Below are 144179 nucleotides of genomic sequence, written 5' to 3' on the forward strand. Positions count from 1 at the left end.
ATCTGCTGTGGGTCTGGCTGGGCGCTGGGATGGGGCAGTGTCCACTGGAGGGCACTGTAGCACCACCTTGGGCCGTTTCAGGCCCTGCAGCCTGGAGCTGAGCCTGCACACCTCCTCGAAAGCAGGGTAGCTCTAGAGGGAGACAGAGATCAGCCAGGTGCTGCCTGCCTTCAGGGCTATCACCTGCGCATCCAGCCGTGTGCTTACACTGCCTCCCTCTCTCACCCCCCCACCTTATTCCCGTGGATACACATGGACCCACATGTTCACCGTCACTCACATTCATAGTGCACATATCGTACATCCACACACACGTGTTCCTAGCCACACACGTACCCTCACACACACACCCTCATACACACTTGATCAGTCACGCGGACTCTCACACCCATCCGCACACACCCCACTTGGTGACACACACGCGCGCACACGCACACTCCCCCTTGCCAGTTTCAGCCATGTGCCTCACATGTGCGGGCGGCCTGGAGCAGCTGTTTGTGTGGTGGGGCTGATGTAATGTCAAGAAATTTCGTGTTATATTTAAAATGACACCTGTAAAAATAATCTTCAATTTGTAATTTAAATACTGTAATACTCAATTATGTGGACTGACAGGAAGTGTCCCCGTGGCTCTGGAGAACAACATTCTTGGGCCCCGGCGCCTGTGCACTGGGGACAAGGTGCGGGGGTGGCAGGTACCAGCCCAGGCCTCCTTCCTGCGCGGCCCGCCCGCTCGCTGTGCCCAGAGCCTGGTGGCTTGCACACCACCGTGGGAGCTTACTGCTGCCTGGGCCCGCTGTCCACCTGTCCCTCCGTTCTCACGCCCGGACTGCCCCCAGAGAGAGCACCTCCTCTGGGCTTACCCAGGAGACCAAAGGACACACTTTGTTCCCTGGGGAAAAAAGGGAGGCTCTTCATGTCCATGGTCCCAGAACCACGATCCCGTGACCCTTTCCCCGCCGCGCTGCTTCAGCCCCACATGGCAGGGCTCCCCTGCTCCCCACCCCAACGACCTTGAGCATCGCTGCTCCGAGTACTACAATCTCACTTGACGTGGCTCCACACCTTGTTCTCCTCCCAGCCCCCAGCCCTGTGGCCACCCAGCGTGGACAGCACTTCAGCCCCTAGCCCCACTGCTGTGGGCCACAGGCCACTGCCTTTGGACATTGGCTCATGGCTCTCACTGTGCATGCCCCAACCCGAGCACGTCGCTTTTCTCCCAGACCCGTGCCTTCTTCCCGTTTCTTCTGTCCCTGCCTGTGACTGCTGCCCCCACTCTCCCCCCTGCACCCAGAGGACCATGACAGAAAATAAGCCACTGCTCGTGACTTCTCCAGATGTGTTCCTGCCCCATTCTTCCAGCCATTTGGTTACCAAGCCCTGTCCCATTTCCCCTGAAAAGTCTCCCCAGTCTGACTCTACCCGGATACCTACGTCAGCCCCAGGCTGGGATCCTCTGCTTCTCTTAGGGGCCTCCTTGCCTCCAAATCATTTTGTTTACCATGGAGATGAGAGACTGTTCTGCAGCAGTATTCTCCAATAGAACTTTCCAGAATGATGGAAATGTTCTAGATCTATACAGACAGAAAGTGTAGCCACTAGCTACAGGTGGCTGTTGGGTGCTTGACATGTGACTAGTGCCACAGAGGCACTGCCTTTTAAATTCTATTTATTTTGAATTGATTGAAATAGTCATGGGTGGCCAGTGGTTGCCACACGGGACAGTGCTGCCCTAGGGCCTGGATCGGACCGGCCGTGTCCCCACCTGCTTGACCTCCCACTGCCCTGAGAAGCAAACTTAAACTTCATCTCCGTGGCCCTGCCCACATGTCCAGGCTCATGTGGCACAGCTTGCCCTCCACTCTGTATGAGCCAGCCGACTGGACTCCCCAGATTTTCCTGAGCCCGAGCACTGTTCTTTCTCACCCTATTTGAACTCACAACATTTTCTCTACCTGGAAAACTTCCCTCGAATTCATCCTCAGGGCGCAGGGCAGGCCCCGCCCACTTGGGACAAGTGTGCACTCAGTCGGTCCTGCACACGTGTGTGGCTTCTGCCACTCTGACTGTGTGGTCTAGGGCGAGGGTACAGTGCCCAGCTCTGCAAATGGGAGTTGCCATCCCCCTGCCTTGTTCGGTTCCCATGAGTGTGACAATGCAGGTCACAGCTCTCAGCACAGGGCCTGGCCCTGGCGAGGGGCTCGGCACATGGCAGTGGCTTAGCGCAGGACACCTAAGAAACTCTCTCAGAGACCTGAGCCTGCAGGTGCGGTTTTATCTGGCCATCCTGCAAGGTCTGCCACTTTCCCCTTGCAAGTCTCCAGGAGGCCGGAGAGAGCGAGCCCCTCTCTGCAGTCAACTCCCAGGGACCGCATGCTGGCTCTGGGCCAGAGGGTCTCCCAAAGGCTCCACAGGCATTTTTCTAGTCTTCAAGGCAAATGTCAAGGGAGACATTAACATCCTCATTCTAAGAATGTGGCAGGTGGCAGAGAGAAATAGAACCACTCTCCCAATTCACAGTTAGAAGGTGTTAGAGCTGGAAGCGTAAATGAGGCTCTTCTCTCTATAAAACGCAGACACCCAGAGACCATGGGACAGGATCCCCGCTGACCGCTGACCCTCGGGGCTGGGGCACGGGGCACCTCAGAGTCCACAAAGTGCCCTCACATTCCTGTCCCTGTGAAGCCCGTGTCACCCCAGGCGGGGCCGGCAGGATGGGGCTGTTGTTCCCATTACTCAGATGAGGAATCAAAGTGCAGAAGTAAGAGGTTCTCTCAAGTAGAGTTTAACATTTTGAAAGTAATCGGGCACCTATTAATGAACATCAGGCTCTGTCCAGGAAATTTAGCAGTGGCTGGAGGTCAGCACCCTCGTTGGCTGTGGGTGGCTTGGGGTTCCTTCCCGTCCCCCTCCTCGTCCCTTTCTTTTCATAGCACACTCAGCAGGAGAAATGTTTTTGGACCTTGTCTTTTGGAACTCTGCATTTTTTCCTTATTCACACCAGACCCGGCATCTCTAGAACTTGGTTTTTCTTGGAAGGACTGCCTGTGAGAATGGACTCTGTTTGGATTTCTCTGTCCCTGGAGGGGTAGGTGGGGGGCTGGGAGCCAGCAGGTCAAGGGCTCCCCTCCTCTCCTTCTGGCCTCTGTGGCTCCACAGTCGAGGCCCAGGGAGAAGAGCTGGTGCCTTCCCTGGAGGAGGACAGGAGGTGGGGGCTGCTTGCTTGAGGACTCTGGGCGTTATGCTGGCATCAGGTCCTTCCTGACCTAGAACACTGATTCTGGAAGCTTCTTGTCCTGGCCACTTTGGGCAGGTAGTACCGTTCTGGTGGGTTCCTTGGGATCCAAATATTCATGCACAGCCACGTACCAGAGATCCGGGCAGCAGGGGAGGAGCCCATGTGTGTGTTCACGCCCCCAAGAGCACCGAGGAAGGGCGATCGACAAGGCCCAGAGGCGGCTGCAGTCACTGGGAAGCTAGGCATGTGGGAAATAGTAGAGGGGTGCTTGTTCCATACATTGTTTCCTGAGGGAAGAAATACATTCTATTTAGGGTACACCCCCCAGCCTGAGGTCTGGTACCTAGAAGGCATTTTTATAAACAATTATTAACTTAACAAATTCCCTCAAAAATTGAGGTATAATTACATACTACAAAATATACAGAACATAAGTATATAGTTCAATGAGTTTTAACAAATGTCTGTGCCCATGTAGCCAATACCTCCATCAAGATAATCACTTTAATCCCATGGGAAAGTTTCCTATGCCCTTTTCCTGTTTAACCTCCTCCCCCTTGGAAAAAAAACCCACTGCTCTGAATACTGTCCTTATAGGTTTGCTTTGCCTCTTCTTGGACTTCGTAGAAACATTGGATTAGACACATGAGCTCTTGTTTTTCTCCTGGTTCCTTTAGCCGAGCAAAATGTTTCTGAGATTTATTCATTTTGTCCTGTGTATCAGTGGGCCATTCCTTTATATTGTTGCGTACTATTCCATCCTATGAATCGACCTCAGCTTGCTTATCCATTTCCCTTTTGATGGACCTTTGGGTTGTCTCCAGTTTGGAGATTTTATAAATAATGCTGCTGGGAGTATTTGCATATAAGTCTTTTTGTGGACATATGTTTTCATTACATTTGAGTGATTACATAGGAGTGAAATGGTTAGATCATAAGGTAGGTATAACTTTATAAGAAATTGTCAACCATTTTTCCAAAGTGGTTGTTTCATTTTCCAACAGCAAAGTATGGGAGAGCCAGTTGTTCTGTATCCTTTGTATCTTCTTTTATCGAGAGTCTTGGTGGTTTTAGCTATTCCTGTTCATGTGCAGTTGTAAGTCACTGTAGTTTTAATTTACATTTCCTTGATCACTAACGATGCAGAGCATCTTTTTATGTTTTTTGGCCACATAGATTTCTTTTGTGTAAAGCATCTATTTTTTCCTCCATTTTATAGTCTTTCACAAATAGATTTATGGGAATTTTAAAATATAATCTGGACTCTAGTTCTTTGTTAGATATATGGCACTTTGACTATTTTCTTATGATTTTTCATTTTTATGTGTCTCAACGAATAGAACCCAATTTCTTATTTTTCCATGGTTTGTGCTTCTTGTGTTCTGTCTAGGAAAAATTTGCCTATTTTTTGGTTCTAAATATATTTTCTTATGTTTTCTGTTTTTCTTTATGGCTTTAGTGGGACATTTAGGTCTGTAAACAAGTCTTGGGTTAATTCGGGTGTGTGATCTGAGGTGTGGATCCAAGATCACTTTGGAGGAAGCCTGCAGATGAGAATCTTTCTGAAACAGGAAGCAGGCTGGTCACCAGCACCCTCCGGGGCTGGGGGCGGGGCGGGGAGCAGCCAAAGGCCCGGATGCCCTTGGCCACCTCTGCACGTGGAAAATAATTTCTACCTGTAGGGCCACTTTCAGAAGTGATAGTTCAATATTTAGTCACTATTCTGGGGTCATGGGTGGCAACCTGTAGGGAGTTAGAGGAGGGAGAGCTTCTCTTGCAGGTCAAGGAAGTCTCCTTGGAGGAGGTTCTTGAGATGGGCTTTGAGATGAGGATTTTTGTGTGCTGAAGGCGGGAAATGAACTCAGGGAAATGAACTGTTTTTGGGAAAAGTTATGGGAAAGTGCTTGGTGGGACACACACACGTGTGCATGTGTATGTCTATACACACATATCTACATCTAAATTTAATCTATTCTAGGAAGGACCCCTAAAAACCCAGAATTTATTTATAAAAAAGTGTATTTATTCTAACACATTTAAACTTCAGTCACTTTCAAAGCACTCTCCATTTGATGCAATACACCTATTGAGTTGCTTTTTCCACCACACAAAACAGTTTTTGAATGCATCGATTTTGATGCCTTTTAGCGCTTCTGCCATTTTTTGTTTTGTCTGTTCCATATTGACAAAACATTTCCCTTTGAGGACTGTTTTCATCTGGGGAAACGAAAAAGTCACTCAGGGTGAGATTGGGTGAATAGGGAGGGTGGGGCACGGGGGCCATGCTGCGTTTGGTCAAAAACTGCTGAGCACTCAGCCTGGTGAGGGTAGGTGCACTTGTAAACCATCCATCATGAAATGGGCAAACATATTGAAAGAGACTTCAAAAAAACTCATTGGAGGTGAATGCAGCCTCTCACAACAACGCCAGCTGGTACACTCATGCAGATGGATTCCTAGAACACTCACCTTGTGGAGGGAGCCTGTCCTACAGGGAGACTACCCTCCAGAAGGTAATTCTGTTTTATTGGGGGGGCCCCCATTTGTATTTAAATCTCTCCCTACTGCGTATCTAAATCAAAATCTGTATCTATTTCTACCTCTGAATCTATATATGTGTCTAAGTCTCTCTCTGTTTCTCTTTTGATCTCTAACTCCATGTCTAACCTCTACATGTGTCTCTAGAAACCTCTGGGTTTAGGAGAACTTAACAAACAAACATTCAAGGAGCCTGATGGCACAATCTGAGCCCTTGGGGGGGCCGGGCACAGGTCAGTTCTTCCAACCTGCTGGCAGATTCGTTGATGCTCTTTCCCTATAAGTTGCAGACCTAGGATCAGCACTGAGCAGGCTCTCAGATACCCCCCTGGCCAAGCCTATCACCATACAGACACAGGCAACAGATCCACAGAGGGCAAGGGGCTTGTCCCCAAATTGTTAAGCCTGTCTCTTTTCTCCTTCTGATAACTCCTGAGCTGTTGAGGACAAGAGAATGACCTTGGCATCCCTGCACTTAATGAATTGACAACTCGACCACCCTCTGCAGGCTGCAGGACAACCAGGATGTTGAAATTCTGCCTCAGTAGGGAAACTCTGAGGCCAACACATCGTTCCGAACCCAGCCAACAGCTGTGCCAAACAAGACCCTCAAGTTAAGCAGCTTCTGTTCTTCTGGTGGCCTCAATGCTTTCTGTATTCCTGTTTTCTTTCTAAGAACCTATCCAGCCCTGCCCCCCACTAGCATCCGTGCTTTATGACTGATGTATATGGCATATAAAACCCTGCTTGAGCCCCGACTTGGTTCAATCCTGATAGAATACTGGGGTTCCTGTTGACAATGGAGACCCCGCCACAACACAGTAAATGGCAGCTGGCTTGTTCATGAAGAGCACAGATGTTTTACAGGTAGGGCAGTTGGTGTTAAGGTGTCAGTTGACTCAGAAGAGGCCGATGGAGCGGGGCCTAGGTTTAGGAGAGACAGAGGACAGTGTTTGCTGGCTTGAGCTCTTGGCTTAAGGAAAGACTGGAGTCCTTTGGCTTCTCTTGTGGGTTTCCGTGGACACACCCCTGAGCCCCAAGTGCTGGAGTGTCCCCAGAGAGCCCCGAGCGTGACTCTGTGGCTCCATCATTGGCAGCAAGTGCTCCTAAATCTGCTGGCACAAAGGCTGTGAGATTTCCCCAGCTCAGCGTGCCCTGCGGGGAAAGGACCCATCGGAGCACGCTGTTCTCCTTCTTGGAGCCCGAGTGTCTCTTGAAATTAGATTCCCTTTGTTTATTTTCTCATAGCCTTCATGATGTGTTCCTGCTGACTTAGGGAGAAGCTATGTATCCTGTGGAGGAGACAGTGAATAGCTGTTTTTTTAATCCAAATTTGGGGAAGTCTCCATGACCCCCGAGCTCTTCTGGGGGCCTGGGCAGAGCTCAGCTGCCGTCTATTGCTGGAGCTACTGGCCACTGGGAGGGTTCAGGACAGGAGGGTGGGCCCTAAAGCACTGGCTGAGGTAGCCCAGGCCTGGGGGTCTAGAGCTCAGCCTGGATATCAATCATGGCTCCCAGCCTGCCCTCTGGAAGCCAGTTTGCATTGTCTGCTGGGCAGCTCCACAGGCTGACATTCAGCTTCAGCTCTGTTGGCATGTTCCTCCCGCAGTGCTCTCTCTCAGCTCCTATGAAACCTCAGCATGGAGGCCTAGCCTGTGTCACCTCTTCTAGAAAATTTTCCCTGACTCCTCTGCCCAATTAGTTCAATTCTGCAATCAAACTGTGACCTCGTTATTGTATGCCGGACTTCCAGCTTGTCCCTACTTTGACCTACAGCAATATTTGTTCTTTGCCTTGGTTGATCTCTTACTTTTCTTTGTCGTGTGTGTTGTTTTACCAGTGGAGTGGAGTCTGTGGGAACAGAGGCTGTGCCTTAGTCAGCCCCTATTGCTCTGGGCAGTTAGCACTTCACAGATTGCTGATCACTCTGTCCTTTGAGTCTCCAGCATCATCTGTGTAGCTGGCTCTCTCAGCACTGCGTATATTGGGACATTTGTATACAGGTTTCTTTCCTTCTAATAACTTACGAGCCATGTGAAGGGGGAGGCTACATTTTCAATCATTTTAGCATCCTTGTATTTAATGAACTGACAGATCAAACCATGCCCCACAGGCCTGGGGGCCACCAGGCTGCTGAAGTTCTGTTTCAATAGCAGAACTCTCGGGCCAGCACATCGTTCTGTGCCCAGACAGTTGTGCCACCAAATAGACTCCAATGGATGGAATAGCACCTGGGCTAAAGCTTGCTCTCCTGCCTCTTAGGGTCTGGCTGAGCTCTGCTCCTTTTGGAAAGCATGAGGGAGCTCTCCCAGGTGAGGCAGGAGCAAGCGTTCCTGCCGAAACAGCCTTGTGAGTCTACCAAGGTGTCCATGTCCCACCTCACTGCCTGGATTGTTGGGAACACTGAAGTAGAAAACAGATGTGAAGGTGCCCATTCTGTTGCGTAACACATAGTAGGTGCCTAGTGAATGCTCCTTTCCTTTGTCTCCGTCCTGAGGAAATCAAATGAGAACTTATGGTCATTGCCCTTATGGGCTCTGGTTTGGAGTTGAGGCAAGCAATCTCTAGCTTAGAAATGGATCTACTCATAGAGTTGGGGGAGGTGCAGTCTGGAGTTTGTCTCCTTTCCTTTGTAGCCCTCCATCATGTCTTACTTGATCCCTGGGCATGTATGGTCTGGGTGAGCCCCTGAAGGCTGAGACCTTGACCCATTTGTCCTGGGTCCCAGGCACAGTGACTGGCCCAGGATAGTGTCTTTGACAAGTGTGGTCTGAAGGTTTCACAATGGAGCTATCTAGTGATCTATCTGGAGTTCCCCATGAGTCCCTCCCCAAGTTCCCCTCAGTCAGGAGCTCTCAACATAGCACAGATGAGAGATTGAGCTCAAGGAGGTGGGGAGGCAGGGGTGTGTGGGGATGAAGGTGCCATGGCTGTACCTCCGCAGGGCAATGGCACCTTCAGGTCAGCCTGATGAGCGTTCTGGTCAGTGCCTGCATGCAGAGCAGGGGCCTAGAGCACCTTGCCCACGTGGCTGACAAGGAGCTGCCTGCCTTCTAAAGACCTGTTGACCTCTGGCCAGTGCAGGCTGCTCCCCAGGTCCTTGGCAGGGCTGAGCTTGTTCTGGGCTTTCCAGAATGTGCTTCCCATCAGCCTTCCTGCAGCTTGCCCGAGCGTTTGAAGTGGGGAGCGAGGTAAGCTGATACCCGCTGTAGCTCAGGGCCCAGTCGAGCCAAGTAGCCCAGCCCTGATTGCACAGGCCCGCTTTGTGACCGGCCACATGGCTGTCAGGCAGGGGGACCGGAGCAGCTTAAGATTCCCAGGAGGGAGAGCTCAGGTCCAGGGCCTGGGCCCTGACGGGCGATTGTTATTTCAATGTGTGTGCACTTGAATGACATCATGCTATGGAGTGCATGAGTTTTTTTTTTGTCAGTCTTTTAACACAAGTTTATGTTTTTCAGACCTTCAAGCTGCAGGTCATTTTTTACATTTGCTATTGAGAGCAGATGTGACTGATCCCTATCGGGTTCTACTGAAAAACGGTGGGGTTGCGGAAGGTCAAATGCAGAATGCCTTTCAATCTCCATTATTATTTCCTCCACTCAGTGGCCTCAGCAGGAAGCCTGTGCTTGGTAATGGTGGCCTTCCGAAGAGTCTCAGCCTCCCCACCCCGGCCCCGACTGATGGCGCTCTCCACACTGTACGGCATGTTCAGGCTCAGCAATCAGCGAGGGGCAGAGAGCTGGGATGAGAGGCAAGGACTTAGTGCTCTCCAGGTCTCAGTTTCCCCATCTGTCCAAAGGGAGTGTGGAATGGGAGGCACTGACAGATTTGCGAGATACTCATGACACTACTATTCTTTGGTTTTGTAACTTTTGGATTTGGAGAGGCCTGGACTGGGAACTGTGTCTTTGGCATTGCCATGCCTTGCACCTGGGATCTGGGGAAGTTTTGGGAGATGCCTCTAGTGGAGATGAATGTCCCCATCTTCTCTGCTGGGCAGGTGGGGCTGGCAGGAGGGAAATGTTTGGTGTCCCTTAGAAGAGAATTGTGAGGGGCGTCTTCTATGTTGACATCCATCACTGGGGTCATGCAGCAACCCTTGAGGGCAGCTCTGTTATGGAAAAATTTCCATCTGAGGCTTGGGAATATGCACTACTTCCAAAATCAAATTCTCTTCTTCTTGGAAGTGTTGGGGTGAGGGTGGGTTGGTTAGGGACAGACCAAGGGGAGGGTGCCCGTTTCTTGTCCACAGCTGTGGTAAGCACTGATCTCCTGGGAGAAACAGCCCAGGAGCCTGGGGCAGAGAACATGGGAGAGGTCCCAAGTTTCAGAAGAGGACCCCTGAGGAGACTGCAGCCGCAATGCAGAGAGCCCACATTTGCTTCTGAGAGGACAGTCAGGCCCATTCCAAGCTGGTGTGACAGAAGGAGCACTAGCTGTTCCCTTCTCTGAGCTGCTACCAGGGAAAAGTAATGGGGACATTTGTGACAACCTGGGGAAGGCCTTTTGATTCAGACAGGATGTATGACTCTAAATGAGCCCTAGGGGGTCAACTTTCTGACCATGAGGACTTCAGTGCTGCCATGGGAATTCATTTTGCATTCATTCATTGACTCCTGAGTTGATCGTTCCACCCATCCACCTACTACCCATCTGCCCATCCATCCATCCGCCCCCCCCACCCATCCACCCTTCCATCTATCCATCCATCCATTTAGCGAGCATGTATGTAGCATCTTCTGTGTTACCCTCTCATTGGAGATGTAGAGATGGACAAGGCAGTCTTCTGCCCTTGAGCTCAGAGGGTCAATGGAAGAATGCAATCGGACGTAATGCAGGCAGTAAGGGCTATGGGAGTGGAGTGATGCTCCATGCTTAACACTGAAGGGAGAGCGTTCAGAATGCCACAGGTATGGAAGGAGAGAGAGCATGGGGAAGAGCGGGATCGAAAGGAGGCCTTTGAAAGACAGTGCTAACAGGATGCTGCTAGGTTCAAGGAAACTATTGACTTTGGGCACCTGGGGCCTCTTCTACCTCACATCCAGTGGCATCCACCGTGTAAGATATGGGCCATCTTTGTGTTGTGTCCTACTGAAAGGGACAGGTGCTCAGGTGTGTGTGCAAAGCAGGTGGCAAGGCTTGACGTCCCAAGGCAGCATTTCAGAACTTGGGCATTATAGGAGCTTCTCTATTACTTTGTTTTCTTACTTCAAAAAAAAAAAAAATTACATATTCTTTTAAAGACAGTTCTCCTCTTTGACTTGGGAGCATCCTTTTGTCCACAGTGCATGTTCTTGGGAAATTGGTGCCCAGTGGCTGCCCAGAAAGATTTGCTGACCAGGTGAGGCCCATTGCGTTATCCCACGTGCTGGGATGTCAGCATGGAACGGTGAACAGAAGTCCCAGAACTCGACGGAGCTTTGTCAGCAGCAGCAGGACAGGCAGCGCGTTCACCTTTTCCCTGACTCTGTCGTGTCCACATAGGGTGAGAGCTACCTCACAGCTGAAGCCGGAGCTGCCTGTCTTCCTTCTCGCTCATGCCAAGGAATATAGTTCTTCTCGCTGTTTCTATAGACATCTCAATGGCAGTGATTCATGGCTCAGGTGCCACAGCTGTCAAACCATCCCTGACCTATCTTCCTTTTCCCTGCCTCATGGGGACAGCGTGGCGACCAGATGTACCCATGGGAAGCTCTCTGAGACGTCATGAGGTCCAGCCTGCCTGCTCAGCCTGGCATGTGGCGTGGAAGCAACAAAGAGTTAAATGTTTTGGCAGAACACAGGCTCTTCATTTTCCAAGGAGAACCTTTTTCAGACACCTCAGGTTGGCCTTACTTTAAAGAGGAGGCGGCAGTTTTTAGCATGGGGCTCTAAGCGGAGGGAAGCTAACGTGAGTCCTTCGTCAGGACTCATGGGAAATTTGGCAGGCAGCATTAATAAAGGCATCTTTCCCACCCCCTCTTTCTTTCTTCAGTGTAAAATGCCAGGTTACGGTTGGCTAAAGCGTTGTAGCATCGGAGCCAGCTAATCTTCTGAGTCCATATTTTTTATGGGCACTGCGGGAGCTGTCCTGGGTTTTTGTTTCCAGCAGTGGGATATCAGGATTTGTATCCTATGGAATATCCAAAGAATAATTCTCCTTTCCTTTGATGTTTTTTGGACATCTTGAGGCACTTAGGGGTGCATTCTCAGGGAAGGTTGGAGGACGGGGTTGCAGGGCCCTCATTATGTTATTAAAATAGATCCAGAGAAGGGAGACTGAATTTCTTGGGCAGAAAGCTGCATGGTTAAGTGGAAGTCTGGTTCCGAAGTCAGTCTTAGCCCTGACTTCTTGAACCAAGAACTGAATTTTATTGCAGCTTGGGCAGAAGCAAGATGCCTTGCTGCCTGTATAATTGTGTCACAGTTGGAGGTTAACGTGGATTGTTTTTCCTGATGTTTGGAAAATCACACCTTAACAAAATGCAGTTTATATTCAAAATACATCAAAAAATTGTCCATACCCTTGAAATTTGTTCAGCAAATCTGCTGCTTCTTTGGGATGGCTGCACAACCTCCTTAAGTAGCGTTTCTTCCCCTCATCCTTGCTCACCAACTCAGCCTGTCCCGCCCAGCCTCGGTGATTTTCCTGTGGGGCTACTTCCATCACACAGTTCTGCTCAAAAGCCTTCAATGGCTCCCTGCTGTGTCCAAAAGAAAGCACAATTAGCCAAATCAGTTAGACCCTGCTGATCAGCCCTTCCAACTCCATCTACCAGGCAGGGAGCCTCCTACAACCCCGGGGGCCTTCCTACTGTCCCCCCAGCACACCAGGACCTCCTCATCTGTCTTTCCTGGATGGCAGCAAGGCCCTCGGAGTCCGCATGGGACCCAGAGTAGGGAAGAGGTTGGCTCCAATGCACGGCCTAGCCCTGGGTGTTCAGGAAACACGTTAATAGAGCACCTACCTAGTAACGTCTTAACCAGCTCATCTAATAGCCTTGCCCGAGTCCCCCAACGAAACCGTCAAAGAACGCCAGGGTTGCATGAGGTATTTTAACTATTTGCAATGGTGGGAGGCTAGGAGGAGGATCTGGAGAGGTGGGGGAGAATGAAACCGATGACAAGGAGGGCATATGGCCAGGGCAGCCCCCAGGGTGTGTGGCCAGGCTGAGGCCCTGGAGGGCAGACGGTGGGGAAAAGGACTGGGGGTTGGAGTGGCTTTGTGGACAGTGCGGGGAGAGGGCAGGTGCAGGCCGGCATCAGTGACAGTATCCCGTCCTCTACTCTCTTGTTCTGACAATATAGGTGGCCCTCCCGAGGGTGCCACACGCTGCTGTAAGGTGCTGTTCAAATCCTTCCTACTCTGCGAAGCCTTCCCGGGCCCTTCACACAGGAATCTGCCTCATGTCGCGCTGCCCTCCCCAAACCTTTCCTTATGTTAATGTGGTGCTTGCACATGCCCCCCACCCTCACCGGCTTGCCAGCATCAGGGGCAGGTGCCCTGCGCCATGCGGGCCTGCCTTTATCATCCTTCCACCTAACAATGTTGATGGGGAAGGCACTGTGTCCCAGGGACTAAGGCCCTGGCCTGGTTTATCTCCTTTATTTCTCATAACAAAAACACGAGGTAGAGCGGGTTTTCTGCCCTGTTTCATAAAGAACTCTGAGGCTGCGAGGCTGATCGATTTGCCTCAGGTCGTGCGGTCTAACATGAAAAAGGGTCAGGATCGAAGCTCAGCCTGGCTCTGGGATTTGCACCCCTACCCACTCCACTCTCCTGCCTCACGTCTTGCTACAGGCACTTCAGAGACAGGAGCCATTTTACGGTTACTGCAGTTACTGTGATGATTTCCGCATTGACGCTGACCGCACGCCTCTGCTTACTGCCACAGCAGCCCAACTGCCACGGCCACGGCCACAGCATGGGCTCGAGGGCCACATCTTCCGTGCACATCCTGGCTCTGTTGCTGACTAGCCCTGCACCGCTGAGCAGGTGACTTAATCTTTCTTGCCTCAGTTTCCTCCCTGCAAGCGCTGGTAACAATCACATGCCTAGTCACAGGGTTGTTGTGAAGCTTGGGCGAGTTGTACATTAAGCACTTTGAACAATGGCTGGCACGCAGCAGGAACAGCCCATGACAGCCACCGTGATTGTCCTTTCCTGGCTGTAGCACCTGTCTGAGCAGCTTGCCGAAGCGCGTAATGGGGGAGAAGGGTCCAGAGTGGTGAGGCATGGGCCCGAGGGGCTTGTTTGGGGACCTGGAGACACGGATGTGAGGACAGCTGCACTTCCAGAAACCGCCACTGAGAAGCAAGCGTATGCTTGGGGCGGCAGCATGGAGCTTGCCCACGATGGGGAACCAGAAACCAGGTAGTCTCCTGGAGACTCCTTGGGATCCGATGGGAGGAGTGACCTCTGGAACAGGTGGAGCTGGGAGGAGGTGGGAAGGCTCCGGTGTAAATGGCCTGAGGGCAGGAGAGGACAGGCAACAGAGCAAAGAGGGCAGATGACGGGAGGATGGGACCTGTCTCTGGGCAGGGGAGTCAGAGGGAAGACTGAGAGGTGTCTCCTGAAGGATCCAGGGCTGCAGCATCCCACACACAGATGCTAAAGCGGGCCAGGCTCAGCCGTGGGCAAGAGGCACCCAGATGCCGCAACACGGTGCGGGTGTACAAGGGGCAGTCTCCCGGTGCCCTAGCTTCCCTAGGGAGAGATGAGCTCACCCACGCCAAACCCTTACAACATTTTGAACCTCTCTTGGAGCTGGGGCAGGCAGGACCAAGGGTTTTGACAGCAGACAGACCTGGGTTCTAAACCACTGCCCTTCCACACCAGCTGTGTGGTCATAGGGTCTTAGGCAAGTACTTACCTTTCTTTGATCTCAGCTTCCTTTCCTGTAAAACGGAGACAACAACCCATACTACTTAGGGTTTTCATGAGAATTAAATTGCATGGTATTTGCAAAGGGTATTGGACAGGAAAGACAACAAATAGAAGTATTTTTATCCTCTGGTTGAGAATGCTGGTTCTCCAAGTGTGGTCCTCAAGCTGGCAGTATCAGCCTCACGTGGGAATGTGTCAGACATGCAAATACTTGGGCTTTATCCCAGACTTACTGAATCAAAAATCCAGGTGGGGCCCAGCGCTTTGCACTTTGAACAGCCCTGCAGATGATTCGAGGCTGAGACCCGCGGATCTGATGCAGGCCCAGAGAGGAATGAGAGAACACGCAGCGAGATGCTCAGCCCGGGGCTGGGACGCAGTAGGTGCTCAGTACCTGTCAGCTCCCCCTCTTCCCTCCTACCTGGGCAAGCGTTTTCCCCGAAGAGGTTAATGCTACTGCAGACCTCCGAGAGGTGAAAGGGCCTTGTTCCCCTGGAGGATAGACACATTATGACGGCTTCATTTGATTAAAAGGGGATGTTGATCATTAGTTATGACCCAAATTTCTTCTCTCCCCAGCAATCACTCAAAGTGTTCCCAGATGCGTGGAGGGGGTAGTGGTGGTGGAGGGGGAGCTGTTGGTTACCTGTGAATACAACATCCCTTTATAACAAGGACGCTCATGCTCGGGGAGACTTTCAGAGAAGTCGAGCGGCCTCCGCCCCTCGGGCCTGCCCTGCGTTTGATGGAGGGAATGATTGAAGGGAAACATATGCATTCCAGATTGGGCCTGTGGAGCTGGGCTCGGAGAGGCGGCCTGCTTCCAGCGGCAGCCAAGGGGAGGTGGGGGAGCTCTGCAAGTATTTGTGGTTCCCGTGGGGCTAATTATTGACTTTTAGAGGCAAGTAGCCGCCCCAATTTCGGTTAGCACAGTTGTTCGTTACTGCATAATTAAGAGGAAGGGGGAACAGCCTTGGTGGGGAGCGAGGCAAAGGGAAGGCCAAATGCAAATAGCTGGGATGCCTTTGTCTCAGGAACACTGGGCAGCAGTCGCCAAGGTCAAATGTTCAGCTCTTGGACACAAAGGGCCCAGGCACGGAGGCCAATGGGGCAGGCGGGTGGGAGCTGGCTCCTGTTCCCAGTTCCAAGGGCAGGGCAAGGAGATGGAGGCAGCAGCCCTGCCTTAGGGCTTCCAGTGGTTTTAAAGGATTACTACTCCCCTTGCCCTGAGGTGGGTTTCCTTTTGGAAAAGAACGAGCCTTGCTCCTGAGCTCAGGCTGCAGACGGAAACCTTCCCTCTGCAGGGGCCTGAGGCCTCTGATGATGTGATGATATTAGGAGGGAATTCACAGATGGGGGAGAGGGACAGAGCTCCGCTGGGTTAGCACGGCCCTGACCAGGACCCTGAAGGTGGTCAGGGCAGGGGGCGTGGAAGGAAGGTTAAGGGCTCCTCTTGACCCAGCTGCGTGGTAGGAGAGAGGAGGCGGAGGACCTGAGCTCTTGCTGAAGGCTGTGGTTGCAACAGTTCTTTCTTGTGAGGAGCAAATGTGTCCTAAGCCGGTTGTGCTGCCTGGCTGAGCCACGGCAGCGCCAGGCCCCTGAACTGCTGGGTTGGGGGGGCGGGGAGGTGGGCGGCGCTGAGAGCCTGACAGACCCTGCATGGAGGGAGCCCTGCGGGAAGGGTGAGCAGGAGGTGAAGGCTCCAATGCCCAGGACAAGACAAATGCTACCTTCATGAGCAGCTCCTTTATATTGGGGGGAGGGTGGGGCTCAGGGGATTCCAGAAATCTCTGGTATGAAGAAAACTGGGAAACAGAGCAGGGGAACATGAAGCCCTGTCCTGGGATTCAGGGGCTCTGCATTCTCACCTGGCCCTGCCCTTAACTAGCCGTGTGACCTGGAAGACGTTCTTGCCCTTTCTGGGCCTTACAGCCTCACCTGTAGAACAAAGGAGGGGACGGATGTTCTGAAGAACTTGTTGGAAAAGGTGTGGCATGGAACTGAATGGTCAGGGCTGGGACTACACGGGTTGTGGCAACTGGCTTCTAGGAAAAGACTCCAGGGGGAGGGAGAGGAGGAGAGGAGAAATCTTTAAAAATAAATATACTCAGCATCGAACCAAGCCTCCGAACAGGTTTTGCTTCTTGCAGAGACGTGTCCTTATCTTCTGTAATCTGCTCCTGGAAGAAGGTGGGAATTTGGGGTGTCCGAGGAAGGAAAGGTGTATTAGTTTCCTATTGCTGCTCTGGTAGGTTACCACATACTTGGTGGTTAAAAACCACACTAATTTGTTATCTTATAATTCTGGAGGGTAGAAGTCCAAAATGGGTCTCCCTGGGCTAACGGCAAGGAATTGGCAGGGCTGTGTTCCTTCGGGAGGCTCTAGGGAAGAATCTGTGTCCTGGCCTCTTCCAGTTTCTAGAGGCTGCTCCAATTTCCTTGGCACATGGCCCTGTTCTCCTTCTCCAAAGCCTGCAGTGGCGGGAGGGGTCTTCCTTACACGGCATTGCTCTGACGCTGCCTCTTCTGCCTCCCTTTGCCACGTGTAAGGACTCTTGTAGTCACACTGGGCCCACCTGGATACTCCAGGCTGCTGTCCCCATTTTAAAGTCAGTTAATTAAGTCACCTTAACCCCATCTGCTACCTTGAGTCCGAGTCCCCTTTGCCACGCAATGCCATCTAGGGACAGGGTCCGGGAATTAGAACATGGGTTATCTTTGGGAAGCCATTGTTCTGCCTACCACAGATGTTTATTTGCAAAGAGCCGTGCCAAACCTGGACTGCTACCAGGCCCCAGCGAGAGTAGCCCTGTTCCCAAAATTGGTTCCCAGGCAGCCTCCTGGGGAGTCGGGGGCACGAGCTTCACCCTGACTCGGGCCAGGTGCCGTCCCCAGGACCTCTCTTTCACACAGGAGGAGCTGTCACTGTACCATTGGACACCCCAGGCCTCTGTGTGTGCTCAGGGCTGTTGACACCTGGAAAGCGAACTTCCCAAGGCTGAAGGAGAGCTTTCATTCAGACATTACCTTTTCTTGGGGTGGGGCTTGGGGGGGTTGGGGTGGGAGAGTGGAGGTGGGGAGGTCCAAGTGGCAGGCCAATTTAGTTCATTCATTCTGCAAAGAGAGACTCATAATAGACCCATTGAAGTCCGTTAACTCTTTCCCTGCTGCGTGAGGCTTAACTCCCTTTAAAATGTCAACAACTCAAAAACAAGGGGCCTTTCCGTCAGCAAAATTTATTGTCCGAGAGATGCCATAAAAGGTTTTCCAGACTCTGGACCCCTCTTGCCTCTCAAGCCTCTTTACTAGTCTTTTCCGTAGAATTTCACTTTCAGGTTTTGTTTATTTTTTCTTCTGTGTGGCTAATTTTTTTTCAGAGCTTCATTGGACAATAGGAGCTTCGGTAAGTTTGTACAGTAACTTGGCTTTCTCTTCACCTAATAAAAGTATCAGACATACCTGATGGGTTGGTGGCTGGGAGGAATGTCACCCATTAGTTGCTGCTGGGGAGGACCTGGTCACCCAGTCTCCCCACTGAGGGCTGGGTCTTGTGGCTCAAAAGGTTGGGGTCTTTTTCCACTGGTTTTAGATGGTGCTTTGGGGGAAAATGTCCAGCTTCCTCTGTAGACCTCTTGGCTCTAGGCGGAAGCCCATTTCTATACAGCTAGGTTAATTTGAGAGTTCCTTTTATATAAAAAAAATACAGTAGGTTGTATTGCAGTTGGGGTAGACTATTTCTTTTTAGGAGAAGAAATGACAGGGTCTGAGTGTAGGAGCCAGTGGGACCTGATTTTGATGGACTTTGAGCTTGAACTTTAATTTTCTGGTTTGTTGGCATGGGCTACTCCTGGTGTGGTTCTAGGGCCAAGGACTTCCCACTGCCCTTGGCGCCCCTGGCTTTCTCCCCAATATCCTGGGGACAAAACATAAATGAAGGGCCTTCTCTCTAACATTCTACAGTTTTGCTCTCACTAAAACTCAAATGGGGCCATTTTTTAAGTCAGAAGTCCTTTCTATTGGACAGAAATCCTAGCCAATAGAAATATAATGTGAGCCACATATGTAATTTAAAATTTTCTAGTAGCCCCATTGAAAAAGGAAAAAAAACCCCAGGTGAAATTAATTTTAATAATATATTTTATTTAACCCAATATATCCAAAATAGTCATGTCGACATGTAATCCGAACAAAAACATTAACAAGATATTTTACATTCCCTTTTTTTGTACTCAGTCTTCAAAACCCAGTGTGTATTTTATACTTAGAGCACATTTTAATTCAGATGCTAAATTTTCCTTGGCAATACTTGATCTGGATTTAGAGTTCATAAAATTGAGTGTTGAAAAGGTAGATTCACATACCCCAAATTGTTCCCAACATACTTAAAAGTTTTCCGATAACTGATTCAAGGATCAGTTTTTATTTCTGAATTAATTAAAAGGAACTAAAATTGGAAGTCCAGCCCCTCCGGGGCCGTAGCCATGATTCAAGTGCTCGCTAGCGCCTGTGGCTGGTGACTGGACTGGAGCGCTTGGTGCTAGGGTGTCTCCGACAAACCCCAAAGCAAACAAGATTCGGAGCTCGGAGGCTGTGGGCAGCGGTACAAAGAGCCCTCCCCTCCCCACCTGCAGTGGCTGCTGCAGCGATTCTGAGCTTGAGCCTTACTAGGGAGGCCAGAGCCCTGCTCCTGAGGCGTTCATTCTCTTGTGCACAATCATTAATTCACACATTCGATGAAGTTAATTGAGCCAGGATATTGCAGTGCGTTAAGCAGAAGTGTCCTAATTTACTGAAATGTAGGAGGGGCAGGCAATACGGAGGCAAATAAGCGGGATCATTTCATATAGTGATAAGTGCAATGAAGAAAATGGGTTGGCAGACGGAGCGGAAACTTCTAGGGGATTATCTTGGGTCCCTGGAACTGAAACCGAGGCTACGTGCAGGTCTGAGGGCATGAGTATGCCAGTCAGAGAGAGGAGGCAGTGCATCTGGGGTTTTGGAAAGACAGGAGGCCCAGTTACTGCGGCCCTGTGAGCCTCTCACAGGAAGCCAATGTTTTCAGCCACCTATGAGCCAGCTGTCCCTCACCCTCCAGCTCCAAGAAGTGGCATGTGTAGGTGCCTGCACCCTCAGTCTCCAGATTTGGGCTGCTTAAGTTCAAATCCCAGTCTATCCACTAGCTATGAACCTGTGGGCTGTTACTTCACCCCTTGTGGCTCTGTTTCCACTTCTGTAAAGTGGGGATAATAACCCGGCCTATAGGGTTGCTGTGCAGATTAAATATGTTACTACATGTAAACATCTGGCAAATTTCAAGTGCATGGAAAAGTTAGCTGTCATTCTAGCTCATTCATCAAAAGTGTTCTGCGTGCTGGCTGAGCCAGCCAGGTACCGAGCACTCATGCTTCTGGGATGGAGATGGATCCATAAGACAGTTCGTGGAGATCAAGGTTTTGGTACCTGTACTGACCACCAGCTCTGGCAGCACCCTGTCCCCAGTGACAGCTGCCACAGTATAAGCGGAGAGGGCACCGCAGGGGGATACGGACGGAGAATCCAGGTAGGAAGGTGCTGCCTAAGTGTGTCACTCAGGTGGCCCAGGAACAGGTGCGGGCGTGATGGAGGGCTGGTGGGGCCGGAGGACCAGCTCCTTCTGGCCTGAAGTCCCAGCCTTGGCCCGAAGGCCCTGCATAGGCCCCTGAGCCCATCCAGTTTCTCCCAGTCACTTGTTTGTTGACAGGCTATCATGGCAACAGAGGAGGCACAGAAAAAGTTAATTATTAGTACAGAATGAAATGGAACAATTTGGACTTTGGTTTACAATTAATTAAAATTCTGTCTCTGGTGATTCTCTCAGGTCCTGGCTAGTTTCTTCAGCCTTGGGGTGTCTCTGTCTTCTGCTTCAGAAAATGAGGTGACTTAAAAGTAAACTCACTCCAAGATTTAGAAAAACAGTGGTCTCTCTTTCCCACACAGAATGCATGTTGAGGGAAGACCAGTCTCCTGAGAATTGGGGGGTTAAAGGGCTTGCACTTCAGATGCTTCTCAGGCAGAGCTGGGTGGGGGAGGGCTGTGAAGATCACATATTGTCATCATCACTTTGTTTTGAAAACCCCATCGAGGCCCTTCAGGGTTCACCACTGCCAGCTGAGTGGTCAGAATGTCCCAGAGATTAGGAAGAAGGCCCGGTGAAGAGATTTTTCCAAGATGTTAATTACCAGTGCATGGGACACTCGGAACTTTGATCAGGCGCACAGCCAGGCATGAGACTTGGAAGGGAAGGCTCCATCCAGCCCTGGCGCTGGCCCTGGCTCCGTGGCTTGGGAGAAAGGTCAATGTGGCCCACAGGGGATCAGAAACAGAAATGCTGGTCTGAGAATTAGAAGCAAAGAGACCCCGCCTCACATGTACTGGGATGTAGCTGGTTCATTTGCTCATTTCTTTGTCTATTAAACAAATGTCTACTGATGCCTACGACCTGCTGGGCACTGCTTAGGCCTTGAAGATGGAGTCCTGAGGAACAGGGGCAGAGTTTTCTGTCCCCCGTGGGTGCTGTGTTTTAGTTGGTGGAATAACATGATACACAAGCAACACGTAAAGTCTGTTAACTATTGACATGGGCTCCAGTGGAAAATAAAACACGGCAATGACTGGGGAGTGTTGGGTGTGTGTCTGCATTCAGTTTTAGATTGGATGGCCAGAGACAACGTCACTGAGAAGTTGGCCTTTGAGTAAAGTCCCAAAGGAAGAGAGTGAGTGAACCACAGATGTCTCTGAGGAAAGAGCATCCAGAAAGAGAGAGCAGTGGGTGCAAAGAGCTAGGACATGCCTAGTGTGTTCAAGAAATAGCAAAGACGCAGATGTAGCTAGAGAGGTAACGGGGTACGGCGGGGTGGGAGGCAGATAGTCTAGGGCTCCTCGAGGGTGTTAGCATTGTATGAATGAAGTGAAATTCTTCTGAGCAGAGGAATGACGTGATCTGTCTTGGGTTTGTAAAGGATGAATTTGGCAGAAACAGGGAGTCCAATCAGCAACTGTGTTAATTCAGGTGGGAGATGACCGTGGCCCACACTGGTGGATGTGGTGGGATGCATTCAGGCTGCACGTTATTTGAAGGTTGAGCTGATACCATTGGCTGTTGGTGTTGGGTGACTCCAGGACTTTGGGCTTATGTATTAGTCAGGGTTCTATTGAGAAGCAGAACCAGTAAGAGGTGAGGATGTAGTGGAGGTGGGCGAGTCCAAAATCTGCAGGGCAGATCATCAGGCTGGAGGCGCAGGGAAGAGATAAAGTGGCCATTCAAATCTGGAGGCCATCTGCTGGCAGAATTCCCTCTTGTTTGGGACTGGTCAGTCTTTTTTCTGTCAGGCCTTCGACTGATTGAATAAGGCCCACCCGCATTAGGTTGGGCAATATGCTTTATTTTGATTTCAATCTTAATCTCATCCAAAGCACACCTGCACAGAAAAATTCAGAATAATGGCGACTGTTTATTTGGTCACCGTGGTCTGGCCAAGGTGACACAGAAGTAACCCTTACAGCTTGGTGGGTAGAAGAGTGGTGTTACCATTTATTGGGAAGGAGAAGGCTTTGGGAGAGTTTCTGCACTGGGTAGGCAGGAGGTTGGCTAGGGGTGCTTTAAGTTTGAGATGCTTATTAGCCTTCCAGAGTCTAAGGAGGCAGCTGGATATTTGGGTTTGAATTTTTGCCAAGAGGACCAGGTAGGGCATAGATATTTGCAAGCCATCAGCTCTCCCAGATGACATTTCAAGCTACGCAGGAGAAAGCATAGATGAGACTGCTCTTGTGGCGTGCTTTCTTGTGGGAAGGTCACTGCTCAGGTCCACCTGCCCGGCCCGCGGAGGCCGTGCTGCTTCAGCCTCCAGGCTCCCTGTGTTGGTTGGGCTCTGCCAGCGAGAGGGAGCTGGAGGGGACAAGTACCCTTGCAGTTACTGGTGGGGTTTGGGGTTGTGGGGAGCTTTAAGCACCTGTGTTTCAGTTTGATATGCTCAGGCCTCAGCTCTGAGTGGTGGCTGGTGGTTCTCAGTGTCCTTTATTCTTTCGCTCAGTACCCTCCTACTGAGTACAGGCTCCGCCTCGCGTTTGCTGTCTCCCAGGGACACACACACCCATCAGGCATTGTCTGGTGGGGCAGACATAGGAGTGTGAGTGAAACAAGGTTGGCAGGGGGCAAATGCATGGTGAGTAGGGAAAGCAAGGGGCTGGGTCCTAGAGGGAGCTCAGCTTGCTTAGCTGTCCTTTGTCTCAGAACCTAGCTCCTTCCTTGCAGCTGCCCTCTGCCTCCATCCACTCCTCATCACTGCCTCTCTTTCTGAATGTTCACCTATCTTTTGGCTTGGGGAGCTGTACCAGGTACCTGGGCTTTCCTGCCTGCCTCTTCTCCTGGCCCTTGGACCACGTACCTCTAATTGGCCTGCCAGGATTGCCATGTGTCAGGCCCAGGCCCATTCCAGTGAGCCTACAGCAGATCTCCTTCTGCCCAGAGAGTATGCTTTCCCTTCTTTTGCACAGAGATTGAACATGTGCAACCAACCCCACAGTCAGCAATAGAGAAAAACTTAGAGGTAGCCCTGGTCTGAAGCAACATCTTTTGGAGGCAATTGCAAAGTTATATTATGCTTTGCTTCAAATTTCTTATGAGCTGAAATGTGGGCAGAGCTTGGAGCAGAGGCCACAGCCTCAGTGACAGAGACTTTAAGATGCTCTGACCCCATCTCAAGCGCCGCCCCTCCCAAGTAATCCTGCCTCCACCTCTCCAGTCCAAAGCCCAGAGTTAACTCTCCAAACCTGGCCGAACTGGGAGCTTTGTCATCGCACTGAAATGTTCTCTCCCATGGCTGTGCCCGGTACTACGCAGCTTAGGCATTTTTACCCCTGAATGCCTGTGCCCACCCTCCTGGCCCGGACTATGATCTTGCTCACATTTCAAGGGTAATTTCATCCATCTGGCCCTGATGTCTGTATCTCACATGTGCCTGATGTGAGCCTCAGTTACCAAGATTTTCTCTGGAACTGGTTCCTAGCAGACCCCGAAGGGGTCCCAAACCAGAGGGCCCTCTGAATTTTCTATGCTAGACGCTTCCTCCCTGCCTGCTCATGCAGTGGCTTCACAGAGACATCACAGCAGGCTCTAATTGCTGGGGACACTGCAGCCCAGAAGAGGTTCCCAGACGGAGAGAGTAGGACTCAGGCCTACACAGGAGCCTGTGAGTCATAGAGCAGAACAGGCAACAGGACACTGAGGAGATGGGGCTGGGAGAGCTTGCTGGGGCTGCTGCCACCTATGTAAGCTTCATTCTTGGTGTGATCTTTCTTCTTCTGGCCCTCTCTCGCCTCTCTCCAGCATGTTGTCCCTTGCGCTGGTACCCTGGGGTAAAAACATGGTGGCAGGGGACAGCGAAGGACCCAGCACTGTGGGTCCAGCCCAGACTCCTGAGTTTGCCTGTTGCCGGAGAAGCAGCTGTCAGCGCCTGCATGGGGTGGGTACCTGCTGCACATGGTAGACATTTCCCTCCTCTGTCCTTGCAGGGGAGAGACCATCACCCTGCTCCTAGGTCCATCTGCTTTAAACTCTTTTAAAGGGCCCAACAAGTCAAAATGCATTTTTAAAACTTTTAAGAACCAATGGGATTCAGTGCAAAGAAGCTCTTCCAAGTGTGGTGAGAGGCGGTCTGACTTGCAGAATGGATGTTTACATCTTGTGGTGTGAGCAACAAATTTGATCATAAGTGCCCAAACCGCTTCCTTAGCTGGCAGGCACCTAAATTTGCTGCCACCCAGGCTCCTTTGACCCGATCTTGTGTTCGACCTCGGAATCCCCCTTCTCCCCCCTCAGGCTCTCCCCAAAGCCCGAACCTGACCACATATTCCTCCTGGGAAGTCCGGCTGAGCTCACTGGAACAGAATGGGATTCAGAGGCACATGGGTGTGACCTGGCCAAGGCCATGGGGTGCGGATGGCATCTGGAGCTTGAGCTCTGCCTCCAGGGTGCCTCATCCCAGGCATGGCACACAGCGGGTGTTCAGAATGCGAGTCGAGTGGGTGGACAGCTAGGACATAGGAAGTCCTTTTCTGCTCACCTGGTTCCTCAGGGACACTCTGCAGTAAGGCAGGTAATGCCCACTTATCACAAAGATGACTTAAGATGCTGGGCAGTGAGTGCACAAAAGAGACAGAGGGCAGCAGCAGAAGGAGACATGGAGCAGAAAGAAGACAGACCAGGGTCACTTGAATGACCACGTGGGAGAATCTGAGAATGGTACTTGAAACAAAGAAAGGGGTATAAGAGGGCTTATTAAGTCAACAATGTCTGGAGTATAGACAGGATGGGGTATAAGGGTGACCTCCACTTCTTACCCACTGTGGACCTGGTTGCTTAACCTCTCCACGTCTTGAATTTGCCATCTACACTGTGGGACTAACAATCACGACCCTTCTTACCCCCAAAGTTGGATGCAGAGCTCAACGTGAGCTAATGAATATTTGTGAACTCTTAAGTGCTGTGCCAGTTGAGGGAGAATAGAGATATTCTCTTGATTACTGTCGATGTGACTAAATGGTTGGACTCCTAAGCTTGGGGCCTCACTCCTGAGTTTTCTGGGCACCAGTTTTTTGTTTTTTTATCCTCAGCTGAAGATGTGATTATTGATTTTAGAGAGAGGGAAAGGGAGGGAGCAAGAGAGGGAGAGAAACATTGATGTGAGAGAGAAACATTGATCTGTTGCCTCTCATATACAATCTGACTGGGGACCTAACTGAAACCTAGGCATGTGCTCTGTCCAGGAATTAATTGAACGTGTGATCTTTCAGTTTACAGGACAACACACAGTCAATTGAGCCATATTGGCTAGGGCTTCTGGGCACCAATTTTTTCCTCCTCCATAGCCTCCTTCTTTCTCATCCTTGACCTTTCCTCTTCTGTTTCTCTCCCAAGAGCTCAAATTCTACTTATTCACTAACAAGTCCCCAAGCCCTTCCAGGCTGTCCCTGTGGGAGCAGTGCTTTCACCATAGGGCAAGGCGGGAAAGCAGAGGCAGTGGCTGGATCGAATATCGGTCTCTCCTGCACGGAGAGAGATGTCATGGGCTGCCGGTGGGCAGTGATGCTGGTGTTTTGACACGTGTCAGGTGGTTTTGATTCCGGAAGGTGCACGTCATGGCAGTGGCACATGTTTGCATAAATCAGAACCAGCCTGAATCTGAACTCCTTCTCACAGCAAACAATGGAGCTTCTCTTCTTCTGCCTCATCCTGAGTTTCCCGTCTGCCTGCTCACCCGGGCTGAGTCTCCGAGCTGGAGCCAAGCCACCCTCGTTGTCCTTCTCTGGGACACAGGCCTTCTCAGAGGGTGTACTGGGGTGGGAGAGGCCTTGTGTGGGTGCCAGGCCGAAGCAGTTCCCTCCTGTGGGTGCTAAGCACAAACACAGTCATTTCCGAGACCTCAGAGCAGAGGTCATTTAGAAAGTTGGGAATTCTCCGTATCTTCCTCCCTCCCTCCTCCTCCTCCAGGACAGCTGCTTAAAAGGCTCCTACCAGCCAATGTTTGCAGAGATCTGCAAGGGCATTGGAGATGCTGATGGGCTTAAAAACCAGCAGCCGAAGGGTCTGACTTGGATTTGTGCCTGTAGTGCTAATGGGGCCAATGAGTGCCAAGTGGAACAAAGGCTCAGGTCACTTTTGCCAAATACAGGACTCCAGACATGACCCACTCCTGAATCTTTTAGCTGCAGGGTTATTTCTGGAAAGCACTTTCTCATAGATGGTGGCAGCCCTTATCAGATTTGCCCATTTCTCACACAAACATTAATGGAGCTCCTGCGCCATGTCCCGTCCCAGGACCACAGTGGTGACTGAGTCTTGGTCCCAACATGCAGAAATTCTTCCTTTGGCAAGAGAACGTCTACAAGGTCATTTTGACATGGGTGATTTTTTAGGATGAAGACAGGCCCAGGAAGGTGGCAGGACAGAGGAAATACCCTTCTCTGGGTGCAGGGTGGTCTTGGAAGTGTTCCTGGAGGGGGCAGACAAAGAACTCATGTGTGGAAGATGGAGCGGCATTTACGGGAGAAGGCAGCAGGGTGGGTTTGTGGCAGGGCAGTCAGCTCTTCTGTTTGCTGGGGAATGAGGGGTTTCTGAGCACATAGGACTTTCATACTCTCGACGGAAGGACAGTAGTGACCAGATGTTTCATCATTAAAAGGGATTTATTCTGGAACAAGGAAGAGGTGCAACCCAGTGGGTGCAGACATGGCAAGCCCTGTGCACATTCTGTCTGGGGTGCCAGAATGGGGAGGGGGGGTATTTATAGAAGGGAAGAGGAAGTTAGGGGGAAAGGGAATTTAGAACCATAGAGCTTTATTATAAACACAGAGCTCTTCCTGTAGAGTTTTTGTGTACTCTCATGATTATATAGGAGAATTCTGTAAGTCCTAGCTCCTCCTGTAGGCCCTCCTGATTGATTGTTCAAGTTCCAGTTAGTCTTTATCAATACTAAAGCAGAGACAGCTCTGAGCAAACCGGAATGATTGACCACCCTTGGTAGTGAAAGGACCAGGACTTTTGGAGCTGGAAAGAGCTGGGTTTGAATCCCAGCTCTGCTACTTAACAGCTGTGTGACCCTGGGTAAATTGTTTAATGACTCTGAACCCTGATTTCCTTACCTGAAATATTAGGATACATATGTATAGCTGCCTGGCAGAGTGGTACTAGTAACAGCCAGCTATTTCGATGGAAAAATCAGCATTATCAAATGCCAGGCAGCACATGTTTGGGGCAGAGCGTGGAGAAGGGCGTGGTGGGAGGAAGAGGTTGGCTGGAGATAGAAGAAGGAGCCAGATTATAAAGGGTCTGAATAGCATCCTAAGGAATTTAGATTTCCCCCATTAGGTCAATGGTTAATCACTGAAATAATTTTAGAAGATGAGTAAAGCAATGAGACTCTTGCCTTAGAGTGGCTATCCTGGAAGCAGAGGGGAGAGCAGATTAGGAATTGAATCTGGACGGGGCTAGGAGGGTAAGAATGATGTAGTGAAACGCTGGGGATGAGGGAGTTATATTCTGAGAAAAATAGAGCTAAGCTGGGAATTCCAGAGGAGACCATCAGCCAGCCCCAAGCCAGGCCGGGAGCCCGAGAGGTTAAAAGCGACAGGAACGTCATCTTCTGCGGGTGCTGCCTGTGGCTTGTGGCTGCGTGCTGGGCGGGGCTGGAAGGTCGTATGCTTTCTAAACAGATTCAACACCTAGGAAACTGTGTGCCTGAGCATGACCTCATGAGCTCCTTGGGATATGCTTTGGGTCCTCTGGCGAGGCGGAAGGTTCTTCCTCTCTTTGTTCCCTCTTCTTCGCTGGCTCCATCCCGCATGGGAGGCTTCTTGCCAGTGCTTTGAGGGCTCATCATCGCCATGGTGATAGAAGATGGTGTCCCAAATACATGACCTCACCCTGTGGTTATGCAAAAAAGTGCGCTGGAGCGGGGAGCTTTGGGGGGTTGATGAGTCTGGTTGGGATAGGAAACCCTCTGGATCCCGTGCCTGTGAGCAGGCCTCCCGGCCCTGGAGAGGGAGCCCTAGCCCTCCATGAAATGACTTGGATCAGGCTACTGAGGGTGGTCTCACTTGCCTCAATGATTTGGAACTGGGAAGGACTTTCTGTAGATAATAACAATGGAAAGAAGTTATAAAAAAGAGTTGACTGAATTGGCTGGCCTTATATAAATAAGTTGCATGTTTTTTGGTATGTAAACAATTCAATATGTGAAAAGGCAAAGGACAAATTGGGGTAATTATTTACAATAAATATACAATAAATGTAACATACGGAGTTGTCCTTAAGATATAAGAAGATATAACATATCTCCTTATTTGGGAAAGAGTTGCAACCCTGTGCGTGCAGATACGGCAAGCCATGTGCACACTCCTCCTTATCCTTAAGATGTTAGAAGAAAATTTAAAATGATAGTAATTAAGGAACGAAGAAAACCTTAGTAGAAAATGTAACAAAGGATAGAATCAGAATATTTATAGAGGAAAAAAGTTTCATTCATTCATTCATTCATTCATTCATCCTCTCACTCATTTCTTGAGCACTTACTATGTGGCAAGCCAGAGTCTAGTGTTGGAGACAAAGCAATGAACAAAACAGACACCCATCCCTGCTCTCATAGAGTTCAATGTTCTCTGTGATTGCTCTATGTCATCTTTTAATTAGTGTTTTTCATATTAATTTCAGATAAACTCTTTACTCATCTGGAATTATTTCCTCTTAAATTGTATTGAGAATATATCCTCCCCCTCAAAAGTAAAACAATTGCCCCAACCATTAATTAATCAATTTTTCCCCTCTTCACTGGTAGATGATGCCCCCTTTATCAAATAATAAGTGGATAAATTCTCATGTTTGGGACCACATATTCCATCCGGGTGAGTTATCTGACAGTTCTGATTGCAGTTCTGTACTATCGTTTTTATCGCTGTGGCTTGATGCCACGTCAGACACCACAGGCTGTCCACCGTGGGAGGCCAGGGACAAAGACGGCTTGGTTGCTTTCCCCATGAGATGGCACTCACAGTCTTGTTTAACTTCTTACCTTCATGTAAATCATTAGTGAGTTTTGAACAGTCACAGAACAAAGAGAACGCATGTTTCACAATTTCCAAAGCTGATTTCAAGAATTATCCTCATGTTTCATGTCCTATCGTGTTTCTAAAGCTGACACATTTTCCTCTCCGAGAGTAGATCTTTACACGTGGACGTGGCTGGCGGGGACTCTCGTCCCCTGTCCCTGACACTGCCGTGGTGAGGGCGCGCCGCCCTGTGACAGCGGGTCCTGTGCGCCCTGCTTTCCCCCCCCGACTGGGCATAACACTTCTTTTAAAAAGATGTTTGGAAAGGAATTTGAAAAAAATATTCAGTTTCCCCCAGGAACATGGTATTTCTTCAATTCTGCTTTTACATCTTGCTCAAGTGTTGAAAATATTTTTAATACACCTTACATGGTTTCTCATTAAGATTATTTTAGATTTATTATTATTCTTATTTCATTGCTTATTTAAACAGACTCATGTTTTCCCCTTGTATTTTCTATTAACTATTAACTATTTCTTTTATGTAGTTAACCTATAGATTTGTATATTTTTAACTTGGAGTTGCTCACCTTACTAAACTGTTGTTAGTTTTGGCAGTGTTTTCCTTGGGATTTGTTGTTGTTGTTGTTTATGGTAGAATATAATATCTCCTGCAAATCGTGACCATTTGACCTCCTGAATTTTTTAAAAATACTGTGTTCCTATTTCATGTTATTGGCTAGAAGAAAATGTACAATCCTGATAGGGATAAGAAGTCAAATTTACTTTTTTTTTAGTTTTAACAAAACTGCCCCTATTATTTCACCATGAACAGGATGTCAATTACAGGTATAAATTCACACATTTTAGGTTGCTAAGGGTTTTTTTAATTAAAAAAAACTATTACATTAAAAAATATATCCTTAGAATCTCTTATGGCTTTTTTCCCCCTGTGGCATAGTGATGTAGACTAGAATATGCTTCCAAATCTTAAATCATCATTACATTCCAGGGATAAGCATAGCATTAGTCATCTTAAATTATTCTTTTAATAGCCCCTGGATTTGATTTTTTTTAAAAAAATTTGGGATTTTTGCATCCATACTCATAAGATTGTATGTATGGGTTTATATGTGTAAATACCTATATAGTATTACATATATATTATATAAAATTAGGTATGTATTTGTATATTACATTTGCCAAGTTTTTCATAAAATTATGTTAGCCTTTAAAAGGAATTGGGGCATTTTCTATTTTTTTCTCTGCTCCAGGACAATCTGAAGGAGCTCATCCATAAAACTGAGCTCCATAGCCTTTTACAGAGATAATTCTTCCACATTTTTGTTCAATTTATTTCACGGTTAATGATCTATTCAGGGAATATTTTCTTGAGCCAATTTTGCTAACCTTTATCCTTCTAGAAAATTGTCTATTTCATCAAGACATACATAGTAATAAAGATAACTCTTCCTTCTTAGCACTCTGGCCATGGGATGCACCTTAATTAAGTTGACCCTGATTTTCCTTGGAGCATCTGAGGCAGGCCGGACATTTTGAAAGACAGTAACTGCTTCCTGAAGGAGAACAACAGGAGAAAATGGCACAAAGACTTCCAGAAGCATGTTCTTCAAGTCTGCAGTTTCAGATCTCTACCAACTACCTTCTAGTCCTAAAAGGCTGGCAGTTTCTCAGACACCTTGCCTGTGGTTTACAGTTTCTAGTTCTGGACAGACTCCGACCAGAAGATTACATTTTAATGCTGGAATCCGCTCGTAGAGATCTGGACATTGCTGCGGCCAAGGCCATGTGCCAGCGCCACTCTGAGCCTCTCTCCTTGGCCCTCCTTCCTTCGTCTCTGGGCTTCAGTGGGAGGGCAGCCCTCTCCCCATAGGTGAGAAGAGCCCCATGCACCCAGGGGACGTTTGTCCCAGCACAGACCCAATGCCGTCACCTGTCGCTTAGCCACCTAGTGAACACAGTGGCAGGAATGCTTCTTTCATAGCAAAGGAAAATGGCATCTTATTTATAATCAACCATTGTTCATTCCTAAGAAGACAAATCTTAGTCGAGAATTCTAATACTATTTCAGTTCATTGTAAAGTTTATATACAAAGGAGGCAAGTGTTTCAGATTATTAGGGCAGACCAGCAGTGTTTGGAAAACAAACAGTTCCAGTTTATGGTCAACTACCCCAAAATAGATCATTATTCAAATGCCAGTTCATACCTCTTCAACTTGGAGAGATGGGAGGGGAAGGTGTTCTCGAGCTAGACAGGTTTCAGACACCAGCTGAAATGGAAATTTTGCTCAGAAACTGCCTGTGGGTCTGGGGATCTGACACTTACATGGGAAGCCCTCGTTGCTAGGAACTCCCAGACCAAGAAGGCCAAGTTCAGGCAACTGACTAGTGTTACTGTGGTATCACAGAAGTCTCATTAGGAGGGGTCTCCTTGTGGTTTCAAATGGTGAGCCTTGGGGAATTTATCCCCATATTCATTCATAAGTGCTGGCCATAAATATTCAGGGATCCTGGAAGACAGAGAGGAATTTCAAACTGTCCAGTAATCAGGGTCAGACTCTGAGCAACTGCAGAGAAGAGCTGGCCGTGGCCAGTGAGCTTGACCTCCAAAAGTAAGCTTTACCTTCCCATTCGCACGAGGAGCTCCTTGTAGCAAGGACTGTGTCTTTACTTTCTACCTTCTCCCCTCTAGATGGACATTTGTCAGTGTTCAATACTGAGGACAAAGTCCCAAACCAGGCTAGACCTGGACAATAAACTGAACTCAGAAACCTGAAATAAAGTGCCCATGGACAGCAAGCAGTCTCTGGTGTGACTGCTCTTGTCCATGCCCCTCCTGGCCTTCAGTGGCTAGCTCAAGTTCTGGCCTCTTCAGGAAGCTGCCCCTGATCAGCCAGTCCAAAGGGACCTCTTCTTTCCTTAAACGCCCCAGGCATCGGCTTCATATGGATCCCTGGGTCTCACTCACTCCACCAGCACACTTAGTGAGTGTCCAGATAGCGATGAAAAATCGAATCAAGGTGTGCCCCCTCGGAGGCGGCCTGGCCTTCAGTAAGCAGCCTGGTGGTTCAGGGCAGGCCTGGACCACAGTATCGCTCTTCTTGAGATTATCTTCTTCCACATGGCTCTAGATTTTGTCCAGCTGACTTTGGATGCCAGCCCAGGAAGAACCCCATTCTGCCTTCTCAGCGGCTTCTGTGGGCCCACCCAGCGTTTCCTGAGACAACTATCTCTGGACAGAGCCCTGCAGCCAGGGCCTGTGTGTCTGCCACTTACAGTCAGCTGGGGGTGGGTAGGGCAGTGTACATGGGGGAATTGTCTTTTGTGTGTGCTCAGCTCAGGCAGGCCAGTGCAGCCAAAAGCCAGCAAGTCTGTTTTTCTAGGGCTCAGTGTTTATAACCAAAACAGCCCTGGATGGAAGCTCAGCCCAGTACCTCCTATGTGACGTTGGTCCATCCCTTTGTTTCACTGCATCTCTGTGGACCCATCTGGAGAATAGGCGTATTGGACTCAACACTTGGAGGTTCTTTCCACTCTGATATTCTATGACTCACATTTGGACTGATTGGGTAGAGAGACAAAATATTAGATATGTTTATGTGCTAGAACTGCAATAATAAAGTACCATAGGCTGGGTGGATTAAACAACAGAAATTTATTTACTCACAATACCAGGGGCTAGAAGTCCAAGGTCAAGGTGCTGGTAGGGTTTGGTGTCATGCTGAAGATTTTCTCTGTAGCTTGCAGAGGGCCACCTTCTTGCTGGGTTCTCACGTGGTCTTTCCTCTCTGCGCATGCACATCTGTGTCTAAATCTCCTCTTCTTATAAATCAGATTAGATTAGGAGGTCCATCCCTATGACCTTATTTTAACTTGGTTACTTCTTTAAAAATATAGTCATGTTCTTGGGTCCTGGGGGTTAGGGCTTCAACATACGAAGTTGGGGGACATAGTTCAGCCCGTAAGACTAGGAAAGGAACAGCTAGTGCCACCTAGGGAAGACCAGTTTGAAGAAATGTTTTTTTTTAATTCACTTCAAAAGTTAGAAGCAAGAGAAGCTTAAAATAGGCTTTGACATGCCACGTGGGGAGTGCTTAGGGACCTTCTTTAATGAATGGATAGGTTGATCTCTACAGGGCACACCGATATTCTCTGGGTGAAGAGATAAGTTGGGATGGTGGAAGGTAAGCTCAGGGAAGAGTCAGTCTGCCACGGAGTCTGGGGCTGAAGCTGCCTGTAGGGCAGATGGGGAATAAGGATACAAAGTAAAAGGAGGCCAGACATTGTAGGTAAAAGAGCATAGCCTTCTCTAGTAAGAGGTGAAGGGATACCTGAGTGCCTAGAAGTTGCCCAGCTGGTTCTCTCTCTGGTGGAGGAAGGTATCTTTAGAGGTAGTGTCTGGGTAAGTGCCTTGCCCTGGACCTTGTTTGTTCCAGTGGAATTTCTAGGACTCTGGTGGGGTAGGGCAACAGTGAAGGCCAGAGATGTCCATGGCATTCCTGAGACCCCCCATTCCCTCTTGTGTTCTCTCTCTGCCTGTCTGTAAAATGTGGCCTTTGAAGTAAGTTTTTCCAGGGAAGTATCTGTGTGGGAGCCAGGAGCCTGCAGATGCCCGGTCCCAGCATCTCATCCTAGAGAGGGGAAAAGTCCTGTTTGGGTGCCTCAACACACAGTTCTACCTTTCGGTTGTGCAGATGTGAAGGAAGTAGACCCCAGCCTCCTTTCCCTGAGGCATGGCTGCTGCGTTTTTGTAACGGGGTCCTGGTGTAACAGCAGAGGGGTCCTGGCTAAGGCAGGACATGGGGACCATGGCAGGGCCTTGCTGCAGGCTGAATTCACCACCCACTGCTCTGCCCAGATTGTGCAAGGCCCTTGCACTGCTCAATGGGGAGCCCGAAGCGGCAGACTCAGAGTCCCCTCTGCAGAGCTCCTGCATTCCCCCAGCCCCCATTCCTCCACAGTAAATGCAGGTAGAGCTATTTGGTCCCAGCTGTCCCGGCGGCTGGTGGGGAGTACACCTCTGAGGACAGGTAGAGTTGCCTTAGGGCTAGGGACTTCTTAAGGACCCCTTCCTGCCCCCAGGCCTTGCTCATCCCACTCAAAGTTTAAGCAAGTCTCACTTCACCGCTGCTGGGGTCACGTGGCTGTCACCCACAGGGGAGTAGAGCAGGTGTGTGGGGTGGTGTGGTGGGCTTGGCCTGGCATTTTGCTTTCCCTGGAAGACGGTAACCACCTGGAGCTGCATGTGGAGAGAGGCCCAGAAATGGCAGCCTGAGAACAGGCATGTACTGCCCTCACGAGACTGCAAGGCTGAGTTGGCCCGTGACAGGCGGTGGCCTGGACACGGCCCTTCGTGGAACGTGGTTCCACAATCACGGGCACGGGCTCGATTATATCCAAGTCATCAAGCCTGTCAGACTCTATTTAGGCCATTGAGAGAAGAGGCATAATTAAACGCAGGCAGGGGATCAGCTCCAGGAACCAGGGCCAACGTGGCCATTGCTGACGTGAGTGTGTGTGCATGAGAGAGGCGGGGGCGGGGGGGGGAGAGCGAGAGAGAGGGGCGGGATGGTTCACACACTGAGGTTTTCCTGGGTGTCAGTGTCCTGGGACTTTTCAGGATTGACCCCCCCCCGAGGGGACTGACGAGGACTGGGCCAAGGGCCAACGCAGGTCAGAGCTCAGCACTTCTCTCTCTGGGTCTTACATTTGTCTTTGGTAACAGTGAAGAAGGTCAGGGTGAACGGAGACCCAAGTGCTAATTTTATGGGTTTTGCTTCAGTGACACACTCTTTCCGCCACGGGGAAGGGGGGCTGCAGGCAGGCTCAGGCACGTGTACACAACTTGTCAAAGGCACCTGACAGCTGGGACCCAGGCTGTGGGAGGCAGATGTGGGGCAGGGGCGCCCTGAGCTGGCCGGCGAGAGGGCACATCTCGGGCTGGCTGGCCCAGCTGGAGCCTCCGTTGGCAGGAAAGGGGTTTTAATGGGGCCAAAGTATGCGTGTCCTTGGGCTGCCAACTGAGTCAGAGGAATGAAAGATCTGAAGTTTCATCTGACATTTATTTTGTTATTTTTTTGGTATCTGTTCATCTACTTGATAATATCATAACTGCTTCATTGATTACAAATAGAATTTTATGTTTTCTTTATATAAGATGTTCCAGTCACCCAGAGGACTAATAGAATCCCTGCCTTTTACAATGTTAGAGATGAGAGGTCTCCCAGAGCTTGTCTGGTCCTGTTTCTTTCATTTGATGCATCAGAGACTGGGGCCTAGAAGGGAGAGATGACTAACCCAGCATCACCCAGGGAGGCTGCAGATGGGACTGATGCCTCTCACCTCTTCCTGCCATGCAGTGTGGGAGAGTGCCGGGTACAGCCAGTGTAGACCTGAGGTGGTCCCCTTAGCAAGCCACGATTCCATCCCATGTGCATGGAGCTTCACAGCTTGTGACGTGCTGACCTGCATGCATTACCGCTTTTCTACCACGCTGCGCTGTAAGGATGTGGAAACTCGTGTAGCTGGAGGTCAGTTCTTCGGGGCTCCTAAACTTCTGTGTTTCTTCCAGATCGATCATCTTGCCATTAGTTTTCTCTCTTCCCCCTCCATCCCTACTACCAGGATCTTTCTAGAGACACCTCTCTAGTCCTGCGCTCTCCACCCCACCCCTCACCTGCACCTGCCAGTTTCAGCTCAGCACCCTTGAGCCTCACTCAGCTCCTATAGTGAGTGTGCAGCACAGAATGAAAGCACCCGAGGGCAGATCTGGTTCCTCGCTCCTCATGCTCCCCAACCAGACAGAGAAATAATGAGCTTGGGCACATCAGGCCGTCATTCGGATTACCCTTCCATTTCTTCACTGGCTTCTCTGAGGAATAAAAGCTTAAGCCTTTCCCCCACCTTGCTGGCCCGCATGCTGTCCCACTTCTTTTCTGACAGTCCCCCAAAATATTTAAAATGGACATCCACATCTTCTGCCTTCGAGGCTTCATTCCTAAATGCCCTGCTGTCTGGTTCTTGCCCCCACAACCCAAGCTCCAGGGTTGCCAGTACCCACTTGTTTGCCAGACTCAGTGAGTTTCCCCGCCCCCACCTTCCCGCTCCAGTCAGCGCTGCCGGCCACCGTCTTCCTTCTAGAAACTCTTGCACCGGTGTGCCAGGTCATTTGTAACCACGGGGCCTTGCTATGGTTCCACATGACCACGGTGGCTTGAAACAGCAGAGGTTGACCGCTTACTCCTGATGTGCTCTGGTTCTGCTCACGCCTGCTGCTCCGGCACCCGCAGACCAGAGAGAGCCCTCCAGCATCTTCCAGCAGCTCCTAGTGTCTGGCTGAAAGTGACATATTGCTGTCACTTACAACTCAATGGCCAGAAAAGGCCACCAGCTACCAAGGGAAGACAGGGATTCCAAAGCGCCCTGATTCTGGGAGGGGAGGCAGATCTAGCTGACGCACAGCCCTTGTGACTGCCCTCCGCCTTGCCGCCTGCCTCTTCCTACCCTTCTGAATGCCCCTTCTTCGCTCCCTTTCCCAGCCACTTGGCTTCTCTCAGGTCTGAAGTCTTAAATGCAACATTCTCCGATATGCTCCACCGTACCCCCCACTTTTTATTCTCTGTCACCTCCTCCAATCCCTTTTCTCTATCTGTCTGTGCCAACATCTCCCCAATACGCAGCCCTGCCCCGACCTCTTTCTTGACTTCTTGTCTAACCTTCAGACATGTGCAAAACCAGACTCTTCATCCCTCTATCCAATGTCAGTCTCTTCTGCCTGTGTTCCTAGGTCAGAGTTGCTGGAGGCCCAAACTGGTCTCTCGACCGTAGCTGCCTTTCCATTGTCTTTCTTCCACCAGGAGTGGACCCCTTGACTTTTTCCTCTGTACCCACAGCTATGCCCCTGGGGTTCCTGATGATCCCAGTTCTAAGTCCTCCACTTTGCTGAAGTCAACTGCAGTGTGTGGGGTGCTGCTGCATTTCTGGACCTACTATGAGACCTTTATTTCAGTCCCATATTTTGCATGCATTGGGAGCCAAAGGATGATTCTGGAGAGGGCCTCTCTCGGCTCCTTGTCTCTTGCAGCAAGCCCTGAGCAATCTGACCCAGGTCGTTTAAAGGCCTTCTTTGCTCTCAAAGCAGAGCCCTAAGCTGTCTCTGGAATCTCATAGTTGTAATGGCCCTTATGATGATGACTTTTGGGCCCTAACATTTTGCAAGAAGGGGAAACGAGGTCCAGCGAGTGCCAGCAACTCTGCCATTATCCCAGTGACTCATCTGAGTGCCTTGCCCCGTCCTCTTGCTGCAGAAGATGGTTTCCGGGTTCTGATTTGCCTGTGGCACAGAGATGTTCTGTAAGAGGAGGGAAAGCGGGGCTCCTGAGCCATGGCAGCAAGCTCCGAGCCTGCAGACTGAGTGTGGCCACTTGTCACTGCTGGTTTAGGTCAGCCACCACTGCACCCTGCCAACTGAAAGTCTTGGATGGCAGTAAATAGAGCCCATTTAGCTCTAACAGGCTGAGTCCAAGGAGAGGGTGAGGCATGGGAGGAAGAGAGGATCCAAGGGGCTCTTGGCACACCCAGGGCTGGTAATGCGCTCTTTTCTCTGATTTAGGCCTGATTTAGTTACGCCTGAGCAGCTGGGCAACATTGCCTCAGATGCCTCCTGCAGCCTGATGCCCTGGCAGCCCTGGTGTCAGCCTGCCTGCTGCCTAATTGGCCATGCGGAGCCTGGCCAGATGGCTGCTGAGCCCTGGCTGCATGGGAGCTGAGAACTCCGTGTCCCAGGCCTGGCTGGCCCCTGCCTCGTGGGCGCCAGCTTTTGATTGGGAGATCCCAGGAGCTTGGATCTGTAATCTGGGGTTTCTGGGCCTGGGCTGAAAGCAAGGAAAGGCTCTCTGATTGCTGGTGCATTTTGCAACTCAGTGCTTCACAGTGCTGAGCCTTTCTGCTTGTGGGGCAGGGGCAGGGCTGAGGTGGGACAGCTTTCTCCCAGACCAGAAAGAGCAGCTGGTTGTGCTGTGGGGTGGCTAGGTCCTGGGTCTGCTGGCCGAGTGGAAGGGACTGAAGGCAGGAGAAGGTCTGCTGGCAGCAAAGGAAATGACTGCAGGGGCGGTCCCAGGGTCTCTGAAGGAGGGGCCTGTGATCAGTCTGACTTATGTGGGTGTCCTGCCTCTCTGGCTTTAGGGGGCGCTCGTTCCCTCTGATTGCAACTGATTTTTTTCCCTCTCCAGCTTCCTCTCTACCTGTCTCCCTCTTGGTCGCTCTGTCCCAGGCCCAGGGGACCCTACTACTCCTTGCAGATGCCATACATGTTTTGTCTCAGGGCCTTTATTCTGACTGTTCCCTTTGTCTGGAATGCTGTTCCTGCTCTGTCCACTTAGCTATCTCTTCTCTTGAGAGTTTATTCAATTCTTACCTTTTCAGTGAGTCCACTTTGTTTTGTTCTGCAATCTTCCCCCTCTTACCTTGCCATTTTTCCTCTTTTGTCCCATAATACTATGACCTTATAATGTACTCTATAAGTTATACTAATATTTGTTAGGCTTATTTAAAAATATATTTCTCCCTCTGCCAGAATGTATGCTCTCTGAGGACAAGGTTTTTCTCTTCACTCCTAGAAGAGGGTCTGGTACACAGTAGGTGCTCAAAAAGTAAATGAATCTATCTAAAGAGGATCAGCGTTGGACCAGATCCCACCTCCCGGGAGAACCCACTGGGTCCTGCCCGGAAACAGGCTTTCCAGCACATGAGGGTCCCCTGCTTTTCAACTTGACTCTCCAAGGCTGAAGCCCGACCACCAGGGCTGTGATGGTAGACAAGGCTGAGCTAGAGGCCTCGCTGGCACAGGCCTGTCCCATCGGCCGGTTGAGCCTGCAGCTCTAATGGTGACGTCTGCCCTAACTGGTGTCGGGATCCACGTGAGCTGAGCCAACGTGGCTTGTCAAGAGTGGGAGTCAATGAACTGAAGGGCACATCAGCTCTCTTAGGTAGCAGGGGAGGGCCGGGGTGACAGTGCCACAGCAAAATGTCCATGGGAATGGATGACATGTGTCAGGCGCTAAAAGAAGGTTAAAAATGTCATGCTGCTCCCTGGGGCACACCTGGTAGGTAGGCTGCTCCGGACTCAAAGTGAGAATGGGACAGCCATGGAGCTTGGCAGGGGTCAGAGAGCATGTCCCCAGATTGCTTGCTTGTAGATGGAAGCCACTTACCGTGCAGCCTTTTCTGCTGCGTCCTGCCTCTTTGACCTTCCTTTCCCCCAGCCCTGTCATGCCCAGAGTCTTCCTTCCTCAGATCCCTGTTATCCACAGCCCTGGGTTCTACACAGGCCCAGGATGTGCGTGATCAGATGAAACCGAGTGTGAGTGGACGCTCAGGGTTGCTAATCGCTCCCACACGCAATCCCAGTTATCTTGGACGAGGAGGCCTGCAGCCAGAGGTTGAGATAATCTTCACGATCAGGAGGGACTTTTCAGTGATTAAAGAGCCATTTCCTGCTGACATGTTGATACAAGCAGCCTCCAAGTCATATAAAGGAGGAGCTGACCAGCAGATCCCTGGGAGAGTGGCTGGTCCTGGCCAGGGCCGTGTCCAGGGCAGTCTGCATGGAGCAGGCAGCTATCTGGTGAGACCATCCTGGCACTTCCCTCTGCAGGAAAAAGGCTGCACACTTGGGGCATTGTTTATTGTCATGGTCAATGTGGCGGGGGGTAGGCTTGAGTTTGGGTAGAGACAGTTGCCGTGTATGAGCTGTGGTTACTTTATAATTGTTTCCAGAGTTTGGAAGGACTGGTGGACCCAGGACAGAGAGAACAGCCTTCCCTCTCCATGTGGGAATGTTCCAGGACAAGGGGATGGACTTATGTATTCAGGAACCGCCTTCTTATAGAAGACAAGAGAGGGTCCACGAGAGGCCAGACTTGAGATGAAAACAGTGCTTGGGGAAAAAAAATGGAATGAATTAAGATACTTTCCAATACAAGTGATAAAAAAAAATTCAACCCAACTAGCTTAAGCAAAGTAGGGATTTTTTATTGGCTTAGGGTTCTAGGGTGGAGGTCTGGCTCAGGTGGCACCTTCAGGGCTCAGTTCACGTAAGTCTTTGGCTCTGGGCACCCTGCTGTTGGCTTAGTTCTCTACATGGCTCTCTCCTCAGGCTGGAGAAGATGCTACTGCCAGCCTTAAACTCATGTGCTCTCCTCTGGGCACCAGCACTGGGTCAGAACAGGTCCCCCTGTCCCAGCTTATGTAGAGAAGATATAAGACTGGTCCTGTGATGTCATGTGCCATCACCAGGCCAATTGCCTTTGCTAGTGGGCTGGGCCAGGTGGGCATGGTGGGGAGGACACCAAACTGATGGAGCTTCATGACCACGGAGCTTCATGATCACGTGGAGCACCGTGCCCACAGGGCAGCCACAAGAATACTCCATTTGCTCCCTCACCCCACTGCACCCCACCCCGCCTGAGGACTCCTCTCTCTTCCACTTACCACTCCCCAGGGCCAAGGTTTATTTGCTTCGGGTTAGAATGAGAGGTGAAAATGTATAAGAATAAATGCTTTTTTTTTTTTTTTTTTTTTTTTTTGCATTTCAGATTGTACATGTAAGGAAACTACTGAGAAGTTGCTCCAGTCCCGTTGCTGCCTGCTGCCCCCTGCTCTCTGTTGTTGGAATAAAAGTGTGTAGAGCAATTATCTCGTGCCTGCTCCACCATTGTGTATGGTGTCTAGGGAGCAGATAGTGTGTCATGCTGGTTTACAGGTCTTTAGATTGAGGCCCTGTGGAGGAGGAACCATCCCTGTGGGGCCTCCTTGGCATCTGGGTCCGATGTAGATGAAAAGATCCTGGATGTCAAGGGGATGCCATAATGGGGTGTGACCTGGGGATCCTTGGGAGGGGCTGAGGGTATTTCTGTGTTGGAGGGGCGTGAAGTGTTATGGAGTGTTGTTGTGGCAGAATTGTTGCTGCTGTGGCAGAGTGTGCTTTTGACAGATGCCCATGACGATATGTGCTGTTCTACTTGTTCTGGTTGTGTTATGACCTGACAGTCCACCACGAAGAGGTGGAATCCTTGTCCCCTCTCCTCGAACCTGGGCAAGTACTTGTAGCTGCATCAGCCCATGGAGGGGGTAGGTGGTGCTAGGGGCTCCGAGGCCAGGCCGTCAAAGTTGGTAAAGCAGCTTCTGACCGGCTCGACTTCTCTTAGGGGAGGCGAGGCCATGTGCTGTGGGGAAACCTGGGCCATGTGGAGAGGACACATGTAGGTGTTTCGGCCAATAGACCAGCATCAATCATTAGACATTTGGGTGAGGAAGACTTTGATCTCCAGCTCCAGCTGCTTGAGAGATCCTCAAAGAGAACCACCTAGCGGGGCCATCAACCCCCAAAACTGAAAGCGATGATGATGATAAAATAAATGGTGGTTGTTTTGTGTCACAAAGTTTGGAGTGGTGTTTTACATAGCAGTAAATAATGAGGTTGATTGATACGGAGATTTGAGGGGAATGTTAACTGTCTACAACGTTGAGATGAGCTAGGGTCGTGGCTACTCGAAACCGAAAACACATTTTAAGAACTCCAATTTGGTTGGAAGGAGGCTGCTTTGTGAGTGGGGTATGTTAGGGAATTCAAAGTAGACATTAAACAGTTGATTGCATTTCTGAGGTGGAAGAACAGAGGCAGTGGGGCATTCTGGCTAACAGCATTATTAACAACATTCCTCAGAAACCTCCCTTTGGGTTTGGGGGCCGGAGTACTACACTCTCCAGTTCTCAGTTTCTCACGGCTCCCTCTGAGCACGATGAGGTCTTGTTCTGGAGGAGCAGATCCACGTGACTCACACAGGGACTCCATCAGTCCTCGTGGCTGAGTCTTTCATGCTAATAGCTGATATTCTGTCAAGCCTTCCTAACTTCTCAAAGTGTTCCTAACTACCCCGGCCTCACTGGTCACTCTCACTGTGGTTAGCATCTGTCCCATGTGCCTTAGCTCTTCACTGCAGGATTTCCTTCTGCTGCCCGCAGGACAGATGCCTTAGTGGGCAGGCAAACCTGCTTGCCATCTGGCCTCGTTGCTATCCTGGCTGCCTTCCTCACCTGCAACCTTCCAGAGAGCTGGTGGCTCCATGAACATACTATGCCTGCTCTTGGCCCTGCCCTTGCTGATGCTGTTTCTTCCATCAGAAATGCTATCTCTTCTGCTCTTTTCTCTGCTCCTCACCCCCCAAAACTTCCAATGGGAATTACACACACACACACACACACACACACACACTCCTCTTCCACATCTACCCATCTTCATTTAGACAATCCTTTAAGAAGCCCCTTCCTCCAGGAAGCCTTCCATAATGCTGCCAGGTCTGGGCTAGTGTTCTCCCTTCCTTGTGCATCCCTTTATCACAGATTACTTTACTCTCTTACAATTGTCCTGTGGCTGGTTCCATCTAGAAGGTGACATTTCTGAAAGCAGGGACTGTGTTTAACTCACCTCAACACCCGGTTTTGTCAGTCTTGTGTCCCATACAAGCCTAGGACCCCCTTTAGGCAGGGGCCAGCTTTCTCTGTTTACCTCGTGGGCATGAGCACATGTGAGGGCTCTGTAAAACTTGGCAACTGACTGACAGTTTGCAGAGAGCCTCCAGAGACCTAACCGTCTAGGAGTGTGTCGGTCTAGCATAGCAGACCAGAGTGTGGGTTTGAACTGCCATGTTTCCTTGGGGTGGCAGCCATGGAAGTGGGCCGCTTGGACCTCCTGCTGAGGAAGAACTTGTTGAAGAGCTAGGAGGAGGGCGGTTAACAGACGGCCTCCAGCCGCGGCACCTTTCGCAGTGAGCCAAGGCTGCTCTCATCCTGGGCCTCTCCCAGCCAGTGGTGCAGTGCAGCGGGCATGCTGGGGCCGGGACCTTTCTGCTCAGTGTGGGACCCTCTGCGGCAGTCTTTGCACCGGAGCTGCCCGTTGGGCTGCTGGGGTTTTCTCAGATATGCACTGTGGTCTGATGTGCTTCTGCCCAATCTTCCTGTCTCTCTCCCCTCCTTCTACAGGAGTTAGGCCTGCATTGCAGCCTGAAGGCGCCCCTGATCCTCCCTCCCCATCCCCTCTGTCTTTTGCAGGTGTTACCTACACACTTACTTCTAACTTGTCTTGGCATCTGCTTCCCAGAGCACCAACTGGCACACTCTGTGACCTTAGACAATCTTTGTAACTGGTCTGTACCTCAGTTTCCCCATCTGTAAAATGGGACTATAATAGCAATAATTTCATAGTTTAATAGTAAGGATTAATTGCATGTCAATTATATACATGTTCTGTGTTTACTGTAGTTTCTGGCACACAGTAAGTACTCAAAAAAAATGTCAGCGTCAGCTGCCTAATACCCAGAATCCACTCAGCTTGTGCTTCCCTAGAGCGTGTGTTTCCTATCTGTCTGCCTCCAACACCCGGCACCCAATACCTAGCACCCAGCATCAGCACCCAGCCCAAGTTCTGGCATGTAATCAGTACTCAGTAGAAGTGTGGTGGATGGATGGAGGCTAAACAAGGTTTCTCAGTTGGAGCAGCAAATGTAGCCCTCGATTTAGTCTCCGCAAGTGGACCTGCTTCAATAGAAGAAGCCACCCGAGTGAGGATGCCCACCAGCAAGGCCAGGATAAAGGGAATCCTGGGGTCACCTGCAGGGCTCCTTTGTCCTGGTCAGTTCTGCCAGCAGGTTGATTTCCAGACCCTAGAGCTACCCCATCATCGGCAGGGAAAAGGGGAAACTGGGGGGAAACCTTAGTCCCTTTGTGTGGAAAAATGTCCCTCATGTCCCTCCTGGAGAAGTCCAGGGCCTGGATGATCCTGCAGGTGCACGGGCCTGAGGATGCCACCTGAGCCTGACTCAGAGTCCTTCCATGGCCAAGAAGTGACTGTTCTCAGGGCTTGGCTTTCCAGGGAGCTAAGAGGAAGTGACGGAGGAGGGTGGAGTCCAAGAAGCACCTCCTGTTTGTAAAGTCACAGGTGGCATGCTCAGTCACCTGTTTGGGGGTCCAGGACAACTGAGTCCCCACATCTGCCCTGCAGGAGGTCTGTGCCCACTGGAGGTCAGCCTGCATCTAGTCAGCCTGTCCCACTGGCAGAAAAAGCTGTCAACCTAAGTGGCTTTGGACAGTTCGTTTATGAGGTGACTATTTGGAAATAATCTGTATGGCAGTTTTCACCTGGGAATATTTCTGGCACAAGGGACTGACCGTGTGCCCATGACGACCTCTGTGACACAGAGCAAAAACTGTTTCTCTCTGTTTTTCTTGAAACTTCGGGCAGGGCTCAGAGAGTCAAGCTCTCTGTGACAAGGCACCCTTGCTTACTGGAAACTTCCTATGTGCAGGTGCTATGCTAAGTGCTTCCTAGATGTTGCCTGGAAGGAATATGCCATGTGGGGAACATCAAGATCCCCAGGTTAGAGATGAGGGACTAACTGAGGCCCCGAGACTAAAAGTCTTCAGAGGCCACCTAGCTGGAGGGAGGGGCAGGGTTTCAGTCCCTCTGCCTGGGGTCTCAGTGCCAAGTGTCTTATCTCTGCCTGAGGAAAAGGTAGCCAGGGGGCAGAAGAGCATCATTTATTTAGTATAACAAAGAAACACAGGTGCTCACTGGAAAGAGCTCCCAATGGCCAAAGCTGGAACAATTTGAGCAAGAAAATAAAATGGTATTGGATCATAGCCCAAAGTATAAAATAAATATCCATGAGTTTGTGCTGATATAGATAAATGATTGAACATAAAAATAAATGATGACCAACAGACAAATCTCCTGTGGAGAAGAATGTTGGATAATTTACAAAGAGACTGTGCCCTCAAGGAGTAGAACAGAACCCCACACTGCTTAGTGTGGGCTGTGCACAGTGACTCCTTTCCAGAAAGTGCAGGAGGAGGGGGGGATGGAGTGATGTCACAGTGGAGACACCTGGCAAACCAGCCTCAGCCAGGTGCTCATGGTCAGCATCAACAGTGGTAAGTCATGTTTAGACCACGTACCTTTCAGATGAGGTGGTGAAAATGACACTTGACCTCTGTGATCTTCTTCTCAATGGTCCATAACCTCCATCTCCTCATGAGAAAAACATCCAACACATCACAATAGAGAACATTCTGCCAAATATCTGGCCAGCATGTCTCAAGACTCTCAGGAAAGTCTGAGAAACTGCCACAGCAAGAGTAGCCTAAGGAGACACGATGACTAAATATAAAGTGGAGTCATGGATGGGATCCTGGCACAGAAGAAAGCCATTTGGTAAAAACTAAGGATATCTGAAGAGGGTATGGACTCTAGTTAATTGTAATGTATCAATATTGGTTCATTACTTCCAACAGATGCCCCATACTAATGAAAGATGTTAATAATAGGCAAAACTGAGTGTGGAGTTTATGGGAACTCTGTACAATCCTCACAGTTTATTCTGTAAATCAAAGACTGTTCTAAGAAAATAATTTAAAAAAATCCAGTCAGACACTGTAACAGATCAAGAAAGGCTGCGGAAGAAAGTAAAGAGCAGTATATTTTCATAGCACGTTGTTCTTGCTTTTTGAACAGGAATCTCTGTTTTCATTTTTTATTGGCTTTGTTCTCTACTTATCCATGGCCTCAGTAGAAAAGTCAGAAGACATCTTTGTAGGCAAAGATGGCCTACGACTGATGTGTGGGCCAGGAGAAGTAGCATAGCTCAGTGGTTGTCAAGGAACCACACACTCCCATGGTGGGAGGTGAGGTCAAGGTTAGGAAAGCTTCCAGGATGAGGGGAAGAGAGGTTGCTGCTAAGCCTTGACGAATGGGCAGAATTCCGTAGTTGGGATCAGGCTCAGGCAATGGTTCATTCAAACATATCTATAGGGGGTTAGAGTAGGGGGAGAGGTGAGGGACAAAGCTGAATTAATAGATTTGAAAGAGATGGAGAGTCTCGAAAGTCCAACTAAGCAGTTGGGACCAGAAGACATTGAGCCTTTTGAGCAGGGTTGTTGCATAGTCAGCTATGAGGTTTGGAGAGCTTACCAGAGCTGCAACATGGAGGGTTTCATTGGAGGAAGGGGCAGGAGAGAACTGAAGTCCCATTCCCAAGCCTGCTGGGACAGAGGGTGAAACACGATTCAGGGTCATTTGATCGTGGGCAGCATGCCATGGTTGGGGTGGTGGTGGGAGCCGTCTGTCCTGGCAGGAAGACATGTCTATCAATGATATTGTTGAGAGCAAAGTGGTAAGGAGAAGAGGGTCCATGGAGTAGGTTTTATTGTTTTTATTGTCCACAGATAATGCATCTCCTGGAGAAGCTAATTTGTAAAGAAAGTTACTAATCTGCTTGGCTCGCTTTGGCTCAGCCTACACTGATTTCTAGAGGCTTCTTTCTCTATGACTAGCCCTGGGAGCATTGCAGTGGACTTGACTGCAGCCAGGCCAGGCCAACCTAATTCACACTTCACCACGGCGCCATAAGCAGCTGGGTCAGGAAATGAGACCAGTGACACGAAGCTCCGAAGAAGGAAGTGCAGCCATTCACAGGATGTTCTCAGAGGAGCCACTGGTGGGCACAGCTCCAACCTTGACAGGCTCCCAGCGTTTAAGCGGTTCCAGGACCCAGTCCTTCCGCACCGGCTGCCAGCTTAGCCACTGCAGTCCTTCCAGGCTTCTCAGGGCCCCTCCAGCTCCCTCCTCTCAGCACCACTGCTCTTCTCCACCCGCTGCTTGGTTCTCCACCCTGCCTGCAAGCCTTGCCCTTTAATCGAGATCCAGACCTCGGCCCTTGGTCTCGGGAGCCTCCCTGGGCACCAGACCCACAGGGCTGCCTGGGTCCCTACGTGCTGTCTGTTTTTCACCATCACGCCTGTAGTTCAGGCTCATATGGAGATGAGAGTGAGCGCTCCCTCCCTGCGGGGAGGCAGAGCAGGATGAAGTTGTCCCTTCTCCCTGTTTCCTGTCTCCCAGGGCTGTGGGTCCAGGCTGGGGGCATGACAGATGCTCATAAGCTTTGTTGACCAGGATTCACTTGTGCTCCTGGGAGCTTTATGCAGGTGGAGGTTGGGGTGAGGGTGCTGACATATTTGACTGCGGAAAAGTTTTGGCTTTGGGGCTTCCCTGTCCCCCTGGGCTTATCTGGTCTTACCTCCCTCCTTCCATCCTTTATTGGGCCCCACTTCACCCTCTTCCATCAGCTGCCTGCTCCCTGCTGACTTATCCCTGCCAGGCAGGAGACCCCAAACCTTCTCAGCTCTCTCTCCTGTGCTCATGCCAGGGCATGATCTGGATTCATGGATAGATTCCTATTCCTCTCATGCATCAGGCTCTTCCAGAACTTTCCTGAAGCCTTGTGGAGTGAGTGCCCTGAGGTAGGACTTCACACAGATAGGATTTAAGCTCTGATGGAGAAGTCTTCAGTACCCCTCAAATTCTTCTTCTCTGTCTTCATTCATGCTGGACATTAGGAACAGAGTAGCAAAAGGATAGTTCCTACCCTTAAGTTGCTTGAATATAAGTAGAGCAGGAGAGCAAGTAAACAAATAATTCTAAGACAATGCCATAAGTACCATCTCAGGTGCTTGAGAAGGACAGAGCACTAGCTTTTAACCAACCTTGGCAGCTCGAGAAATGCTTCTGGGCAGAAGTTACAGCTGAGCCCTGTAGTGAAGCCCTTCTGACTGGGTGCCAGCACAGACCCGGACTCTTTCCTCTGGAGCAGGCAGGGGAGAGAATCAGAGAGGATGAAGGACCCAGGCCTGGGGGAAGCAAGAAAGGGAGGTGGATGAAGAGCAAAGCGCAGTGACCAGGGTGCAGGTCACAACAGGACGAGTGGCCCAGCTCTCGGGGCACGGAGCCTGTGTGTGCTGCTGGCCAGGTGCCGACTCTTCCTTCCTTTGTCTCAAGGACAGGCTGGGCTCATGTGGGGCCCTGAGTGACCCCAGCTGGAACCAGAGGGCTGCAGGGTCCTGAGCCGTCAGCCTGGTCTTTGTCATCAGCTCCTTGGCAGGGTCACAGTGGCAGAACTGCTTATTCGGCCTCCACTGGGGCTGAATGGGGGGCGGGGGGTGACGTGGGCCTGCCAGCCCAGCCCGTCTCTACTTCCCTCCCTGGATCTGAGCAAGTGAGAATAAACACGGCAGACTTTCAGTCCAGCCCCTAGGGGCCTTGGTCTTGACCTGCCAAGGCCATTCCTGGCCACTCTCTGCTGCTCTCTTTAGCCAGGCTGCCGTGTTTCTGCCAAAAGAGGTTGAGCTCATTGAAGATTGGGTGTGGATACCCTGATCTCAGCTCTTGGCGAGAAGGGTCTTGAGGACCATCGCAACCCAAATCCCTCCCACGAGGGTCCCCCGCAGGGACACTTCCCGGAATCACCAGAATTATAGGGGCATGGTTTTAAATACACCCCTTAGGATCATTTTCTCTCCAGGTGTGTGCGCGAGTGTTGGGGGCACAAAGAGAGTGCCTCGATTGTGTTATATTGCAGCAGACACATGACTGGAAACCAAACCCCCCGTCTTCCAGATTCTACTTGGATGCTCCTAGTTATGGGACTTCCTGCCACGAGTGACATCTGTTTTTGTTGATCCTTAGAGGGGAGACCTGCCTCCCTGACATTATACCATTGGTTCTTGTTGGAGGGAGACACATAAGCTTTGGAGTCAGACAAACCTAGACTTTAATCTCCCTTCTGCCATTTACTACATACACATCCTTGTCTAGATACTCACCATTTCTAAGAACGATCTTCCCCATCTGCAAAATGACAATAGTCATGCCTCCTTCTCAGAGCTGGTGTAGGGGCCACAGACAAAATGAGCATAAAGAGCTTATTGGAAGGCCTGGCTCGTGGCTCAGGGTCTGTTCCTTTCCTCAGTCCTCTTCAGCTCCAGAAAACAGTCAGCTCCCTTTTCCAATATGTGAAGGTGGCTTTCATACCCGCTCTGTCTTGCTCTAATAAATGGAAGTATCAGTCCATTTTAATTAAACACATAGACCAAGCAGAGCAGGTGAATATTCTTCTGCTTGGACTGTCAGAACGAAGTGCCATAAACCGGGAGGTTCAAACAACAGTAAATTTCACATTTCCAGAGGCCAGAAGTCTGAGATCAAGGTGTCGGAGTGTTCTTCTGAGAGCACTCCTTGGCTTGAGATGGTTGTTCTCCCCCTGTGTTTTCATATGGTCTCCTGTCTGGATGTTTCTGTGTCCTAATCACCTATTCCTGTAAGGATTCCAGTATATGGACTAGGATTCATCCTAAAGACCTCATTTTAGCTTAATTAATTACCTCTTTAAAGGCTGTCTTTCCAAATACAGTCTCATTCTAAGGTGCTTGTGGTTAGGACTTCAACATACGAACGTTGGGGTAGGGCACTCAGCCCATAACAAAATGTCACAAAACTGAGGTGTTTCAGATAGTTGAGTTGAAGTGACAAGCTGGACACAATCCGTTTTTGCCTGTTCTTTGTTGAGTAGCCTGGTGGCCCTGTCTCAAGGCCCAGCAGGTGGAAGCTGCCTGCCCTGGGCCTGGGCCCGGGTGCCTGGCAGAGCTCAGCCGTGTGTGGGCAGCTCTGCCCTTTCGACTGGGTGGCTGTGGAGGGCGTTTCTACTGCTGACACCTTGACATGTTTTTTTTCTTTTTAGATTTCATTTATTTATTTTCAGAGAGAGGAGAAAGGAAGGAGAAAGAGAGGCAGAGGAACATCGATGTGTGAACACCTTGACGTGTTTTATTGGGCTAATTCCTGCTTGTCAACAGCCACATTTCTTAATCAGCTCCTCATTCATTTCTCTAAAGGCTTCTGACACTTCTGACTAGCTCCAGAGCATTTGGTGTGGCACAGACTTCGTGTGCTCTCGAGTCCAAGTGCTCTCACACCCTGGGACCTGGCCAGAATTCCCGACGCCTGCCATTATTCTTAGCCTTGAAACGGTGGGAGCAGGCGTTTCAAAACCAGACTGAGGTTTTTGCAAACATATTTTGGCCTTCCTGTCTACCTATTTTTATTTTCTTCATATTTGGAAAGAGCAAATTCCCAGACAGGGGCCTGGGAATCAGGCTATTCTCAGGTCCGCTGGTCCCAGTTTCCCTCTTGTGGCCTCCGCAGGAGAGGTGGCGCCTTGGCATTCTGCACTGTGGTTCCCCCACTTGGGAGTCCACGGGCACCCCACCTGCCGGGGGCCTTGGTGGCGGTAGCTCTGGCTCCAGCAGCTGCTCCTGGGTTCTGGCACTTGTGGCCTCTTCCAGGTGATTAGAGGTGCGTGGTTGTTGAGGCAGCCGCCCAGGTGGAGGGGGGTCATATGGCACTGTTTCCATTGGAATTATGCTTCCCAAGGACCTGTCCAACCTACCAGGATCTGTGGACTAGCAGGCCAGTAGCTGCCATGTTTATTCGGACTCTGTATCAGGGAAGTGGGCGATGTCCAGCCTATCAGCAGCCCCTGTCCTCCTTTTCTGCCTCATTGAGTGTCCACTGGCCTAGGCCACCAGAACACAGACATGACTCTTTCCCTGTCAGCCACATGCCACAGGGGACATGAACTCAGAGAAAGCTTCCCTGCCCTGCTGTGTCTTTCCTGGATGTAGAGCCTGTCCCCTGGGCTGCCTTTGGTGGTGCCTTGGTGATGTCATTGTGGGTACAGGCAGAAGGTCGTTTATCTTTTTCATTATAAAGAGACAGCTTTGGCGGTGGTTGTGGTTTGAATCAAGGCAGACCGCCAGCTGGGGGAGCCCCTAGGGCCCCCATCCATCAGCAAGAGTGTTGGGGTGTGAGGGAGAATAAAACAGCCCCAAACATTTGTTTGGTTTTTACAAACATTTGTTTGAACACCTTTTTTCCTCTCTTGCTATGCCTTCTTTAGGGTCAGGCAGTGAGTGATGCTAACTGGTTTATCTCCTCTAGCCCTTTGCAGCGACTGTGTGTTTGAGAGTAAGTGTTTGTTTATTTCATAAATCACAAATATTAATTTTCTTTTCTGGAAAAAAATTCACTAATACCCACCTCTGCCCTAACCAGATTCAGCAGACTGAGGCCTTTGTCTTCAGTGGGAGACACAGGCCCGTAGCCAGCCCTGTTTCTGGGGGGGAATGAGGGTTGGCAATAGGGACTGCCCCCGCCCCCTGCCCACTGGCCCCTTCCAACCCACTCTTTCATCTGTGGCCAGTGGCACGGTGAGGTCCCTGGAACCATGGAAGGCCAGGGCCCGGTGGATGATCTCGGGTGAGGGCAGCTTGGGGAATCCAGGGGAGGTGGAGAACGTGTCTTCAGTGTCCCAGGGCCCATCTGTTACCACCTCCGTGTGGCTCCAAGGGGCAGAGCTAGGGTCAGTGGGTGGGCATTATGGCATGACCGGTTTCACGTCATCATAAGGACTGACCTTGTGCAGAGCTGTTCAGCGTGGGTGGGGAGCTGGGCAGGCAGAGGCTGGGTGGCCGCTTCACTGGGGGGTGTCCAGGTGACCGAGTGCTGGCCACACCTCTTTACCTCTGAGCTTCCTCCTGAGGTTTTCTGTGAAGCCTGGAACACAGCAGCTGTGGCTCCTCCCTCCCTTCCTCCATCCCTCCCTTCTTCCTTCCTTGGGGCGTCTTGTTCCCTCCTTGTCATCCCCACTGGGGACGGTTCTGTCTGAGACAGCTGCAGAGAGGCACAGCTGTGACACAGAACTGCCCTGTGCTCAGAGCCCCAGCTGCGATCCCCAGCAGCTGGACCTGCCCTCCCTGGCAGCGTGGCCCTGGGCTGCGACCTTCTCCTGGGCTCCCAGCTCTTGCTCTGGCACCACAGCTAACACCACAAACCTGTGTGCCCCGCCTTCCATCATGGCTTCAGCAACAGGGAGCTTCGGCACAGGGAGGGGCAGGCTGGGGGGTGTGGTGGAGACAGGACACTTCAGGCAGAGGGTGCCCGCCTGGAGGGCTGGTCCCATTCCCTCCAGGAAGCAGCTCATCCCCTCGGCTGAAAGAGTCCTGATCAGGGTTCTCTGTCCCCTCAAAAGCTGAGGACAGAAGAAATTTCCAACTTCTTCCAGCCTCGTGCAGCTTCAATTCACCTTGATATTTTAGGTTCTTTCCTACAAGTCCGTTCTGTATTGTGCCATGCATAATGCACACCCATGTTTTTGGCCCAAACTTACAGGAAAAAAAATCTGTTTTTTTAATTCTTTAATTCAATGATTTGTTTACTTATATTTAGATACTTGTTTTTTGTATTATAAAAGAATGTTAGCATTTATTTTTGAACAAATTATGGCACATGAAATTTTATGTAACAAATAATTATAAAACACAAGAACAGATACAAGCTATTTCAGGTACTACCCATGTCTAATGTGCATCTTTATTTTTCCCCTCAAAAATTTGGGGAAATCACTTGCCCTCTTTGGTCTTACCCCATCACTTTTTCCTCTGTCTCACGTCCCTGTCATTCCTGTCCCTTGCTGCCCCTCTCTAGGGCAGTGTGGGGTCTACCAGTCAAAGGTTCAGGGGCTCAGGCAGGGCTGTGGACTCTCTGTGATGGGAAAGGAGCCTGGATTAATGGGATCTGTCTTCCCTCCAAGCTCTGGCTTCAGGATCCCGCACTGTGTGGGACACAAGAACCCGGGGGCTTTTGGGAGAGCTGATGAGCTCCAGGCAGAATCGGATCACATGAGCCTCATGTGTAACTGAGAAGACTCAGTGAGAAGGGAGGAACCCAAGCCCTGCAAGGCTGCGTGGCCTCATTTCCGGGAACACTAGTCTTGTCAGTCACTGCCCTGGGAAGGCCTGGCTTTGAAGTTTCTGGAAGAACTTAGATAATCGTGAGAAGATTGGGATGGCACAGGAACCAGGGTTGGCCCCGGGCAGTGGGATCCCAGTTTCCTAGGTCCCTCTCTGCCCCATGGAACTCTGTCCTTAAAATGACTGTCCCACGCCAGTGAGGGGACAAAGCACATGGGGCGAGGCTCTATGGCTGGGACAGAAGTACCAGCAGAGAAGGATTAAAATATCTGTGTGGTCCTGATCATTGTGTGGTTCTGTGCCATGAGGTAGCCCGGATGAATTGCTTAGCATTTCTCTTTTCTATTTCGAGGGAAGTTGTATGACTTTTATATTGTCACAGATGAAAAAAATGGCACCTTGGGGCACATTTCACAATTAATGTCGTTGACTTCATGTGCATTTGATACTTCTCTTTCTAACATTTGTATTTATATGTAGCACTAAGGGGCAGTCTGGGGAGCAGTCTATGTTCTGTTGCAGCATCGGTGGACATAAAAAAAGGCACTGAGGTGGCCTGTAGCTGATGGGGTTAAGAGTGACTTTCTCTGATGGGTCCAGGGCTGGGGAAGTTGTGAGACAGAAGACACGGCATCAGAAGAAAGTAGGTGATGGAGTGGGAAGGGGAGGAGGTGGAGCTGTAGGCAACGGGGGCTGTGAACCAGGAGGGCTTGGTCTGAGATGGGAAGAGAACAGTCACAGAAACTGGGGTGCTGCTGATGGGCGTTTGTGAGAAATGCCAACCGGGGAAAGAACAGGACTCTTGAGAACGAGGCTAGCTGGGGGGAGACTGGGGAGACGAAGTGGGGCAGTGGTTCAGGGTGCCCAGACATGGTGCAGACAAACAGAGGCAGAGGGGCGCATGCTGACCATGGTCACCTTTTGCGGAGAACCTGTCCTACACCAGGACCTTTGCAAGAACCACTCTAGTCCGCATTGCTGCCCCCGGGGTGGGGATGTGGGGATAACCCCCAATTTTGGATTGAGGGAACTGGCAATGTCACTTGCTGGCAAGTGACAGCTGGGTTCTGAGTCTGATTTATTTGATTTGAAAGCTCTTGATCATTTCATGCAGCCTTGGGCAGACCCAGATGACACGATTTCTGTGGAGGGCTTCTCAGAAGCAAATGGACCCAAGAACCTCACTTCAGAGATAGGGCATCTGAGGTGCAGGAAAGGGAGGGGGGATTTCCTAAAGCCATTGTGTCACAGGGCAAGGGAGGAGTTAGAACCTAGTTGTGTGGGCTCACGGTCTAGGGCAGCAATTTTCAACCAGCGTGCTGGACGAATTGTTAAAATGTACGATACCTGACTACTTAGTTAGGGGCACTAGTTACGGGCACTGACCCCTTTTTCTTAGATTGTCAAATAAAAAAGCGACAACAGCCAACACAACAAAGCTGTCTGATGTGAGTGAATCAAACTTAGGCTTATTTTTTGTCAGGTTGGCCAAAAATATAGTTTTTGGTGGTTTGCAGAATTTTAGTAATAAGTTTATGTGTGCCCTGAGGTGAAAAAGGTTGAAAATCACTGTCCTAGTGGAATGTCAGGATCCCAGTCTTGAAGCAATGTTCCAGATTGCCACACCTGTTGTGTACTATTTTTGATGGTTATTATCTTTGGCAGTTCTACATCGACACGAATGAATTCTACATGAATTTTCAAGTTATTTTAGAATATATTTATACATTATTCATAACATATTTATATAGCCAAGGGAAGCCCAGAGAAATAGCTTCTGCTTTTTTGGCTGTGACCCTGCATTTTACATTGTGTCTCATTATACACATATGTATGTATGTATGTGTATGTACATATATATAAAATATAACTGTAACATATGTTTTCTAAAATAATACTTATTCTTACTGTGTGTGATACACTTTGATATTTTCTATTCTCATCTACTCTATTCTATTCTGTTAAAAATATGCTGGTTGTGAACCGTTTAAATTGATTTTATGACAAATTAATGGTTCACGACCCACAGTTGGAGACACTATGACCTAAGTCATGTCTTAATCAGACACGGTTTAAGAAAAAAGTCATTACAGAGGCAATGTAAAGTTGCCAATTATCTTTGGTCATAAATGTTAAAATAGTAAGCTTTGAGTTTCATGGCATCAAAAAAAAGTATTGCGTACATGTAAAAAATCAAATGACCCCGCCTTGGCATCTCTCCAGACCACAGCTGATCTGTGATGCTCCTGGTAATGAGTGAGGCTGAGCTTTCTTCTCTGCCTAGGCTTCTGAACTAACTGGAAGACCTACAGAGGCAGGCCAGAGTGATTGCTGCAGCCACTAGACAGCGAGCCCAGGGCTGACCTCCCCTACCCCAGGCACACTGTCTCTGGTCTAAGGCTCGAGGGATTTTTCCAAGGTGTGTACGTTGGACACTCATTCTATAGGCTGGTGTGTAATTCAAGTGTGATGCTTTATAGGCCCCTAGAATCATGATTGTAGACATCTGACCTTCCAGCAGTCCTCCCAACACTTGTACTAGCTCACTTGCTATTGCCAACTCCTGTAGGTTTGTATTATTGTAGTCTTCACCCTCGCTTCTGTTTTGGTCATTTTTCTCTGACAGGAGCATGGAATGGCTGCTCCCACCTACTCCTGAAGTGGCTTTTTTTCATTGGTACGTTGGTCTTCTAGCTTACAGCAACCAAATTTTCTTTCCTTTTAGGATCCACATTCCTTATTCCATCCATCCAACCATCCATCCAACCATCCATCCATCCATCCATCCATCCATCCATCCATCCGTTCAGAAGTACCTGGAGTTAGGAAAGTCCTGTTATATGATAGTATTTAAGCCAGGACTTGATTGAGAAGAAGGCAGTCATGTATAGATTTGGCAGAACAACATCTCAGAAACAAGCAAACAAACAAACAACAAAAATGAATGGCAAGAGCCAGGCTCTGGGACAGAAACAAGTCTGGCTTGTTGAAGGATGACAGAGGACCAATCTGCCTGGAGTAATGTGGCCATGAGGAGAACGGTACACAGTGAGGTTGGAGGAGTGGGTGACAACCCAAATATTAAACAACCAGCATGGCATAGATGTTGGTCCATCAGAAAAGACATGGCTGGGTAAAGGCCCAATTATGTAGGACCCTGTGGGTTATAATTAGGAATTTAGAATTTTACCATGTTGCAGTGGGAAATCTTTGGAAAGCTTTAAAAAAGGGAGCAACACAATCAGATTTAGGATTTAAAAAGACCACACTATAAAATGAAATATCACTACACACTGTTAGACTGGCCAAAATTCAAACTACTAACAACATTAAATATTGATGAGGAGGTGGAGCAATAAGAACCTTTATTCATTGCTGGTGGGAATGCAAAATGGTAGGAAAGACAGTTTGGCAGTTTCTTTAAAAGCTGAAAATACTCTTACCATATATTCCAGCAACCACATTCCTTGGTATTTACCCAAACAAAAACCTGCACAAGATTGTTTAGAGCAGCTTCATTTGTAATGGCCAAAACCTGGAAGCAGCTGAGATGTCCTTCAGTAGGTAAGTGGATAAATGAACCAGGGTCCCTCCAGACAATGGAATTATTATTCAGTGCTAAAAAAAGAAATGACCATCAAGCCATGATAACACAAGGAGGAAACTTAACTGCATATTACTAAATGAAAGAAGACAATTTTAAAAGGCTACATACTATATGATTCCAAGCATATGACGTTTTGGAAAAGAAAAACCATGGAGATTCTGAAAAGATCAGTGGTAGGGAGAGGAAGAGGTGAGCAGGCAAAGCACGGGATTTTTTGAGCAGCAAAATTACTCTGTATAATACTGTGATGGTGGATACATGTCATTCCACATTTGGCAAAATCCAGAGTAAACTCCAATGTAAACTGTGGACTTTAGGTGATAATTATGTGTCAGTGTAGGTTTATCAGTTATAAAAAATGTACCACCCTGGTCCTGGATGTCGATAGTGGAGGAGGCTGTGTGTGCATGGGGACAGGAAGCATACGGGGACTCTCTACTTTTAGTTCAGTGATGCTGCAAACCTAAAACTTCTCTAAAATACAAAGTCTATAAAAACAAACAAACAAACAAACCATAAAAAGACCACTCTAGCTGCTATGCAAAGTATGGATTATGTGGGGTCAAGAGAGGAGGCATGGGAACCAGTTAGAAGGACCTTAGAGTAGACTAGGAAGAGATGCTAGTAGCTTAAATTAATATTTTGATAATAGGAGAATAAATGGTCAAATTTGGGGTATACAGGGAAGTAATCATGCCAGAATTTGTTGATGAATTAAATGTGTAGAATGAGAGAAAAAGAGTAATTGAGGGTAACTCTCTATCACTTTTTTCAACAATTGCATGAATGATTCTGTCATTGACTAAAATGAGGGCTTGGAGAACAGCAGATTTGATGAATGTGTGTGTGGGTGTGTGAGAGAGAGAGAGAGAGAGAGAGAGAGAGAGAGAGGTGTAGATATCAGCAGATGTTTTGGGGCCATGTTAGGTTTGAAAAGCCTATAATCATGCGGAGGTCTGGGATCATCAGAATAATGATAAACCATGAGAGTTCCTGAGATCACCCAGTAGTTGGGAAGAGATGAAGATTGCAGACAGAGCTCTAGGTTGATCACAAAGTTGGTGAAAGTGAGGTGGATGAAGACCAGACAAGAGTAATATCACAAGAATTTGGAAAAGGATGCATTTCAATTTCCTTCTACTCAGAGTTTGAGTATGATGATGACAGAAAACTTACTGGTGGTCTGAGCAAAACACAAGTCATTGGTAACCTTAATAAGAGTCACTTCTGTTGGGTAGTAGTGATGGAAGCCTAACAGGGGTGAGTTGCAGGGACACCAAAAGATAAAGGGATAATTGCCGGTTTAAGATCCCAAGAAGCTGAGAGGAGATGGATTTGGAGCAAAGAGAGTGGCTCACTATGCTCGGAGAAAAAAAAGTACATGTTTTCTCCACATCCCTGTGTAAGAGAGTGAGAGGGGCCATTTGCTGAGAGTATGGGGGTTTTATATGTTTGAGGGGAATAGAGAAGATAAGAAATAGTTCCCTTGGGGACTTGAAAAATGAATTGACTAGGCTAGAAAGTAGGATGATCAAGTAGTGTGATTTGTGCTTACGCATTTAAAGCAAATCCAATCAGCATGACTATGCCATGATTTTCCCAGTAATGTTGGGTGGGCAGGTATAGACTCAAGAGTAAATAGGTAGCTGGGTTTATCAAGGTTCAGGTCTTCCCAGGCTAGTGTAATATGTAGCAAAAGGGAGCAGAGGAGATACACACTCACAGGAAGTGGATGTAATGCTGATCTGAATAAGGAGGAGGGTGCTAATGTGTGTTTGAGGGAGGGTGATAGTGGTAAGAAAGAGGAAGGAACAATTGATTGAGCTTCTCAATGAGATCAGAGTTCCTGGAATAGGTACTCTAGACTAGGGGAAGAGATGGCCAAAGAGCGGGGCTGCTTGACATTTCAGAGGTGGTGCAGTGATTGCTTGAAAGAACTACTTGCAAAGATATAAAGTACTACCATGGGAGTTGGTGGCTGAGGCGGGAGGGAGGGAAAGGTCATTGAATCTGTTGGGACCGGGAAATGAAGAGGCGAGACTTTTGGGATGGATCATCTAGGTGGATGTTAAAGTTGCCAAGAATGACAAGCGTGGGAGTGGAGAGGAAGACAGTGAGCCAAGTGCTGACGTCATCAGTGAGTGAGGGGGAATAGCAGGGAAACCTGTGAGTGACAACAACAAGGCAGAGCGGTGGGTGGCGACATAGCAGTTAACTAGGTATACAAGACAGGGAAAGGCTTTCTGTGCAGAAGGAACCCCATGTGCCAATAGCTCAGAAACAAGAAAAAGCATGACATAATTGAGAAAGCATGAAGTGCTCTTTAGGACAGGATTTTGGGTGGATAGAGAGAGTGGGAATGGCAAGGCTAAGATAGTTCTTGGGGTGCCATGTTGAGCTGGGACATGGGAGCCATCAGAGGGTTTACACGAAGGAACAACACTGTGTTTCAGAAAAATCACTTGGGTGGAGATTGCCTAGGAGGCTGTTGCAAGTCTTGAAAGACATTGGGAGCTCACCTCTCTAGGTGGGAATATTGGGACTCTCTGGGGCCTGCCCCAGCTGATTTCGGAGTGAATTCCAAGGCTGAGTATTCCCACATGTGTTTAGAGGATGAATTAACCCTAACTGCCTGCTAAGAAGTGGACTTTAACTCTTTGCTTTCAGGAAGGGGGATGGGTGTCCCCTTTCAGAGAAAGAGAAAAAGAGAAGAGAAGGTGAGTATAATAGTGGATCTTCCTTCCCAGTCTTTCTCCTGAATGGGACTCAAAGTCACCCGAAAACAAACAAAAGAACAATGGATTTGAGGTGGGAGGAGAAGGTGGAAGGAGGGTGACATCTCTTTGGGCACAGATGTGAGCATGACTCAGGTGTGTTATTATGGGCTCTCCCCCTGTATTTCCATATTAATCCAAGCAGAACTGTGGCCTGTAGTTTTTCCCTCAGTGGACTGACACCATCCCTCTCTATGCCCCTTGCCAGTGGTACATTTCTTGCATTATTTGCGCCTGGAAGTAATTTTTCAGGTCTTGCCCTCCACATAGCTCCATATGCGGACCCATCTTGGTGAGGGCGCCATCTGAAGCAGTCCATCATGTGAGCTTCCTTCCTCCAAAGCCAACCACAAGCAGCTTCCCTGCCTATTTGACAATATTGCATCGGGAATTCAAAATCGAGTGTCACTTCAGACGTTCTTTATGACCCCCCCCATGTCCTGCCCACCATTCTCTGGGCTCAGTTACTAATGGCCTCTTCCTTTTCCCACTTGGGCAAAGACTCTCTGAACTATGTCTTGGGTCCCCACGTTGAGGGTTGCTCCATTGCCCTGGGTTGGCTGGAGTGGGGGAAGCAGGGAGAGACACAGGTGAGCTGGGAGAGTGGGACAAGGTACCCAAGGGCCTTGGAGGCAGGGCCACGGAGTTTGAATCTCAAAGATTATGGGAGTCATATATATGTAAGAAAAGTGACATTATTGGAGCCTGGCACCTCCTCTGGGACTACTCCTGGGGCAGCAGGGCTGACCTTGGAGCGGGACCCTGGGCGGCCTGCCATGGTGCCTTCTTCTCTGGGCTTTGGGCAAGGGCTGTCTGTCAGCTGAAAACATGGACTATGTCTCCCTTGGGCTTAGGTCATTATTGGTGATAATGTGGCCCCTGGGGCTGAGGCCACACATGATCCGGTTGCAAGCTTCACTCTGGCCAAGGGCTCCAGTGCCTTCCTCAGGCCTCCGCTCCTCTCCCTGCCCTTCCCCCACCCCCACTAGAGGAACTGCTTATAAACCACAAAAAACAATTTGCCTCATTGTCTTTGCTTCAGTCTCCTTGGGCACAGGCATCAGGTGACAGCCCCCAAGCTTCCACAACCATGGGGTCCAGGCTGTCGATTCAAGGCTGGACCTGAGCCTTGGCATGGCAGCCACTATGCCAGTGGCATTCTCTGGCATGAGTGGCTCTTCTGCTCCTGAAGACGGTCTCAGAGCCAAGACCTGGCCAACCGCAGAGCTGCTTTCTGGTGGCCAAGAAATCATTTCAATAGACACCTCCCTGCACCCTCCTTTCCCTTCCCAATACCTGCACCACACCAGGCCACAGGTCCCTCACCACACCATGCTGTCCGATCCCACCTAATACCTACCCCGTGGCACACATGTGCCACGCCACCCACACGTGCCACGTCACCCACACCACACTCACGAACACTCACGTCGCATATCCTACGTATCTCGCCGAGCACACAGACCTCCCTCGAAGTCTCAGACACTCCTGCATCACCCATGTCCTTCCACACACCCTGCACACCATACACGGCCTTCCAGCGACCCGTGCTGACTCACACCTCAGTTTCTCCAGTTCTGCCCCCCGACACACACCTTACCTATAGGTCCCCGCATGGCCACACACACACTGAGCCCTCAGGGCACCCCAAGGCGGGGCGCCAGGCTGTCGCGCTGCTGACAGGTGGTCTGCACCAGCAGCCATTGCCCCCAGCCACGCACACTCAGCCTTCTGCCAGAGCCGGGCAGCTCGGGCTGCCTGCTGGCAACCCCGGCCAAAGTTGTCAGGAGGCTGATGATGTGTCTGAAAAGGGGGGAAAAAAATACATTATTTGGAAAATATTTCCAGGATTTGAAAACAAGCATATGATATCTGATCTGTTCGTGATCTGTTTGTAGCACTCATGTTGTTAAATGCTACTCGATGGAGAAAACATTTGGCAAGGATTGTAAGTTTTATCGAGAAGTTTAGGGGGAAAATGCTCAGCAGAGAGTGACTGGTGTGGCCAGGAGAGATAAAAGGGGATGTCCATGAAAGATTTTAGTGGAAATCAGAAACCAGGGCTCCAAGCAGATCCATCAGTGAGCCACTATTACAGCTGAAGGAAGGACTGAACTGTTGCAGGCTGGCTTGGGCAGACCCGCTCTTTCCCGGTGCTTTCTCCACACTCACCTGTAGGTGGCGTCTTCCAGCTGACTGCTCGGCAGCCAGGCAGCCATTGCTGGCATCCTCGTGACTCAGACTCCCGGGGAAGGAGCCATGGGGCACCTGAGGCCCTCCTCTGCATCTCCGAGCACTGCTGGTTCTAAAAGTCCAACTCCAGGCCACCTCCCAGGATGCTTTCCTTGACTTCTCTGTTTCCAGTGAGACTTCTCAGAGTCTCATTTAGCGCCGACAGCCTGGGCTTTGCAATTCATCCTGGAACTTGGCAATCCAACACCATTACGTACCTGGAACTGAGCTGGGGCTGGAGGAAAGACCATCAACCAAGACATACATGCTTCTTGTTGCTGTGGGGACAGAGATATTCAACAGCACTAAAAAATGCACAGTGAAATGCTGCAGAGGAGAAGTGAAGGATATTTGTATTCTAATTGTGTAGTAGCTCTCAAGGAACGGGAACTGTTACAGAAGAGACAAGTGTTACCCTTTATACTTGCAGGGGTGTCCAACCCATGGCCTGTGAGCTGCATGCAGCCCAGGATGACTATGAATGTGGCCCAACACAAGATCATAAATTTACTTAAAACATTATGAGATTTTTTTGTGTGTGTGTGATTACGTGTCGCAAGATATTTAATGTGTGGCCCAAGACAACTCTGCTTCTTCCAGTGTGGCCCAGAGAGGCCAAAAGGTTGGACACCCCTGCTTTATAGCAAAGAATAATGGGGAATTATGTGTTAGTGAAAAAGTGCCATTTTTTCCTCCTGTGTCTATTTAGCATTTTTAAATTCACAGATTTGGGCTCCTAGAGGAAGTGCAATTCTTCCTTTGATTCTATGGCAGCTTCTCGGGCAGATTCCCAGCCCTTCTTCAGGGCAAATGCCCTTGTAAAGTGGTACTAAACAAACACGAGCCGCTTGGTGTCAGGATGCCAGGGCTGTGCTAGGCTGAAGCAAAGTAGCAAGACTTACCCCACCTTCCAGACCCAACGGGATAGGCCTCTCACCACTGGACCCTGACCGTGACCATCAAGGGTGCAGAAGCCCAGACAGAAAGGTTCCCAGGGCTTTCCCTCAAAGGACAGATGAGTGATCTTTGAAGGATGATCTGTGTTGCGGGTGAGAGGCCGTTCGAGGACGGCTGGTGATCCTTCCCCTTCTTCCACAATGAGGAAGGCTTACTGTGAAAAAGAACGAGCTCTCGGTGATGTCAGATGGGATGAAAGCAGGGCCACTCTGTCCCCATCACGTCTTGTATCTCTTGTATAATATAACTCATCTACTTTGACGGTGGTTCCTCACCACTACCGATTTTTGGAGCGTGTGTGTATTAGGGAAATGATCGCTAAGCTTTTGAGTCTTAGAATCAGAGACTTTTGCGGCTGGAAGTAGTTGTAGAGGTCACAAATCCTACCCTTTTATTTTAGAGAGTGACTTGAGGCCTAGGGAGGAGAAAGAACTTGTCCAAGGCCACGCGAGATGGGACCCAGGCCTCTAGCCTCACGGGACAGGGCTGGCTGGCTTCGCCTCATTACCCCAATCCGTCCCACTCTGGAGTCAGAGTCTGGCTGCGGCCCTAACAGCATTCCGGAACCGCGTCGTAAATCCCCGAGCCCTGCGGCCACTCTGCTTCGACATGGGTTCTACTGCCAAATGCTGCTGCTCGAAGATGCCATCTCCGGAGGGAGAAATTCTTGAAAGAGACGCCCCTTTCTTCCCTTTCCCAAATTAGGAGTTAATTAGTCCCAAAATGTGCGTGGAGGTGGGGAGTGCGCTGACTGGCCTTCCAGTGGGTCCCCAGAGCAGAGAAATGTCACATTTGGAACGCTCCTAATTGTGCCTGCATTTCTGTTTGGAGAAGGGAGACTCTAGTCTGGGCCAGGCACCCTCAGGGACAGATCTGTTAACTTGCTGTCACCTTCTTTGGAGATACCATCATCTTGTAACTCTGAGCAGTAAAACGAGTAATTGTGGGCCTTTTGAAGCAAGGCCGTGTGCCCCGGAAGGTCTGTTTACCCTGAAGGGCCTCCAGCCGGACTGGTGGCTGCCTCCTCGTCCTGTCATCCGTCTGCCCATTCTCCCAGCTCCCATCCCTAGTTCGAGCTCACAGGGGCGCCATCTGTCCCTCCCTCCCTCTCTCTTTTTTCCCCTCAGAGCTCCACATTTCAGAAATAATTGTCTTCACCCAAAAGTTTGCTGTTGGCCCGATGAGGCTCTCCTTCCTCAGAGGTGTCTGAAGAAGGGCTAGTTCTGTCTGCTGGAATGCAACCTCCCCCCAAAAGCTGTCCACCCTCCCCCCAACCCTATTCCATCCTCCAGGCTGGCAAACTGTGAGTGGTGATGGGGCTGGGGGTCCAGAGCCGAGGGCAGCCCCCAGGGAGGCGGCCCTCCGGGAGGGCGGCCATGGCTCCCTCGCTGGGCTCAGAAGGCATTTGTATTACTCAGAATTTAAATGAAGGTCTCAAAAGACAAAACTAATTAAGATTTACTAAGGCTGCCATTGTCTGATAATTCAATACCAGGTCATTATTAGAACCACATTTATTGAGGTTTAATCACTATGAAGCAGATTGCTCTGGCATAGCTGTGAAACCACACGAAATGTGTTCTTAATAATTAATCAGTACAGTATCTTGTCGTTGCAGCATTCATCTTGGGCTTGAGTGTGTTTTTAAAGGGACGCCGTATATGCACTTTTGAAACTTCATGGTCTTTTGTTTTTAATAACTCTTCGGATCCTTTAAGCAAGGGGAAGGGAAAGATCAGATTCCTCCCCAAATTCCATCCCTGTGCGTCTCGTGATGAACAAGTCCCGGAATGTGATTGAAGCCTTGCTGGGATCCAGGGCTGAGCTGCTGACATTTTGTTTTTCAAAGGCAGGAAACCCCCGTATGCTCTGTATTTGTCTTCCTTGCATGGAATCTCCAGGCGCCAGGGGGATGGTAGGCCAGGCATGAGGCTAGAGGATCCCACTGTCCTTAAGGCTGGTAGCCCAAGATCTCACATCCAGACACTGGGCAAAGACTTTCTGAGCAAGCTGCTCTCTCTGCAAAGGCCGGGTTCTTAGATGAGGCCGTGGCCCTCCATGAGGCCTACTGAGTAAAACATGCATTCTGATTGTTTGTCACACTCTGGCTGGCCAAGGTCAAGGAAGAGCTAGGCTTTATTTCCCCCGGCGCCCCCATCTTCCCCTGGCTACCTTACAAGTGGGTGGTGAGGATCAGATGAAGTCACCTACATGAAGTCACTTTCCATTCTGTTCAGCATCTTGCCTAAGCCCACAGCTGGGAGATTATTATCATCTTACTATTAAGATTATTGTGTGGATGCTTAAAAGTGCAGGCTCTGGACAGAGTTGGCTTGACTTCCAACCTGGGCTCCAGTGCAGGCCAGCTGTTTGATCTTAAGTAAGTTGTTTATTTGCTGCATGTCTCCGGTTTCTGTCCTCCAAGATGGGGTTGATGTTTGTACCTCCCTCATGGGGTTCTTGTGGAGATCAATGAGATTATCCATGCTGGGAGCATGTGAGCCCTCGGTGAGTGTCGGTCACATTGTTGTTAGTGGACGAGCCCTTTCTTCCTCTTCCCCTCGGCCTTAGAGTTCCCTGGGTGAGCATCCGCTGGGTGTGAGTTCCTGAGCAAACTTGTTGTGGACAGAGGGGTCCCAAAGGCAGTGGGTCCCCTTTTCTATGTCATCCTCATTTCTACCTGTTTTTGTCTAAGGCAGTGGCCTTCATCCAGGGACTATTTTGTCCCCCAGGGAATGCTGGGTGATTGCCGGAAGACATTTTTAGTTTTCACAACTGTTTGGGGGAGTGTCATGGGCATCTACTGATTAGCAGCCAGACGTGCTGCCAAGCACCCTCCAATACACAAGGCAGCCATGCAACAAAGAATTACTGGACCCCAAATGTCATGCTGAGTCTGAGGACCCTTTTCAAGGGGCTCAGGCTTGTCCCCGCCAAGAGGTTCTGCGCCTATACTCACCTGGCGACATTCTCAAGGGGATCGTGGGAGGTTAAATAACTTGAGGACACTTTGACATTGGCTCAGAAGAACAGGACAGAAAGCGTAGTTTTGTGTCGGTTAATTCTACAGCCTTCTGTGACCTCTGCGGGGCCCATGGAGAGGAACGAGGGCCCTCTCTTCCACTCTCAGCTCTACACTCTCTGCCTGCGTGGGATTTTCTGGCCAGATGTCGGTCCTTACTGTGCTTTGCCATACCCAGTATCCTCATGAGACTGCCTGGGAAGTCAGAAGCTGTTCAGTGGCTTTACACACCAGCTTCCTGAATCTCTGACTTCCCTCATGACACTCCCCCCCCCCTCCCCCCGCCCCAAGCCTTTTAGAGGAGCTCAGATTCTTGGTTTAGGTTCTGACCTTGATAAATGCCTCCATTTCCACGGGGTGCCCTCAGGGAGAACATTGGCCACATGTGGTTTGGAGAGCCATTCTCAATACTTGTAACCCTGCGGGGGCTCCTGGTGGTTTCCAGGAGACCTGCTCCCCAGAGTTTACTTTTCCCCCTGGAGCTACTGTCCCCTGCCCCATTCATGTTAACGGAAAAGTTATTTCCTGCAGCAGAGGATCAACTCAGGGTGAAATTCAAGGTCTTGCAGGGGGCAGGCAGCCCTGCTGCCCCAGAGAGATTTGCAGATGGACAAAGGAGAGTTGAGCCCCTCTCTGCCTGGGCAGGGCCGGTGCCTAGTGAGTTCTTGAGGGAGAAATCTGAAGTGTAGGCTTGGGACCCCTGTCTCAGTGTCCCAAGGCTCTTACTGAGGCAGCCTGGGGTGCAGAGGAGCTCTGCTGGGGGTTAGGTGGGAGGGACCATGCATATTTGCTGCACAAGTAGACAAGACTCAAAGCGGTGTGTTCCTGGGGGACTGTGGGAGCCATGAGCTCAGGGTGTAGCTCAGTGTAGAGATAAATGTTCCCTCCCTGTCCTCCTGTGGCCTGGGTTTAGATGAGAAAGGGTTGGTTGCATTCCTGTGCTTAATAAATCCCTAGAGCCTACCTTCTTCCCAGTGGGCAGAGAGCATCAGACACTTTTGCTCCACTCGTAAGGCCCTTTATGACGCTACTGCATTGTTCTCTTCTGTGGGGTCTGCGTAAGGTAGCTGGTTAAATATTTATTTAGTTTAGGAGAGAGGGAAAATGCTTTACCCAAGGCTGCACAGATAGTGAGGAACAGAGTCCACGCTCAAAGCCAAGCCTGTCCATCCACCTGCAGGGGACTCGGAAGGAGCCCAGGGCGACTTAAACCAGGGCCCCTCCAGCCAGCAGCACTCTGTCCTGGGCGGTGCATTGTGTAGGGCGCCCTGCGGCCTTTGTCTCACCATGCGCCTCCACAGCAAGAAATCGGCCTGGTGGATGGATCGTGCCCATTCCCAGCCTGTGTCCTGGTTCCCCTTCCATGCTTCTGGTGCTGAGACATCAGAACTCCCTGCGCCTCAACAGCCTTGAGCCCGTCTCCTGAGCCAGTGAGGGCCTCTCTTTGGGATGGCAGACCTGAGGGCTGAGAGGCGTACCCCTAGGTTCCAGGGAGGGCCAAGGGGTGGCTGCCTCTGGAGGTGCAGACAGCATTTGAATGTGTGGCCACTGACCACGGGGAACTGACCAAAGGCAGGAACCAAGGCAGACCAGCCCATGGCTGGAGGCTTGGCTTTCCTCACACTGCCATGTTCTAGGGTGGAGCTCCAAGGAATCTGACAAGTCCAGGTGACACCTGGCCCTCCAAGTAGTTTTGAAGGGATGCCTGTCAAGGCAAGAGGAGAGAACTTACTTATTTAACAGTTCATTGGCCTGCCTCATCAAATCATGTTAAGTGTGAATACTGTGGTTAAGTGGGCCTTCTTTTGTATTTTAGCCTCGGACCTTGCACATGTTAGGGGTGGACCCAGCGGCTGCAGGCTGGGGGCAGCTCCTCAAGGGAGGCTGGGTCCTTTGCAGACCCAGGGCCACTGTCCTGTGCCGCCTCCCCCGTGCCCTGCACCACTGAACTTTCGCCCTTCCTTGAACTCATCTCTCTCCCTCATGACTCCTCTCTCCCTATGTTAGTCAAGCTTCTGCCAAGAACACCTATTCCTGGCCTACTCCCATTCGCCTCTCAAAAACTCATTCAAGTGTGGCCTCTTTTAAAACACTGATGAATACCCCCCTTCCCATCCCACCCCTGGCATAAGTAATTGTTCTCATTTTTCCCAGCTTCCATTGCACTTGGTACAAATTCAACCAATGCTGATGCAGGAGCTTGGAAATGTGCTAGATAAAAAAACTCTTTATATGTGACATTTTAATTATTTAATAGCCTGGCTTTTCTGCTAAACCAGTGGTTTCTAACTTTTTTTTTTTTTTTTTTTTTTTTTTTGGTGCAAGGGCCACATAGCTCTTGGCGACGCTGCTGAGAGCTCCAGGCCCTTTGCCTAGAAAAGTACACAGATCTGCAACTCTCCATGCCATTTTAGGGAGTGCAGAGACTCCTGGGGTGCACAGAACCAAGATGGGATATGCTGCTTTTTAGCGTAAGTTGTTGGGAACCCTGTCTGGTTTGTCATCATGTCCCCGATACCTAGAAAAATGGTTTCCATGCAACAGAGGTTCAGGGGATGTGTATGAAGTGAAGGAATGATTTTCCCAGGTGACTTAGCTCTCCTGGGCCAGGGAGCTCTGAGGTCTGAGGATGCTAACATCCAGGGTGTTAGGGGTCTTGTAAACTACACTGAGAAAAATCTGGAAGGGCAAGGAGGAGTGCACGCAGAGGAGCGAGGCCGCAGCGGGTTACTTGGGGGGATACATTGTGAAATCTGCTTATAAAAACAATCAGAGAGGGGATTTAGCCGTATTGTTGGAGTCAAAAGAATAGGAAAGCTTTGGAACCTAACTGAAACCGTATGTAGCCACATATTGTTTTTCCCAGAAAAGGATCCTAATTAGGTCAATTCCATGTTGTCCTTATGGTATTGGATGCACAGCACAGCAGGCCCTCAGCGGCATACAAACAGCCTGCATTTCTGAGAAGGATGGAGGGGGAGAGGGGAGACCACCTTGCAAAAAGCCCCCTCATATTAAAACAAAATCAATTTGTCACAGGCACCGAGATCTGTGAGCAGCACTCAATGCTGGCTTGCTTGCTACTAAGCACTCAGACATGACAACCTTACCCCCAACGGTGACTTGGCAGATGTCATCCCAAAATGGGCAGGTGTCCTGCTTGATCTCTTTATTTCATGTGCACTAAGGTCCAGGGCCCAGCTTTCTCCATGGCTGCATGGAGCTCTCGCCTCGGTGCAGGCCGGAGCTCCTCCCACACATCCCGGCATCGAGGGCTTCCCACCGCAGTTGTCCTGGAAGCCTAGTTTGGTCTCGGGATCTAGGTAAGCAGTGCTAGTCTGCAGAGGGAACAATTATGTTCCCCCAAACACACAGAAGCATCAGAATTCACAGCATGCGCTTTACAAGGGCAATAAAGTTTTATATGCAGCTCAGTGAAATACCTAATACAGCCAATTATCCACCAAAATAAACTGATGGGAGAGAGAATGGCTATATTTGGCTCCGACTTAATTATTTTGCATTTGAACTTCTCGATTCCATGCAATAAAATTTCATTCTGCCCTTATTTCCTGGTTAGGTTACTTAATCTCGACTCCGGTAACGGAGCCCTTGAGTGGAGTACACTGTCCAATGTCAGGGGTAAGAAAATGTGAAAGGTTTGACATCAATTACAACATTACACACAACATAAAATTTAACAACTTGAATCAGGCTTTCATTGCTCTTTAAAGAGACCGTATGGCTTTTTAAGATCTAAAAATTAATCAGTTTCTAAGAGTCATACATTTTGGAAAGTCCCAGATCTTACTCTCAGCTTGAGATGTATGACAGAATCTCTCTATCCCTCTCCTCACCCCTCTCTTATTTGAAAAATGTCTCTCTGTCATTAAAAAATGCAATTTAAGTTTTTCAGTAGGTATTTTTCTAGGGAAGCAAAAGACAAAGTGAAGGGTATAGAAACGGAAGTGTTCTCCAAGGGGGAACAGTCCCGGGGAGGACCCGGTGACAACACATGGACGGGCATTTGGCCATGACTGAGGGCACCCTGGGCAGCAGCGGGAGCGGCCACGCCAAGACGGCTCCCAGGGCCCTTCCTCTGCGGCCTGTGTCAGAATCTGCATGGCAACCTTCACGCCATTGCTCCGTGACACTGGATCATCTCATAAAATACCCCGTGTAATTCGGCAGCTTCGGGCCATCACAGGCCAACGTGCAGCAGGAACAGGGGCACGTGACCTCTCTCCTTTAATAAGTGTGGGCTCCACAGGTCAGCCCCGGGGGCAAAGGCAGGCGGCAGGGCAGGCGGCAGGAGCGCTGCAGCACAGCGTGGGACTGCCCCCGGGCCTGACTTTTCCGGGGGGCAGCGCACGGCCAGGAGGTCTGTTGGCTTTCTTTCTGCCCATGTACAAAGACACGTCAGAAGCTGATTGAGGCCAGGGTCTACATTCTGGTTGCATTTGTACCCCAGCCTAACTCAGCACAGGGACCTACGGAAAGAGTGAATGGGTGAATGAATGCGTGAGTTGTTGGAGGGCCACCTTATTGCTCTGACAATGATACCCCTCCCTGATCTTGTCATGGAAAGGCACGATTCTGGAAGTTTCTGTTAACCATGCGGCAAGCCCTGAGGCTCCTTGGGAAAAGGGGGTGCGTGCTGGTGTGTGTGTATGGAGCTGGGGTCGGGGCAGTGTGGGTGGGTGGTAGGCTGTGGGACAGGGCTTGGGTGACCACAGCAGGGTCTGTCCTGATGTGTCTTATTCTTGTCCCCTCCCTATACTTTCTGTCCCACTTTGGAAGAAATAGGCATTTTCTTTGTGCGATGTCATTCCCTGCTGGGCACCTCCCCTTTTGTGAGTTATTCCTTCAGCCTGTCCGTGCTGCCCAACGTACCTCAGACAGTCGCGTCCTGCCCCGGCATGCCCGTGGGCTTAAACAAGGAGTGTTCCGGAAACCCCAGTCATTACTCTGACCTTCCATGCACTCTGTTCTCTTATGAAGACCTGAATACAGGAGCTGGCTGATTTGCTAACGGTCCCATGGTCTCACGAGGAGACAAACCTTGGGCAGGGTTTGGCCTTGGTTACCTGGGGTTCAGCCCTTGAGACAGGCCAGTGTCGGTGTTTCTCCTTTTCCCCCCTAACTCCATCTTTCCCAAGAAAAAGGAGAGCAGCAGCATAATGTTCTCTTGCCAAAGATTTAGGGCAGAAAGCAATTTCTAGAGTATGCCCCGGGTCGGAGAGGGGGGTAGTTCACAGGGAGGCCAGTCTTCTTTGCTTCCAGTCTTGTCTTTGGGGCTCTGGGGACTGAGTGCCCTGCACCCAAACAAGTGTGGGAACAGTGCTGCCCGGCACCAGGGCCCATGCATTTTAGAGAGATTTCCAGCATCTCATGAAGGGGTGAAATCGAAAGGCTTTAGGCTTAGACCACAGACAGCCAGAAAAATGAAATTCACCCCTAGTACACACACACACACACACACACACACACACCCACCCCAGAAAATATTTTAAATAGACTTTATTTTTTAAGAGCGATTTTAGCTTCACAGCAAAATTGAGCAGAATGTACCTAAATTGACATATCATTATCACCCAAAGCCCATAGTTTACATTACGGTTCACTCTTGGCATTTATTCTGTGGGGTTTGACAAAGATATAATGATATCTATTCACTGCTTGAATTTGATTATTACATAACTTGTATTTTTACAAAAGGTAATTTTGGCAACATCCCCTACCCCATGCAAAAAACCCCACAAAAATAAAGAAATCTTGTTATTTAAAATACTTTAATTAAATAATCCAATACACGAATGTATTGATATTTCTCTTGGAACTATATTAAATCAGGGATGGAATAAATAGTGAATATAGACAGTAATAGTATTATCCATTAGAAAACCTTTAATCCACAGCTGGGAAAATTAAAGGCAACAAAACCATTTTTATTGCCACACATCGCAAATCCCCTACATAATTTTATGAGAAAGGTCATTAAACTTGTAGCTACTGCATTATCTTTTTCCTTGGACCATTTCTGAAACAACATTAGTTTTTCACACTTCTTTACATCTCCAACATTAAAAAAGCCTTAATCGATGCTTTTACATAAAAAGCAAAGGGCTAGGTTTCCCATCATAAAACGTTATGTTGTTTACACAAAAACTGCAGCTAACCTCATAAAACTAGTGATTTCCCAGTGGGGTCCTGCAGGGACACTCAGCTATGCTCGACGTCACACTGATTTCTAGCGCTGAAGCAAAGCGGACTTCCTGTGGCAAGAGGCTCTCGGCTCCGGCCTCACGAATCGGGCTTTTCAGTCAGGGTTACCAAACAGGCATCTTTTCTCCAGCCAAGGCCTCAAACTGGCACCTCGGGGCAGCTAAGAAAACAAACGTGAGGTGGAAAAATTCCACCCAACTGTCATCAAAGCTCACAGGGTCCCCTTGTCCTCATTGGCACGCTCTTGAGACTGGGGTTCCCACCACCTCGGACTCTCTGGAACCTCCGCTGGAGTATTGGGACCCGCTTCCATGACAACTTTCCTGCCTAGAAAAGAGAAATAAGGAAACGTCTGCTCACTGGTATCACACTTTCCTGGAAATCACATGGTCTTTCGATATCTTTCACTAGGTGTCAGCGACTCTTAAAATGTTAATGGAAATATTTTAAGTTTTGCTTCCTAAAGTTGAATAAGTCCATCAAACTTTAAATATGCTTGAAAAGGTAAAAGGCTTTAACTGTTTTCAATGTTTGGTTTTCTAATGAAAATCAGGATAAATACTTAAAAGTTAATTGCTTGCTTCCTCTATTAGGATAAATGAAAATTATGTTTATAGTTTTAAGTTGGAAGGGAATTTGCTCACATTCATGTGTCATAACAACACCTATTTTGCAACTTTAGGGAATGCATTGCTTTACATAGAATACTTGTATAAATAAGGGATATTTTCAGAACTTCCCCATTTGTTTATTTTACCCTTGTGGCTGTTTTCTTTGTGAATAATCACTTGGGGATCTCATTAAATCATCCCTTATTACTTTGGGCAGTTGTGAGGACAGTAACAGAAGGGCGTTCTTAAAGAGAAATTGAGGCAAGAAGGGTTTACCTGCACTATATGATTCTACAATATTCACATGTTGAGAACTTTGGGAACTCAACTTTGCTTCTTTCAAGCCAGGATTAGAACAGGACTTTCTGATCCCAGACACCCCATTCTTAACCATTTTGCTCTGCAGGCTCAAGTACAGATGGAGACTTGGGTCTTAGTCCTCTTCAAGATAAATTCAAAATATAGCTGGGGATATGAAACAGAGATGCATATGCAATGGCTAACAATGAAAGGTAATAGTGAATATAATTGCATGGTTCACACATACTGATGATAAAGAGGCTAGGGTTTGGTTTGCTGGGTGACCTGGGACTTGACCTGGGCTTTGAAAGATTAATATGGTTTGTCCAGGGAGAAGAAATGAGAAGGCCAGTGAGGCTTAGGCAGATCATAGAGGAGGTCGGTGGAACTTTATAAAAGAATAAACCAGGGTCAAATTATGGAGGGTCTGCAAAGGCAACCTAAGGATCTGGGAGAGGTTGGAGTAGACCCTTGCTAATTGCTAGATTCTACATTCTCATTTAAAAAATTGATCACATATGAGTATGCACAGACACAGACAATAATATGGTGGTCACTAGAGGGAAAGCGGGTGGAAGAGGGGTCAAATATATGGTGATGGAAGGGGTGGTAAACACCCAGTGCAATATACAGATGATGATTGAATTGCAGATTTGAAACCTCTGTAATGTTATTAATCAATGTTACACCAATCAATTTAATAACAAATTTGAATGAATGATCACAGCATTACTGTGCTGGGTGTTAGAAGTTCAAAGGTAAGAGGATAGAATTCCATCTGTGCTGCTGTGTCCTGAGCGCACACCTGTGTGTGCCTGGTGCTCAAAAAGTAGTTGATGAAAAAAAGGGTGAATGGCTGTATGTCTCCAAAGACCTCATAGGCTATCAGGGTAAACTAGTATATCCAAATATTTTACAGGTTTTTTTCTTAAATATGGAGACATGTATAAAAACCAGAAGACTAAGGGTGATTACTGGATGGGAATAGAGGAAAAAGAGGCTTAATAGAGGAGGTGTCACCTCAGTAAGTCAGCATTGCTTTGTCTTATGGTCCATGGGGAGATGGAGGGAGAATCTGAGGACGAACCTGGAGGCTTAAGGATGCCTGGTTCATGATAGTCTTTTGAGCTGTGCTAAGGGGGTTTGGCTTACACTGTAAGGCATCAGTGTAGACTAGAGGCTCCCCAACATTAATGTGCACCTGCATCATCTAGAAACCTTCTTGAGACACAAATGCTGGGCCTCCCTAAAGTTCATGAGTTAGTAGGTCTAGAGAGGGGCCCAAATTTTTCATTTCTAACAAGGTATTAGGTGGTACTGATGCTGCTGGTACAGAGGGTAGATTAGAAGAGGTGAGAAACTGGAGAGAGGGAGACCAGGGAGAAGGCTGTGGTCCACACGAGCAAAGATGCTGGTTTACACGAAGAGGAACTGATGCCCAAACAGGCCACAGCGCCAAGACTGTAACCTGCATCTTCACACTCTACTTCCATTGCCCGCTGAGGGAGAATCCTGGCCTAACAAGCACATGTTTCATTTAAAGCTCAATTTTTATTAGAAAATAAAGTAATTCAGATTTAGACAACTCTGAAGAGAATAGGTAGGGATTTAGTTTTTATATTTTGAAGAATTTTTACTGTTTCCTCTGACAACTGCAGCCCCAGCGTCCTTGAAGGGGAATCTTGTCCTCCCTTCATCAGAAGTTCACTTTAAACAAAAAGCTTCCCTAGTTCCTCCCAAACCATGGGAAGACAAGAGATTCTAATCAGATGACCTTGAGCTTGACATTCAAATATTATGTCTTGCAGGGACACAATTCTCACAGTTCTGCGAAGGAGATCTTGAGCGTTGTGGGACATGGGAAGATAATTCCCAAAATGGTGAAAAAAAAAAGATTTCATTATTTGGTTGCTCCCCCCCACCCTTTGGTAACAAAGTATTTGGTGGAGCTAGTTATTTGGCAGCACATGCTTGGGCTGAAAACTTGCATTTCTTTTGCCAAGCTTCCTAAAAATAATCTTTCTTCAGGCCAGGGCCATCTCAACATGAGCCATGTTGATTCGAGGCACGACATGTTTCGTGAATGCAATGGCCTATTAACCTGAAGACTTCAACTGCAATGAGACAAAGAATGTGGAATTCTACTTCTTGCAAAGTTGGGAGCTTTCTCTTATTTTGTGTATGTAACAACGAGTTCTTTCATGAAGGGACACCATGGCAGTGGGTGGTGAAATTCGATACCTGGCAAAAATACAATGGAGTTACATAATACCAAAAAAGTCAATTGTTTTCCCCTTTTCTAATTAACTCCTTTGAGTAGGGAAGTACCGAGGGTGAGGTCAGCTGGTGGTTTTTGTTCTTGCGCTAGTTTCCATGCCGTTTTAGGCACTGTGTAGTGTGCTTTATAAATGGAAGAAGGAGTCTAATGACTAATGGAACAGACCTTGCAAAGTCATTGCCATGCATGGCTTGGTAGGAGCTTTAGTAACTGTGGAATTTGTCTTTCCTGGGATCTTGCCCATCTCTTGGCCTAGGGCCAATAAGCATGTCTATGGCTCTGTACTTTTCTCCAGGGACTTTTGCACACTGATATGTAATTGGTGAAAAGCTCATGGGATTCTTTAAGGAAAAGACTTTTCTAGATCTAGGCTTTGTGGAATTTGATATAAATTGGGATCTGTAACAGCTCAGTGGTTGTCCTTATCTTACAGATGAGGAAAGCAAAGTTCAGAGGAAATAAATATCGTGTGCAAGATAAATGATCAAGAAGGTGGTAGAGATAAGACTCAAATCCATATCTGTCTTTCTCCAGAGCTCAGCCCTGTCCAGCACATGACATATTACTTTCAGTGATTGGGTAAGAGGCTATAAATAGGGTTGTCCTGAAAAGGATAGTAACACTTAGTTTAAAAGTTATCTAATAGTGTGTGGATTTGTTTTCTTCCTGCTTTCCCTAGACCATCTATAATGATTATGTCTTACTTCCATAATCGCAACAAATAATCTATGTAATACTTTAAAAAGAAATGAGGAGGAAAGATGAGGTGGTAGACACTGAGACCTTGTATTCCAAACAAGATTTACCAGGAGAATACACTTCTGGCCCAGGAAACACAAGGACTACTCAAATACAACACGGAGAAAGCAAACCAGAAAAGATGAATGCATTTGCCTATATGAAAATAACAAACTTCTGCCTGAAAAAAGAGACCACGGCTAAAGTAAAGAGACAAACCACAGGGTAGAAGATGTTTTCAGCTTATACGTCAACAAAGGGTTAGTATTTGGAACATGTAAAAATCCCTGCAAATCAGTAAGGGAGAGGAAGTAGCTCAGTATACAAAATATTAAAGAATTTTAAAATTTATTTTATTCATTTTTTAATTTAAAATTTTTTCAATTACAGCTTACATTCAATGTTATTTTGTATTAGTTTCAGGTATAAAGCATAGTGGTTTGATAATCATATACTTTACAAAGTGTTCCCCCTGATATTTCCAATACCCATTTAGTGTCATACATAGTTATTACAATCTTAGTGACTATATTTCCTACGCTGTACTTTACACACCATGACTATTTTCTCTTTTTTAAATTGAATTAATTGAGGTTACATCGGTCAATAAAATTATATATGTTTCAAGTGTACACGTCTGTAGTACATCATCTGTACATTGCATTATGTGCCCACCATCAAAAGTCTAGTCTCTTTCTGTCACCATTGATTCCCCATTTACCCTCTTCCACATGTCCCCCCCCTTCCCTCTGGTAATCACTATGCTGTAGTCTGTGTCCATGAGTTTTTTACTTTTTTGCTTAAACCCTTCACCTATTTCACCAAGTCCCCTAGCACCACTCCCCTCTGAGCATGTTTCTATTTTGTTGATTGTGCTCATTAGATTCCACATATAATTCTCGAGAACATATTGTGTTTGTCTTTCTCTGACTGGCTAATTTCACTGAGCATAATACTGTCTAACCTGAAACACTGACTCTAAAGAACGCATGCCCCCCATGTCCACTGCAACACTACTTACAATTGCCACGATTTGGAGGCAGCCCCAGGGCCCATCTGTAGACGAGTGGGTAAAAAAAATGATGGTACATTTATACAATGGAATACTACCCAGCCATAAAAAAAGAAAATCTTGTCTTTTGAGACAGCAAAATGTTGAAAATTTTTCTTTGGTAAGTCACAAAAAGGAAAACCATATATATCCAGTAGAAATACAAAAGGATGACCAAACTCACTAAATGAAAGAAAATACTAAATGCCATTCTTCAGTCATCCATTTGGCAAACATGGAAAGGAAAGACACAACTCAGTTAGCAGTGACGATGTGGGGAGTGGGGAAATTATACACAGCTGGCAACACTGGAGCTTGGTCCAAGCACTTCCAGGTGTACCTGCCCTAGAGAAAAGTTCCCGTGTGTGTACAAAGAAACATTCATAGGGACCCTTGTAACAGCATTGTCTATACTAGCAAAAACTTAGGATCAACTTAATTATCCATTTGTGGTATATTCACACAGCAGATAAAATAAGTGATACATGGATGAACCTTACAAATATTTGTTGAGGGAAAGAAAGGCAAATTTCACAATGGTTAGTCAATATCATACCACTGATATACATTTTAAAATTCATAAACAGTGCTTTATATGACTATGTGTGTATACACATGGAGTAAAAGTATAAAAACCTGCATGAGAGGCAGACTCGGTTTCTAACGGTGAATACCTCTGCAGAGAAGGCAAGACAGTGAATTGGGAGCAGAGGATGACTACCGTATCTGCAAACGGTTTACTTTTTAAAAAAAAAATTGATCTTTTTGCTTCAGCAAAAATAGTAAGATGGGAAGATATGTTTAATCTAGGCAGTGGGTATACAGGTTGCTACTGTATTGTTTTCAGCACTTTTGCGTGTGCTTAAAATAATTAATAATTGAAAAATTAATAACAAAAATAAAATAAGGAGAAGATTGTAAAGAAATGTAATTCCTATTGCCAAACAGAAACAATTTCATGACCCAGAACATAATGGAAAGCTGGTATTATTTTTTTTTTTTTTCAAATTTCAGTAGAAAGCAGTTCAGCTAGAGATAAGGAACAACGTATGGACCATGACTGTTGGTTAGACGCTAACAATGACTACTGTTCAGTGTTTAGGATTCTCTTGGAAAAGAACCTGAAAGGGAGGCTGATTTTTCATGGTTTAGGTTAAAGCTTCTTATTCTGAGATTCTTCTGATCAAAACTGTGAAGCTGTCCTGGGGTGAATTAGGCAGGTTTGGCATTTCCCAGGAACCTGAACTGGGGCTGGTGTAAAAATGTGACCATGAGATCCGTCACCCACAGGATCATGAACTGCAGGTCTGAAGTGTTGGTGGAGTAGCCTCTCCTTTTACAGGTGAGGATACAGGGAGTGGTATGTGCATGTGTATTTTGGGGGAGGTCACCCCACTTGTTAGTAGCAGAATCAGAGCAGGAATCTTTGTACCTCGTGCTCCAACCGGGTATTTTTTAGCCATATCCTTGCATCTGAAAAATCCTGACTTCAGGTTTTTCTCCCTCTTTCTCTTTCTACTAGAAATGAAGGTGGCACGTGCATGGGTGATTCTCATGCTAAGAGGAACAAATTCCCCTGGAATCCGTGGATTCATTCATGGCAAGGTACGCTGCCTGGTTTGCTTAAGGCAAGTCGTTGGAAGTGTTTTGTGCACAGGAAAACTTTTTAGCAATTCCTTTGCAAAAAAGCCAGGTTTACTGATTGAGAGTGACAGGTTGTTTTCCCCTTTGAAATTTGTAAATATGAAAATATTACCTCGACAGATGGATGTGTGAAGCACAGAAGTTATTCATTTCCCCCAACTAAATAGCTAATTACATAGGTAGAGGGGCGGGGATTAATGTCAACAGATCAACACAAGCTCTGTGCGGACTGTTCCAGAATTTCCTAGTCTTTAAATTCACCATATGGTGAGTTTGAAAAAACCAGTATATGAAAATATGGTGATAAACCTAAAACCTAAAATTAAGGAGAGATAGACCCTGCTCATCAAGACATGAGTTGTTCTATTCGTGTCCTCTCTGGAGTCACCAGCAGTGACGCCTTACCTGAAAGGTGACTCTACAAGTCTAACTGTAGGTCCTGGGACATAATGTTTCCCATGTGCTAAGGAATGAGAACTTTTTATAGCATTTTAACAGGCGCCTGAAGTCAGAGAGACCTAGGGTAGCTTTGCCACTAACTAGCTGCCAAGTAGCTGTAAGACTTCAGGAAGCTCATTGACTTTTTCAAACCTCAGTTTCATTATCTGGAAGTGGAGATGAGAATAGGAACTTCCTCAAATAGTATTCAGAGCATTAAATGAGATGATGTATAGAAAGCAAGTTCGTACTGACTACTCAGATACAGTGGTTGTGGTTATTATAGCAAATTTCTTGGTGCATCTGGCATGTTTGTTGAAAACACCTATGTGCTTTGATCATCCCGGTTGCCCTGAACAAGAAAGCCATTAGACCTGCTGCAGAGATTAATGGACTATTTTCCTTCCCCACAGGGATCTCTCTGAGCTCCACTTTTGCTGGCATTTAACTTCCTACCAACCTAAGATAGGATAGTGCTTTAGACTGAATTGTCTCCTGCAATGCCTACCAATTTCTGTTTGTTATGGTATTTGAAAGCCCTAACCACCCCCATGTGATGATATTGGGAGATGGGGCCTTTGGGAGGTAATTAGATTTCGATGAGGTTATGCGGGTGGGGTCCTCATGATGGAATGCTGCCCCTTATATAGGGAGAGACACCAGAGAGCTTGCTTCCCAGCTTTCTCTCTGCATCATGAAGAAACAGCGGGGAAGGAAGGTGGCTGTCTGTAAGCCAGGAAGAGAGCTCTCTTCCTGAAGAAAGCAAGTTGGCCTGAACCTTGATCTTGGACTTGCAGCCTTCAGAACTGTGAGAAATGAATTCCTGTTCTTTGGGCCACCCAGTCTATGGTGTTTTATTATGGTGTCCAGGGTGACTAGCACTGATAGGAAGGCTCTGTGATCAAAAGCAGCAGGGAACCAAAGCCTACTGTATGTCCCTCTGCACGCTGCACAGTGCACATCTCAGAGGAAAGGCGCTCTTGTAAAGGAGCAATGCAACTTTGCTTTACATGGTGTTTCTAAAACTAACTGGAACAGGGGAATCCTTTTGACCTACCAGCTGCTACTACTGCCCGGGTCCTGAGTCTTTGCTGCCCGAGGCCCTCGGCTGTGCTATTTGTCTGTTGTGGTTATTTGGAGCCTCGCCTGGGGCTGCTGACAGCTGGGAAGCCCCTGCCTCACTGGCACTGTGGTGGGTCAGGCCTCTGCTCAGCACTCCAAGGGCTTCTTGTGCCCCTTTGCTCCTCAAACCAGCAAAATCCTTCAGGCTGTGCTCTCCAGATGTTTGCTAATACCCTCTGAGTGTGCTGATGCAGGCGAAGCATGCTGGTGTCACTCTGAAGGGGGATTCAAGGAGATCATATGTCTACGGGGCAGGAGCAGCAGCATCTGGCAGGACCAAAGGCCAGCTCCAGGGTTGGCTCACACACTGTGGCCCTTGCATCCTGTGCTCCAGGCAGTGGATGTCCTGTGCACATCCCTGATTTAAGGAGGTCCAGCTTGAGCTGCACGGCAGCAAGCCCACAGCACACCAGGGCAACTTGGATCCCTGCCTCTGTCCCTTATGGTGATGCGTGCTCTAAGGTGGATTTTCTTCTGTGTCAGAGTATAATTGCACAATCCTAAGAAATACTTAGATGAGTGGGGCTCAGACTTGAATTGGCATACAAGTCACCTGGGGAATCTTGTAGATTTGTATTTAGAAAGTCTGAGATGTGACTTGAGATCTATGTTTCCAGTAAATTTGCACGAGATGACAGTCCGAGGGACATACCTTGAGTAGCATGAGCTACATTCAGAGACAGGCTTCTCACAGGTGCCATGCCTCTTGTCCAAGCATTTCTTGGCTCTAAGCAAGTGAACAGATATTCTCTCTCTTGTTAGAACTGCACCATATCCTGTAAGTGGTCAGGCAGGATCCTTATACCTATTTCAAAAATGGAGTCTTTCAGATTCTGAGAAATGGACTTATCCAAGGTCCATTCAATGAAGGTGGAACCCACCCAGGACTCTATTTACTGCAGCACAACAGCATGTTCAAGATTGTAGAGAAAGTCTTGGGCTCTGGTCTCTGAACTGCCATTGCATTATTTACCTTCTCTTACCTTCAATTAAAATGACGTGCATGCCATTTACCACCCCAGGCTGACTGCAGCTCCTTGAGGATAAAATTATGTCACATCCCCAATAGCTCTTGATCCTGGGATTGACAGTATGTTTGTTGAATAGATGACCAGGTATCCGAGGGTGCTTAATAATTGTTAGTGGAGGATATGTTCTCTGACTATGTTTGTAAGGCTCCTCATTGCTCACATCGACAATTTTTAATCTTTTGGGGGTCATGGGCTTCACTGAGAATCTAATGGTATCTATGCTGCCTCTTCCCAAAGGTTGTCCTTTGCCTATAAATTCTTGAGTTTCATGGGGAACTCAGTGCTCAGGAAATAAAGCCTACTGTATGCAGGTTCTATGGACTCCAGTTAACAATGTCTAGATAATAGGGTTCCAAATAATCTCTGCAGCCTGGCGTCCCTCTGCATTCTGGCACCATGTTTTCTTCCATGATACACTAGTTGAAGCTTCTTCAGTAGTGAGTAATAGAAATCCATTTGAGGTTAAACAAAGTTGTTTGTTTTAATGTGCAATGGGAAGGTTACTGAAGTACCTCATTGAATTGATGGAAGAACTGGGAAAGAGTGAAAATTCAGGTGCTGCCCCCAAAATCTTAGTGTCTAGAAACAGGGTATTGAATGATATAAGGATCATTTTATCTCCTAATTTATTAACATTACAGGAACATGGCTGAGGGCTGCTTCAAGTTCATGTTTCATAGTTCTGTGACCAGAGAAAAGAAGGCTTTTTTCCTACCAGTTTTAATAATAATACAAATACAAAGTCCCAGGGAAAGTTTCTAATTGGCTTGCCTTGGCCCAGTGCCCATCCATGGATCAATTACTGTGGCCAAGAAGGTAAAGACAAGGAAGTATCATGAGGTCCCTGGGGAAATGAGGTACTGGGCGGTAGCTCTGATTCCTGTTTTCTAGCATTCCTTTTCTGAAATTCTCTGTTCTAGCTAGGTTGGGTTGTTTCTGTTCTTCCTATACATTATTTATTGCCACCTCTTAGCCTCCTGGGGTTCTCTCCCCACTCTGCTTATCCATTTTGGACTTAGCCTCTGTCTTTGTTTCTTAAGGCTGCCATAACATGTACTGCCAACTGGGTGGATTGAAAGAGAATTTGTTCTCTCACAGTTCTGGAGCCTAGACTCTGACATTGGAGTGTCCACTGGGTTGATTCCCCTAAGGGCTCTGAGGGAGAAAATGTCCCTTGCCTCTCACCTACCTTCTGGAGGCAGCCAGCAATCCCTGGTGGTCCTTGGCTTATAGACTTATCAATTCAATCTTCACATGGCATTTGTTGGCCTCTCTGTCTTCACATGGCCATCATCTCTCTGTCTCTCTTTTTCTTGTAAGGACATCAGGGGTATGGGATGAAGGGCTCATCCTATTCTAGCATGATTCCACTTTTGCTAATGACATCAATCTTATATTTCCAAATAAGATTACATTCTGATCATATTACTGGGGGTTAGGACACAAGTCAACCTATAACAGCTCCCAGGCCAGATTAAGCCCAGTTTCTCCAGGAGACTTTTGGGGACTCTCCCAAGTCTGATCTGTTTCTTCTCTGAGCTCCAACTGTCTTGGCTCTGAGGAGTGGCACTGAGCTGTGGAGACTTGAGCTCTCCATGCATATGCTGGGTTGTCATGAGACTGGAAGCTCCCTGAGGGCAAGAATCTAGATCTTGTTAATATTCCCTATGGCACCCAGAGCTGTGTGTGACTGGGTCATGAGGTGCCCAGATAGCTGGTTAAATGTTATTCTGGGTGAGTCTGGGTGTTTTCAGGTGCAATTAACCTTTGAATTAGCTCGAGTAAAGCAGATTAGACTGAATAAAGCAGCTGGTCCTCTCAAATGTGGGTGGGCTTCACGTGATCTCTTTGGACTTAGACTTGGACTGGAAATTAAAACCATCGGTTCTTCAGATCCTGGGGCATCTCATTCCCCATATCACATGAACCAATTCCTTATTATAAGTCTCTCTCTCTATTCATATATGTTTATTTATACGTAAAATCCTATTAGTTCTGTTTCTCTGGAGAACCTCAACTAAGACGAATACACAGTGCCTAATATGATGCGAGCACTCAGTAAATGGCAGAAACAGAGGCAGGAGGGATTGAATGATCGTGAGAGTGTCTGGGACACCTCCCACGCTCTCCCCATGGGCCTGCATGAGGTGCCTTGAAGAGAAACGCTGGGGAAAAGTGACGCCTGTCTCCATGCAGACATTCTCAACCTCAGCTGCACTTGGGGAGGCCCCCTAACTCAGTCTAATTACCTGTGAATTCCTGGGAGGGGCCCTAGACAGCAGTGGGTCCCTTTTGCAGCCCCGCAGCGAGCTTGCTGTGCACTTGGGGTGGAATGCTCCACTCCAGGCTCACTGTGTGCTTACCTGAGTCGGTCTCACCCACGCTGACTCAACCTCTGGGCTCACCTTGGGGCCAGGAGGTTGTTACAATGGCACAAACCATCAGGCACTGATTTGTTCTGGATCAACCAGGCCAGGCTATTTTCTAGGACCCAGGAAACCCAGCACTTGAAACTTGCTTTGAGTGAACGTCTTGCCTGCACACAAGCTTGGATTCTCAGAGAAGGGCCCCAAAGAAGGAGTAATTTAATGCAAAGGGATAGGCAGGCTCTGTGTGAACTGTCAGCACCAGGCAAGGAAAAGGACCAGGAGTGCTCTATATTTAGCTGGTGACAATGAGATGTCACAGGGAGTTGCTTCGGAAAGGGAAACCGTAAGCCCTGATAATACTGTCAGGGTGCAGGAGGAGCCCTGAGTCCCCAGGGTGCTGTGGAAAATCATATTTCAGGCCTGGGCTGGAACAAGGGGACAACGTGGTGACTTGGGTTCATAGCAGGAGATCAAAGCCTCAGGGTGCCTTGGCTAGGGTGGTAGCTGGCCACTGAGCTCTGGCCTCCTGGCTGCTCTATAAACCATCTCTGACAGGGTGGCATCCCCAGCAGGCTGGCGGCGCAGAAGGGAACACATGCGGCCATATTTCAGCCTGGACACCGGGACCTGAATGGGAGCATGTGCGTGTCTGGGGCTGAAGTTTCGTTGAAGCTGATTTGTGGCCGTCAGAATTTACGGCCTTGGAGGACAACAGGATCAACCAACTAGACCCATATGTGTTCCGTCCCCAAGCCTGGGTCTCAGAGAACACAGGGAGAGGGTGGGAGAGTGGAGGGGAGAGATTTTATTATGTTCCTGGCAATAGGTGGTGATATAGTTTCGGTCAAACAACAGGTTTTTAAAGACAGTTTGAAGATTCTCATTGTCCTCCTCCTCTTTCTCATCCAAGGTTACCTGCACAGTCTTGAGCTGAAGGGACTTGTGGAAATAACTCAAAACCACACACATATTCCACAGTAGGAGATGGATAACTCACAGTCACCTCCTTGGCCTGGCGGCCCCAGGAACACTCACCCACATAATAATAGCAACTCTGTGCTTTCAAGGAAGCGGGGCTCAGTTTCCCTTGTGAGTGGGGAACTGGATATCTGTGCTTTCTGGACAAGCTTAGGGAGACCCCACAAGAGGACGCAGGGCCTGATTGGTGCCTACGTGGGGTGGTGGCTGCCCCAGCAGGACCTGCCTGCCTCCTGACAGGTCTGAAGGCCGAGAGAGGAGCTGGACCTCACCGAGCCCGTGCAGCTCCGAGATCCAGGAATCGGCCAGTTACTGAAAGTTTGCAGTGTAGATCTATAAGGTTATGAGTTACACTTCCGTTCCCCAACAGAGACAGAGTCTACAATGTTTTCCCTCAGGGACAGGTGACATAGACTTGCTTGGACAAAGGCAGGGCCTGACATCAACTCCTTTCCAGAGGACAGATGTGTAGAGTCTCCAAGGGGAGTACAGGGAGACATAGCAGGGGACAAAAGGGCAAAAGGGCACAAAGAGCTCTGTTGGTGGGGCACAGGGGCCAAACTTGCTGTCTTGTCTCCCATCCAAGAAACAGAAGGCACGGATGGTGCTGGGCTTCCAATAGTCTTCCTTGATTAACCCTTGTCAGGCAGCATTCTTACATGGAAGGTGGTCTCCCAGCCTGTAATGGTAGGGGTCGGGGGGCAGTATACACACACATGTGCACAAAGAGAAACAGCGGTAGCAAGGGGACACAAAGGAAGAGACACAGTAAGGTGGAAAGGGCCCTTGAATCGGAGTAAGAAGACTGTTATAGACTGAAAGTTTGATTCCTTCCCAATTCTTACGTTGAAACCCTTCTCCCCCAATGTGTTGGAATTAGGAGGTGGAGAATTTGGGAGGCAATTAGTATCAGATGAAGTCATAAGAGTGGTCCCTGTCATGAGTGGAATTAGTGTCCTTATACGTGTCACCAGAGAGCTGGTTGCTCTCTGCTTTCCCCCATAAGAGGCTACAATGAGAAGTCCCCAGTCTCTGACATGGGAGAGGGTTCTCACCAGAGCTAACTACGCTGGTGCTCTGACCTCAGAACTGCAGCCTTCAGAACTCTGAGAAGTAGACCTGTGGTTTATACAAGGTGCCCAGCGTGTGAGGCTCTGGCGTAGCAGTAAAAGGATGAAGGAAAGGGCTGTTTTAAGCATCAGCTCTGCCAAGTCCTAGTGGTATAGTTTGGGCAGGTCACTCACCTTCTCTGATTGTGAATTTATCTTGCTGGAAATGTGAATAATAATTCCTGCTCTCCTTACTTTCTTCCCAGAGTTGTTAGGAGGACCAAAGGGGAGGATATATGTGGAACATTGCTCTATAGACTATAAATTTTCTGAAAAATTCAGGAAAACAAAATCTGTGTTTATTTTTAAAACCAAACCAAACCAAACACCACCATGGGGTGACTTTTTTTTTTTTTTTTTTTTTTTGTCTCACTGAGATTGAGAATGTTTCTGTCCCCAGGATTCTAAGGTAACATCACTTCCCACTTTAGTTTTGAGTTTCTACCTGCCATCAGGTCTCTTGACAAAGATACCAGGTTCCTTTGTGCGGATTCCTTGACTTCTGCTCAGCCCCTGCTGCCACCCTGAGCCCTGGGAGAATGAGCTGGGGAGGGGAGAACAAGGGATGTGCCCAGAAGGCTCCTGCTGGGGAAGATCCTGACCTCTGCATCATAAAGTGTGGATTGTTGGCAAATTTCTTAAAATAATAATTGTGGCAGGAAAAAACCTCTCAGGGAGAGAATTGTCTTTTGTTCAGCAAATACCTTGATGACATTTTTGAATAGGAAGGTGAGCTTGCCCCAGGACATGGCTTAGATGAGCTCGATGTGGTTTTCAACCTTGCTCACACCTTAGGAGTTTTGGCAAAACGTGGGGCATGCCTGTGCCCCAGCTCCAGAGTCTCTGAAGTCACAGTCCAGGGTAGGGTCTGGGCATCAGTGTTTGTAAAAATCTCCCCAGGAGATTCTAATGGGTAGCCAGGGCTTAGTTTCTCCAGCTTCAGGGGCAGGGCAGAGCCCATCTGGAAGGTGGCAGGTGAGCGGGTTGTCTGTGCAGAGATGAACAGTGAGGCGTTTCTGGTGCCCAGAGGGGCCAGTTAACAAAGAAATCACTGGCATTTAACTCTGAGTGTTTCCTGCAATATAGCCTCACATCCTCAGAGAAAGGCTAGGTACCCAGTCGTGTCTGTAGTACTCTATGGGGGGAGATGCCAGAAACTATGCTGGCCCCAGTAGTGGACAATGAGAGCCCAATACCTGCAGAAGATGAGAATTGGAGCAGGGATAGGGGATTCAGCAAATCGGAAATTGGAATTAGAAGAAACAGAGACAAATGTAATCCCCCTAAGAGCCCTCTGGGATGTTGGGAAGGATGCTTAGTTTCCTACTGTTTGTGAGATAGGGATTCAAGGTAATCATATTTAAATCTTAGGGGATGGTGCCTCTGCTGCTGGGGAACATGAAGACTTACAAACAGCTGACACTCGAGCCAGAGAATAATAAATAATTTACCACCTTCCACTCTTTCTACCTTCCACACTCCATGTGTGGAAGATTTTATAGCTATCACAGTTCATTCACATTCATCTCTCCAAGTGCCTTCCAACAAGCCCGAGAGGTGGGGAAGGAAGGGATTTATCACGTCTGATCGTTGTAGTTTGTGTGCAGCAGTTCACAGCAGCCGTGAGCCCCAGGGCATCACTGGCCCTGACCATCACTCCTGGTTCTGACTTCATGCTCAGCCCACCCCTCCAGGCTGACTTAGATCTTCCAGCCGCTTCAGCACCCAGGCGAGCAAGACCTTCTGCCTTCATACTTTTTTTTTTTTTTTAAATAAATAACATGGACTTTAGATCCAATGTTTCCTTTACTCTCCTTCCTCTCTCCCATTCTCTCTCTCTTTTTCTTCTCTCTCCTTTTCCTCCTTGTCCACTGCTCGTCTCCATTTCCCCATCTTCTCATCTGTAGCCATTCACTCTTGCTTTAATGTTCCCAGGGCCACGTTTTCCTCTGAGAGATTTCCCCCTAGATTACTGCATTCATCTGTGAATTCTATAGAAAATTGTTTTCAAACCCTTCTTTAGTCTTTGCTCTTCTCTGTTTCTTGATCTGATTCCAGGATGAGTCAGATGTCCTTACCAGCAAGTGATGCAGACTCACTGGGTTTCTAACCGGGAAACAGCCACCCTGACGATATGGGAGGGACTTCCTGGCTGTACTCCTGGATGTCCACACACTGTTGATGGAACACTCATTCTCAGCAGATAGAGAGGACTCAACATATTAACTGGTTTCAGCTGACCTTTGCTCCAGATTTAGAAGAGAGGCACGGTGACCTGCTTCTCCCACATGGAAGCAAATAGCCGCATGTGTTTTATGCCCAGGTGTTTGCCATATAGCTTGATACAAAACCATGTCCTGGAAAACTATAAGCCAATCTAATTTATAGAAATAAACTGAGTGAGAATCATTATTTTTTATTGGTACCACTTAATGTGAAGAAAATGCACATTTTCCAAAAATATGGAAAAAACATTCCATTTGCCTTATTGGGTCCAAATGTTAGGTTTAAATTATTTTACTATGCAAACTTTCTTTCATATCTTGGCAGTAGTGATTTCCATTTTTATTCCTTTGGTATCCATAATCTTATGAGAATCAAAAACACATGCCTTGAGATCACTGGACAGCTCCTCCTCCAACATTTTAAAAATGCACAACGAAGGTTATTGCTCTGGTAGCAAAATAACAGGAACCCTATGGGAGAAAATTATGAGGACATCTAGGCTGATGGGAAAGAGGTTCAAAGGTGCACTCTGGTTTTCATGCTTTTGATTTGCAAGTCATTAAGCTGGAAGAGCCCCTGCCTCCTGCTGACTGCCACTAGGAATGCAATTTTTTCTTCTCTAATAGAGGATGCTTATTCATCGACTCCAGGTTTGCAGTATTGGAGGAGAATGGGGGATCTGGACCTTCCGGTGCTCCTTGAGATGGGGTGCTTACTGCTTAGCAGTGGGAGCTAAGAGTGGATGGACTTCTGGCCTTCCTTTGTCTGCAGGCGGAGGTGCACTGGGCAGGGAGAGAGAAGCATCGTGCAAGTTTCAGGCCCAGGCATTTCAGGCTGACAGAGCGACGTCAGTGAAGAGGTGAATGTTTTATGTTCTCTCCTGGAAAAAAAAAATTATCAGAGAAAACAAATTTGAGGCTAGTCAGATGCTTAAACATGAAAAAAGGAAGGTTGAGAATAACATGAAAGAAGGGGATGGGCAGACGAGTGGTTCAGCCTCCTTCAGGGGTAGGAGGTCAAGGGCTCCGGCTGGCTTTGCCCCAGGGCCATAATTCAGACCTTGCACCCACAGGTTATGATGCCTATTTGAGTGCTCAGACAGCCAAGCCTCTAATGTGCCCAGAAGTCCCGTGCCATTTTCTGCCTCCGACTTTGTATTTGCAACTTCTCTTCTATGGGACGTAGGCCTTGCTTACCATACACAGCTTTGCACCCCAAGACGCTTCCCTCCTTCTGTTGGTGGTTAGTGAATGTGTGTTCTAATCCACAGATCATAGTTGTATTTCTTAGTTGTATTTCTGCAGCACATGCGTTATCTTTAATCTTTGACAATGACGGTAGCTTGGAATGTCCTTTCTCCACTTGGAAAACTCATTTTTCTACAAAATTGATACGAGCATCTTATTCTCAGTGAAACTCTCCCTGGTTACTCCAAGCCAAGCTGTTTCTTCTCTCTTTTGAGGCCCTCTTATAACTGGTGGGCACATAACAATTATTGCCCTGATTTCCCTGTATTGTTCTTTTCTTTACATATTTGAGACTCTTCTACATGTAAACATCTTGAGGGCAGGAACTGCCTAATTACCCCAACTTTTCCTGCATTTCAGTGCTCAGTATATAATAAGAGCTTAGTAAATGTTTTTGAATGAATGAATGAGTGAATGGCATTTATTCAACTAAGCCCTGATTTATTGCAAGGATGAATGAAAAATGTACTTCACTCACAAATAAGGAATGTAATTGAAGTAACAGAACTATTCAAAAAATTTTTTATATTATTATGTCAATTAGTCTTTGCATTCTAAGAGTGAGAGTGAGACTATGCACTGTATGGTTAATAACATGTGGAGGAATAAAGACCCTTTATACTCGGAACCCCTGACCCACGTTCCACACTTGCCTTGACTCTCTGACATTGACCGTGGATGTTAATCAGATACACTGAATGACCGCTGCATGACCAGCAGCAGCTCACTGATCTCTGGAAATCAATATTGCCTCTTTGCAAAACAAGACTATAAAAATGCATTGGCAGGGGGTACAGTGTCTCATTTTTTTTGGTAGGGAAGGCTTTGAGGAACATGATTCAGAAAGCAGGTGTATGCCCACCTGTGCAGACTGGAGGGACCTAAGAGCCCCACAGGAACTCACTGCACTTTGTCAGGACCTCAGTCTTCTTGGAGGAAGGCTCTTATCACAGCTCTGGGGGGGGTGCAGCTTCCTTGGTCCCCAGGCTTTCCTCTACAAGGGAGACTTTCACTCATTCATGGGTGGCTCCTTCTGCTGGTCCAAGTCCTGCTCAAAGCATCTTTACTAGGAAGTATCAATGAAGCTTAAAGATAGTGGGTCTGTGCTTGGTAGGCATGGGTGGAAGGCATTAGTAATTGACCAGACTGGAAGAGGGGACCGGGCAGAGAGCTGGGAGCTAAGGGAATTCAGAGATGGTCTTGGCCCTACCTAGTTCCCCATCACTGGCCTCAGCAAGTTGCTTAACTTCTTTGAGTCTCACTTTTCTTTCTGCCACATGGGAATAAAATTGACATTTCTGTTTGTCTCCCAGAATTGTTATGAGGATCAAATGAAGAAAACACTGTAAATGTGTAATACCTAACATGCCATGTCGGTTTTGCCATTGTATCTTCAGGGCCTTGCTGAGGACCTGGGACATAGAAGGAGCTCATATCCTTGGAAGAATTGATGGCCCTTTGAGAAACAGAAGAGTGCTATGGTATATATGACTCCGGAACCAACTGACCTACCTCAAATCCCAGCTCTACTTCCTTCTAGCTGTGTAGACTTTGAATAAGTTACTTAAACTATCTGTGACCCAGTAACCTTTTCTGGAGATAATAATAGCCTCTCCCTCATAGGATGGTTGTGAGGTTTAAAACAGGTCATGTCTTTCAAGCTTTTGGCATAGTTCCTGAAATGTATAACCTTATAGCAAACGTGAGCTACTATTATCCTGTCTCCTAGGAATCACCCTTAACCCAGGCCCAGAATAATATTCGTGTGCAAGATGCTTTAGGAAACTTTTATTGAAACTCTTCAGCTTTCTTTGCCAGTACCTTGGCTAATCTGTGACTTTGTCAATGAACTCCAAAACATACACTGCCTGTCCCTTTTACACAGTCTTACACAACTCTGCCTTTCTCCTGAGAAATCAAGGGATATATTTTTAGGCTTGTGTTCCTTTGATCCTCCTAAGGCTACATTCTTTTTCATAAACTTTTTATTTTGGAGTAATTTTAGATTTACAGAACAGTTGCCAAGATAGTATAGAGCATTCTCGTACACCCTTTAGCCAACCCCCCACCCCCCCATGTTAACATCTTACTTAACTGTGGTTGGTGCATTTGTCAAAACTAAAAAATGAACAATTTGCATTGCTGTTGACTAAATTACAGACTATTTGGATTTTCTCGGCTTTTTTCCCTTATGCCCTTTTTTTCTTCCAGGACGCCGCGGCATGCTCAGTTGTCCTGTCTCTCTAGTCTCATCCCATCTGTGACCGTTTTTGTCTTCCCTTGTTTTGCATGACCTTGAAACAGTCTTGAGGAGTATTGGTCGAGTATTTTGTCAACTGTTCCTCAGTTAGGGGTTGTCAGATGTTTTTCTCACAATGAAAGCGGGACTAGGGTTTGGGGGAGAACACCGCACAAGTCATGTGCTGAGCCTACACTTTAATGAAAAACCTCTGTCTTGGCTGCCTTTCACTTCTCCTCAATTGCTCTTCCTCTTTTTTTTGCTAATTATTCACCCCAAAATGGACTGAACAATGTGAGGAAACCAAAGGGTAAGAGATGAATTGGGCTCTAAAGGGAAATTAGAATTTGGGAGTGAATAAAACATTTTGCTTGCCCGAGCCTCCTTTATTCCTGACATTCCAGAGCCTGCCATGAGGGTGTAACCCTTCTTACTCCATCCACTCCCCCAGTTTTTCGGAATTTTGGAGAGGCTCTGTACTGAACCATGGCATAAACTGAGTTTGGCCTTCATTGCAACGTACAGGTGCTAACTAACATTCCATGCCCCTTCCCGCAGGTCTTCTGCTCCTCAGAATGCCCAGCCCCTACCTCTGCTCACACAAACCATGCCCTTGCTCTGTGACCCAGCTCAAAGGTCCCCTCTGTCCCTCCACAGCCAGACTGGAGTTCAAGGTGGCAGTCAGGGCAGAGGGGCAGACACAAAGGAGGACGTACGCAGTGAGGGATTCTGGAGAGAGGTTCAGCACTCAGCTAACAGTGGGGCCTCATTTCATTCCACATTTCATTCCAGCCCCCACAGGCAGCAGAATCCTGTTGATTCTTGCCATTCTCAACCTACTCTTTGCTTGGGTACCACACGCCCGCTGCTGTCTGCACTGCCCCCACCAGAGGCGATAAAGTCCTACAGGAAGATAAGAAGGAGAGGCCTCGACTTTGCACACTAAATCTTCCCAACACAAAAACTTTCAGTTGGGATTTTCATGTTTAAAATTTAGTACAGCAAGAGGATTTGGTTTCCAGTCTCAGATCTGCTTCTACTGAAATCTGCATTTCCATGGCCCACCAGGCTCGGGTTTAATGGGGGTCGCCATATCAGGGCCACAGCAGCTGTTTCCCACATACATATGACCTTCACTCAATGGTGGGCTTCTTTCAGGACAATGAAAAATTCTGCAAAATTATATTTTGCATGCATATTATTGATTATATGGTGAATGGCCCTCAAAGAAACTTATTTATATGTATTTGCTCTTTAATTAAAAAAACAAGTGATCTTATATACTGTAGAGTAGTTTGTGAGCAATTTAAGGGATATTCAAGAATAATTTTAGCTATACAGGCTTGTCACCTTAGGCTCCAGCTCAGGAGCCTACAACTGAATAAGATGCCACCCTCTGCCATCCAAAATTCACTGGCTCTTTCTCTGCCTGTACCATTCGGGGCCCCTTTCGCTTCCCCCATGTCTTTCCATGTGATCCCAGGGATGTCACACATGAACTCATGAGTGATGCTCTCACGATCCGTCTATGAATGGAGAACTTGCTGCAGGAGAGAGGGGGTGTGGAGGAAGGGGAGAGGGAAGAATGCGGAGGCAGATTACACCTGCAGTCACTAAGTGGCTGTGGGTGTCGATGCCAGAGGGGCTCATTCTCGCTGCGGCCCTCTCCCCATCAGCCCTGAGCATCTCTCCCACCACCCATCTCTTAGTGCACATCTTCCGCTGGACCCCTTGGGGTCCCATGTGTCCCTAAACCCAAGTTTGTGCCAACAGCAACTTCGGCTTCAACCTGGGGCTTTTCTCTTCCTACAGCTTCCACCCGCCTCCAGCTGGTAAGGAGGAACCTTTGAAATAGATGATGCCGAGTGCATTGCATGGAAATTGGTAAGTACTTTAACCTCAATACAAAGTATTTTCAGAGGAAGACAATGTGATTGAGATCATTTAAGGCTGGTACTTCAACCTCTAAGTAAAAACAACTCACTTAATGATTATTAATCTTCTAAAATCACATTTCTTAATTTTGAAGATAGTTAAGAGAAGAGGGGGAAACCCACAAAAGCAGTTGGCCATTAATTTCAAACTGAATATTTAAGCTTTCACACGGTTTAGGATGAAACACTCAGCAATTTGCAGGTCTGTGAGGGTTAAAATTTGTCAGACCACATGGTTCCTTGAGTTGCGAAGTCTTGACTGGGGGCTTACGAAGGACGTCTTCAGCAGCAAATTTTTGTTGAGGGGGAAAAGCGTTGTTTTAAACATAAGACAGAAAGTGAAACTGATATTCTTCATGCTTTTCTTTGAGTTACAGCCTGGTCTGGCATTGATTTAAAGCGAATATTGCCGCTGCTCTGCCTCCGCCGCGGCAGGACAAATCAGAAAGGGCCCCGGAATAATTCATATACTGCAAGCATTCAAAGCTGCTTGATGTGGATTCAGGCAGAACATACTGGAGAACATCCCCAAATTATGTGTTCTGCGTTCAAAGAAACCACAATGTCTCTGCTTCTTTTCCCCACCCCCCACTTCCCCAAAGGCAGCGTGCCACGGTGGGACGGAGCATGGGCTTGGGTGGGGGTCAGCGTCTGGGGTTCAGCTCTCCTTTGCTTGCTGTGAGATCCTGGGTAAATTACTTATTTTCCAAGTCTCAGTTTCGTCATTTGTAAAATAGGGCAAATTATTTCCACCTTTCGGAGTCATTATAAATATTAACAGTGGCTTTCATTGGGAGAGGCTCTAGTACCTCGGGTGAACTACGGAAGGTATTTAATAGGCATCCTTTGATTCCTGGGCTATAAATTCTGCTTTTTCATTGTTTATGTACTTGGGCTATAAAGAAGCAGAAGAATCTTCTAGAACTGATCGTGGAAAATGAACCCTTGCCTTTTCCAATGGATTATTCCCACTGTGTGTGACTGAATGGCACTAAGGAATCTTATGGCACTAAGGGGACATGTGACCCGTGGTTCTGCAGCTCAGGACGTGGGGAGGAGAAAATACAGAGGAGGGTGTTGAATTCAGGAGGGGAGGATACAGAAGGGAGGGAAGGGGCTCTTTGATTTTCCTCCTGCTCCCTTCCCCCACCATAAAAACTCTCTTGCACTTTCCTCGTTCTGCCCCGAGCGGGCAGTTACATTCCATGTGTGCTTTGCTTCTTCAGGCTGAGTGGGCTGCAGTGAAGCACAGGGTGTTACAGTTGGTGTCACCACAAGGGCCTAACACATGGGATGAGTTTAACAGTCGCTTGGAATGAGGGGTGAGATGTGGGGATGGACTTGGGGAGGCTTGATCCGAGCATGGGAGGATTATCGGAGCTCGGTTATGGACCTGTCCCCATAGGAAGAGAAGGGAAAGACGGGTAAGCTTCCTGGGGCCACTGAGGCTCTAGGGTTGATTGGAGGGAACCTCAAGCATCTACCACACACTGATGCACTCTGTGATCTCCAAGTCGATGAAAATAGACCACATGTCACATCTTTCCTTGAATTGCAAAATCATGACTGGGGCCTTTGAAGGATGTCTTCAGCTACAAGTATTTGTTGGGAGAAAATCTTGCTTCGAATGTAAGACAGAAAGTGAAGCTGGTTTTCTTCATGCATTTCTTGGAGTTGTAGCTGGGTCTGGCAGACTGCAAGGAGCATGGTGCTTTAGGTCCATGGAAAAGGTTTCATCCTCTTAGATTTTTTTCCTTTGATGCTTCACCTTCACCTTTAATGCTTTGTGGGATCTCTGCCTTCTGAGGACCATTGTTCGTAGGCTTGATGCTCCACATCACTTGCTCTTGGGCCTGGCTCCAGATCAGGGACTTGCTTATCAGACTGTTGCTTAATTTATTCTACCCTCTACTGACTTTGGCCACTCTCTGACCTCACCGAGATCTCTGAACTCATGGAGATGCCCGGTCCATCGCCTCTGACACTTTCTCACTACTCCCACCCCTCCTGGCCTCCCTTCCTGACCAAGCCCTGGTCCTTTGTTCAGCACTGTATCCTCTCTCTTGCAAAAGTCTTAATTGCCTTTCCGATTTCCTTCTATATCATACTTGCCCAGAAATTCCCAACCTGGTTAAACCCATTTGTTCACTTACACTGAGCCATATACATGCAAATCTGGACACGGCTGGAGAAAAAAAAACCTACACCATTATCATATTTGTGTTGACTGGACTCTCTTTAAACTAATGGCCACAAATCTCACTTTTCATTCCTTCTCTCACCTCTGCAAATCTCCCAAAGAGCCCTGCTTTAAACTGACAAGCTTGCCTCATGTCGCACAGAGAAAATAGATGTGTTACTCCTCCTACAGTCAGACCCCTCTGCTATGCTCTGGACAAGCCATTGTATAGCTGGATAAGTTGCATGTTATCTTTGGAAATGGATGGATTAAAATACAGCCCCATTTCCTCTTAAAGCCAAAACTGAAATAGTTTTAATCTCACCCCCTTTCTAAATGTCATCAGTCAGGGATTAAGTCCCCTTGCACATGTACATTTTTCTCAGCAACATCCTACAGTGACATCTGCCAAGTTTTCTTTTCTTCCCTCCTTGTTTGTTGCCTTGAGAACCATCATGCCTGCCAGCACCAATGTGACCACCATGAGGACACTGATGTCTGCTTCCGGGATGACCTTGCCGCAGTGTCCTAAACTCACCAATCTCTGGGGGCTAAAGTACTTCAAGGATTTCCGTGTCTCTGAAATCTGGAGGTATAAATTGTCGTGTGCCCCGTCCACGTGTGGGTCACTCCTCATTACTTACTCGAAGCTGCCCCTTGGAGCTCTCAGAGCTGTTAGTCCTCCTTCCAGAAAAGAGAGAGCATGGGATCAATTAGTTTTTTGGTGCTGTTGTGTGAAAACAAAAAATCAGAGGGAATTTTGCCAGACATAATATCCACTCCCCCAATGATGAATGATCAAAGGTTGCTGGACCCTGGGGAAAATTTAGGTTGTTTCTCAGAGTGTCATCCTTATGGATCGCCGTGGATCAGAAGCACTGCCTCTGACACTCACAAGTGAGGGGTCTGGCTCCTCGTTTGTTATATTAAGGATTAGACTAGAAGATTTTTAAGGGTTCTTTTAGCTCTGGGGTTTTAGCTTCAATAAATGTTTTGAATGATACCATGCATAACTAACTCTCTTTTAAAAATGTTTTGGGGCCTGAGGGGAGAAAATCCTAAGAAAGCATACCAGGGATCCTTGAATTTGAGTCTTAAATGGCCCACCCATTTTCTGGCACAGAAGCCAATCTATGGAATATCTATATTCTATATGCATCACAATATCTATATTCTGATGAGTCACAGCTGAGTCAGGAGGTGATACTTTTTCAGTCTTCCCCACGCATGTCAGTGGGAAACAAAACAGTTCATGGTGGGGTTGGGGGTTGGGGATGTGGTTTTTCCCTTGAATAATGATAAAGAAAGCAAACCTAGGAGCTGATACTAATTGTAGACACCAAAGGTGTGACCTGGGGCATATCTCTCTGAGACTTGGTTTCTTCTTTGGTATAATGGGAATTAAAGTAATTCTTACCTATTTGGTTATTTTGAGGATTGAAAGAGGATTGAATATGTAAAGTTTTTAGCATATGAAAAATACTTCATATGCTATCAGCAATAATAATTGTGATATTTATTATTATTACTATTGAATATCCAGATGAGAGATTAAAGGAGGGTTTATTAAATGTTGATGATAGATTCTGGGACCCAGGGATCTTTTCTGGTACTCCTGATATCCAGGTATATGGGTAGCTACTTCTGCTTGCTCAGCTGAGCTCTAATGAATAGCTTCATATCCTACATCCTCTAGACCCTCAGTGTTTCTCTTCGGTGTTTCAAAATCAGCCTCCTAGGAGACTCCATCTCCAGGATTTCTGCTGTTGGGATAACAGAGAAGCAAAGATGCTGGCTCTGGCTCCCGGGGAGGGGCCGTGCAGAATGTACCACTGACCTCACACCACAACACACAAGCTTTTTCTCTTCCCTTCAAGATGCCAGAAAGGGCTTTGCTCATCAAATCCCAGCTTAACTTAGGTTTTAACTTCATTTTCCTAGGTTCTGATTCCCCACATGTCTTGGCAGCTTGAAGAGCTGAAGAGCTGACCTGGTGTCCTAGCAAACTGTCCAACAATCGTGCTGGCTCTTAAACTTTTGTGTTCTAACAGAATCCTGTAACTCCTGAAGACCCTGAGCTGCTAATCCCCATGTCCATTGGCATCTTCAGCCCTCTGATGGAGAATTAACCTAGTGAGTGTGTGGGAGTAGAAAGAGTATTGGACTTGACTTTGGCAGATCTGGGTTCAAATCTTAGCTCTGCCATTTTGTAGTAACCATGTGACCTTGGGCAGAGAGATTTAATTTCCTGAGCCTTGGTTTCTAATTAGTGAAATGAGGATGATTATAGTGTCTGGGGGCGGTAGAACTCCATTTGCTGGCAAATACACCCTGATACATTTTTAAGTAAAAAAGAAGTTATACAACATTATATCTAGCATGATCCCACTTTAAGGAAAGGAAAATACACCCATACAGGAGAAAGGCTGAAAAAGATATCACCAAAATGTTTGTGGGGTTATCTCTGGGTAATAAAATTGCAAGGGATTTGTAATTATTTTCTTTGAGGATTATTGTTTTTGTAATGAGAAAAAAAAAAGGCAGGAGCAAACTGAAAGGTATTTTCTTTCTGAAAAAAATATATACTTTCCTTAAAGTTTCTGCAATTTATTAGGAAGAGATGCATAGATCTCTGCAAGGGCTGATGAGTAGCACTAGCTGGGCTACTCGTGTCTGGCGGTCAGCCTTGTTACTGTGTCTGGTCTTGTACCAGCCACTGTGAAGATTTTGTCCTAGGCACTATTAATTTATGTTTTTAAATAAATAAGGTACTAGAAATAATAATATTAGAATTGAGAATTTAACAAATACTCAATGCATCCAGAAAAGAGCAGCATTTCTATACATGCTGTCCAGATATGCCTCCTTACACATGTATTCATAGATATATGTCTAATAAATTTTCTTTCTTATCTGTTGCTACAAATCTTTGTTCCCCCTTTGTATTTTCTCTATCATTCTCTATATTTTGAGCAGAGAGGGCGTGTGGGCTTCCAGATAACTGTGTCACCTTCACTAGATGGGTCTTTCCTTTGGAGATGCTGAATGTATGTCTGGAAATTGTTCTCTGATAGAGGTCATGTTCAGTCCTGGACAGAAAGACTGTACTGAAGTTATTTCTTGTCAGCTCAGAGTTTCAGTAATGAATGTGAGAGTAGACTGAAGACACAAGGCGTGGCCATCAGTGTGGGAATTTCACTTCCCCTCAGGAGCACATTGAGTCTGCTTCCTAGAAACACAGAGCCAGTTGCTTTAGCAAATCTGCCTCCAACTGGTTTGTGTGTCCTCGGTGCAGCCTCTGTTGTGTGTAGCAGCTGCGAGGGCAGCCTGAGAAGCCGAGCCAGAGGAGTCCTCCGCCTCACTGGCCGCATGGTTGCTTCTTTGCAGCTCTAGTCCTTGCTCTGATCAAGAAGACGCAGGGAGTCTCTGCATGCCTTACAAGACCTAAGCTACAGCAAGGTGTATAATAGCTAGGCAAGTCTTGTTTGATTGAATGAAAATCCAGTTCATTTGTTTTCCAACTTGGGAAAAAAAAACTTTAATGTCTCTTTACAACCAACAGGAGCAAGTGCGCCATGTAGAGCCAGTTCTCTAAAGAACCAGCCCCTGTGTGCTATTCTCTGTATTTGTCAGGATCCTTCCAGTTTCAAGTGACAGACACCTAAGAGAATATATTCACTCTTGTGACTACAAAATCCAGAGGTGGAATAGGTCACAGGCATGAGTGGATCTGGGACCAAGCCAGCCTCCAGGGCATCTCTTGACTTTCCTTTGCTCCTGGGCCAGCGTCATTCTTCCTGCTGTCTGAAACAGTAGAGCACAATGGGTAGATGCTTAACTCTGGAGCCAGACTAAGAAGTGGCCTTCAGCAAGTGAATTGACCCCTCTGGGCATCCCCCAGAGCAACGCCATGATAATAAGGGGAGTCCTCTCCTGGGGTGTGAGGCTTGCTTAGCAACTCTGCATAAACCTTCAGGGCAGTGCCTGCAAGTGTGTGTGAGGTTTGCCATTGATGGTGTTTTTTGTTGTCTGGATTGGGGAGGATGTGGCCTTAGGTGGTGGCAGACTTACATACATCATCCCAGCGCAGAGAGAAGTTTCTTTTTGTCAGAATCCATGTACACACCTCTCCAGGGCAACTCTCACTTACCCTGCTTGGTTGACACACCCAGACTGAAGACCCATTGCTATGGCTAGCATTGATGGTTACTGTGATTGACAGGTCCACCATAATTACAAGGACCTTGAACCGGTGGTTCTCCAAAGTGTTGGGAGGAATTTCCCATTCACTTATCTAATCTATTCACTCAGTGACCGTTTCTTACTTGTCTTCTGTGGGCCAGGCACAGTTCTAAGCCTTGAGGTTATAGCAGTGGCCAAGAGAGGCAAGTTCTCTGTCCTCATGGAACTGACATCCCACTAACAGCAAGAGGAGACACTGAGCACAGAAATACATAAAAGTAAGTATTGGCTGTGACAAGTGTTATGTTTAACATACAATAAGGAAGTGTCTGGGAAGGTGGCTCAGAGGTGGTCAGAAATGGCATCTTCCAGGAAGCCACCTTGGCATGGAGACCTAAAAGCTGAGATGGAGTCAACTGTGCTTAGCTAGTGAGGGGAGAGCCTTCCAGGTGGATGGAGCAGCCAGTGCATCAGCCCCAAGGCAGGAATGAGCTCCATGTTCTGAGGAAGAAAGAGGCAGAACATGTGGTTGGAGCTTGCTGAGGCAAGGGAGAAGGGTGTGTGGCCAGGTTGGATGGAGAGCTATAGCCAGGACCAACTCGCTGCTTTTAAGCAACTGATGTTTAACCATCGTTCTGGGTGCTGTGAAGGGAACCGAGTCTAGGGAGACAAGCATGGAAGCAGCAGAGGAGCCAAGAGGCTGCCACAGTGTCCAGGGAGAGAGGATGGTGGCATGGACTAACAGGCGAGTGGGGTTGGGTCAGGATGAGACTGGAAGCAGAACGTGGGGAAGGAAGTCAAAGATGACAACTGGTCTTCCATTTTGAACTGGTGGACGTTTAAGAAGGGGAAGATTAGAGGAGTGAAAGAAGAAGAAAATCCAGAGTTCTGTTAGATTTTCTCATTTATTCTTCCTAGGAGATAACCAGATGGAGGGGTCACAGAGGCATTTAGGAACATGCATCTGGAATCCAGGAGAGAGGGCAGGGCGGAGGACGGGGTCATCAGCGGGTGGGTGACAGAACACCTGTGGATAGGATGAGATCACCTAGGGGGTGAGTGAAGATCGGGGGGGGGGGGGGGGGGTGGTGGGGTAGAGCTCCAAAACAGGAGGGAAGGAATGTTGGTGTAACACAAAATACTTGTCTACATCCTTTTCTGAGAAAGGTAAGGCACCTTTGGTGCAAAATTATTCATGAGGGACTGGGCCAAAAAGAGAGTGGAAAGAATTCCGCCCATCCTCCTGGTGGCTCTCCTTCACCTCCCTACCTGAATGTACCAGAAGCTGAACAACTGTGAGTCAAACATGCTTGCTCTTAAGTTTCTCAGGCATTAATTTTATAAGTTAATTCATCTTGGCTCCAACTGTTTTGGGTGCATTTTATTTTTGCTAAGCTCGCCATGGTTCCGCACCTTTTAGGAGTTATTTAAAATTTACGAGCTCTAGATTTGCATACTGTTCTCATGGAGGGGTCCTTTTGGGGCAGGTGGGGGGGACCAGGGAGGAGATTACCGGCACTCTGCCCACCTCGTTTCAATAACATAGCTGTGCCTCTTGCTGTCTTATACAGCAATCTGTGTCGGATTATGCTCAGAGCCATTGGAAGCAAGCACTCTGTAGCCCCTGCAGTCTGACAGTCAGAGTGGTGGGCCTTGGCTTGTTCAATGCCATGTCTTTTTGGGTGTTCTGTTTCCCCCCCAGGGCTGAGCCCCTGCTTGGCACCCAGCAGACTCTCAGTAGTCTCTCAGGGACCTTTTGCTGACTTGCAGTTGTAGCAGAAGTCTGCAAGCCTGCAGGGTAGCAGCCCTGACCCAGGGGCTGTGTTCAGCAGGGTGCAGATTCTCAGTCTCTAATTGTACATCAGAGATGATTGCTGTGGCTGCAGAGACTTCCTAGGAAGGATGGAAACAATTACATTAAAATGCAATTGGAGGTTCCAGTAATCTCCTTGGAGTAGACAAATAAACTCTGAAATCATTTGCAAATGATGCACCAAATCTGTGTGGCATCTGCTCATCCTAAGGGGAGGATGGGCTTCTTCCAAGAGGCTTTTCATGTGATGACATCGTTACTTTCACACGACAAGGACGAAGAACAGGAAGAGCTTGCCCGCCGGCCCTGCCTCGGACCTGACTCTGGGCCCTGTCAGGGTGTTGGAGGACGCGAGGGCCTGTCCTCCCATCCAGCAGTGGCTCTCACTCCTTGGAAGCTATTCTAGTGTGAGACGGGGATATGCGTGTTGGCCACCGTTCAGATCCTGGGAGGATGTTTTCTCAGCTTTGCCTTAGCGAGGCTGTGATGGGGGGCTGCCCTTTGACAGGCTTTGATGACAAGCCAAGAAACTGGGAGAGCCTGTCCCAGACACACTCTCCTGGCATGGCCACTGGCTTGGGTCCCCAAGCCAAGGAGGAGGCGGTGCAGAGTGGTCACATTGTACGTGAGGGCACATTCCCGAAGGCCTTGCCTAATTCAAATCTTACGTAATTCCAGACTAATTTTCCTATAAATAACTCTTTGATAAATAAAATTATTAAGGTGTATAAAGTGGAGAAAATGCATTCTTACAGTGTGTAAATTTTAACTTTTGGAGTCTGGGGCATATTATATGACATTCCTGGGGAGCCATGTCAGCAGAAAAATTTCCATTATCCTTGAATATATGTAACTGGGGTGTGTGTGTGTGTGTGTGTGTGTGTGTGTGTGTGTGTGTGTACTTAAAGGAGCAACAGCCCTAGTGCTGCTTTTACATTCTAACATTCTCTGTAACCACTGTCACAGTGCTGCCTGCTAAACTCAAGTGCACCATACAGTCGTCCTTGTCTGGCTTTCCTCATAGGATGTTACTGCATTTCATTTCCATTCCAAAGTATTATTGCTGCTATTATTATCACTTAATGAATGCTTGAGTGATATTGCTAAAAGATATAAAAAGGATTTGAAGTTATAATAATAGTAAACGTTAAAGAACTCACACAAGTCGTGAGTGCAGATGCAACAACATGATTTTGAGGCTATCGTTAAAAGATGCGTTGTTCTCCTTAACAGCTAAAATGGTTCTAACGTGATCGTGATGTGAAACATAGTTTATAATTCATTCATCCAGATAGCCTAGAAATCATGTGACCCCAGAAGAGTTTTCCAAAAAAGTTGGAGGATTTCCATTATTATGTACAAAATTAATCTGAAGAATTTTGAGCTATTTCAAAGTTGGAGAACTCGGATTCCTATAGCATCCATGCTATTATGAACTGGGATTCTTTTGGTTGTAGGTTATGGAGTGACAAACTTAAACCCTCTTGAATAAGTGAGGACTTGTATTATAAGGACGCTGGTGTGCCTCAGAGGATCCTCAAGTCGCAGTATCTGGACTTCAGGAACAGCTGGAACTAGGGGCTTAGGACTGGCAGACCTTCTTCCCTTTATTTTTATTTTTATTTTTATTTTTTTGCTTTGGCTTCTCGAAATGTGTTGAAAACTCATTCTTCTCTCCCACGAAGCTGGCTGTATAATTTGTGGAGTCCTGTGCAAAATGAAAATACGGGTACCCTTGTTCAAATAGCAGGAAAAAAAGCTTTTATTCCTTGTTCCCATGGTCTTTTTCCAAACCTATTATGGATTTTTTTTATTTGCTATTTAATTTCCCTCTCTCCGGGGCATGGGGTTACTTGCAGGGCAAGCTTGACTCTCATCCAGTGTGGGCATGTGACTCAGTGCCGGAGATGTGCGTACGCCCAGACCCTTCCTACATGGTGAGAATGGTGGTAGGGTGTCACTGAGTGGAGGCAAGGGAGGGGGCAGCCCAGAACCCATTCGGGGGGGCAGGGAAGGAGCGGGAGGCTGCAAGCCCACTGTCCCACTGGACTTCACTTACAGTTTTCGTTTCCTATGGCTGTCCTACAAGCACCACAAGTGGCTTAGATGACAGAAATTCAATGTCTCACAGTTCTGCAGGCCGGAAGTCCATGGTCAAGGTGCCTGTAGGGTTGGCTCCCTTTGAGGGCTGTGGGTAGAATTTGTTCCCTGCACCTGCCCTAGCTCCTGGTGGTCTCAGACATTCTTTGATTTATAGAAGTTGAAATCTCTGTGCCTTCACATTGTCTTCTTTCTGTACGTGTCCCTCTCTGTGCCCAAATTTCTCTTCTTATGCGGACACCAGACATGTTGGATTAGGGCCCACCTCATTCCAGTGTGACCTCATTTTAACCTAACTAATTACCTTTCCTTTGTTCTTATTTCCAAATAGATCACATTCTGAAGAAGTTATAGCTTCAACATCTATATTTGCGGGGGGGCCACAACTCAGCCCATGACACGTACGAAGCATAAATTCAAAGATAAAACTATTAAGGATTTCAAAATGGCAACTGCAGAGTGTGAAGCCCCAAGTGGTGGGGTGCCCTTCCAGAGCGGGGGTGCCCCGTGGGACTGCAGGTTGTTCGCCCTGCTTGCTCAGAATGTCCTACGTGACACAAGGTGTGATTCTGTTTAGCTCCTTGGAGAGAGATGACTCTACGCTCTGATCCTGGGTGCATTTGTTATAGAGCTTTGTCCCTGAGCCTGAAGCACTGGGGCCCACAGCAGAAGCCCACAGGCAGTGCCAGCTCTGTGTTCTAAAGGTGGCTGTCCACAGCAGTCAGGCCCTTGCTGTCCCCTGTCCCCTGCCTGGTCAGAGCTGACGGAGGGCCGGCAAAACTGTTCTTCATTTCTGTCACCAGCACCCCAGCCAACCCTTGAACTCCACAGGCAGATGGAAAGAAGGGTAAGATAGCAAGGCCAGGGTCACTGTCTTGGCGTGACTTCCAGTGGGACCCTGGCTTGCTTTCTCCCAGTCACACAGAAGTCCTCAAAAGTTAGTGATGGGAGAAGCCAGAACCCATAGTGATGTGCCCACAGCGCTGGTCTATTACCTCCTTCCTCTTCCCTCCCACAAGCCAGGCCATGGGAAGTGAGGGGAGGCATTTGTTCCAGAGCCAGACTAGACTGGCTCCCTACCCCCCACTCCAGAGCACAGGAGCAGGAGGAGGCCTGAGGGAGGAATCCAGCTCCATTCCCACCACTGCCATCCGCTCAGCACAAGCCTGGCCTGCCCGAGGCCCTGCAGTGTAGCCCAGGATGCCTGGGGCAGAGGATGCTGATGGCGGCTGAGGGGCCGCAGGTCTGGAAAGGCATATTGGATTCAGAGGGACACCGAGGGCTGAACATGGTGGCGGACCATGCAGATTCAGACCTCTGTTGACCTGGATCCCCATGGGACAGGAAGAGGAACTTGAAAAACCCAAGAAGAAATCAGGATGGGCCAGTGGAAGAGTGCACCCCCCGCCCCCCCCCCCCCCCACTGGGTAGGAGTTTGTATCAGGAGCACAGTGCTGTAGAATCCGCAGGACTGTGTTTCTATTTTTATGTACACATTTCTGCATGTGGTTAAAACTCCAGCTTTTTCTAGAAATGAGGGTGAGGTGTTCTTAATGAGCCTTTTTAACATGTCCCTTCCTTCCTAAGTGATGACACACAGTTACCTAAGACTGGTGAGCTCTGCCTGACATTTTGCTGCCTGAGTTTATGGAATATTACAAAAACAGCTGCTATATCCTGTTTATTTAACCTCTGGAATATCTTTAATATCTGTTCTTATGGTCAGAGGCTTCAACAGGCTCTCCCTGCCTTTAGCCCTTTTTATTAAAACAGCTTTATCTTCATCCTACCTACTCTGTATCCCACGTGATATATAGTATGCTTTTTATCATATAGTTCTAAATATACCCTAATTTTATCTCTGACCCATGAATTATTTAGATACATGTTTCTTAATTCTTAAACCTATGGATGCTTCTAGTTATCTTTTTAGTGCATGTTTTATTTTATTTCATTGTGATGCAAGCAGATCAGAGAAAGTGATCTGTATGACACCGATACTGTGAAGTATATTGTTGCTTGTTTTACAGCCAAATATGTGTCAATTTTCATAAATGTTTCTGTGCATGTGCTTGGAAATAATGTGTATTCTCTAGCCCTTGGGCTTAATGCTCTATATTTGTCTATTAGATCAAATTTGTCATGGTATGTCCTTATGGAGAGCAATTTGACTTTATGTAACAAATACAAATGTATTTCTCATTGTTTTAGCATTTCCAGTTGTAGGTATAAAATGAATTCTAAGATATACTTTCAAAAGTGTGAGCTATAAATTCTGTAGTAGGCAAGGACACGACTAACTTATTATATTGTCTATGAGAGCAAAAACAACCCCAGCACCCATCATGAGGGTACTTTTGCATAAGCTAGGTTTCGGCTTTACAACTGGCTAGCATGCAGCCACCAAAAAGAATCAGCAGGATTCCCAACTGGTAAGAGTAGAGAGAAAAGGGCACTAGAACGTCTCCATTAGACCTCCACAGTAATAATTGCTGCAGACAACATGATGTTAAAATCAATGGGTGAAGCTTTAAGGTGAAATGGTATAGTTGCATAACCTCCAATTATCTCCCTCAAAATATTTATTCATGAACATCACAAGTCAAGAAATGAGCATATCTTAGATAAAAAAATGTTTTGCTATTATGAAAGGACACATATAAGGAGACTTGAGAAAATGGAAAGATATGATACAAAAGTACAAAGATGTCTATTCATAAACAGGACTACTATGTTTTCTTGGTGGATAAAATCCCTTTATTATTATATGTGGTTCCTGTCTGTCCCTGGTGATTATCTTTGCTTTGACACTTATTTTACCTGATAATAACGTAGCCACTCTTGCTTTCTTTTAAGATTTATATCTTTTATATCCTTTTACTTATAACTTACTTAACATCATTATTTTTGAAGTGAGTTTATGGACAGTATCTAGTTGGGTCATTTTTTTTTTCTGCTTTGCTAATCTTTGTCTATTAATTTCTGTATTTAGACCATTTACACTCATTGTAATTATTTATATGTTAGAGCTTAAGTTTGACATTATTTTATTTTTGCTTTCTGGTTATTCCTTCTATATTTCATCTCTCTCTTTTCTTTTTTAACCTTTTTTTTGGGTTAAATTTTTTTTTTCTCATTATTTTACTTTGGTTGTAGCATATCTTTTTGGCTAATTTTTTAGTGGTTGCTGCAGGCATTAAATATACATAACGTCACAATTTACCAGTTTGAATGAAGTATAAACACCTTACCTCTCTTTATGTCCCTCTATTCCCTCCCCCCTTAAAATTGTCTCAAATATTTTACATGCATTGTGAACCATGTCAGACAATGTTTAGAAAACTCGAGAGGAGAAAGAAAACTGATAGTGTTTACCTATATTTTTGCTCTTTCCATGGTCCTTTCTTTCTTTTTTCTGGCCCAAGATTTCTTTTTTAAAAATCATTCCCTTTGTTTAATGAAAATTTTCTTAGCCATTCTTTTAGGATAGATTTGCTGGCAACAAATTCTAGCTTTTCTTCATCTGAAAAGGTATTTATTTCCCCTTTGTTCTTTAAAGATGTATTTGCTTTCTGTAAAATTTGTATTGACAGTTCTCTTCTTTCTGCACTTGAAAAATGTTTTTCTACTTCTTTATGACCTTCGTGGTTTCTGATGAGAAATCCACTGTCATCTAAATTGTTTTTCCTGTATAGGAAAGATGTTACTTTTCTATCACTGCTTTCAGGGTATTTTCCTGGGTCTTTGGTTTTCAGAAGTTTTATTGTGCTTTTCCTGGTGTGGATTTCTTTGGGTATATTCTGTTTGGAGTTCTCTCAAAATTCTGAATCTGGAGGTTTACATCTTCTGTCAAATTTGGGAAATTTTCAGTTTTGCTTCTTTTGAGTATTTTTTAACCACATCTTGTTTTTCCTTTCCTTCCGGATTCTGAGAATACAAATGTTAGAGCTTTTGTTACTGTTCATGTGGCCCTGAATTTCTGTTAATATTTTTTAGACTATTTTCTCTCTGTTTTTCAGATTGGGTAATTTCTACCATTATGTATTTAAATTCACAGTTCTTTCCCCTGTTTCTTACCATTCTGCTGTTGATTCCATCCATCAAATTTCTGTTTTGGTTATTTTATTCTTCAGTTCTAAAATACCTATTTGGTTCTACTTCTTGGTGAGACTTACTATCATTTCATTTGTTCCAAGTGTGCTCAGAGTCACTCATTGAGGTATTTTCATGATGGCTACCTCAAAATATTTTTCAGGGAGTTCCAACATCTGTGCCATCTTGGTTTTGTGCCTGCTTATGGTCTCATCTTACTCAAGTTGAGATTTTTCTGGTTCTTGCTATGCTGAATGATTTTTTTTTATTCTATCCTGGACACTTTTGGTATTATGTTATGAGGCTCTGGACCTTATTTAAGTCTGTTTAGCAAGTGTTGTCTGACAACACACTAGAAGGGAAATGAGGGTCCCGACTCGTTTCTATCAGCAGGGAGTGAAAGCCCCAGCTCCCGCTTGGTTTCTGTTGCCACCCTGAAGTAGAGAGGGACGGATGGGCAAAGGGCACCTGTTATTCTTTGGCTAGGAGTGAAAATTAAGGTTGTCCAATTGGCCTCTGTCGATGTACCACCCTAGTGGGGGTGGGAGGTGTGCCTTGCTTTTGCACTCTCCATTGACACCGCACAGGCAGAGTTTTTATTTCCGGCCGGGTGGTGGTGAAAGCCCTGACTCTTCACTAGGCTAGAAGGGAAGGGGTACCTTGTTACCTTTTGTTGCTGGTGGAAGTTCAGGATTCCCACATGGCCTTCACTGACTCGGTGGGGAGGGTGCCTGTTACAGCCAGTGGTGGGTGCAATTCCTGGCTTCCCTCTTGGTCTTCTCTCATGCCACACTTTCAGTGGGAGACATGTGGATGGGTGGGTTGGGGCTCCTGGTTGTAGCCAGGTGAATGTTAAAGTCTCAGTTTCCCAATCAGCCTTTGATGATGGGGGCGGGGGGTGTAGCATTGTTTTTTCTTTTTTCTTTTCCATGATGTTTCTGTAGGGCTGAGAGATTATTTTCTCAACTTTTCTGTCTTGCTAAGATGTCTCCTGTGTCTTTCACTAGAGACAACTAGCTTTTTTCAGTTTGTTTGTTTTTACCGGTTCTCATTGATGTTTCTGGGTTGCCGGCTGCTCCAGCACCCCGTCCGGGCTATATGAGGCAAAAAGAAAACCCAGGGACTCAGCAACTCATTAGCATATATTTTATTGTGCTCCAAGGTCCCTAGCCAATCTGGACTCTTCTCTCTACCTTTTAGAGTTCATATGTTTGTTTCATATACAATGTCCAGGGTTTTTAGCTGGAGGCAGAAGAGAAATATTTTAGCAGGAGTGAAAAGTGTTTTAACAAGAATAGGAAAAAGCATGCTACCCTGTCCTGGAACACTCCCTTCCAATTTTTGCCTCCAGTTATTTTTTTCTGCGAATGCTTCTGGTATAACGTGAAACTCAGGGGGTTCTGGCTTCAAAGGAACAGTCTCTGCTGTTGATGCACTGCGCTTGTATCATGAAGAAACTCTTCCTTTTTTACTGGTGACTTTTAAAGGCCAAGAGTCACTGTTGAATGTTTGTCAACAATGTTTCATGTTGACATCTGTGGGTATCATAATGAGGGCACATTTATCCCCATTTTGCAGGTCAGACCCCTGAGGCTCAAAGAACGAGAGAGATACGTGCAACATCACACGAGATGTATGAGAGCCGGGATCCTACCCCAGGTCGGCCTGGCGGCAGAGTGCACAGACTTTACAGCTTAATGCTTGGGGCACAGAAAGGACAGTTGCCAGGTGCCTTTGTTGACACCGTTCAGCAGTTTATAGGAGTGCACGGCTGTGACACTGTGTGATATTCTAGGCTGTGGTTATTTTCTGTCTTGCCTCTGCTGAAGTTCAACATATGGCTTTCGTCATGCTACTCCTGGAGAGGTTGCTTTTAATTTATCTCTCAGGAAGTCTCAATTTTCACACAGTGTTTGGTTTCCAGCAGAAACCTATTCTGATATCATTTTCCTGCTCGTCTGATTAGGGCCTGTCAAAGTCCAGTGGTTTTCCACAGGTCATCTTGTGTGAGTGAGTCAGAAGCCGTGGCTGCCGAATCATAAATTCACGATCCGCATGGCTCCTGGTTCTTTCCCGCGGCCACCACGCCGCCTTCCTCCCTGAGCATGACAAAGCCCTGACTACCGAATGGGAAATACATTTCAGGGGAGCTCACGTTGAGGTGAAAAATAGACTTGGGACTTTCTGAAGAGAAGATCTTATTTAAAGGAATGAACATTCTATTGGTCTCTCAGGCAATAAGACCATCTTTTAGGTAGAGCTTCTCAATGGGGGGGCCAGGGCCTGCTGAGCTGCTGCAAATGGATTACAGGTGTGTCTGAAATATTGATCCCCTCAATTCTTGGGGGCAGCCATGCAGGTCCTGGGGCCCTCCAGGGCTGTGGCTTAGTTACCTCCAGCTGTGAGCAACATCATCTATTTACCCCAGGGAGTCATGCAGAAGGTATCATTTTCTGTGTACACCAGGAAGAGAAAAAGGTTGCAGAGCACTGTTTCAGCTGGTGTCTACAGAGCCAGCTACAATATTGGGAAGTTGATTAGCTCCAGTTGTCTGACACTCTGCTAAACTCCCGTTAAACCAGGACTCAAATGCTTTCTTGGGCCATGGCTCTTCTGACCAAAAAGATAAAGGATGGTCTCTGAGAAGGCATGGGTGGCATTAACATGTCTTTGTTCATGAAGTCATGGAATTCTGGAATGAAGGAGGGACCTTACCTGAAATGAGAACAATAAGCTGATGCAAAGTTATGAAATCCAACTTATGCACTGGGTGTTTAAAATTAACACATGAAGATACCTTCATGTTGAAAGAGACAGAAGCCCAAAAATGTTTCTAAGTTCATAATGGACATTTCTATCGTGTTTCTGAGGACCACTAGGGTCCTTGTAGGACATCCTTACTCTTTGAGGTTGGTTTCAGGTGGACAACGAAGTCCATTTAAGAGCCCTTGGCTTTGCAGTCAGGGTTAGAGTGGCTGGCCTGCGGGGGCATCTCTGTTGCCTTCAGTCCTGCTGTGTCCTGTTTTCCTTTAAAACCCCACTGAAGCCCCCCACTTCTCTAGCCACCCCCAGGGCCCCTGGGCCAGGCAGCAGCACTAGTGCACCCAGGCGCTGAGAGCAGAGGAGGGTTCACAAAAGAGAAGTCAGTGGAGAAATAGGTTGGTTGCCTGATGTTACGTATTATTACTGGAACTTCCTGTCTTACGCTGGGGTTTCTTGACGTAGGTGAAGGGATTTACTCTAATTTTGAGAACACACATGAGGCGGAGAGGCTCCTGAGTGGGGCAGGAGGATGCGGAGGCTTTAGGGAAGGCCGACAGCGCGTGTCCACCCAGGGCTGGGGGAGCAAAAGGACCCTGTCAGAGGGGCATGGCAACCTGCCGCTGTTATGTTGCAGGATTGCTGATGCTGAGGCTGCTGTTGGTATTATTATGTCAGTACCACTCATGTAAGAGTGGCGGTGAGCAAAGCCCTGTGCAGAATACTTCACGTGCACTGCCTTGTTTAATCCTCATGACACCCTTGCAGCTTTGGTCTCATTGCCCAGATGAAGAGATTAAGAGTGGAGACAGGTGATCCAGAGACACGCAGCTCCTAAATGGTAGACCTTAAACCCTAAGGTCCATGCTCTTTTCATCTTGCTATTCTGCCTTCCCGATTAGGCAGAATTTCAAGGGTTGGGGTGTTTTGACAGAAAGGGCTAAAATAATAGAAAATTAGAACGTGTAGGGGTAGAATGGTTCCTGGAATACTGAAGAAGTAGTGAGAGAGAGAGCTCTTATCTGTGCTGTGGGGTTGGGAGATTTCAGTGTGTGGGTTGAAGTCAAGAGAATGGATGAGCTTGTTCGGGAAGGGTATAAAGAGTGGGCCAAAGGGAAGTTTGGAGTATATGAACATGTAAAGCCTGGGAAGAGGAGGAAGAATTCTGGAAGGGGCCTGGGAAAGAGTGGTCAGATGGGCAGGAGGCAGGAGCAGGGCTGGAAGGTGTGTGGCACCTTAGAGATGGGAAGAGCTCCAGGTGTCTTGGCTTCCAGAGAGCTCAAGCCTCCTGTTCAGGTGGCCAGGCTGGCGCCAAGGATGGAGTGACCTCTAACGTTATGGGGAAAAGGCTTCACATGAGCCATGCTGTGGGGGCAGGAACAGGGAGCAGACCTGGACCTAGAGCCAGCATTCTCTGCTCCCATGGGAAGGGGAACTCTCCAACTTGGTCCCAGTATGGTTTCTGCTATTCGTTTACACTCAGAATACCTGGGCTGAATCTCTGTAAAACACTCGGGTGATGCAAAGCACCCCTGTATAAAAAGTGCTGTGCCAGGGTGAGCTACTGTTATTTGGAGCCCTGAGTGCATAGTCGTGTCTGAGAGGTGCTTTGGCTTCTGCCAAAGGTGCCGTCATCGGCACCTTTGGAGTCAAAGTCAATCTGCGATTCACCTCCATTCTCGCGGTGTTTATAGTCGTAAAACCATGGAGACTGTGAGTCTGGTTAAGGGAATTACCTTGATGAGTGTCAAATCCACCTGCCATTTTGACATCTTCAAGACATCCTGAAGCCGTTGTCTAGATATATCCTCAGTTTATTTTGAACCACAGTATAGGGTGGTATTGTTCTAAGAGGTGTATTGGGAATATTTTTATTGGCTATTTTGGAAATTTTGCATTCTTTAAAGACACCCTGTGGTCCCTGTGAGCATTTTCCCAGCCACGCGCTGGGGAAGAGGGGAGTCATCCTTACTTAGAAAGCAATGCCACTGCTGGCAAATGTAAGTGTTTCTAAACACTTACAAAAAGGGAGTGTTGTGATAGACTAAGCAAGGCTCAGCGGGCTCTCAGTGAGCATTAGACAATGTCCTGCGTGGTGGTGGGAATTTGGAGGCAGAGAAGTGGGAGGAGGAGAAGGAGGAGAAAGTGGGAAGCAGAACATAGGCAGACCTTTCATTTCCGCAGCCAAGGATTTCAAACTGGAAACAGTGACCCCAAAGTGCGCGTCAGAACAGTTGGCTCACAAGAGAGGCGTGGCAGGACCCTTTCTTCTCTTTCCCAGTCACCTCCAACATTACTTGACTCATCTTTCTGGAAATGTTTCTAGTTGCACCTCTGAACCCTGAATGTTTCCCAAGCTCATTGAAATGCACAAGATGAAAATTCTTCATCTGTTTGGAGACTACACAAAGCTGAAAATGCTGTCAGAAGTAGACAGACACAGTTACACAACCAGACAGATCCGTTATGAGAAGAGGAAAGATTTGCTACTAACAGCCCAGTGAGCCAAGCGCTGAAGACAGGTAACGCAGATGGGGAGTCAGTGCCGGCCCACACCAGGGGAGAGAGACAGGTACCCCGAGCTGATGTTTAAGAAGGCACACATCCATCAAGGCAAGCAACACAGAGCTGGACACTGGCCACTCAGATGCTTGCATGGAATCTGTAGTGGTGACCCAGGGGGTGCAAAATCAAAAGCAACAGAGAGAGTGAGAGAGACAGAGAGAACGAGGGGTGTGGTGGGGGGGAGAGCAGACGGGAGAGTGCCAGCTTGCTCCAGGACCAGGGCTGGGCTGGGCTGGGCTGGGCTGCTCAGAGTCGGGGCATTAAGTGGTGAGTCAGAATCTTGGGATCTCTCTTCTGTTTCTGCAAGGATCAAAGCAGTGAGGATCTGTCTTAGTCAAGTCACTTAACAGACTTCTCTTTAGAGAAGAGGATTTGCAAGTCTTTCTCCAAAGCATGGGCATATGAATCTGTGTATTTTCCAGGTAAATAATGGCTGAAAGGTGCCTGTATGGATATTACATAAGGGAAGGCCCGGATTTGCCACCTGGAGCTCAGCGAGCCCTCTGTGGTACGGTAGACGGTGCTAGAAAGGTCTTTTATGTAAAAGAATTTTTCTTCCTGTGTCAGAATTCAACCATTTCAGATCGTTCATTTGGGCTAATCTCAGCTGACCCTAGTTACCTGTTTCAACATACAATGTCCTGCAGGACGGGTGATGTTGTAGTAGCAATGGCATCTCGTCTATCCTTGGCAGGATGGGAGCTCTGGGTACCCAGGGGCGAGAAGGCGAAAGGCTACCGAAGGGGAAGAGGCAGGTGGAGAGGAAGGATGAAGGCACTTGTGTCCTGCCTTGTGGAAGTCTTCAGAGAATAAAGATCCACAAATTCCAAAAGGAACTTCAAAAGCCGCTTCATGACACTTGAAAGAAAACACTTTGATCACTTTGTTCCAGGTTATATCGCTTCTCTTTTTTAGGTTTCTCATCCCATTTCAGCATTTTGAGGGATGTGGAGTCGTGGACTTTCAGAGTTGGTGACAGGATTATGCGCTGGGTAGAGGAAGGGGTCAGCCAGCCGGTGATGGCACCTCGTGAATACCACTCTGAGCTTCTGATTTCTTATTCATAAAGTAAGGATAATGACATCTATTTCCCAGATTTTCTGTGAGGTTATAATAAAAATACTACATAGTACAAGGCTAGCACAGTCCCTGGAAAAATGACTAAGAACCCAATAAAATGCCAGCTCATCCATGCTGTCCGGGAATCCCCTCTACAGCCTCAAAACTCCCGGGACTGTTAGAGAACGCAAGTAACAGTGACAGGAGCTCACTGCTGCATGGGGCAGCTCTCTTTATTTCTGAGCAGCTGTGATGGTCGAGAAATTCTTTTCTGAATAAACATTGGCCTTTCTGCACCTTCTACCTGTTAGCTGTAATTTTGCCACTTGGATCGTCTCAGCATACTTCTTAGAATTCACTTACCTTCTCCCATGATAACCTTAAGATTTATTTTTGAAGGTAGTGATGAGGTATTCTGGAGATTTCTATTTTTCAAGGCTAAAAAGCTCTATTTCCATCAAGCCTGATTCATTTGACATGGTTTTGAGCCTCCAACAATCTCTCTCACCTCCCCTGAGCTCTGTAGAGTTTTGACTTTTTCTTTTTCTTAATCAATTTGCAATGTATACCATTCGTAGGTTTGGTATGTGCAGTTGTGTACACTTTGCACAACGTCCTTGGCTGCAGGGCCTGCTGTGTTGAGACATGGCCTTGGGGGGCAGGATGATTAGTGTCATCCACCTTCTGAAGTGACAGTTCCCAGTCCAGGGTCGTGTCAGTGTGCCCTCAGCTTTGATGGGACAGTTACAATGTGCTTCTCAGTCTGTAGCTGAGGCCCCTGTTTAAACATTCCAGTCCACTGCAAACTAACACTTGTAAAATATAATAAGGATGATTACTGAAGACTGGAATTACTGGAAAAACAAATGAAAAACACATAAAATACAAACCATGATATTTTACTATAATTCGCAGACATAAAATTGTGTTGCAATAAATGTCATCAAAACAAATACAGCATAGGAGAAAAATGAATGATAAAAACTGGACATGTTTATTGCAGATGTGAATTTAGGTGGTTAATGTAAAGATTGGCTTTTACGCTAGTAAATATTTGCCATTCTGTTGTAGTAAAGTAAGTACAGTCATCTGTGAGTGAACAGGATTCTTATATTCAATACTTATGCAGGCAGTGTGAGAGGACACCCAGAATAAACATTTTGGTGTAACGAACGAGTTAGCTTCTTGCTCGTTAATTGATGTAAGTAAGGCTAGACTGACAATACTACTCAGAGGGTAATGAATATCTAAATGGTTGCCATGTTTTGTAAAACTCGTGGTCATAGTAGGCAAACCAGAGCTAGGTTAATGGGAACGGAAATGATTTTTAAAACGATTTTAGCCAGTTAAGGGTATTTCATTATTTTTTACTTTTCTTCTAAATGAAACCAGAAATATTGTTTGAAAAAAATTCACCCTCAACTTCTCTTTAATAGACAGTTGCATCTATTTCATCCTGAAAGTTATGGGTAAATTAAATGATCTTTAACTGATGAAAGCAGTAGATTCTAGACTGTAGAATGTTTTCAGATGATGGACTAATGTTTAGATATCCACGTGACAACATCGTCTTAGCTGCACATGGCAGTTCAGGCCAAATATGAGTCACCACAGCAGTTTGACAAGAACCAGTCTCTGTGCTGCTCCACCAGGTGTGTCATGCATGGGTGTCACAGCAGGGACCCATTGCTGTACATGCTTCTAAATGTTTGCCCTTGGCTTCTCTATGTACCTCGTCACAGCTTAGTAACAACAGTTCAGCCACCAGCCAAGGTCACGCTGGGAGCAGCATTGGCTTACCCTACCTGTGGGGCAGCCACAGCCGTTGCTGGATTGTTCTAGTTGCTGGAAAGTTTGTCCTTATGTCCTGCCAAAAATCTGTGTCTCGTACTTTCCATCATTGGTTCTAATTCTGTGCTTTTGAACCATAACTAATAAGTTTACTTCCTGCCATGTGTGTCAGCCTGCTGGAAATTTCACAGCAGGTGTGGTGGATCCTTTACATTTCCTCCTCCCCACATAAGCCAGCTTTCCCTCAACCACCCCTTTGTGACATGAGTTCTGGGATCTCCACCTAGTCACCCTCTGACTACCCTGCTGGTCAATGTCCCTGAAACACATATTAGTATTTTTTTTATACTCAATACTCTAATAGACATAGTGGTTTTTTTTGTTTTTTTTTTATATCAAGTGAATGAGAAGACTTTGGCAGATGATATAAATGGACTAAGGCTCTAGCAGAAAAACCCTTTGTTCCCGCATCTTTCTTTCTTTGTGTCTCTGTGTCTATCTTTCTCTCTCTGGTGTCTCTGTTTGTATTTGTGTGCTTGAAAATGTTGCTCCATTTCAAAAGGGAGAGACAGATCATACTTAATCAAATGGTGACTGGAGCACAGTGTTGTCTGCAAGAAAGTCTCCTGGCCTTGGCAATCTTCTGCTGCTTCATTCATGTGCATCTTCTTACAATTGCTTTCTATTGCACACACACTTTTGCCTTCAGACCCCTAGATATGCTCTTTTCCCTCCCTCCTTCCCCCCTTCTTTCCTTCCTTTCTTCCCTCCCTCTCTCCCTCCCTTCCTTGCTTCCTTGCTTCCTTGCTTCCTTCCTTCCTTTCCTCAGCAGCTACTTGTTGACATGCACTTGATACTCTCCCAGGCCCTGAGAGTATAACGGTCAACCACACAGCTAGATCCTGCTTTCTTAGTTTTCACTTAAATAGGTAAGGTAGACAAATGGGTCAGAGGACCAAGAGGAGTCTCCAGGTGAGGAGAAGGTGTGTAAGTGTGTGTATGTACAGAGGAAAGTGTCCCCAGTAAATGCAGCAGCTCATGGGAGGGCTCTGAAGCATGGCCTTCATTCAGAAATCAGTCTTTCTGGATGTCTGCCATGCGACTCGATTTCTAGGTAGTGAGCAAACACAGGGAGGCATGTTCTGTGAAGACAGGGTCCACGTCCATCTTGTTCACCCCGGGACCTCCAGCACTTAGAAGATGGCCTGTCACAGAGTTGGCTTTTAAGTCATATTTGCTGACAGAGTAAGCCTGTGTATAAAATCCAGTTGTGATGCATCTGTTGCTAACTGTAATTCCAGAGTCGTGGAATTCTAACAAAGACAATGACAATGAACTGCATTTCTTCACCATCACTCATCTGTCCTCACATATATCTGCACATGCACTGTTATTCTCAGATTACCTATAGGAAACCAAGGGACCCGAAATCATAATGGGATAGGCCTAGCGTTATAGAGAGAGTGAAAATCCGTCTAGTTGTAGAATCCAGACCTCCTGACATGCAGACTGCCTATTATCCTGAAATAAAACTTGACGTCAATTTTTTTTTTGCTTTTTATCGCAGACACAACTATCATTATTACAGTGGTTTACCCAATAATACGATGCATTTGATGGCCATACATTGACAATAAGATTTTTAATACAACTTCTACTGCTCTTGACATCAAAGCAAAGCAAAAATCACAGGAAAGTTATTTTCTTTCTTTACTTTATTTTTTTTTAAAAAATATAAGCTATTATTAGGGAAGAACAAAAGAACTGGCAAGCCCTAGAGGTGGACCATCTGGGAAGGATCACTTGGCGCTTTCTCCCAAGCAGATTTGGACTAGTTTGGGTCTGTCACTCAGGGACTGATCTTTCCGAAGAAGGGTGACTCATGCCCATGGGCAGAGTTGCATCTGTGATGTTATTTCCAACAGCACCAGGGGCATGGGCTTTGCGTGGGCTGGTTCTGCCTTGAAAACAGAGCCTGAGACAAGGACTTGTGGGGTAGCTTATTTAAGAGGTGATTTCAGGAAACAAGAGTGAGGGCTGGGCAGACTGAGGGGAGAAGAAAAGCCTACATGAGGGCACATTATCAAGGGCACCACTGAGGGCAGTGGGAGTTTGGTGGTAAAGAACACCCTCCGCTTTGCCCCACCATGAACTGGCCTGGAGAGGTGGAAACATGGGTTCCTCTTGCTCATTGGTTGTGGTCTCCCTGGAGATGAACTCACCAATCTTCCTGCTGCACAGGCATGCTGTTTCAAGGGGCTCCTGAGGGATGCAGGGCAAAGAGGTGCTGGGGCAGAAAGCAAATGAATTGTAGTAGAAGCTTGAGGCCATGGCTGTCAGTGTTAGGTGGGCCAGCAGGCACAGAGTGGTTGCAATACCCCAAAAGAAGTGAGCCAGGGAACCAGAAAGGCAAAGGGCACCATCTCCTGGAAAGCAGGACCAGTCTAGGGAGGGCCTGGGCAGGCTTCACTGGACACAGTGAAGCCAGTGGGAAGGAACCTTCTCAAAGCCTTTCACTTAGGAAAAGACGTAACTGGGAGAAGAAAGGAGGGCTGGATGTTTCGCAAAAGACCATTGCCCGCCTGCATTTATGAGAGAGACCAAGGCTGGGGGCAGTTTGAATAGATAGGAACGTTATGAGGACAGAGCGACGTTGGGGGCAAGCCACGTTAGAGCTGGAGATCATCCCTTTCAACATTTTGCTTTATGTGTGAGACTTGTCTCTTTGCCAAAGCCAGAGAGGGACCAGGCTTTCTGTCTCTCTATGTTCCTGCAGCTTGATCAGCATGGGGCTGGACATGCCAAGTGCCCTGAGAGGGGTCCTGCCACCTTAGATGACTGGCAACTTTGCTGCCTGCTCCCTTGTCGTGTGGTGTGCTGAGAGGCACAGTGCATTTGCTGACAATGGTAGTTTCCTGAGCTGTGGCCATTGTTGCTTTTCAAATTTGCTCATGGCATGGGGGAAATGACCTCTATCTTGGAAAGACCAGAAGTCGGTATGTAGAACGAAAATCATGTCTCCTACTATCCATGTTGTCCTTTGATCTTATTATAGCTTCTTACTCAAAAAAGGCTCCTTGCTGTTCTTGTGCTGTCATCTTTCAAGGCCCTGGTCCAGCACTCTCTTATCCAGGAAGCTGCCTCAGATTAGATCACCATTTCTCTAGGCTCCTCACACCTAACAACAGGTGGGTGAGTTCTGAATGGAGGGCGGTTGGGGTCTTTTCTCTGTAGGCACAGCCTACCAGGAACTGGCCATTATCTGTCTAGACTCTTTGGGAAGACATGTCTAGGAAGACTGGCAGACTTGGGGACTGCTTGCGTATCCCCAGGCCACGTAGCTCATCTCTTCTGTCTGAATCATATCACATGAGTCTAATGTTTGTTTTGGAGAAGGCTACAAAATTAATGGGTGAAATAAATACAGCAGATGCTACCTATTAGAGAAGAATTTCATGTAGCAGGCCATGAAAATTTTGTTTGCAAAATAAGACCTAATTAGTTTGGCTTATGCTACAATACAATAAATTATAGTGACAGGGCAATTAATAATGATAGTTTGAGTCTCCTCATTTCAGTTCTATTTGTGTTATTTGTTGGGATTGTTTTTGCCAACGTCTCTTATTTGAAACCAAGTCCTAAAGTCTTTCCTCCATATTTACCTGCCTCATATGTGAGATGATTTGTAACAAAGTCATTTTTGGGGGAGGGAGAATGGGGGCGGTCCATGGTCTTTCTTTTTTGGCTGCAGTGAAATCTTGGCTTTGACCTTCTCCCTATTGGTCTGATGAGTGTTTTGGAGGATTCTTCTCTCCTACTGTGCCATCCATTCATCATTCTGCCTAAGTAACAAATAAATGAACATCTATGATGTGCCAGGTCCTGTTCTCAGCATTAGAGAATTAAAGTGAAGGGCACGGTGCTACTCTTAAGAAGCTTACAGCCTAGTGGGGGATGCACAGAATAGTGTCCTAGTGCTATATCTGTCTGCTTGGTGTTACTTAGAAAAGAAGTGTGTAAATCTGGGAATAGATGCACCAAGTTTTGAAGGCACCAACAAGAGTTATGGCGAATGGCATGATTAGATCTTTATTTTAAAAAGATTACTTGAGAAGACCATGGAAAATGGATTGTCATCTGAACTAAGAACCAAGGACGAAGGTGGAAAAAAACACGAATAAGGTAGACTTTATGAGATTGGAGGTTGTTTAGGGGCTGGAGGGGGCTGGGAGTGGATAATAGAGAATGAGCAGGAGGAGACTAGGATGTACTGGGCTTTCTCCTCTCCCCCAATACCCCCCAGAAAAGAGGCATTAAGGATTCATGCCATAAATTTATTTACAAACACATCTAGTATGTTGAGTTCAACAGTTTGATCCATTTTTCAAAGAGACTGCACCCCTTAACATGCTCCCATTCATATCTGTTTCATGGATTAACCAAAAACATCCTTATTTTTTAAACAGTTGGTGTGTTACTATAAAGGTGCGGCAAATGCAGATTCAAAGTACAAAGTCATCACAGCTAGTAGCCACCACTTGGCCCTCTTCAGAGAGGCTCCTACAGACTGCAGAGGTTGTGAGCTTTTGAATGCTCTGTCCCAACATCTTGCATTGGAAGCCCTGAGAAAAGAACAGCAACTAAAAACAGAAGAAACAGCGGTATCACACCAAGTCTTTTTTTTTCACAACCTTGTTCCCCTTCGTACAAGGACCACGACACTAAGCTTTCTGGCTTGGTGCATGGGGGGATGGTGATAGCATTTTGCAGAACAGGAAGCCTGAGAAGAGATACAAGTTTGGGGACAGAAGAGAGAGGAGAATAACAGAGCTAACATTTATGTAGCACTTACTGTATGTATCACAGGCATGGGCCAATGCATTTAATCTCATAATGACTCCATAAGGTGAGTCCAATTATCCCCATTTTACAGATGAAGAACCTGAGGCACAAAGAAGTTAGGCAATTTGCTCAAAGTTATGTAGTTAGTAAGTGGCAGAGGACTTTGCCTCCTGGGACTACCCTGCCTTAGGGATGATCAGTTCATTTTGGACTTGCACGTTGGCATCTTTTTTAGAATGATGAACAAAGGCATTATTCCATAGAGCTACTTGAGGTGCTTAAAATTCGAACTTGATAAATGGTCTCTTCAAGATCTCAGCCATACAGTTTCATTATTCACTTTCTACAACCTGATTTGTGAAGTGCTTCCTCCTTCCTCAGGTGCCCAAGGGCCTCCTGCCTTGCTTCCGTGCAACTGGACACATGTTTATTGAAGAGTTACTGCATGCCTGGTGCCCTGCCACATGCTATAGCGTGATAAACAAGCCAGGCATAATCTCTTCTTCCCAGAGTTTGCAGTGAGCTCTTTGATCAAGAACAGGGTTTGGAAGGGAGCTGACATGGCTGTGTCTTCCTGGGTTACAGTATCAGATCAGCCACTGTGTTTCCCCTTAATTAGCTTCAGTTCTCACTGTGAGATAAAGGACTTTATTTCCTGGAGGCAGGGTGGCAGCAGGGAGAGATTAAGAGAGAGGACTGGAGGAGTTGACAGGCAGAGGGTCTTCCCAAGACCTCCAAAATTTCACTGAGCTCCTGGCAGCGGACGCCTCCAGCAGGAAGCCCCGCCCCTCAGGCTGGCCCTGGCTTCCCGGTGATCTTCCCACCTGTGAGTCTACCTCTGTCTAAACACTCGTGGCTGTGGCGTAGATGTCGGAATGTGCACAGCTCCGTGGTTCTTCCCGACCTTCTCTCCCTCGGTTCAATCCCACATCTCCAGCCAAACATCTGGCCCCACCAGACTAGACCTGCGGTGTGGAAAGTCAGAGGAGAGGCAAAGAGGCCAGAAATCATGAAATGCTTCCTGACAGCATGAGTCTCCAGGGGACTGTGGCTCTTCACAGGGGACTCTGCCAGGAGGTAGATGAAACGCTACAGGGAGGATTGGACAGAACAATCTAACTGTCAGGAGGATAAATAAGGTGATCTCTTGGATGCATTCCATCTCTTACTTCTAAGATTTCCTGACCTCTCTGGCCCTTTAGAGTTCGTTAAAGATGAGCAGCTGCTTCTGAGTAGAACTGATTGCTTATTTCAACCTTGGTTGGCTGTATCGATGCAGGCCTGCGTTTTCTCAGGAAGTGGGCTAGGGTTGGTCCTCTGGTCTCCACGTGTGGTTTGGGGGGAAACCCTGCAATCTTATCCCACAGAGCTCAGAGCTTCTCCTCATTTTCCTTGAAGCTTCTTCTTTTAAAGACATGTAGAAGGTCTTTATATATACCCCTCACAAGTGGTATGAGTGAAGTTCTTCGCAACTGAAGTCTTGCTTCCCGTCCAGGTTGGTGTGGTCTGTAGCAGCCTTTTGATCTTCCTATTCAAGTCGTGCAGTCCCTCCACAATAAAATTTCATTACCCTTGTTTTGGTCGCCTGGGCAAGTCCACATTTTAGACTGTGACATGCATACCTTCCAACCAGTAAGAGCATCAGCATTGATACATGACCTCTCCAGGTTATGCTGTCTAATTTAGCAGACTTCCTCTGCAGGGACCATCCAAGAGAAATGTTTCTCACGTGAAATTATTTTTGGAGACTCTCCAGATCAACGAGTCCCTTCTCTGCTCTCAAGGGGTTGAAGGGCTGTGGATTTGCCAAAGTTAATAATATTAATCTGTCTATCATATTAGAAATTCACTGTGTTGGAGAGTAAGGGAGTTATTCTCTCCAGGCCTGATCCTGTGAGGTGTTGCTTTCTTCTGCTGTATCAGTCCTTTGGGGGCTTCAGGGTGTACGCCTGAATCCCAGCTCCCTTCTCTCCTAGGCTTTTAATTCATAGGGTGTCAGGAAGCCATGAACAGCCACGAGACTGTCATAGTCCTCAGTGCCTCTGGCCTTGTGGCCTTTCTGGCTGAAGTCCTGAGTCCTTGGAGAGGTGCACTGTTATAGGGAGGACAAGCCCCGCAGCCTCAGGGCCTGATTACGAGGGGGCCAGTTCCTGTAAGAGGCAGTTGGGATCATGGCTTTTTGTTAATTCGTGACCTCATAACTGAAAGTTAAACTGTTAGCCCAGGAGAAAGACAGAATACCAATATTTTTTGAGCATTTATGGCTACTTGTGTATAATAAGTATTTTCTTATTTAACCCTTCAACCAACCATGCAAGGTAAAGATCATTTTTATCGATGTTTTACAAATGAGGAAACTGAGGCACAGACAGGCAGAATAAGTTGTTCAAGATCACATAGCTAATAATGTGATCACTTAGCCACATATGTGATGAAGGCAGGATTTGAACCCATATGTTCCATCTCTCTAAATATAGTGAATGTCCAGGTGTTCACTAAATATAGTTGAAGGTTCATGCAAGTTTGGGTTTTATTATCATTTATTGCAGTTATCAGCACCTCACAGAGTATCACATAGTAGGGATTTAGAAAATACTCACTGAACTAAATGAATACTCAATAGAGATGCCAAATTTAAGACCTTTTAAAAACACATGTATAACTGTATTACAATGTGAGGCCATTTTGGTTTATAACTAAACAGCACATTTGTTAACAATTATTTTGGAATGGACATTGCTATAGTTAAAGAAAAAGAAATTTGGAATTATGAAGCCTTCATAAGAGTAGCTTTCTTTTTGGCTGTGAAATAAACATGTTTGTGATGAACTTAAAAACATTAAGATAGAGCCATATCGGCTTTGGCTGGGGTCCATCAGACCCGGCTTGGTCCCATGACTACCACCATCTGCCCATGTGACCCTCTTTATGCCTCAGAGTTCTCATTTCTATATTGGGGTAGATGGTCCTTCCTGGATGTTGCAACTCCAACTCTCTATAGAGCTAGGACTCCAGGTCTTAATGGAAGGCATGTGAAGCCTGTCATCAATTAACCCTTGATCGTTTAATGAGCACTGATGAGTCATTTTCTAGATGCACTAAGAATTTGCAGAAAGTTAAGAAGCAGTCCCTGGCTCAACCTAATCATAGGGATAGGATAGACGGGTGAACTGAGTTAACCATTGTCTTATGAGGAAAATCCTGTACAAGTGACCGAGACAGTGGGCACCAAAAAAGCACTGATCAAGGGAGTCATGTAGCTTGGCACCATCAGGAAAGTGGCATTTAAGCTGTTTATGAAGAATGAGGAAGACTTCAGTAAGTGGACAGGGAAGCGGAGGACGTTCCAGTTTGGGAGCTTGGCATGGTCAGAGACATGGGTGCGGAAGGATGGAGGAAAGCACTGGTGTTTGTGGAGCACAAATGCTACTTTGCTCCCTGACATTCCCAAAGACAGCAGTCCTGGCTGGTATGGTCGTAGCGAGCTCTGGATTCGCATTTTGGCATTAGCACCAATTAGTTGGTGAAACAAAACCTGCCTGGATATTTGCCCCCCCCCAACCCCGCCCCCACAGGAATTTTGGATTAAATCAGTGTCTCTAATATATTTTCAAGGCATGTGTATTAGGGCTCTCCAGAGAAACAGAACCAATAGGATATATAGGAGATTTATTATGAGAAATTGGCTTGTGTGATCACGGAGGCTGAGAAGTCTCACCATCTGTATGCTGGACAGCTGGGACAGCTGGTGGTGGAATTCCAGTCCTAGTCCGAAGGCCTGAGGGCCACAGGAGCTTTAAGCAGCCCCAGGGCAAGGCAAGAGCCATGTCCCAGCCAGGCAGTCAGGCAGGAAGGAAACAATCCTTACTGCCTCTTCCTTTTGCTCTGTTCTGGTCCTCAGTGGATTGGATGGCACCCGCTCACATTGAGGAAGGCAATCTATGTGAGTCAAATACTAATCTTATCCAGAAAGGCGCTCACAGAAACACCTAGAAATAATGTTTAAATCTGGGCTCCCCATGGCATGGTCAAGCTGACTCATGGTTTGAGCATCACATTATGGAACACTCAGGAAGTGAAAATATCAGTAAGTATACAGAATAACTCAGACATTTATTGCATTGTCTTTATATCATAAAAGAATGGCAAGAAAATAAATATATGAGTCATTGGGGAAAGTATAACAAATTTGTATTATTATTATTATTTTAAAGATTTTATTTATTTTTATACAGAGGGGGAGAGAGAGAGAAAGAGAGGGAGAGAAACATCAATGTGTGGTTGCCTGGTGCATGCCCCCTACTGGGGATCTGGCCCACAACCCAGGCATGTGCTCTAACTGGGAATTGAACCAGTGACCCTTTGGTTCACAGGCCAGCACTCAATCCACTGAGCCACACCAGCCAAGGTGTGTTTTATTATTTTTAACTAACATCTTTGAACACAATTTTTAAAAGCTATTCTTTTTATGCTTGAAATGTCTGCATACAAGTTTGCTTTTTAATGATGACCCCTTCAAATTCTTGGCAGTCACCATTTAATGTAAATGATGGTCACACAAATTCTCAAAGAAATAATGCTTGCTCAGTGTTAGGGAAAATGGCAGAAGAGTTGACATCAATTAATTGTTCTGCAGAAGTTAGAAACTCCCTTAACTAGAATACAGGTGATTCAGTCTCTAAATTACACATCAAGGGCATGTTCTATTCTTTAAGTCTAACGGGTTTACTTTTTCTGTTTTCAATGGTATATGCAATGTTGAAATTTCTTATGATAACGTAATTGGATTTCAAATGCAACTGTTCACATAAATTATTTCAAAATGATGATTTTCACAGATGCTCCTCTACTCGTCTTAGTCTTTCATACTCAAATAGCATGTTGAACATTATCTGTGAACCATTCTTAATTCACTTCTGAAGCTGAATTTTTGCTTTAAGTCCAAAAGTTTTATAATGGGTGTATTTTTATGGGGACTGTACAATTTTAGATTAAGTTCATTCAAGTGCCAGCTAATTAATCAACTTGCTGAAGCTAATAATTATCCTTGATGCAAATCTGAAAAATGAAATTTATTTCTCTTCTTCACACCCGCCATCAATTTCTCAGGTCTTCCTTTATTAGTTCATAACTGCTCTAAAATTCTTTCTTTAGCTAACCAAGATAATTTAAAACAATGTAGAGTTGTATTCTGATCCAATTTCTTCATAGAAACTGCAGTGAGTAGGTTTTATTAGGATCACCATTCTGATAACATGATTTAATATGAAATGCAGATGTTTATGTAGGAAATCGCTCCATGAATAAAGCATCACTTGAGTCCCATGATGTTGAGAATGATATAAGGCTGTTGTCCCAGTGTCCTGTGACTGCAGTAGCCACTTCAACAATGTGTTTCTTGAATATCACACTGGTTACAAACATACAAAGTGTTGACTTTACCACTTCCGATGTTTATTTTACCTCCAGCAACTTATTTGTTACTTCTTTTTAAGAACGAATGGAATTTTCCAACCATTTCTTCCTTAGGGATACTAACTAGTGTTATTAATCAAGTGTAGTTACTAACATCTGTGTGTAGATCCATGCACCTAAAGTGAAAACCTTGAAATTCAATGATCTCCTAAATTAGTGTCTGGGTCACTTGATATGTTGTTGATTACCTACTAATAGTATTGTTCGAAAGCAGAACTTTTCCTCTTTCTTTGCTCTTGTCGCCCTGAACAGAGTGCTGATAACCTGCTGTTAAGCCTAGAGAAACGGCCGGTGCCGCTCCTGTGGGAGGCACTTTACCCGCAACTGGTGATGGACCCTGTAACGGAATTCTTAAGCTGAACTGATGCTGCTGTGAGCAAGTCCAGGAAAGAATTTTCATCCTTATTTTGAACTTAAATTCTCCTTGACCTGTGGAGAGCATATAGATGGGGGTTGTTCCTCCTGCCCCCGCCTCGCAGAGCCAAGAATTCTTTAGGGGCAGGAAATGGAGCCTGCCATTTTAAAATTATAAAACTTGAAGAGTTTGAACCATAATGGGGACCTTGAAAATCCACATGATTACCTGTTGCTCATGGCAGTTTTCCAGAGGTAAATGGGTGAAGAGTGTATTTGAGGCGGGACCAGGAATTTCATATAACCAACGCCTCTGGCCTTCGAGGCTGGAGGATTGTGAGGCAAGAGCTGCGCCTTCTGGTCCTTTCATGCCTCCTTATTATAACACACTGATCGTTAACCATTCATTGATCATTAACCATGCATGTGAAGGAAAAGCTTGAAGAGTTCTTAGCAAAACCTTTCGGCCTCAACTTCTGACAGGCATTTTTACAATAGCCAACACTTGAACAAGTATTAAATTTTAAGAAATAGATTTGTTAACGTGTCTTGCCCGACCTTGCTCAGGCAACTTTTTGAATTTTTGAATCAGTATAGCAGGGGATCTTTCATTCCTCCATTAGAGGTGAATGCCACCTTTCTGTACCAGAGAGAAGCCCAGGAGAGGAGCCATTGTGATGTGGGATGAAACCGAGACAGACATCTGTTTGGAAGACTCAGGCTCATTTCTCATTTCCCCAAAGCACCTCATCAAGGTTAAATATGAGAATGTTTGGCTTCCATTTTTATATATTAAACTCCAAAAACTGTCCTGAGCTATGTAATCACGTTTTCTTGATAACTCTGGGCCAAGTGTGGATCAGGTGTCTCTGCTTTCCCTGGCCTGGTTGACTGTAATAATCAAGTTCAACACTTAATTGTCAGGTTTCCCCTTGCCTTTGTGTGGTTTAGACAGAGTTTCAGAAAGCTTGTAAAGGCCCAGCCATAAATAAAACAAGATTGCACACAGGGGCTTGGAAATGCAACATTTACAAAAGCCCCAGATGCAGAGCAGAGGGAATTCAGAGTGAAATATTTAATTACTTCATCATTGAAAACTAATTACCAATTGGGGAGTGTTTTCATTTGTGGAACATAGATTGATTAGCAGGATCACCAAACTTCTAGTTTCCTTACTACTGATTACATCTTTCAGAGAAGAAAAATGGGTTAGTTTTAACAAGCTCGACTCAAACTAGAGACAAGCAGGGCTACTAAGAGTGATTGTGCAGGATTAGTGTTATTCAATAGGCAAAGGGGTATTGAGTTCAGATTTTTTTCCTGATAGACTATTAGAGATAAATTTTACATTTGGGATTTACTCTTTAGGCAGGGTTGTGTTTTTCATTCCGGAAGTTAATTTGTTTGTAACACAAAATGTTTCAATCAATGTTATACATGTTCAGTGACCTGGAGCCCTGAGGCAAGGGTTTGTCCCAGAGATGGGACAGAGATAGATTGTTTAAAGACCAAGTTTGGAAAATCAGGAACTCTGTAACAACTTTTTAATACCAAACTATAAAAGCTATGGCCCATGATGGAACCCTGTGATCTACAGGATGCAGACGCTGGTGGGGCAGAGCTTTTCAGGGAGATGTTTTGGAGGACGGAGGGGCATTGTTTCGCTTGGCTTCCATATTCCCGGGCATGCTTCTCCTTCTCAGGATATCTCTGTATCACACTGCTGTCCAAGTGCCCAGTCAGCTCATTCTCTCTTGCCCTTTCCCTTGTCCAGTGTGGTCTCCAGCAGGAGTCTGCTGTTAGTCCTTTGCCCTTGAGAAGGGACTTAAGTCAGCCTGTCCTGTGATCTCTTCTTAAGACAGAAAACAGCTTCAGGACCCAGTCAGCTGGTGGGCTATGCCCCTGAGGTGACACTGTGCAGACAGACACGGTCTTCCCATTGGGGCGGAGGTTCTTGCTGTGGGCGACAATGAGCGGTATCCGGACGCAGGAAGAAGAAAGCAGGGAGACAAGGAGGAGGCCTGGGTCGCAGTTCTGGGAATGCCATCTCCTATGAGTCCTCGGGTCCATTAATTGATTGTTTGCATTTGTTCCTCACATATGAGGATCATATGGAGCAAAGAATGTGAAAGCAAGGGCATGGGAAGGCTTAACGTATTGTTCAGATTAAAATGATTACTTCCATGACATTGGCTACTAAGAACGATCATTTGGATGCTTCAAGTGGTGCCTTAGAACAAGGCTTATCCTGTCCTGCCCAGTTTCACTCTGCACTGGAATTGGTGTTTCTATTTTGAGATGGAACAAGCTTATAAACGCTTGTTTGTGAGCCAGCATGGCCTTTTTCCAGGCGAGTGTGTTCTCTGGGCTCCAGGCTGTGCCAGGACTTTCCAGAGCAGGCAGCGTCCTCTGATTGGGGCGCTCGGTCTGGGGGCAAGGGCAAGGGGGATTTTCAAACCACGTGCCTCCGACCCTCGGGCCTGGCGGGCAACTCACTGGCGCGCTGGCTTGCTGGACTGCCCAGGGTGGGCTGGGGATGGCCCAGGCGAGGCCAAGCTCTCCCCCTGCTTCAGAGGAATGAACTGTGTGTGCTGTATATGCAGGGGTAGACTCACCGTCGTCTTGAGGAAGGAGTTTAAACCGGGGGTTTCACCCATGACTGAGATTATGACTATTTAAGACTAACTTAAAAATTAATGTGAGTTCAATTAAGGGGCTCCAGAGGGACAGCTGTGGAGGAGCACACGCGGCCAGGGGTCTGGGTGCGTCCCCTGAACGTGTCTGTCCCTGACGGTGACCCCAGCAAGGGGAAGGTTTCTGCCTGATGGTCTAGGCCAGCGCTTACATAAAAGTGTTTAAAGGAGATAAAACTGTATGACAAATGATAGAAAACAGAAATTTTAGAAATTAAGGGCTTAAAGAATCAAGTGAGTGGAAGGAGGAAAGACTTTAAATTTAGAATGATAAATGAAATGTTGGAACAGTTAAAATAGCATTGTTAATTATTATACCAAGATAGATAAAAGAGGCTTAATAGTTAAAGAGAATAACTTAGAAGTTAAAAAAAAATTTTGGCAAGACCTAAAAGAAGTAAACAAATTAAGAGATTTAGACAAACAACATAGAAAGGAAAACTAGAGAGCTGAGGGGCAAAAAAAAAAAAAAAAAAAAAAAAAAAAAGAAAAGAAAAAAAGAAAAGGAAAATTAGAAAGTAAAAGTTTAGCTAGACAGTAAAACATGTAAGCAACACTCAAACTATAATGAGTGAAAATAAAGTTACCTAGACATAAGTGAAAAAGAGGCAAAGTAGAAACTTTTTAAAAAGTGTCAAATGCTTCAAGTGGAAAAAATAAAAGTGATGAACCCACTTGAATTTCTAAAACCCTCATACAGAGGCCAAGCACTTTCTTTCTCATGGTGAAGGGCTCCCAGCCTCCAGCAGCGTCCTGGGTATTTATCTCCTGGATGTTTTACTGCCTCATAAAGGGGGTTCTCAAATAGGATTTCTTTGGGGACATTGAGACCAAGGAGCACTGTCCCATCCCTCCATTTTTGGTATAGACGTTTTAAATTTTTTTAGGCTTCTGTAAAAACACATTAATATGAGTTTCATAGAAGATTGCCCCCCCTCAAAACCCTAGTTTATAGAAATTTGGGGTCACAGGAAGGTGAGGGATGGGGTAGAGAGACACGGTGTCCTTAGTTCTGTGCTCCAGAAAGGCAAGGACCACTTGGCCATGCTATCAGTTCTTGAGGACTTGTTTTGGGCCAGGCAGCAGAGCTGGACAATTTTCAGAGAACGATCTCACTGAGCCTTCGCAAAGTCAAGAGGCCGGGTCTATGACCAGCCCAAGGGTTCCAGGTGTGGAGATCGGGCTTGCTCTTTTAAACCGCTCATCTGTGGCCCCCATCTGCAGGCGTTAGAGCCGCCAGGGCAGCCTGGGCCCTTGACCCCAGAGCCAGTGTGACCACGCTGTGCCTGCCTCCTGTCCGTGTGCACTGCCCCGTCCAGTCCACAAAGAGCGAGACGACTGTCTTTGAAAGCAGCAGTTTCTGTTGCTGTTTCTCTCTCCTTATTGGCTCTGAGTGGACGGGTAACACGTGCACGTGTCAAAGGCTATTAGGACACGCCAGTTGGTGACGACGTGTTGACGAGTTGCCCGATGCCCGTGGCATGTGCTGGCTGGGGAGGGCCAGCAGGGACAGTAAACTCCGGGAGGATGGGGCGTGGCTTCCTCACTTCTCTCTGGATCACCTGGGGCTTGGCACCTCACAGAGCCAGCCTTTCAATAAATAAAAAGGGAACTTGAATTTGCATTTTCTAGATCTAAGGGACAAATCACAGACATTGCAGGTGGCCCCAAGCTGATATCCTTCACATTTGCTCCTTTTCTGCTTTATTGAACTGCTCCTCGGGAGCGCAGGGGTGAGGTCTGCGTTGCGGCTTCTGCATCCTCCAGGGTGAGCTCTTTATAGGGGCCACAGGCACAGAGCAGAGGGGCAGGGGACACCCAGTGTGGTGTGGGGCAGGGTGGCTTCTGAGCAGGACCATTGCCCGAACCCTTCCTCTGCCCTGGATGTCCCACCAAGAGAATCCCTCCTTCAGTTAAGGTCCTGTTCCTAGGAAACCGCGAATAACAAGCAAACACACGATTAGGAAGGAAGTGCATTAACCTACTCAAGCCTCTGACACTTGACCACAGGGTGGCTTCTGACACAGACACAGGACCCTGACTTTTGGGAAATAATGTGAGACAATGGAGGTGGAGGAGGAGGAGGAGGAGAGGCCCGATGGTGGAGGAGGCGTGGGTGTGTCGGTGCCGGTCCGCTGTGCAGGTGGTGTAGGCAAGGCGCCGGCCCGAGGTCTGCAGGGCTGGGTTTTGTTTACCTTTGTATTCTCCAGCATCTGGCTCAGGGCCTGACATGGAGAGGGCGCTCTAGAAATTGAGTGGGCCTTCTGCTTATAGAGGGAAGAAAGAGGCAGGTAGGCTTGTCCTAGATTCCGGCAACATAGGGAGGGACCATGAATCACCGGGAGAGCCTGGGTCAAAAATGAGGAGGCAGAACAGAACTTGATGGGGAGCAGAATGAGTGCCAGTGCCACGCGTGGTAGAAGACACCAACACGGGCCAGACCCTCCCCACCCTTAGAGAGCTTCCCAGGCAGCTGGGGGCGGGGGGAATGTTACATGGTAAACAGGGAGCACGGGTTGAAAGTATGTGTTTTGACATCACCAGTAATGGGACAAATAGATCTCATATGCTTCCTGAGATGATGCACGAAGAAGGACACATCATCACCTCTGTGGTATGCTGGCCAGAGACGCACAACCTGAATCTCATCAGGGGAATACCAGCAAAACCCAAACTTGGTTGTCTCCACAAATGGGAGGGTCATGCAACATGTGATCCTGGACGGGGCCTGGAAAATTAAATAAATTAAACCCACAACAACCACAAAGCTGTTGCTATAAAAGACACTACTGCAATAATTAGCCAAATGTGCTCTGTAGATTAGATAATAAAGCTGTATCTGTGTTAATTTCTCCTTTTAATAACTTGTGATTCAGTAAGAGGATGTCCTTGCTTAAAGGAAATATGCAGAGATTTTTAGACATTCAAGACCCTCTCGTCTACAACTTACTCTCAGAGGGGTTAGAAAAAGGTAAGTACGTGTGCGCATGTGAGTGTGTGTGAATATGTTTGCAGAGAGAAGGAGAGAATGCTAAAGCACATGTGCTAAAGTGTTAACACTTGGGGAATCTAGGTGAAAAACATGTAGGAGTTCTTTGTGTGATTTTCGCAACTTTTCTGTAAGGCTGAAATTGTTTCACAAAAGAGTTTAAAAATGCATGCATACGTGCGTATGTGTGCCTATGCCGGCACCTATGAGAAGCCGCATGCACGGTGGTTGGGGAAACAGGCTCTGGAGCCGGAATTCCTGGGTCCAAACCCTGGCTGCACCGGCATGCGCTGTGTCTCGTTTACTGACGCAATCTGAGCCTGCGTTCCGTGGGGTGGAACTGGGGCCCACGTCGGCTGGTTGTGAGGGTTGAACGAGTTAGAACCGGTGATAAGCTTGGGAGAGCACAAGCTCAAGGCGAGTGCCTCGTAAGCACCAGCTCTCACTACGGAGTGTAGAGCCTTATATCATCGCTAGTAACGACTTAGTTACAAGGCACATAGGATGTATACGTTTGTAGACCTGCCAACTACAGGAACAGGTTGGAGTTTTAAAGTGATTTACATATTTAATTATTACAACAATCTCATGGAGTATAATAGCAAGAAATATTGCCCCATTGTGTCGATCTGTAAACGGAGGCCAAGAAAAAGTAGGAAATTGACCTGAAGCCCTGCAGCTGCCCTGTGTCTTGACAACTGATGCTAGAGGACATTTTTTCTGCAGGTGTTGCCATCTCGCTGCTATCTCTTTGCGCTCTTTTATACTCTGAGAGCGAGGCATTTCCTCAGAGTGAGGGACAAGGCACACCCACCATCGTGTGGTTATCCCTTGTCAAATGCTGTTGTGTGCGTGAGTGGGGAGTGCAGTTTCACCCAGCGATTACTGACTGGGTTGCTTGAACTAGGTGCCAAGAGGTGGCCAGTTGCTAATCCAGAGGCTGAAAAGCCACCTGCTTGGCACACAAATCAGGGGAACCTTAGTCTACATGTCGCACACTCTGCCTTTGTCACTGTTGGTAAATGTACGAGTTATAGCCAGAACCTGGACATTCTGGAAGCTGTAGATTCTATATGGAAGGAGCCTTAAACATCCCTTGGAATGCAATCATTACCTCTCTTTTGATAAAAACACAACGGACTAAAAACCAAAAAAGCAACAGGAGTTTTCTGCGGAACAGCCCTCATCTACACTCCAAAGGACCTGGTCGCTGGTTCCTGCCTCTGTGGGCTTATGATCTTCAGCGAGGCCTCAGCCCGACAGATGTTATTACTATAAACCAATCTCTGGCAGCCTCGGTGGAAAGGGAAGCACCTCTCAATTCGTCAGGGATAATAATAACCTCTCTGTATTTGCTCAATGCTTCATAATTTGCTCAGCTTTGTATTAGATGTTTTTATTGATTCTCTCGACAAGGCTTTGGGGTGGGTCAGGCAGAGGCTGCAATTCTCATCAAGTCAGGCTAAAAAGGCCCATGGAGGCTGAAAAAGCAACCCACCAGCGAGGACTCCTGAGTCCTGATTCATGCCGCTCAATCCGCTCTCCATCTCATCCTTACCTTCCTATTTTGGAGGCTATTTTATTCTATTTTTGACATTGCTACTTATTAATTAGCAATTTATTTACTGCCACTTGTCCATTCCAGGCAGCCCCATCTTGCTCTACTTTCAAACATTTCTGGGTTTCCTCGCCAGCTGTAAGTCTGCAAGTGCTCAGGGGATGTGGAATCCCTCAAGTAGTTGCTTGAAAAGGAGGAAAGTTGTGAGAACAAATGTGTTGCCAATATGACCACGAAATGCATGATAAAGCTCAATAGATACGGTGCTGAATGCTAACTCTGGTTTACATTTTTGGGAACAAAGTCTTCTGCATATGTGTGCTTAACTAAGAGCTGAAAACGTACAAACTCGTTTATTCAGTGACGATGAACACTGCCTACGGGCCAGGTGCTTAGGTGTTCTGTCCTGCCTCCTCAGCCAGGTGAGGCACTGCACGTTGGAAGCCAGTCTCAGGATGGAGCTTAAAGACTTGAATGCTATGCCTTTCTTCACCGTGACTTTTTAAGATCTGTCAATAATACTTGGATTTCCTACCTTATTATGACAAGAAAATTAAATGTATCTAAAGGTCTTTTGTGGATTGCAGAACGTTCCTCAAATGTAAGATGGTACTATGGTGATGATAATGCCAAAGATGACTGAAATTTTTTCTGGGAGTTGCTATGGCTGTCATCCATCCTATGTCCTGAGTAGATGAGAAGAAGAATGAATTCAATAAATTGGTTAGTAAATGGCCTATGTAGAAATACAAGAATGAATGAATGGAAAGGAGTTGTAAGCTACCCTTTTATGGTATTTTTATCAAATCAAGAACTTTACTCCCAGAAGCATTAGCAGGAGCTAAAAATGACATGTCTGTATGCTCTTACAGCTAATCTCTAGAAAACCTCCACTCCTATGTATCCTTTAAAACTCAGCTCTGCTGTCACTGCCTCCCGGAAGCCTTCTTAGACTCACCTGTCCTCCTCAGCTGGGCTGGATAGAGTGGCCCTTGCCTGCTGCCAGAATGCATGGGCCGATTTTCTCCTGATTGCATCACGTTGTGCTCACCTGTGCTCTGGCCCCCTAGATTCTGTCTTACTCATCTTTGCATCCTGAATGCCCAGTGCAATTCCTGGCATGCCTTTGGACGTGCTTCCTGAATGAATGGCCAAACATTTACCAATTCAAACCAGGCTTGGCTTGTAAACACAATGAGGATTGAGGTCAGGGAAATGTGGTTCATTTTTGCTATAAAGTGCTTACATATTGCACACAAAACCACAGTGCTTCATGATTTTTTTTAACCTCTTATGTGATTATCCCCACAAAAACCCCGGGGGCTAGAAAGCACTATAATGGCCTTGGGAATTTTGAGCAGTTTAATATTTTCTTTACATCCAACTTGGACTATTTTCATTACGAAAGAGATGACTGATTTCACGTAAGGCAGGAAGAATCAGAAGATGGCCCTTTCCCCAGAAAGTCTACAAAACCCTTGCCTGGCCTTTAGGGGTTCCACCAGTATATGGAACACAAGGAGTCTGTACGATATGGACAAATTTGTACATTTTTTAAAAGATTAAAAGTGATATAGCACTGGAACTGAGCATGGGAGATTGGGGCCCTGGGTATTATGCTTTCCCTTGCTACAGGGGATGGAAAGAATATTGTTTCTCCTTAAAATGATTTATTTAAATGGGTAGGCTAGAATTCTACTTAAAACCCAGTGTCTGAATGCACCTGCTTAAGTCAGCTTCTTGTTCTCCCAGGTATTTAGGCATTGAATTTTCCCCATTAGGGAAGTGATTGACACCGTGCTCCTTACAATAACACATGATTATAACTCTGCAAATGGCAATTACATTCAATGGAAACCAGATGTTGCACGGAATTTGACTCTCTTGGTTTCTTGGTGAAGTAGATGAATTTGTAAAGTAGAAAACCACAATCATTACTCAGATGGACTGTACATGAATTAATGACATAATATCTAAATCATATATGGTTGAAAATAATGATTAACTTAAACTATCAAGATAAGCTAATGAAAAACAGACTCTTAAAAAATTAAAGATATGTTTTCTTCAATATATACTTTATCAGTGTGCTAATAACAAAACCAGACTTGTTTTTATGTCTCTTCAGCCCCAAGTTAAAAAAAAAATATTTAAAAGGAAACTCTTTGCAATGGTTAACGGGGAGGAGAAAAGTGAACAACTATGATAGTTTTTCTTGGCTGGTGAATTTTGAGATTGTCTGAAATCAATCTTTAAAAAATATATTGTTGTAAAGGACAGTTAGCAATGTTTTATGCTGAATTATACAGAATAGTACATTTTTAAGGACATATTTGACATGCAAAGTATCAACTTGATCTGCCTGAGCAAAGTCGAAACTCTCACATACGTTTTTTTCCCGTCCCCATCTTCCTCCAGAGACTGTATGCAAATGTGTGTGTACATGCATGTGCATGCACATGATGCACACCCACACCAATGGTGCCTCGGGCCAGGAAGACAAACAGCATTATATTTAAACCTGCGCTGCCCCTTGAAATTCTCAGCCTTCAGTTAGCAACCTCCTAAGTGGTTAAGTTTGCAAACCTTGGCCCATCATTTCCACTGTCATGAATTCTCAATGACATCATCACTGTAAAATTAGGAACTCTCTTTCTTTTCCTGCAGATGTGAGAGTTTGACATTGCATTCCATGGTCCCGTGCCACATTTCATCAGCGTTTTTCCTTTGCTTTCTCCAAAGCCTGTGGCCGCATGTGGCGTGTAGATTGCCAGTGCTGTTTGGGATCTCATATCAAATGCTGCTACCTAATCCCAGGCGGCCTTCCACAAGCCCACACCTGCAGCTCATTGAATCCTCCTGGAGTACAAAGGGCTGATTTACAGCACGAAGGATCCAGGCACTGGTTGCAGCTGGGGCTCCAGCAGGAAAAGGAAGTTGTTCATCTTCTTGTGTGCATTTCATTAACAATAGTGTACCCGATATGTAGCTTATAGAATAATTTCAAATCACTGACACAGAGCATTATGGCATTTGGCACTGCTAGGAAAAATACTTCGGGATGGGCAAATTACACCTGAGCGTGAGGTTTCCATGCGACCCTCTGGAACTGTGCGTACTGATTTATACCAGGTGGGTTGACCTTGCGATATTTCCTGATTCCTGGGGCATTTTCCCATTCCTCATTTCTTTCTCTTTGTCTTTGAAGCGGCCTTGGGGTGGAATTGGGATATCCAGAGCCCTCCGTTCTTTCCGACCAGGAGCTTAGGGGAACCTGTGCAGGGCACGGCGTTTAGCGGCCAGCCGCCTGAAGATGTAGTCTGTGTTGCTGGTGAGCGGGGAGTGCCACAGCTGAATGTGACAAAGAGGGTGTCCTTTCTTCTTTGAGTTTCAACAGCCACAGAAATTAGGGAGTTCCACTGAGACACCAGATCTCAGAGCTGGCTCGCTGGGAGTCGAGGTGATAAAAGAATGGGGAGGGGGGTCCTCATACCTGCCTCTATCTCCACGGCCGGCTGTGCACCTATTTTACTATTGACTCCTTTTACCCAAGAAAAGGCTTCGTGGTGGAAATGCCACGAGGGTGATGATGGTAAGTGCAAATGGAGAAGGAGTCGAGGAAGCGATAGGCAGGAAGAAGGTGACCGTCCCCTGGCTGAGGTTCCCATAGTCTGCAGGCGGCCCCGGGGCCTGCCCCTTGGGAGCAGCATGGCCTCTGGGGCTGAGCATCTCACCTAGTTAAGAGAAGGCTCCAGGTGCTCTGCCTTCCCAGATCCTCTCCAGAGGCTCCCGCAGGTCCCAGCTAAAGGATGTTTTTATGGACATAGAAAGCCTTGGAGCCTCAAAACAAAAACGCATTGAGAGCTGTGGCTCTCTCTGGGTTTGGGGCCAAGCCCCTCGCAGGAAAGACAGCAGCGATGTGCAGGATTAACATGCCAAGGCTTCTGATTAGTTTATCGTGGACATTTTAACTTCGACCGTTTTATGAAGAAAGACAAAATCAATAAAATTCGCCGTCCTCGAGGGAAAGGAAGCAGGGGAGGAAAAGCAAATTTCTTTTCACTTTGTAATGGTAAACAAACTCGGCCCAGAGCGGTATCTGATGTGGCCGCACGGAGCCTGGTTTCCAGTTTCTCTTGATGTGTCAAATGTATCCCTTATGTGAATCATGGTTTAAAAATACTTTTACTCAGTGGGTTCGGGAAATCAATAAGCTTTTATGATTCTTTCCTTGCTTCACATAATTTCTGATTTCAAAAGAGACTCTGGGTATTCCTCAAAGATGTTTATATATTAGGCATTTTAAAAACTAACAATTCTTGCAAGGGCTTCTCAAACATTGTTGCTGGAGCGAGGTTTTCCCGCCCCCCACGCTCCCAGCTCACTCTTTCTTTTCCCTCCCTCCCTCCCTCCCTCTCTCTCTCTCTCTTTCTTTCCTTCTTTCCTTTCACATAATGCTAATGATTACGGGGCTTACACATAAATTGAAGCCGGATTTATAAAATGCAATATAAAAATCCTTGGGAAGGAAGATAAATATAACAAGCTATGAAACTACGTTAGCCTCTTCCAGCGTTGGAATGACTACAAAAGAGGAAATTAATGACCAGGATGTGTGATGTTGCCCAGGTTAGGGGCTTTGGTTCCCAGGCAAGCTGCCTTAAGACAAGCTGTCCTGCATTCCTTGATTTCTCTGAAATACAAATCTAATTGCAGATTGGAACATATCCATTCGCTTAGTCTGTAAAAATAATTTTCCCTGAATATTTACCCAAAGCGCATTATTGCTTATACAGTTGTGAAAAGCATTTAGCACTTTATAATCCCGTATTTGCTCCTATGTGGGCCTGGGAGTGTACTCCCCTTACAAAATTCACAAATGCCTAGAAGGCTAACAATTTTTACAAAGTGTTCCTCGTGGAAAACATCTGGAAGTTTTCCAGAATGGCATTCCAGATGTTATAGTTTTAGCAGTCACCGAAGTGCACTGCGCACCGTGTGCGTACGTGTGTGTGCGTGTGTGTGTTTTTCCTGGTTCTACATACTACATTACTTATCCGTACCCGGCTCTCTTTGCTCTACCTCTGGAACATTTTAGGTTTGAATTATTTAATATTTCACTTCTGGACAACTCTGCTTTCAGGGCAATTACACATCTGTAACGAGGGGGGTATGGTGTAGACTACTGTAACCAAATATGCGCTGGGAGAAGGGATTTTTAATTGGTGTTTAAAAATTGATTTTTTTTTTCCTCTGTTGGGTTAGAAAGAAGAATAAACACTGGGAGACTGAGCCCTGGATGCATCGCTTGTATCAGGAGGGCTGCTCTCCCCAAATTATACTTTGCAGAGAAGGGAGCATCCTTACCCCCATCCTCCCACCCAGCAGCTGCAGGGGCGGGAGAAGAGCCGACGAGAGACGGTTCTCCTTTCAAACTACAAAGTACTCCCTGGCTCTCAAGCGAGCCACCTTAAGGCAGGCTGTCCTGCATTCTCTGACTTCTCTGAAACACAGATCTTGCCTGGGGAGAAATTTAGGAGAGCACCAGATCCAAGGCACTGCTCCTGGATTTTTCTCTTTTCCCTGTCCCCTTTCTCTCTGGCCTTCCAGATAGTGGTGCTTTCTGTAGCAGCCAGCCCTACGGAGACATAACAGCCCATAGAAGTTCAGATGAGGGACTGGCCTCTGTTCTCAGAACCAGCTCCTTGTGAGTCCTGCCTAATGACAGGTCTCCTTCAGGGCCAGGGCAGAGGGTGGAGACAGGAGGAGGGGAGAAGGGGAAATCTGCTCACAATGAGAATGGAAATGAGCCACGGTTCAGGGAGTCCTGGGTTTTACAGCCACAGGCAATGACTTTCATCCAGGGGGAGGCAAAGGGACCGGGATCCAACCAGACTCATGAGAACCTCCTCCGAACTAAGCTATTTGTTGAGCGTTGCTTTGAACCAATCTTGTTCTGTACTGCAAGTTACTCTGGGGGGAGTAGGGAGAACAGACTGGCAGGGAAAACAGCCTAAGCAAAGGGTGCGCAGCGGTGATGATGTGATGCATGCAGGTAGCAGTGGTCGGTCTGCACTGGCTGAAGCAGCAGAGGGGTGGGGAGTAGTAGGGAGAGCCAAGCAGAGGAGTTCAGGTTGCTCTTGTGGGCCTAGGAGAAGGGGTGACGTGAGAAACTGGGTCTTTGAGGAAACGCCTCTCGAGACAAGGGGGCTGACAGGGTTGGGGAGGCAGTCCTCTCCTTTGAATCTAATCCCACTCAGCCTGCACTTGCTGAGTACTTGCTCTGAGCAGGATGGAGGGTCTGCAGGGGAGAAGGTGGCCCTGCGCCTGGAGAAGCGCCATGCTGTGCCTGCCAAGATTCCTGGGGGCCTTCGGGCTGCTGGGGAGACGCAGAGCTGTGAGGCCCTGCCGTCCTGAGGCTGTGGTTACCTTGGCACGGTGGGCGTGGTCATCAGGAGGCTGACACGAAAATGGCCAAGGCCATCTTGTTCTCCTATCCCCACTGCTGGGACAGGTGTTAGCTCTAGTCATTTGTCCCAGAGAAGTCCTAAAGGGACCTGGCAAGGCCTTGGGAGAGTCAGAATCAGGTACCCTTCTGATGAAGAGGTCCTGTTGCCCGGGAAGGGCCTGGGTTGCCCCTGCCTGACCTCCCATCAGCTCTTGGGCTGTGGCTCTCACCGTTGACCCAGAAAGAAGTTGCTCCTCTGGACTGTCCTGGCTCCTGTGTCCCAGGCATCCTAGTCAAAGGCATTCTAGTTCCTGGCTTTATGTCCGACTGCCTTAGAGAGGTTGTGGTGACCATCCCTCTCTCTCTCCCAGAGTTGCCACCATCCAGAACCTGGTTAGAGCTGACTTCTGGGTCAGTGCTGACACCTGGAAGTCCTGTCACACTGCTCTCAGATGACAACAGTCGGGTCTTGCATGCTTCTTCTGAGGGTTCCAAGGAAGTGCAGACACAGTAACACTTAAAGCCTGACCGCTCTCTTTGCTCTGCAGCCTTGTTCCCCAGAGTGTCCTGGGGAGTGGTTACTGGTGACTGGCTCCGAGAAGCCAGGGGGCAGTGTGGCACAATGGAACAAGCACAGCACTGAGACAGAGATTGCTTCTATTCTGGATTCATGATCATCTACGTTTTCATTTGTGCTATGTACTCAGTGTCCTCAGTGTACAATGGGGACAGTGGTTCTTGTCTCAGAGTTATATAAAAGCTTAGTGCTGTGTTTGATGTATAGTGCTTGTTAAAAACATTTGTTCGTTCTGCCTCAGGGACATGAGGAGTCATCATCCATAGTGACACAATGTCATTTATGTCCCACAATGAGTGGTCTACGATGGTGGCCCTTGGAGACATCACGCATTTGTGCTTCCTCCTTCCCTCTGGGTTTCTACTCCTCTGCTCTCCTGGGTCACCTGTACTTTTCTTACGCTCCTTGGTCTCCTCTCAGAGCCGTGTCCCCCACTCCTCTCTTGATGTTTATGGCGTCCCTTTGCTGTCCGTGATATTTGCTCCCATGCCCAGGGCCAATCCCACTCTCTGCCGTGGTGTGAACAGGCTGGCAAAGGCTCCCAGCCCAGTCTCCATTTCTGCTCTTTTCTCTTGGACGCCACATATGTATAGCCTAATAATATCACAAACGTTGACTGCTTATCTCGTCTGTCTCTCTCTCACTCTCTTTCTCTGTCACTGCCGCACTCTGTCTCTTTGTCTCTCTCTTTCACACGCACACAAAATCCATCTAGTCAACAGACCAATTTAATTTACTTCGTATGCATTTTTTCAAAACAAAGCTGGTTCTCCTAGATTCTTTTCTGGTCTATTTAAATAAAATCCCCTAATTCTATACCTCTCCAATCTAGCCACACCCCTCAGTGAGATCAGTGTTATTTTTTCTTTTGGACCCACTTTGGACCATGTCACTTCTAACTCAAAAATCTTCCCTATATCCCCATCGCTTCCACATTAAGCTCAAACTACTTAGTCTGGCATCTAACATACTTAGCGTTTAGGTCTTAATCTCTCCAACTGCATGTCCCACTGTGCCTCCTTCTCTCTCCTCTTCCTCTCTCTCTGCATTGCATCGACACTGTGTGCCTCAAATCCTTGGCATGTGCTGTGCCTTCAGCTCCCAGTGGCTCTTCATCACCCATCCTTTAACACCCAGCACAACCTTGCTGCGTTTGCTTCTGCAGAATGAGAGCTATAGCATCTGTGCATTCATCTGTTGTAGCACTTGACACCCTGCGTTATTGATTTTCGTCTGCCACTTCAGCGTGCACCACCATGCTTGGAATATCTTAGGGCAAGGAATATCCATTTCAACAAATGAACAGGCCCGCTGTGACAGACGGCTGAATAGCCATGAACACTGTGGTCACCAAGGTCAGGGTGCCATGCATGGGTCCATGCCAAGGGCTCAGAGGAGATAACCACAGGAAACCCCCAACTCCTCAGTGAAGAGCTTGGGTCCAGATGGGGGGTGCTACCTGGGGGGTAAAAGGTTCTCCCCATCCTCTTAGATAAGGTCCAGGTGGAACTTTTCACGTACAGAATCCTGCTCTCTTGGTGATTAAAAAGCTCTTTTCATTGTAGGTGGTTAGTTGACAATAAAAATAAACTGGAAAGTTGAACTGTATACAAACATGTTGATATGACTTTGATATTGATGTTATCTTGAAGCAAGGTTTAAGTAACAGTGCCTACATGTCTTTTGTATCTAGTGCATTCCATTTAGGCAATTTCAAGAATTTTAATGGCCATATTCAATTCTATTCTTGTATTTTTTTTTCTAGCTCTTTTTCTTAAAAGAGCTAGAGTGCTAATATGACAGCCAAACTAATCTGTGACATATAGATTAAGGCAAGGCTAATACACAAACAGTATGAGAGACCTCAACCAGTAGTTTGACAATATTCCTTCAGGTCCTGGGTTAGGGAGTGGCCGGTATGGTGGAACTTTACTTTGAATTTGGTTCCCCTGGTCATGCCAGGAAACCTGCACTGTGTTCTGAACAGCTGTAGCACATGTATAGAGTCTGGAGCATCACTGTCCAGCACTGATCAGTGGGAAGCTCAACTCCTCCCATGTGTCAACACTCTAGGGCACTTGACCAACATGGTAATTCTGGAATTGACCAGGGTCGGTAATCTGCCACATGTAGAATATAGCCCACCTCTTACAACATCAGACTGTAATTCATTGTGATCTGAGGCCACATATATATCGGGTGGCAGTTTGAGATACTTGATAAAGTCAAAGTATCTAGTAGTAAATTATTTACCCCCAACTTTAAGGATGAGTAAGCACTTCCAAATTATACTGCAAGATGGGTCAGAGTCATCAAAAATGGAACCTGTCAATTTGTGGGAAACAACTTTGATATGTTTTAGTAGGTCACTTTAATTTGTTTTGTCCTCCGATGATAGACATAGACTTAGGTATAGATATTGATGTATATGTAGATATAGATATAGAGATCTAGGTATAAAAGCTGATATACATATCTATACACACACACACACACACACACACACACACACACACACGCTGATGTTCAACAGGTAACTGTAAAACTGAATACTGATTCCCAAAATTAAATCAATAACCTTAGAACATTTTTCTTATTTCTTTCACTTCTAAGATGTTGTTCTGCATGGCTTGTCTGTGAACCCATTGTGTATTATTTTACACTCTTCTTGAGCTGTTCATCAATTCCCAGAGCCCCACCTTTCAGGTATATATCAAGCACCTTTTAAGTGTAGGTCATGGAACTAAGGGTTCATTGCATGTACTTCAAAAGTTGTAGAACCCTACAGGATCAACTCCCAGTGCAGTAAGTGCAGCGCACACCTATAGGTCAATGGGGATGTTTGTGCTGACCTCCATTTTGGAAATTTTAGCTTGTGGAAGTCCAACTACTTTGCTGTGAAGTCCCAGGGATTTTTTTTTGTTTTTGTTTTTGTTTTGTAACTCATGTTCTGTTCTGCTTTCTAGACTTCTGCTTCCTGGTATGAAAGCTTTGCTCTGTAATTTTAATAGGCGATAGAGTGATTCTTATGCCGGCATCTGCAGTCCACACCTTTGAATGTGAGGCAATTCAATTTGCCTCAGGCCTTGCTGCCAAATGTGCATATCCAAAGGTGTTCAGCAGAGCCAAACAAACTTTAGTTCAATACCGCTTTTTTTCCCCCTATGAAACTCAGCTGTGGTTAATGGTCCCCTTTTATTTTGTTATATTTATAAGACAAAGAAGTGTATGGATAATACCAATGGAGCGTTATGGACAAATCCATGTCAGAAAAGTTCAGAGAGTGGAGAAACCATTGTATTCTCAGAGTGCATGAAAGGTATCTGAGACGGTTTTCTGAGAGATGCTGAGACTGAACTTTGAGGGACACACAGAGTTCATCTAGAAGGAGGAAAAGAGTCTGTTCAGCTCCCGGGCAAACAGGATGAGCTGGAGCTTCCGAGTGGACGGGGGCAGCAAGAGTAGGATGCAGTTGAGGGCCCAGGGACCACGAACCCAGCTGGAGTGGAGAACCCCAGGTACCAAGCCATCGCTGGGACTTGGAGGAAAAACAATAACCTTGCCATCACTACTGGTACATTCATAAAGTCTGTTGTCTTTTTGAATTAGTGCCTCCTGCATTTATGGACACA

Source organism: Pteronotus mesoamericanus, unplaced genomic scaffold (genome assembly GCF_021234165.1).
Source record: "Pteronotus mesoamericanus isolate MK-2021 breed Mesoamerican mustached bat unplaced genomic scaffold, CSHL_Meso_final contig_101, whole genome shotgun sequence".
Lineage (NCBI taxonomy): Eukaryota > Metazoa > Chordata > Mammalia > Chiroptera > Mormoopidae > Pteronotus > Pteronotus mesoamericanus.